The sequence below is a fragment of the Erpetoichthys calabaricus genome, chromosome 12, assembly GCF_900747795.2.
Source record: "Erpetoichthys calabaricus chromosome 12, fErpCal1.3, whole genome shotgun sequence".
NCBI classification, from domain to species: Eukaryota; Metazoa; Chordata; class Cladistia; order Polypteriformes; family Polypteridae; genus Erpetoichthys; species Erpetoichthys calabaricus.
The window spans coordinates 147,489,818-147,633,996 of NC_041405.2; the positions used below are offsets into that span (position 1 = coordinate 147,489,818).

A 144,179-nucleotide genomic window follows, 5' to 3' on the forward strand; every position below is an offset into this window, starting at 1 on the left:
TTGATGTCATATCTCTGTTGGGGTACCCAATTTTATGCACCTGTCTAATTTAGTTATGATGCATATTGCATATTTTCTGTTCATCCAATAAACTTAATGACACTGCTGAAATCCTACTGTTTCCATAAGGCATGTCGTATTAAAAGGAAGTTGCTACTTTGAAAGCTCAGCCAATGAGAAACAAAAATCCCAAAAATGAAGAGGGGCTCCCAAACTTTTCCATATGACTGTATATAGTTGTGGGTTGAGGGTATGACAGGAGTCAAGAGGAAATGTTGGGGTGTCAACTTAGTCACCCCAAGCAATAAACGATATAGTAAATAACAAGCACTTGATGGCACAATAAAGTAACAAAAGCAACAATTAGCCATTGGCTGAGGTTCTAAAGGCTCTGGAGAGCAGTCAGGCTTCAGGGATGGAGCGCCATAACAAGGGTGTCTCATCTCCCGAATAAGACGTCACCTTCTGGGAGCGCCTCGTTTTTATATCTCGTGGACCAGAAGGGGCAGAGTCAGTGACTTCAGAGGGCGTCTTCTCTGAGCTGTGGATGACAAAAGAGACGGGAGTCCCAGTGGGGCGGAGCTTATCTTTGACGAGCCTATCAGGTGACCCTCTGATGTGTATGTGTGTGATAAAAACATATATACAGTCGATTCCGCTTATTTGGGCCACCGGTTAATTGGGGCAGCTGTTTATTTGGGCCAAATCTCAAGGAATGGAAACCAAAATAATAAACTAATACATAATTTAAATGCTTAATTGGGACAACATTCCGCTTAATTGGGACAGTAGCAGACGCGTGCTGCAAGTCAGTCATCTACAGTGCATCCAGAAAGTATTCACAACGCATCACTTTTTCCACATTTTGTTATGTTACAGCCTTATTCCAAAATGGATTAAATTCATTTTTTTCCTCAGAATTCTACACACAACACCCCATAATGACAACGTGAAAAAAGTTTACTTGAGGTTTTTGCAAATTTATTAAAAATAAAAAAATTGATAAAGCACATGTCCATAAGTATTCACAGCCTTTGCCGTGAAGCTCAAAATTGAGCTCAGGTGCATCTTGTTTCCCCTGATCATCCTTGATATGTTTCTGCAGCTTCATTGGAGTCCACCTGTGGTAAATTCAGTTGATTGGACATGATTTGGAAAGGCACACACCTGTCTATATAAGGTCCCACAGTTGACAGTTCATGTCAGAGCACAAACCAAGCATGAAGTCAAAGGAATTGTCTGTAGACCTCCGAGACAGGATTGTCTCGAGGCACAAATCTGGGGAAGGTTACAGAAAAATTTCTGCTGCCTTGAAGGTCCCAATGAGCACAGTGGCCTCCATTATCCGTAAGTGGAAGAAGTTCGAAACCACCAGGACTCTTCCTAGAGCTGGCCGGCCATCTAAACTGAGCAATCGGTGGAGAAGGGCCTTAGTCAGGGAGGTGACCAAGAACCCGATGGTCACTCTGTCAGAGCTCCAGAGGTCCTCTGTGGAGAGACGGGAACCTTCCAGAAGGACAACCATCTCTGCAGCAATCCACCAATCAGGCCTGTATGGCAGAGTGGCCAGACGGAAGCCACTCCTTAGTCAAAGGCACATGGCAGCCCGCCTGGAGTTTGCCAAAAGGCACCTGAAGGACTCTCAGACCATGAGAAAGAAAATTCTCTGGTCTGATGAGACAAAGATTGAACTCTTTGGTGTGAATGCCAGGCGTCACGTTTGGAGGAAACCAGGCACCGCTCATCACCAGGCCAATACCATCCCTACAGTGAAGCATGGTGGTAGCAGCATCATGCTGTGGGGATGTTTTTCAGCGACAGGAACTGGGAGACTAGTCAGGATAAAGGGAAAGATGATTGCAGCAATGCACAGAGACATCCTAGATGAAAACCTGCTCCAGAGCGCTCTTGACCTCAGACTGGGGCGACGGTTCATCTTTCAGCAGGACAACGACCCTAAGCACACAGCCAAGATATCAAAGAAGTGGCTTCAGGACAACTCTGTGAATGTCCTTGAGTGGCCCAGCCAGAGCCCAGACTTGAATCTGATTGAACATCTCTGGAGAGATCTTAAAATGGCTGCGCACCGACGCTTCTCATCCAACCTGATGGTGCTTGAGAGTTGCTGCAAAGAGGAATGGGTGAAACTGGCCAAGGAGAGGTGTGCCAAGCTTGTGGCATCATATTCAAAAAGACTTGAGGCTGTAATTGCTGCCAAAGGTGCGTCAACAAAGTATTGAGCAAAGGCTGTGAATACTTATGGACATGGGATTTCTCAGTGTTTTTATTTTTAATAAATTTGCAAAAACCTCAAGTAAACTTTTTTCACGTTGTCATTATGGGGTGTTGTGTGCAGAATTCTGAGGAAAAAAATTAATTTAATCCATTTTGGAATAAGGCTGTAACATAACAAAATGTGGAAAAAGTGATGCGCTGTGAATACTTTCTGGATGCACTGTATCGTCGCCCGTCGACAGAAGCACTGGTAAGTTTAGATGGTACAATCTTAGAGTGGAGTAGCACATGTCTGCTTAATAGTCTACCGTCACCACTACCGAACCGTATTCAGTTACCCCTACACCACCTCGCGTGTACGTATAACATATAAGTAAACTTTTTTTTGTCAATTTTATTTATTAAATTATAACCCTTGCCAAGATGCCAAGAAATTATTTTACACTTTCAAGTAAAAGTGCTTTGCTGGATAAAATTAAAAGCCAGCCATTTAATACAAGCCATCGTAGGCTCGCTGAGATAACCGGTGTACCAACATAGACCATAGTGCGTCTCTTACAACAAGAACATCAACTGCATGAGGAAAGGGCATTACAGAAAAGACGAACTGCAAAGGACAAAATACAAACTTACAAAAACAAAAGACAGACTACGCTTGATGCATTTTTGCAGCATTAAATTTTATATACACAGTAATCCCTCACCTATCGCGGGGGTTACGTTCCAGAGCGCCCCGCGATAGGTGAAAATCCGCGAAGTAGCGACCTATATTTATTTTATTATTTATACATATTTTAAGGCTTTATAAACCCTTCCCACACTCTTATAAACCTTTCTCACTCTCTTGTTAACCTTTCCCACGCTCTTATAAACACTTCCTATGCTCTTAAACACTTTCTACATTCTTAAACACCGCAGACCAACACTGCACACTGCCTGCACGCAGCGATCAGACGTCAATGTGTCTGCACTCGCTTTGTGAAGGGGGGCAGCTGAACTCACGCTGAGCAGAAATGGACTTTGTGCTGCTTCTGCCAAAATGCCTGCTTGTCACTTTGCGTGAGGAGTGTGTGGGTGTGTGAGAGCTGAACGCACCTTTGCTCAAACCCCCCTCCCCGGAAGCGCAGTACACTCCTGCCACTTCGCATTGTCAAGGCGGTGGGGAGCTGAATGAACGCTAAGGAGAAGTGGACTTTGTGCTGCTTGTCGCTCTGCGTGTCAATAATTTAAAAGCCTGTACATCACCAATTTTCCTGTCTCACTGTCTTGTCTTGCGTGAAGTTAAAATGTTTTATAATAGTGAGATGTTACTCATATCCTTAGCCCGACATCCACATATCATATGTGTTAGCAAAGTGTGTTTTATAAGTTTACATGTGTTTAAAGCATGTGGGATGGGTATTTTAAGGCTTAAACTATAAAATGTTTATTTATATGGTCTTTCTATATCGCGGATTTTCTCCTGTTGCTGATGGGTCTGGAACATAACTTCCGCGATAGGCGGGCAATCACTTGTTTTTAAAAACCCGCGAAGTCGTGAATCCGCGAAAAGTGAACCGCGAAGTAGCGAGGGATTACTGCATTCCTAATTATTTTACTTTAGAATTTATTATTATTTTTTCTTCACAGCTTATATTATTTTCTTTTAATTTATATTTGGGTTCAATAATTTTATTAAAATATTGAAAGAAAATTATTTATTGTTTCATTTTATGTGGAATTCGCTTAATTGGGACAAAATGTCCTAGTTGTAATGTGTCCCAATTAAGAGGAATCGACTGTATACCTACATACGGACACTCCTCATTTGATGGCCGAGTTTCATTCCTACGACTAGGTCGTTAAGTGAATTGGTCGATTTAAGCGAAGCGTTGCCCCTTTACCGATATTTCTGGTAGTACTGATACCCTGATTATGCCGCTTTGGGGTGGGTTTCTTCCTGCCTTGCAGCTCACACTATCCGGTGGGAGGCTTTGGACCCTCATTTGGTGTGACAGAGTTACACTAATGCCACATTTACGTGTTATTATTAAACAGGCATAAAGTCAGAGTTTCCAAGTTGGGCTGTAGCCTGTTTATAGTATGTAAGGCACTATATAAGGGTCAGATTAGGTGAATTGGCGATCCTAAATTGGCTCTAGTGTGTGGCTGGGGTGTGTGTGTGTGTGTTCATCCTGGGATGGACTGGCATCCTGTCCCTAGTTTGTTCCTGCCTTACGCCCCATGCCAGCTGGGATGGGCTCCAGCAGACCCCTGTGACTAAGAACTAAGCAGGTTTGCAAATGACTGACTGACTGTATAAGGGTGATGTGTGGTATCTTTCATTTTGAGTGTCTTCATGGCACTTTCTCAATTACAGCTCGACTAACTCTAGTATTTTGCTTTATTTCACAAATCAGAGCAGTGCTGTACTTACTGTGTAAGGCGCTATATAACATAAAAGCTGATCCGTTTTAAATTTCTACCTGTTAAAATCTTATTACAAAGCAGTGAAGGATGGATATCATCAGTGGCACGGCCTTCCTCTTCTGTCCTGACTCATCACTTGACCTTCGGCCGGGAGGTCAAGGTCCAGTCTTCAATGGTGGGTGACTCCTCGTCCCCCTGATGTTTATTCTGACTTGAGCCGACTCACCTAAAAGATCTGGTCAATGATTTGCAAGGGTTTAGACATTACTGGTGCCCAGTTAAGATGTTTTGTACTCCCTTGGGGTCTTCAGTCTCCAGCTGAGCGGGGACGGCTGCGTCAGACTCACCCACTTGACCGCCAGTGTCCTCATGCCCATCACAACACATCAGTTTCATCTCCTTCTTATGACTCCAGTGGAAAATCTAAAAGATAATTGCAATGCTAAGGTCACAAGGCACTCATACATATCTTCATCCTGTTAGGATGATGACTGCAGGAAGGAGGAGGGAATGGCCTGTCCACTTTATGAAAGGGCGTTAAATTTACAGACGTCAAGCGAAAATGACATCTGTCTGGGAACAACTGCCAAGTCCTTTGGGATATTGTGACAAGTACTCACCAATTACCATGCAAACGTCAGCTGGAGGGGCGAGAGCAAGGGATTGGTGGGGGGGCTCCAGTCCACCTGACCACGGGTTCAAATCTCTTAGTTGTCTCCTCGTTTGACGTCACCTTAAGAAAATCCCTTAAATGGTTCCAAAGGGTGCTGTGCATTTGGAACACTTTGATTTGTTCTCCATCGTGAAAGGCGCTATATCAAAGAAAGGTTCATTGGTTATGAAAAGTCACTTTCTTTCAAGTCATTTTCAGTAGATCTTTTTCTTTTCTTCCAGTAGCATGGCATCACAGCTTCAGGGCACGGGGTCAGATGCCATCTTGGTTAATGTCGGAGTGGAGTTCATATTTCTTCCCATGTCCGTGTAGGATTTTATTAAGGTACACCAGCCCCACCCCACCCCAATTTTACTTCCACATACCAATAGGAAGAGTGCCACTGTGTTGCAGTGGTTAGCGTCCAGGGTTCAAATTCAATGGGACGTTTGCATCTTCTCCCGATGTTGGTGTGGTTTTCCAGCAGACCCTCCAGTTTGACTTGAGGGTGTGTGTGTGTGCCATGTGATTGTGGAGTCACTAAGGGGGTGCAGACCGCACTGGGTGATACCATCAGATGGGGTGAGCCCTAAATTACCATCCATCCATTATCCAACCCGCTATATCCTAACACAAGGTCACGGGGGTCTGCTGGAGCCAATCTAAACCAACACAGAGTGCAAGGCAGGAACAAAACCTGGGCAGGGCGCCAGCCCACCACAGGGCGCAAACACATACCAAGCACACTCTAGGGACATTTTAGAATCACCAATGCACTTAACCTGCATGTCTTTGGACTGTGGGAGGAAACCCACGCAGACACGGGGAGAACATGCAAACTCCACGCAGGGAGGACCTGAGAAGCGAACCCAGGTCTCCTAACTATCTATCTATTAATTAAATCTGAAAACAGAGGAAGGGATGATCACATGAAAACACAAAGTATGAAATAAATAGCATACTAAATAAAGAGCTGCCACCCAGCTGGGACTGACTATCTATCTATCTATCTATCTATCTATCTATCTATCTATCTATCTATCTATCTATCTATCTATCTATCTATCTATCATATAGTGCCTTACACTGTCTATCTATCTATCTATCTATCTATCTATCTATCTATCATATAGTGCCTTACACTGTCTAACTGTCTATCTATCTATCTATCATATAGTGCCTTACACTATCTATCTATCTATCTATCTATCTATCTATCTATCTATCTGTCTGTCTATCATATAGTGCCTTACACTGTCTAACTGTCTATCTATCTATCTATCATATAGTGCCTTACACTATCTATCTATCTATCTATCTATCTATCTATCTATCTATCTATCTGTCTGTCTATCATATAGTGCCTTACACTGTCTAACTGTCTATCTATCTATCTATTCCAGGAAACAAACCCTGGACAGGGCGCCAGCCCACCGCAGGGTGCACACATACACACACACACACACTAAGCACACCGCTAGGGACAATTTTAGAATCACCAATGCACCTAACCTGCATGTCTTTGGACTGTGGGAGGAAACCCACGCAGACACAAGGAGAACATGCAAACTCCATGCAGGGAGGACCTGAGAAGTGAACCCGGGTCTCCTTACTGCGAGGCAGCAGCGCTACCACTGTGCCAATCTGCTGCCCACATTTACTGTCTGTAAAACTTTTCTGCAGTGTCTCAGACTGAAAGGACCCCCAATCCAGAAATCCCAATTTCAATGTCTGCAGGCTGAAATCACCAAGGGGGTGGGGGTGGGGGGGTGGGGTGCAGCAATCGAGTGTCCACAAGCCATTAATGGTGGGAATAACTGCATCACTGAATTTCCTGCATTAAATGGCTGGGTGTCCACACGCTGCATTGTTTAAAAAACAATCAACTCTGTGTCAAGGAGTTCTGTTCATCAAGTCATCCAGGGGGCTATGGGGGGGTCTTAATCTAGCCTTGACTAGTGCACCAGGTGACACTATCAGAGGGGGTGACACCCAAATGACTGACTATACAATTTTTCTGCACTGTTTCAAGCTGAAAAGACCCCAGTAAGTTGATGAAATGATTGAGAGTTCCCGGGCTAAAAACACCAGGGGGGCTTCCACAACCCCTACCTCCCTCCCTCCCCAATGTTGCTACAGTGGAAGTAACACCATTAGTGTGAATTTAGCGGCCAGCGAGAGACGAGCGGAGCGGATGAAATCTGAAGTGAGTGGTGGAGAAAGAGCGACATCTTGTGGTACGTGAGAGGACAGCACTGATTGGCAATGCTCGTTCATTTTATAAGTTGGCCTTCCGTGTTAACGTCCTCGTTATATCCACTTTATAAGTGAAGGCGAGAACTCCACGGCCATGAGGTCGATTAATGCTGTGCGTGAACTGAAGTTTAAAGTTGACAAAGCAATATAACGTGTCTTTGTGGATTTGTATCTTTTTGTTTTGGTTATATTTTACATGTATCAAGGCAAATCAAATTTTATAATTTCCCTCTGGGGACAAATAAAGTTCCATCTATCGATCTATCTATCTATGATATAGTGCCTTATCTATCTATCTATCTATCTATCTATCTATCTATCTATCATATAGTGCCTTATCTATAATATAGTGTCTTTCACATCTATTTATCTATCTCGCCTTTTCCAGCCATTATATAGCACCTTTCACATGCCCAGGTACAGAGTTGTACTCCTCTCCCATTGACTGAGCCCTTAGAGATTCACTAAATGTCAGCCGGCAGGTGAGGCCTTTCACCTCTATCTATCTATTCTATAATGCCCTATCTATCTATTATATTGTCTTTCACAACTACCTATCCATCTATCTATCATATAATGCCTTATCTATGTATCTATCTATCGAATATATAGTGCCTTTCACTCTGTTATATAATGCAAACTATTAACTCATTCAAATGAATTATTAACTCAATCGAACAAATTACTAACTCGTTGGAATGAATTACTCAAACTGATTATTTTTATTGGTTTCCCTTGACTCTTATTTCAGTAGTACAGAGCCCATTTTTGCATTAATTCACTAACAGATTATTATTTTTCCACCTGGCAGTTCACGTAATATTAAGGAGCCTTGTACGGTTTTCCAGGCATAACCTTCACTGAACCGTAAGTGAACTGTAACGTGTGTATTAACATCAGGAACTGGAAGAGGAACTAGCTGGAAGACCACCTTGGTTGAAGCAGTTCTTTTGAGGAGTCCCGAAACGAGTTTAAAACGCAGAAGTCATGGGAATGGATTTATGGAATTTTCTCTGAGAACGTGATATTCCACAGTCAGCGATGGAAATGTTAATAGAAGAAAATGTGTGTTTAAAATCTAGTTGATAAAGTCACTGAACAGTATAGAATATACTTGACCCCCCCATGCTCTCCCAATCCGTCTACTGACTTCATAGGAAGAGTCACCAGACACATGAATGTCACTGCCGAGGTCAGTAAACCTCTCAACGAGGTCGACACTCTCAGACACACCGCTGATGGCCGTGCCCAAGAGGTCATTAAAGGTCTGCCTCTTTGGTTTTTATCAGGACCCTCACAAGCCCAGACACTCAGACACCTCACTCAGTCTCTCAACCGTCCCGATCAGAGCCTCCATTGACTCTGTGAAGATCACAGCATCGTCAGCAAAGTCATGATCAGTGAATCTCTCTTCACCAACAGATGCCCCGCAGCCGCTGGACCCCACGACCCTATAAGTACTGAACAGAGAAGGAGCAGAACAGACCCTGATGAACCCCAGAATCAACTGGGAAAAACAGAGGGTCTGCCTCCATTCTGTACAGCACTCTCAGTACCAGTGATGATATCCAGTAACTTCAGGGGGATACTTTATACTTCACACGACGTGACAGATGCTCCAGCCGACGCTCCTGCTACGCAAGCGTACAGTTTACACTTGTACTTGTGCGCGTACTTTATGTAAATTTGGAGGAATCCAGCAGGTGGCAGTGCGAGATATCATCACGGTGAGTACAGGCTCGGCTTCGCTGTGTTGTGAATTGCCTGAAATGTCCATTAAATTCTGATGATACCTTACCACAATATCTCTGAAAAGGATATTTAGTGATTAAATCCAGCAATCCAGGTATGTGCCCATTCCAGCAAGCATGGGGCACGAAGCAAAAAACAATGCCTGGACGGGGCATCAGCTCATTGCAAGGTGAATACAAGCACACACATACACACGGCGTCATTTTAGTGTCACCAAACCTGCATATCTTTGGAAGGAAAGCGGAGCACACGGTGGGAACTCAGCAGGAAAACGTAAACTCCAGGCAGGGAACACCAGCGACTTGACTCCCTGCGAGACAGCAGTGCTACCGCTCTGCCACCGTGTCACCCACCCATGTGTGTAATTATTGACGGTATTCATTATTTAAACGAAATTAACGATTTATCTGTAAAATGTAACATACATTAATGCATTTCATCATGAAAATGGTATCCAGTATAAATCTAAGGATTCTAAATGTGCAGAGAACTGGAATATCATAAATGTAATGTGTCCTGTGTCGCGACCTACTGCTGCTTGCCGCTGCTGTCAAGTCAGGAAATAAGCCCCAGAAGCAAGTGGGTCGGTTTTAAGATTACGTTATCATTAAAGCAAACCGTCGTAAACGTCAACTACGAGTTTAAAGTGGACATTTCGAGATTAAAGCCGAAATTTCAACTTTATTCACAAAATACACCTTTTCACTGTGTTCGTAACTATTTTCTCTGTGGCTCAAATACGCCGCCGTACATTCTGATGCCGGCACAGAAGATGGTATGTGAGACTTACGATGGGGAATATGTGACGCTTGAATATAAATGCATTTGTATGTCGGCATTTTGCTTCACCACATCGAACCATTCATCAAACATCTAAGCGCACACGTCGATCCTGTAGCAGCCTCAAAGCGCTTTCTGTCACATGTTGATAGTAAACAGAGACTGACGTCACATTCCAACTTTAACCACCGACTTTTTGCTGGGACTGTTAAGGGCTCATTTATACTTCACACTCAGAACGCGTACGCGCCCGCATCATGGCCGCCACACGTTCTGAGCAGGTCCTCAGAAATTGAATGCGACGCGTGCGCGAGTTGCAGTACCAGCAAAAAGTCGGGGGGCGCAGTGTGCTAAAAGTTGGAATGTGACGTCAGAGTCTCTGTTTACTATCTACATGGGACAGAAAGCTGCTTTGCGGATCCTACGAGATCGGTGTGCGCGCTTCGATATTTGATAAATGGTTCAATGTAGTGAAGCAAAATGCTGACATACAGATGTATCCATAGTGCTTTTATTGAAGCGTCACATATTCCCGATCGTAATGACACGATACGTTTTAAAATTAGCACAGAAGACGGTTATGTCAGATCTTTTTTTCTAGGGCTTCCTCAGCTCCTGACAGCAGCGAATCGCCAGCAATAGATCGCCACAGTGAGCACATTAAATGTATGATATTCCAACTCTCTGCACATTTAGAATCCTTAGATTTATACTTGATATCACTTTCATGATGAAAAGCATTAAAGTATATTACATTTTACAGATCCATCGGTAATTTCATTTAAATAATGAATACTGTTAATTATACACATGGGGGTGACACAGTGGCGGAGCATTAGGCTGCTGTCTTGTAGGGAGTCACGTCGCTGATATTCCCTGCCTGGAGTTTCATGTTTTTCTGCTGGGTTTCCTCAGTGTGCTCCAGTTTCCTTCCAAAGATATGCAGATTTGGTGACACTAAAATGACGCTAGTGTATGTGTGTGCTTGTATTCACCTTGCGATGAGCAGAGGCATCGTCCAGGGATTGTTTCTCACTCGTGCTGGAATGGACACATCCCTGGATTTAACCAATAAACATCCATTTCAGAGATATTGCAGTAAGGTGTCATCGTTATTTAATGGGTGTTCTAGGCAATTCACAACACAGAGAAGCCGAACATGTTCTCCCCTTGATAATATCTCGCACTGCCACCTGGCGGATTCCTCCAGATTTACGTCAAGTACGCGTGCAAGTATAAACACTTCAACGCTTGTGTAAAAGGAGCGTCCGCTGCAGCATGCATCACGTGAAGTATAACTCTGGCCTAACTCGCACACGCGTCGCGTATTTCTGAGGACCTGCTCAGAGGACTCGTCAACTGCACACTGGGAACGCATGGCAGCCATGATGCGAGCGCATACACGTTCTGAACATTAAGTATAAACGAGCATCATGAGGCGCAACTCCTGTGGCAGAGATGATTTCCCACACCATGACACTTGCACCTCCAAACATGACACATTTTTCTTCACTCCTTCTCCAACTCATTGCCAAACAGAACGTTTCCCATCACTAGCTAAATTAAATTTGCTTTCATCACAAATGAACTATGGAGCAGTTCTCAGTCCACACAACATGCTCCTCTGTAAAGGCTAGTCTACCATTTTTTTTATGTCATTGCTGTTGAGGTATGGTCACAGCAGAGTGGGTCTTCAGTCCCCAGTTCTCTCAGACGACGAGAGACTACGTCGAGACAAATTCTTGTCCTGTTCAGCACTGAACTGGTGAGCAACTCCAGCTGCAGGGTTAAACCCATGCGCCAACGAGCATCTCTGTATCATCCTGTTTTCTTGTGCACTCTCAAGAGAGCGAATGGCCTACCCATCACCACTGTGATGTGGGACAACTGTCACTGATGAAATGCAATTAAAATACTGTACCTTTCTTCTATTCATGTTAAGAGAACATTCAATTTGGATCAGGAGTGACTAAACAATTTGTTCTAATTTTGATCGCTAGTGTGTACCACAACATAAAAGTTAGTTGCGTCTAAAAGAACAGCTAGATATTTAAGAGACCATTTAAACCAAAAATGGATTATATCTATTTGGAATTTATTGTTTTAAACAATGGAAATCTGGAATGACAACAAAATGTGAATGTAAAAGTGACAGATTTAAAAACCAAAAAGTTTAATTTAGTTACATACGTAACACTCCTCCCAAAGGAAGCATTTAATAAAAAAATTCCATTGACATGGCTCGAACTGACAACAGCAATAAAAAAAAAAAGTGCACACAAATTGGAAAAATTACAGGTTCTTATTTATAGATATATATATAAAAAAAAAAAAATTAGTAGCGTCTTCCAAATGCTCCACCCTGCATCATCTGGCCAGAAAGATTCTGAGAACCACCACCGCCCTGCATATAGCCTCCATGGCTGAAGGTGGAAAAGAAAATAAGTTATTAAACTCCATGTAAATCTGAACACAAAGGTTTTATTACATAAATCTAAAGCCCTATTAAGCAAAATATTGGGGGAAAAAAAAAATCAGGAAATGAATTAACTCTTTTAGGGCGGATGTCGACAGGAGGGGTTGAAGGCTAATGTCGACAAAAGTCGACATCCTGGGATAGGGGTCGACAATCAGCTGTTAATGGCGACAAATGTCACTGTCACGTCACAGGCATTCCCTCTGTGCTTGGAGGAATGCTAGACTCGTTGACTCGGCAACTAAACCTTGCGTGTGCGTGAGTTGTGAAATGTAAACAAAGGCAAGATGGCACCGACATGTGAAAAGGCAGCGAAGCAAGTGCAGAAAAGAAAACTCGGCAGACGATGTTTTGCGCATTATCGCGGAGTCGGACTCTTGATTTTTCAGAATCGGATTTTATTGGCAGTGATCAGGAGATCAAGCAAGAGAGTGAGAAGCAGGCATCAGCAGATCAGACACCAGCCGATGCCACGCCAGCGGATCTGCTGCCAGTTGAGGGCCTTCGTGCAGCCGATGCATCTACGGCAAGGTTCGCATGGGATAAACACACAGACATTGATCCGTTCAGAGCTGATCTGGCTACCGGAGTTTACAAGGCGGCATGGCTTGCTGTTGGACACGACAGATCACCAGCTGCTGTACTTCAGGCTGCTTTCTCCTGATGCTGCTTTTCAGCTACTGTCAGACGAGAAACAGGTAGGCAGAGATTTTTTTTGAATCGCGGGCTGCGTTTGCATCGCATTCTCGTTTTTCAAAGTGGAAACCCACAACGAAAGACGAGATGAAGCGTGCTGTGGCATTACAAATAGAGATGGGACAGAACTGGTGATATAACTTCAGGGAGCATTGGTCCAAACGTGTTTTGTCCCCTGGTGGCTTAGGTACGTGCTGCTGCAAAGTTTTATTCACTTCTGTAATAAACAGAAGCAAATCCCATGGGGTGAGCCAGGCTATAATGCCATACATAAAGTTCATAAAGTTTCAGAAGATGAAAAGAGGTGACAATACGGTTTTCATGCAGGCAGAAAACTTGGTGGCAGTGGCAAGGCACGATGGCAAATGGGTGACTTGTCTCTCTACAGTACACACTAACAATATATGTGAGAAAGTGCAGCAACAGACAATTGAAAAATAGGCACCAAAGCAACACAAATTGTAAGGAGTGCAATGTGGCAATGACTAAAATTGGCTGCTTTGAGCGAGATCAGACTTTGCTGTGTAAAATGTATGTGATGTGTATGTGAAATCAGAGAATTCAGGCTCATACAACATGCAAGACAGTAACATTTGTCAAAAGTAAGTATTTTTTGTTGATTTGATATGTTAAACAATTGCTTTGCGTTTTTTTTTTTTAAAAATGTTAAGTTTTTGGAAAAATATTCAGCCCTGGGAGAAAAGAAACAAAAAAAAAATTAGCCCTAAAAGAGTTAAGTCAAATGCAATGTAAGAGATTACACCCAACATATTAAAACTCACGTTTCAACATCTAAAAATTCAAGTCATTTCATTCAAAACATTTAAAATAAAAACCTTACTCAAAACCAAGCAGAAAGCGGCTGTGTGACCAACTTAACATTTTAAACAGTGCTTTTAACAGAATTTTATGAAGCCGATAAGATGACAAACTGAAGTTTTAAAAAACATCTTACCCGGCTAATCCTCCACGATTCATGGGTCCCTGTCCAGAATGAGCAGGCATGCCTCTGTCTCCTAATTGTTACAAAATTATATATAAACATTACACATAAATACAGTAATGGTTTATTAAGTTACCTACTGTCCTACTCAATTCAGTGAACAAGGACTACAAGAAGGCCTGTCAATGGTCTGAGCAGTTTTTTGTATAGCATGGTTTAAAGTGCAGCAGGACCACAAGATAAATCCTCTGTCAATCAAACCATGCAGAACTTTCCACAACCATCCAATGCCCGCATTTACACAAGCATACATCGCCAAGAAGTATAAAATGAGGACTTGCCTTGCCAGCCTCTATCTCCCTCCATTTTTCTCCCATGATCCCCAGTCCAATCACGGCCATCTCTGCAATTACAAAAAACCCAGATATTAAAAGGTAATCTGCTGTGGAAAAACAAAGCGAAAATTTACACACACACAAAAGATGGCTATATCTTACCTTTGATTTAGCCCTCGCTTGTCAAATCCGCTGTTCCAGCCATCACGAGATTCACGACCATGACGGTCAGGACGGTCATCAGAAAAGTGCTATTAAAAAATAAAATATATCTATATCTCTCTCTCTATATATATTATATATATCTATCAAAGTGGCCACAAAAATATACCCTAAGTTCTTGTCAATAAGCCGCGGCTTATCTAAGGAAAAAAGTTGTGAAAATGAAAAAATAGAATATCGGCTTATACATAAGTCCGGCTTATACATCCATCGCGGGGGTTGCGTTCCAGAGCCACCCGCGAAATAAGAATATCCGCGAAGTAGAAACCATATGTTTATATGGTTATTTTTATATTGTCATGCTTGGGTCACAGATTTGCGCAGAAACACAGGAGGTTGTAGAGAGACAGGAACGTTATTCAAACACTGCAAACAAACATTTGTCTCTTTTTCAAAAGTTTAAACTGTGCTCCATGACAAGACAGAGATGACAGTTCCGTCTCACAATTAAAAGAATGCAAACATATCTTCCTCTTCAAAGGAGTGAAGCAAACAAATCAATATGTCTGTTTGGCTTTTAAGTATGCGAAGCACCGCGGCACAAAGCTGTTGAAGGCGGCAGCTCACACCCCCTCCGTCAGGAGCAGACAAAGAGAGAGAGAGGGAGAGTTTGTTTTTCAGTCAAAAATCAATACGTGCCCTTCGAGCTTTTAAGTATGCGAAGCACTGTGCAGCATGTCTTTTCAGGAATCAGCTTTACAAAAGATAGCAACGTGAAGATAATCTTTCAGCATTTTTAGACGAGCGTCCGTATCGTCTAGGTGTGCAAACAGCCCCCCTGCTCAATCCCCATACGTCAGGATCACAGATAGTCAGCGCAAGAGAGAGAGAACAGTAAGCAGGGTAGCTTCTCAGCCATCTGCCAATAGCGTCCCTTGTATGAAATCAACTGGGCAAACCAACTGAGGAAGCATGTACCAGAAATTAAAAGACCCATTGTCCGCAGAAATCCGCGATATATATTTAAATATGCTTACATATAAAATCACAATTTAAATGACCGCTACGCGCTCGTGTTGACTCGGCGACGCCCAGAGCAGAAAGAATGCGCTCCGGCCGCTCCAACCGCGCCATGCGGGGAGTGAGAGAGACGGCAATATCTCACACTCTCTCCCCCCTTAAAGAAATTAAATGGGCGCGAGTGAGACCACTGACCTCCCTCCCTTCTATTAGTTATAGGTTATAGTACGTTCGGCTTATCCATGAGTCCGGCTTATCTATGATACGATTTTATTTTAAAAATTCGTATGATTTTTGGTCTCCGGCTAATACATGAGTCCGGCTTATAGACAAGAACTTAGGGTATATATTTCTAACAATCACACAATTACAATACCAACCTGTCCATCCCTGTCCATAATTGATCTTGACCCATCTCTCCTGAAGAACAAAGAAAAAACATTTACTGTAAGCTAAATGCATACTCAAATTACTGATGCATGTTGTATGAGCAATTTTAGAATGACTTAATTCAAAGGATTTTCTGTAATCAAGATTAAACTTATTTTATGAATTGAAACCAAGCAGTGCTCATCAGCACAGCTATTTGAAAGAAGAAAAAAAAATTAAAACAGAACTCCCAGTATTTTAAGTGCTGCCATTCTTCTACAAAACCTACCTATTCATAAGCAAGTCCTCCTGATATCGGCCTCTGTCTCTGTAATCAAAATCCTGGAATCTGTCTGGGCGACCAAAGTCAGGACCTCGACCATACCTATCATCAAGGGCCAATCTTTTCTCATGCCAGTCATCTCTCCTGCAGAGACACATTCCCACAAAAAACACAGCTAAGCATTTTAAAGAATCAAAATACGATTTCCAAACAGCAGAAGGCTTGAAAAAAAGATTTTTCTACCTTCCATCCAGATCATAAGGCCTCTTCAATGGGCGTCGCTCCTGTTCAAAACGTAGCTGCTCCTGCTGCCTTCTCAGCTCTTCTCTCTCCCGTTGGATACGTTCTTGCTCGCGTCGTCTTTCATATTCTATCCGAACACGTTCTCTCTCTAGCCGTTCACGTTCCCGTCTTTCACTATCAAGGCGCTGCCTCTCTATATCCAACCATCTACGCTCTCTGATCAGTCGTTCTCGCTGCTCTTTCTCACGGAAGAGACGGATACGCTCCCGCTCCTTCTGATTATCTCTGTCTCGATCACTAAAAAGAACCCATATATGAAAGAACATTAAATAGACACCTTCAAAAGTTTGTGCAATTCAAGCCAAGGGCTGCATAACCACTTGTTCAACAAAAATTAATCAACCCAACATCCAAAGATTTATCAGCATAACACGTTCAAATGACTCTTCATAGCCCAATTCTACATAAACTCGCCATGGAAAGATCAGTGGTAAAATACTGCCTAAACGTCTAAAGCAAGAGGGATGCCGCTACTATTTCACCTTCTTTAACCATACACCAACTTAAAATATGTAAATGGTATTTTGTGGACATGCATATTGAAATTAACATTTATCCTTCTCTGTGTACATTCACTTAAACTAAAAGCAAAAAAGAAATCAAAGGTAACTGGTACAGTACAGGATCATGAAATTAAATTTCATACACCCTACAGTAGAAAAAAAAAAGTGCAAGACTATCCTAGTTGAGACATTAGAAACAAGACAGACAAGAATGCTCAAGGAATAAATTTACAAGGATAGCTCAGAATTTACCCAGAGTGTCTGCGCCTCTCCACCTCCCGTATCTCTCGTTCCCGCTGCCGCTGCCTCTCTCTCTCTCTTTGTTCTTTGATCTGATCAAAGGACAGGATGTCCTTCTTATCTTTGCTTGAGGACTTGCGATCACGACTTTTGGAGCTCTACATAAAAATTCACAAGTTTACTTCTTACCGCCTACTTAACCGTTCAAACAGAAAAATGCTTAAGAATATGGCTGATTCTGCATCTAATTGACTATGAACATTAACACAGCTAAACCTTACTCAGAGAATCAAAGCTACAGCAATTCATCAAAGGCTTAGATTCAAATGAGAAATTTATTTAAAGACTTTGTTCTGATAACTTTACCCTATAAAGTGAGAGACTCATGATAGTATATATGGCAACTTCACCCGAGCACTAACACAGTTTATGAGCATGCCGCATATATTATACTTAGCAGGGATTAAAGCAGTTTAGAGAGAAACTGTACAAAGGGACAAATTCCCACAGATAAAAAGTAGAATATGGAGATATAAACAAACACCAGAAGAACAAGAGTTTCTACATACATGTCTATCTTTACTTTTGGTCTTGACACTTATGACTGGTTCTCCTTTAGATTTGTCCATTACCACAGTTCTTTCAGTACCACGATTACCTGCAAGTAAAAACAGAAAAGCATGATCTGAAATAATTCAGCCTGAGGCAGACACCATTAAGAAATAAAATTAAACAAGCTCTATTGAATAATTAGAAACATAAGTGATAATGCCTTTTAAATGGTAACGTATTCACAACAGCATAAAGTTACACAAATCAGCGCTTACCGTCCTTTTTATCTCCTGCAGCTTCCTCTTTTTTATCACCATTTTCATCCTTTGCACCATCAGACCTATGAAATTAAAATGAAAATTGTTAATTGCACCAGTTATAAAGACAAAGAGGCTAAAAAGCAAAAATCTGTGCGCCTCAAACTTTGGATCAGTGGTTACTACAAATACTGCAATAACTAAAACAATGAAAATGAATATTAACTGTTTACATTATATCAAGTTTTAAGAGGTTTTTTCCCCAAATCTTAATCATCATATCTAATGAGCACAATTCAAATGCATCCATCCTTCCGCTAGGATAAATTATTTTAAGGAGTACAATTCAGGGTTTGAATTTCATCTGTGGGATCACGTTCACTGAACTAAAGACCACCATTCACAGGTCTTAAATTCAAAAGCTCAAACTGGTTGAACAGGTTTCACTTTCACGTAGGGAATTCATTCCTGGCCTTCAGATTACCAGGAGCCCAGGATTCCCGGATGTTTCCCTTTCCCAGGAATGAAACTGCTGGAATTCCCGGCTGAAAAGGAACGGCCAAGCTCGCATATACAGTGTGTAAAAATCGATCAAGAAATAAGTTATAGTTGAAAATAATTAAGTGGCACGGTTTTTTGGCCCACGGTGTAGTGTGTTGCTCATTAATTCAGTCAACACCACACCAGCAGCAGTCAGTCTCCCGGCTCCCACTAAGACTGAGCACAGTGGACTGGGAGGTGCCTGCACTCTGCAGCTCACAAATGCAGGGACGGGGCAGAGTTCATTGACGTCTGTGCTGTTGACAGTACAGGTTGGTGTCAAGTTTCCAACGGGAGCAGAGCTCGAGTCCAGATGGCTGTTGGAACATCAGTTTGTGTTGAAAGCCTCGTACGAATGGCCAAGTTTTCTGTGCCAAGCAACTTGCCATCACAGAATAATGACAAGAAAGTGCATGCATCAGTAAAAGCTGAAATGGCAGAGTTTCAGAGCAACGGCAAGCGTGGGCGTTGTTAGAACAAGTGTATCAGTATCCGATGACTGTGCCGCCTACTTCAGTGGAGGCAGAGTGCTTTCTCAGCGGCTGGCGTACTCTGCATGAAGATGCGCTCTTGCCTGGATGACTGCACGCTCAACACGTTGTGCTCTTTCTGCGCTCTTATTACCGCAACTAATACATGTACTTACATGACAGCATGAACTGCTTGTAGTTAAGGTTAGTCCTTTATTGGTGTCAACATATTTTTTTAATAAAACAACTGCAATAAGTGTCGCTGGTTCCAAAATCGTTCACATGTGAGATGTCTGGGAATGACATACGGGATTCCCGAATTCCCAGGAATGGATAAACCCGTCCGGGAATAGATTCCCTACTTTCATGTACTATAATTTTCAGAAAGTATTTAGCAACATTTACCAAAAACACGTTTTGGGCATTTTCATTCTCTGACCTTTCTTTCAGGATGTCATGCTTAAATTCAATAACGATTGGCTACTCTAAGTAGCTGAAGGAGGATCAGGAAGATAATGGACTCACAGAAAGCAAGGGAAGACTTGGAGGCAAAAAATAACTATGTCCTGCTTGCAGCTTTCACAACCCTAAATGTCACTAAGAAATGGAAATTAAAAGAACAGTTAAGACCAAGAAAAATAAGATACACCAAGATTTAGTTGTCACGGGAATAAGTGGGATACCAGTCTGTCAAGTACAAACATTATGAACATGGAACAGCGATTAGAAAGAAACCAAGAGTGGTGGTTGATGAAAAAAAAAAAACTATTCAGTGACAATCAAAGGTACATCAACAAGGGATCTGAACGAGGATATTTTGCCAACCGTTACGTGTGGGGTGCACATATTACACTTTGAGGTTGTGGTACATGCTACATTTGCATTTTACAATATATTACATTTAGAAAATAAACAGTGATTGAACATCATGGAATTTTAAATTAAATCTTATAAAGATCACAAGGGAGTCAAAGTTAACTCCATACTGCTGAAATCAACACAGGAAACAAAAAAAGTAATTAAGGATAACTATGTTGGGTATACTGTGCCGAATACAGGGAAGGTTATTCTTTGTATTTCAAATGAAGCCTTCGGTTTTTTTCTGTAAATTAACTGCAGAAAAAGAGTAACTTTCCTTAACTTATTCTTTCTCATCTTATATTCCTTGTAAAAAACAGTGGCAACAAATGGAAGCCAGTTAAAGGCAAATTTCACAGATATACCTTCTATTCAAAAAGACAAATGGATACTTGGAACAAGTAACTGAGCACTGTGGTAGACAGTGGCACAGTGGAGACCTTCAAATCTAAAAAAGTATTAAAAAGCTATTTTTAGGCTCAATAGCTTAAATGTTAAAATGTTAACACCAGTGACAAAATCAACATATGGGAAAGTTGGGGGTCAATGTTCTGAAAAACTTGTCCAGAGTTTAAGCAATCTATCAAATTTTCCACACTTACTTTGAGTCAGATGAATGATGTCTGTCACCAGCTTTAGAGTCTCTCTTAGAATCTGAAGGTTTTTTCCCTGCTGGTTCATTTTTTGCCTAAAAATTAAAAATAAGGATTACTTAAAAATACAATACAGACTACAGAGATGTATGCCAGCTACTTGGTAGAAGAAAACACATGCAAAAGCTAACAATGAAGTACTGCAAAATTATTTAATGCAACAAGACCTTGGATTAATACTACCCACACAAATGTGTACTCCTAGACGCAGTAAAAAAAAATAAATTCTGCTTCACTTGAACCAACTTCTGCGAGCCTTGAAACCATAAACTAGTTGATAAACCTACATCTTCATGAAATTATGTTTACTAACATACCTTTCCATGTACCACAATATCTAGAAAAGAACAAAGCGGAAACAATTCACTAAAACACGCAAGTCCTTTTTTACCCTGGGAACCATTTTTTGTACAGTGATGACCATACACTGCAGTAATTTAAATGTAATTTCCCAAATTTTGTAATGAACAGCACATTGTACCAAATATCAAACATGTATACTCCACATTTAAGCACAGTGTACATAAGAGATGAAATATGCATGGTACTCGTCCAAAGATAACTCAAAGGTAAACTGACTGGAAAAAAAAAAAAAAAGCTTTTCAGCACCTGATTTATAAGCTTTATGGTAATGTAGCTGCAGTGCCCGTTTACACTAGGCATTATGGTAGTAGAGCCAGTGCGAAACAAAGGAATATTAAATTAGAAAAGGGGAATCTGAGAAATTTTCTTGCGCAATTAGACAAACGGCAAGAAATGCTACCTTTAATGAACTCATTTAGACCTTTTTATTTAATCCTTTAAACTTAGACACAGTTTGACTTCAGACAGCGAGTTTTTTTTAAGGGGAGCAGCTTACATTTTTAATTGGAAAAAGATGAAGACTAAACCAGGAAAATGCTTAGTAAACAATACGTTTGTTGGCTAAATGGCAAAATGTGTTGTATTAGTCTTTTTATCTTCTTGATGAACAACTTAAACATTCGATATATTTGCAGCTTTTTAAAAAATTTGTATTTATTAGTACCGTTGTTGCTGTGCATCATACAGCTTAAGTTTTGGCAAGAAACAAGTACTACATAGTTAAAATGGTAATCCATATTTATAAAATTACACCTCAAGAATTACAAATGTCTAGCCGATATATATTTATATTTAGTTTATCAGTAAATGTGTTTCTACAGCAAAAGGCTGTAGAGCAAACAAATGATCAAAAATTATTAAAACCTTTAAGTGCATGTAAATTTACATTTATGCAGTGTTTAATTGCCAACATCAAATGACTGAGCTAAGTATATATATTTTTTGTAGAGAAATGGTGAAAACTACTTTTAGTTGATCTTTTTTTCCCCCAGATAGGCATAAAAATTAAATAGGACAGCTTGTAATTAACAAAAGCATTTTTTCTTTAATGCCGTATCTATTAGATACATTTTATTAAAGTATGTATTAAGGAAGTTTTATTTTTATGGTCACTTAATAAGCCTATAGAATTTCATTTTATTAATAGAACTTGAAATCAGCGATTGGTATCGGCCTTATAAAACCTGATGGGAGCATCTACTGCAATTGTGTGCATATTCTTATATTTGGCAGTTTGATGTGCAATATTTTCTGTAAAGCCTCAAGATTTTTGAAAAGGTTAATTATTTCTGAAAGAAGCAGGTTTCCTTGTCAAATGTCTATAGCTGAAGGCTTAATGATTTAGTTTAGCAGTACCATGTCACAGATAGCATACAATGGCCATTGCTCACTCTGCTTCATGGTAAACCTTTACGTCAAACTACGGACTGTATGATTAACATTCCTGTTCATCTTAAGTTTTCAGAATAAATCTTATGAAGCATATACTGAACCTGAACAGTTTATAGTCTGTGATCCTACAGACTCATGCAAGAACTTGTCCATGTTTGTTGGCTATTATTTAAAGAAGCATACAATGAACAGGTAGTCATCTGCTTATAACTGAACAACTGTCAGTCAATTCCTCAGTATGCAGGAGCAAAATGTCCTTTTGGAGAGGTGCAAAACTGAAATTGGCAACTCCCTAAAACAGATTTCTCTCATTTTAACAACCTATGGGTTAAGAAACAGATCTAGGATAGACAGTCTCATTTTGAAGATAAATTTATTGGCTAAAAATTATCCTCCTACCTCAAAAGCAGGCCTTGGCCTTGCTTTATAGAATATCTCGGTGCACACCAAAAAGTGTAATGCCATTAAGATACTAGTGTTCTTAAGTTGGGCGAAACACTGCTCAACTCCAGGACTTAAAAGTTATGTGACTCATCTTGCTTAAGTAAAAGAAACACCATCTGTTATGGTACATAAATTCCGAAATTCTAAATTTCTTCTCTCTCTTTTGTGGTCAACTAGCAAAATCTCATATTTAACTGACATATTGCCATGATTTTTTAAAGAAGATTTCGGTTTAACTTGAGTTAGGTAAATACTTACAGCTTAGTAGCTTACTGATATTATATACAATTTAAGCACTAACAAGAAAACTTCAACTAAACTGATCAAGATTTAAAGCTTTAATGATACGACATGACGATTTTTCATTTGAAAAATAACTCCTACAGGAACAAAAAAAAAAATGCACTGAATTAAAAAAAAGGAAAACACTGTTGGGTTAACAACTAGCAATTTTAAATACATACTCTTTCCACTGAAATCATTCTTCCATGCAGCTCTGTTCTATGAAGGTGACTAATACATTTTGTTGCTTCATCAGTTGAAGACATTGTGACAAATCCATAACAGCGGGCACCAGGACTACGTGCATTGGTTACAACTTTAGCACCAACCACCTTAAAAATAAAAATGAGAACTATGAGTCCCCAAACACAGATGCACCTGGCATGCTAGAACTTGTTAACAGTAGGATAGTTAAGAAAGCAAATTAAAGAAATAACTGCTTTATTACTTTTAGAGGAAGTTAAGATTTCCATGGAAAAAATGTCAATGTAAAAGTAAAATTTTAAAGGCTATATTATCACACACAAAAAAAGAAAAAAAAAACACCACCTTGCCATATTTGCTGAAGAGATTCTTCAAGTCAGTTGCTCTTGTGGTTGAAGACAGTCCACTAACCCACAAATTCCTCCCAGAGCTACTAGTCTGGCCTATATGAGAGAAAGAAAGTTAGCATGTTTTATAAACATTTAAATGCGCTCATACTTGCAATCACATCGCAAAACTCAAAATTAATAGCTACAATTACTAGGTATTGGTTAATGAGAGGCTTAAAACGAATTTACTAAGACCTTTACCCTGTCGACATTTATCAAATCATAAAGCTGCAGGCTAAATCTAGACTGCACTATTTCTACATACCATTCAAAGAAAAGAATGAATTGCCTTCATGACATACCCACCAAGTCTTGTATAATGGAAGGATATATGAATAAATGGGACGCAACTAGGCACAGTGACGACAGCCGAGATCAATTCTTAAACAATTTATGCTCTACAATGATATCTAAAGCACCATTAAAAAAATCCAAAGAAATCAGGTGTGTTCAATGTTACATTGCCTAATTTAATCTACCGTGCTTAATTTCAGCTTTATGATGCTCGGTATGTCCAAAACTGGTTTGAAACTGGTTTAAAAAAATAAGTTGGAAGGTAATACAGTAATCCCTCCTCCATCGCGGGGGTTGCATTCCAGAACCCCCAGCGAAAGGTGAAAATCCGCGAAGTAGAAACCATATGTTTATATGGTTATTTTTATATTGTCATGCTTGGGTCACAGATTTGCACAGAAACACAGGAGGTTGTAGAGAGACAGGAACGTTATTCAAACACTGCAAACAAACATTTGTCTCTTTCAAAAGTTTAAACTGTGCTCCATGACAAGACAGAGATGACAGTTCCGTCTCACAATTAAAAGAATGCAAACATATCTTCCTCTTCAAAGGAGTGCACATCAGGAGCACAGAATGTCAGAAAGAGAGAAAAGCAAACAAATCAATAGGGCTGTTTGGCTTTTAAGTATGCGAAGCACCGCCCGCGGCACAAAGCTGTTGAAGGCGGCAGCTCACACCCCTTCCGTCAGGAGCAGAGAGAGACAGAGAAAAACAATCAAAAATCAATACGTGCCCTTCGAGCTTTTAAGTATGCGAAGCACCGTGCAGCATGTCGCTTCACGAAGCAGCTGCACAGAAGGGAGCAACATGAAGATAATCTTTCAGCATTTTTAGACGAGCTTCCGTATCGTCTAAGGGTGCGAACAGCCCCCCTGCTCACACCCCCTACATCAGGATCAGAGAATGTCAGCCCGAGAGAGAGAGAGAGAAGTACGTTGGGTAGCTTCTCAGCCATCTGCCAATAGCGTCCCTTGTATGAAATCAACTGGGCAAACCAACTGAGGAAGCATGTACCAGAAATGAAAAAGACCCATTGTCCGCAGAAATCCGCGAACCAGCAAAAAATCCGCGATATATATTTAAATATGCTTACATATAAAATCCGCGATAGAGTAAAGCCGCGAAAGGCGAAGCGCGATATAGCGAGGGATTACTGTAGTGCTAGTCAGCAGCACTGAGTATCTGTATGTAACGGTGTAGAGCGGATAGAAAGTGTGGACTAAGTATGGGAATAAATTACATGTACAGGATTGTCTCTCAGTTAATTTTAAGTGTTTTGTACTGAATTTTAAATAAATGCTTTGAGATGAAAGCTATTAAACCACAGAGGTAAAAAGGACAAAAAAAAATGTAAACCAGCTTTGATTTTAAGAAAGTTGGCTCAAATAGACATTTCACTTATCTCTTAGAGAAGGCGGGCGACAGTTCTACAACTAGAGAACAATTTAAAAAAAAAAAGGTCAGTAAATTAACTTAACTGGCTTTGTTATGCAATCAATAATAGTTCCATTTTTAACAAAGCTTGGGGGCATGATCCCCAATATGGACACCATGGGATATCTGAATAAAGATAATCATTACTTTTTTTTACGTGTTAATTACGTGTTAACAAATTGTTCTTACTGACAAAGGTAAAACAATCAAAATTTTAAAAACAAAGTTATAAGCACATTGCAAAAACAAATTAGTGGGCAAAACATTTAACAGTAACTGATTACAATTAATTTTAAACTTAGATTTAACAATGCTGCACATAAATGGTCACAAGGGCAACAAAACTCCAAATGTTCCTTTAGTAACAGTAGCTGCGTAATTAAACAAAGTAAAGGAACATAAATCAGAGGAGAAAGAAAGACTGCAAACCGAAACCTCCCAGTATTGAGCTAATGGGGGCAGGTATTAGGGGTTGTTTGATGCTGTGCCATTCATGAATGTACAAATGCATTCATATAACTCTTTAGGGGGAAATCAACTAATCAATCACAGAATAACCCGTTTACCATATGCAGCTTTTTTTGCATAGCAAGTTTAATTTCTAGTATTTCTTAAAATAATGCTTTCAAATTAATCAGTTTCAGTGCTAGTACTGCCAACTGCCAAGACAAGTTTTGTTTTCTCTCATAGCTTTGAAGAAGAAAATTGAAAAGATTTTTGTTGTACTTTATCATGGGCGCAAATAAAAAGATGCTTAGTGTCTGCAGATAAGTACAAGTTGGCAAAGAAAGCTTTTGACCTTCTGCTCCACGGGAGGTTTCTTTCCTCCCTGAACTCACCTTAGGACATCTGCATAAGTGTGACAAGTAATCCACCTATGTCAAACTCCTCACTTGTCACTGTCCCAAGTGTGTTTTAAAAGTGCAGTTTTGGTGTTAGGTCCTTATAATGGATGATAGAAAATGATAAATGTAACACAGCTTATTCTATAGTATCAATCTGTTATAACACAACTTATAAAAGTAAAATATATCAGGGTAATATAAGTAGAAATAGTTAACCACTGGCGAGGCAAGGGTTAAAGTGCAAAACACTGGAAAGGTCAGGGTTCTCTCCCTCCTGCCAACAAACAATTGAAAAAACTCCTCTAAGTTTGCACACACTCGCTCACCCACCTGCCCATCCAAACCACTCTCCTGTGCAAATGCGTGTAACGCATACAAGTGAGAAGTGTGAGTTTGTATCTGGGGTGTGCCAGAGTCTGAAGAGCACAAAAGCAGCAGCGTGAAAGCATTTTTTTTTTTTTTTTGAGGAGTTCGGATGATGGAGGTAAATTGGTTCGGTGGGGGAAAATTAAGCACAAACCTTTGAAAAGACACACAACGTGATAGTTAATGTTCCGCAGAGTGGTTTGTCACAATGAAATGAACGGTTGTCACAATTATGCACAAAAAAAATGTGCTTTAGGGTTTGTTGTTTTGAAATGTTTCTTCTTGTGTGACATTACCAGGTTCGAAAAAACACCGTTTGTTAATTTTAACTTGACTGATTTTCCCATTTTGCATACAATTGTAAAATGGTTCCAATAAAAACTATTAAAGAATATAAACAAGTATGATGTAATGCGGACATGTTGCAGTATAATGATGGATTGAATGGACTGTATGAATTAAAGGGTTATATCAAACATTTATGAAGTGCTTAAGAGGAAATTTAAAAATAGGAATGTGTATAAACAGTAACATTAACCCTTTAACCGCCAACTCCCTAAATATTCCCCACGCCAGGCGAAATCTGAACAATTTTTGTTTTTTTTACTTTTTTACATTTTTTTTACATTTTTTACATTTATTCAAGCAGTATTGACCACTAAATGTTGTGCAAGTTGCCAGTGTATACACGAAATCTATAAATGTAATCTGAATTCTCAGCTAAGCAAAACATCTTGATACCAAACCGTGCCCTTTTCAATGGTAGATACTGTCGAAACTGTAAGCGGCCCTTCCACGACAATAAACTTTCATCAACTGCAACTGACGGTCCTGGCATGTAGGGCAACTGAAATGCTTCAAATAAATGATCAATCAAAGGACGTAGCTTGAACAAGCGGTCGTGGTTTGGATCTTTCTTATCTGGCTCGTTTCTGTTGTCATTCAAATGAAAGAATTTCAGCAGCAAAGAGAATCGGTTACGTGTCATGACAGCTGCAAAAATAGGTATTGCATACATAGGATCTGTAGACCAGTACATCTCAATATCTGGTTTTCTGATTATTCCCATCAACATCAAAATCCCAATGAATTTTTTCATTTCGTTTTCATCAGTGTCAAACCAAGCACGAACACGGTAATGTGGAGGTAAATTGGGATTTTTCTCAATAAACTGTGCTGCATACAGATTTGTCTGATGAACAAAATGTCTGATCAAATCAGGTGACACAAACAGCTCATAAAACTGCTCAGCAGTGTAATTGTTTACATCAACAATAAAGCCACACGTTCCCTCAAACGAATGCAGAAAAGGTAGTTCACCACGGGCAGCAGCCCAGCTGAGATGCTGGGGATACACCCACTCAGCGCCGTCATCCGATGCGTCTTCATTCACAGTATCATGCAGCACACGTTGCTGCTCATCACTGTCGCTAAAATCTTCTTCAGAACTGCTACAATCATGATCAGAACTGTCCAAAATCGCCTGCAAAGCCTCACTTGAAGTCAGTTTACGTTTCGCCATATTCACAGCTGTTACATGCGAATCACGTCACATGACCGGCCAAAACAACCACAGACTTGTCGAAATACAACGTAGTAATAATACCCACGCCAAACCGTCAGTTATACTACTTGCCAGGCATTCATATAACCACAGGAAAATGTGCCGGATAATTCCGGCAGTATGGCGTTAGCAATAAAACAACGGTGCCGGATATATCCGGCAGAGGGCGGTTAAGGGGTTAAAAATACCAAAATAATTTATAGGGTATATCGGCCAGCCCTTCATGAAACCACAGCTTTTCCATAATTAAACTGAAGGACACACTGTAGAATTGAAACAAATTATTCACTCTGTGCGAGTGGTTTGATAATTGATTACACCACCAACCAAGTAAAATGTGCTTCATCATTGTTTGGAAGAATCATCTTACAGCTAAGAGACTGTTTAAATTGCAACATAGGAACAGCTGATTTTAGATTAAGGAGGAATGTACATAAAACAAAACAAAAAAAAAAAACCCTCATATTGTGCCATTGATTCTGTAATTTTGTCTCTTGAAAACACATTAACCTCCTTATCAGCTGTATTTGGCATGCATTTAAGCTGGATGAAGTGTTAAAAGTAGTTTGTAATGCATAGTTAAATAGGATTTACAGAACTGTTAATGCAAAACTGAAGACTTTGTGAATATAGGTTTAAAGTGGAACCAATATTCGTATGTTCCACAGAAGGGGTAAATAGTATCACAAATAACTGCAGTGCAGATAAGCTGAAGATAGCATTTAACTGTTCTTGTGAAACATTGATGATGGGATGCATTATTAATTTGCTGTAATTAACATAGTATTAAATGATTGATTCACTCTAAATTTACTCAGCCAGGTTATACACAAATACCACTAAAAATGAGTTGGCAAGTGTTTCCCAGAATTTAAGGAATTTTTTTTGCAAAATAAAAAGAACATCTAATGACAAACCAGAGATATCAAAACTGCCCAGAAAATTACTATTGGGGAACCCAAACCCCTTCCCACTTCCAAGAAATATACTGAAAATCTGAATGAAGATACAAAAATATCTGGTTACCTAGATGTACATGTGGCTCAACCAGGAGCAGGTGCCTCCCCTTCTATCCTTAAATAGTTACTAGATGAGGCATTTGCCTCCTAAAGTACCCACATGGAGTATCATTTTGTGTTACAAGTTCGACAGTTACTATTTTAAAAAAGGCTACCCAATCACCAAACACAAAAAAAAAAAAAAAAAAAAAAAAAAAGGAAACATGTCAGAACACGAACACTTTCGCTTTTCATTTTACAAGGAACATTATATTCAATGTCTATAACAGGTGGAAAACAGACACCAGTTTTACTAGTCTTCAAAAAAGATTTCAGGCTGGTTAACTCAAGTTTTTCCATTTACTCAGAAGGTCAATCTTCTCCCAACAGTACAGCCTCCCACTGGTTTTCCAAGATTAGGAACCTTCTATGTTGCACCAGTCTTCGTGATTTAACCCAAGAAAAATCTGAAACACAAGCTTCTGCCCTTTGCTTCTTGTTTAGAAGAGATTGCCAGAGAATTGTACAAAGTTGAATTCAAAGTTTTTGCCAGTTTGCTACCCGATTTGCATTAAGACTTCAACTCCGTTTTCTTGTGCAAAACTTCCATCTTCTTTTCATTTTAGATTTGCTTCTCAGTGAAGGAATGAGCTTTTCTGAGTACTGCCATTTGTACAATGTCACTAGGCAGAATTAACAGTTCCAAATACTTCTCATAATGACAAATTCTGGAACTAGTCACTGCAATGAATGCTTGCTCTTCCCAGGTGTGCACGGCTGTACTGTCATATCCCAAAAATGTGTACATTACAATAACCAACAACTTTAAACAGTCTCAGTGAGGGCAACAGACAGTATGTCCTACAAAGAAATATTGCTTTTATGCAAAACAACTGCCAGAAGACCCTGAACTAGAAAAGGTAGGTTCAGAAAGTGGACAGATCAAGTCAGTGCTCCGACACAACTTCACCCTGGGAGCCTTTAGAAAACTGCTCTAGCTCTAGAGTCTTTGCTACAAAAGAGATGTCGAACTTCACAGAAGGATGTCAGTTTGGGGTTGCATGGAACACGCACAGATCTACTACTTTGTGCCTGTATGATAAATTACTGCTTTTCAAAACTACGTAAAACAGCTGAACTAACCATCAACCAACAGATCAAGACACCCTAGGGGGGGAACTCAGGTTACTGATGACTTACATTCAATATTTATGATACTGATCCAGCTTTTTCTTACTGTAACTAGTTTAGAACAATATTTTCTCCACTTTGTACTTCATTAATAGGCAATGCACTGCCCAGCATTATAAGAAGCACATCATGTTTTAACACTCTTTCCCAATATACTTTTAAGTTTGTAGCATTACATGTATGCCTTTACAACAATTGCTCAGGTCATGTTTACATGAATTAACAAAATTAACTTCCGAGATTACAGTAATTGAAATTGTTGCTTCAATTTAACAACATACCTTTATCATCTTTTGTCGCAGTCTTACCATGCTTTTCCTCATTCCCAGGGCTAAAGACAGAAAACACAGGTTATTTCCAACTATAAAAACAAGGACCATATTGAGAATGACAAAAACCAAAATACCTACCTTGAACCACAGCTTTCAAAGGCAAAAATGTTTAAGGTAACATACTGTGCTCGAGGCCAGAAAGTTTAATTGTGAAATAAACTGTACTGATATGCTCAGGTTGAAAAGCAACCTTTGGAAGTACTGTATATACAAAAGCATTATTTTTAGTTAATTTAAAAAAATTTAATCATGAAAAAATTACACGCAATGATGAAGATAGAACCAATTTGACCTGCTACTTTGCACAGAACTTTGGTTATTTTAATAAGGGCCAATGAAACAAAAGAGGGTTTTTTTCTAAAATGTAGGAAACAACAAACCTCGTCTTCTGATCAGCGCCCTCAGAGACGGGCTCTTTCGTAGCGGCCAAGTCCTCAGTTTTCTGGCTGTCTTCCGTTTTCGCTGCTTCTTTCTTGATTTCATCGTCTGCTTTTATGATCACTTCTGATTCTGCAGTATCCCCTTCAGTTTTTTCCGCTTCTTGTTTAACAACGTTCTCATCTTGGTTGCTCTTGCTATCTGCAGAAATTGTTTGTGTGTCCATTTTTTCATTATTTTGTTCTGTGTCCTTAAATTCAGTGTTACTCTGTTCCGCATCATTAGTTTCACTTTCACACGCGACAGTGTCTGCCTGAACATTGCATGAAACGCCTTCTGCCTCCAAGGTAGTAGCATCTTGAGCAGACGGTAGCTCCAGTGGTTCTTCGTTAAGTTGCTCAGATTTACAAGACCCGGCTACTTTTTCATTTTCTACGGATTTAACAGGAATAGAATGGCACATAGTTTAATTACTACTGAAACATAGCATTTAAATGTGGAACTAGCATGGCTGCCACGGGACATAGCTGCTTCCCCCACCCCAAATTCTAAGCAGAGACTGGAAACCTAAAGAGCACAAAATCCAATACCACTATAAATTTCTAAACCTTTAACAAACAAGTTGAAGACCTAAATTTGAAGGCTGATGTCACAAATCGATGGACTCCAGAGAAGCAAAGTCTTCAAGAGAAGGGAACTCTGTCCATGATGAAGCTGAAGTAGCTTTAGGTAAATCTGAACGATTCCTTTATTAGCATTTTATCTGGATGCAAGTGTTCACAAGGAAGGTTCTCTCCCAGGACACATACAAATTAAATTGAGAACTAAAAGTTGCTTCATTTTCATTTAACCATTTCCAAGATTCAAATGTCCAAATCTCCTCTTCTGGCTTCTTCATGTTGTAAATCACCTACACACAGCACATCACCTGAAATAACTGCCTAATGGTTCATTTTCTATGAATACAGAGATGCCAGTGCTCATGAAAATTACTGTCGCTGGAGGGAAGTTGGAAAACCAAGGTAGCAGTAACTCAGAGCAACAACTCTTGCTCTAAAATGTAATTAGTTACTGGCTAAACAGTTAAACCTTAAATATTTACATGAACCAACACTCCAGATGCAGTAATTTTTCTTTAGATACCCAGTCTCTACTAAAAGAAACAGTTTAACCAAAAAAAAAATACCAAAGTTTTGTACAAAAAGATCAACCAGTAAGATTAAGTGACAGACATTAACAGTACCTGCACCTCCAGAAGAATCTGCCGACACCTGTCAAGAAACAAACATTTAATCATACAAAGCAAATCACCAAAAGCACACAAAATATATATATGTATGAGAGACTTTACTTTTTAGTACACTTAATATAAGCATGGTTTTTAAAAAATATTATATATATGATTTTCAACTGTAGTCTTGGGTTTTAGTATTATTTTTGTAATCAACATTAACCCATCCTTTGATGTTTATATGCACACATCTTCATACAAGATACAAAAAGTGGATAATATTTCTGTCTGTTACTAGTGTCATCTATTGGTGAAATCTTGAACTATTTTTCATATGAACATTTAATTTCTTAAATAACTTGAATCAGTTTCACTAATTGATCAATTAATCCAAGTATTGTCATCGTAAGTGAGTAAGTCTGAAAAATTTCAAGTCATTTGGACAATAGGAAGTGGGTTAAATATGGATTACAAGATTTGTACCAGACAACAAACAGGTGAAGTTAATATAAGTGTGGCAATAATAAAAAAAATAGTAATAAAAAAAAGATAGTGTCGATCCACTCAAGGGGGGTGAGCAAAACATACCTTCTTTAACTGGGCCGATTTCACAGAAGAGCCTTCATTTGGATTACTTTCATTAGTATCAACAATGGAATTGTCTTTCTATAAGAAAACAAGAACCTGACTTACAAAAATACATATGGTTAAGTGATTACATTTTCCCCATACATTTAACACAATGTGCAACAAGAGGCATGTTTCTATCTTCCAAATTAATTTGCTGGAAACTAGGCACACTATCAGATCCCCTCTCTCCCACAATAAATAAATAAAAACAGCTTTTGACAAAGCCTTCAACCCCTTTTACATTTGAGAGTCATGAAATTCCTGGGTTAATCAATTCAAGAATTTACCAAGATTGGCTCAGTCACAATGTTAAAGGTGCCCTAGCATTTACCCATGGAAGGTCTATCCTTGGTAAAGGGGCGGGGGGACCATAAAATTTGAACAAAAGGTTTGGCAACTATAGACTGCTCTCTTTTTGATGTCTAGCATAACATTGTGAAAGCAACTTAATCCAATTTAGGATTAACTGGAAACAAAGCTGGAAATAGCCATAGAAGTTTAATAAAATACAGCAGTTGGCTGAAAAAGCACATTAACACTAGAGATAAGATGAAAAAACACTGGTTAGTACATGACAGCAATAATGTAAACATTTACGATACTGCAGTACAAACACAGTATGAGCACCACTGTTCGCACTATCATCTTTAGTAGTAACTGGTCATGGTATGTTTTTCCTTAGCTGGTGTAGAAAGAGTGCTTTTACTTCATAATCCAAATAACTCTAATGGTTTCACAAACTTTGTTAATGGATCATACTAGCTGTTCAAGTGACTTCTAATAAACTCCCTAGCATGGTCACTGGTGTACCTGTGACGATGCTTGCAATGTTTCCATCAATTAATCGTTTGGCTCTATTTACAAATTCCAATCTTCAGAAATTTCTGGGAGCACTACTAGAACATGATAGGAAAAGCATGGGTTTCACACACAATGGACACCCTGGAAGGCAAAGAGTGGAAGAAGAGGAATTGGGGTAATGGGTTAACATGGGTAAACCCAGAAAATGAACATTAAGACAGCAATGTACTAGGTCTTCACCCAAGAATTTGATGGGGAGACTTGTTTGGAATTCCTATCTCTGCATTGATGAGACACACACCCCTAGTATTTACTGGCACACAGCCTGGACAACTGTAAATTGACCTTGTAATCAGCATCCCTAAAACAGAACTCAAGCCACAAACTTCTCAAGCCTTAAAATTCTCTATGGCAATAGGGGTTTTAAACTTTGGATTGGGGGTTATTACAGAAATAAAATCCTGTTACGTAAGCAAACGTTTCCTTTTGCCATTACAAAAAAAGTAATAACTGAAATGAAAGGAAATTGCAATATTTTGATGTTAAATATGTAAGCAACTTTAAACTGCTTCCTTTTTCTTCACAACTACAAAAAGGAGAAAAAGAAAATCCAAAACAGATTGCTGACAGACAGAATACTCAATAATTGAAAGTAACTGAAAAATAAGTAGCTTTTCTTCTTTTGAAAGCATATTTTGGTCCATCAACAGCTTTAAGAACCACACACAAATCACCTACAGCCTAGTGGCTATCACTACTGCCAATGTTGATGTACACTGGAAGGCGTGAACACCACCTGCCTTACACATTTGATCTGTATTATGCCCAACAGTACTTTAAATCCACTTGCGTTGTTTTACAGCTGAATATACAGTATAGAAACAAGCACCAAGTTTAATTTGTGATATGAAGCAAAAAAGATTTTATACTTTATCCCCTTCATCTTTTACTTTTCCCAAGCTAAGCTCCATTTAACTCATTCTATGGCTCTTGCATCTTCCCTAGCCTTTACCATCTTTAGTGCTCTTGAGCCAAGGGCTTAGAATTGTGCCAACTCTATGCTTACAACATTAAAAGACTAAAACAGTTCACATATCATTGATAATAGAGAATATTATGATTGGTCAAACTGCATCACCATAAAAATCTGTGGTGTTGCAGCTTTAAAAGTAATCTCCACATTTTTACCACTTTATTATGAACCTAAAACAGCCATATCCCAGGGGGAGACAATCTATTCATAATACAATGACTAAAGCAACACCCCCAATACCATGCCTCTAAACGCTTTCTAGGGATAAACATGCTTAAATTCAAATACTAACCTCCAGGCTTTCATCTGACTTTGACACAACCACAGTTTGTGAATCTAGCAATTTCATCTTTTCAGAAGTTGCTGCCCCATCAGCTCCTTCTGACACAGAGTCCAAGGTTTGATCAGCATCATATTCTTCACATTCTGCAGGAATACCGTTATCGATCTCCGCTTCATCCAGTACGCTCATTTCCATTATATCCATATCTTGCATGTTGTCAATGCCTGCCTCAAGGTCATCCTGCAACAAAGAATTCAATTTAACGTCTACAACAAAACATTTTATACTAATCAAATCAATTACATTTGCAGTGCCCACCTGGCCATCTGCAGAATCTTCCTCCATAGTAATATCTTCAGAATCTTCCTCAACTTTTCTACCTAGAATGAAGAAATCTGTTAGTTATGATTCATGTACATTTGACTTAGAACATTTGGGAGGCAATGGTTAACATTGCCACTTTGCCAATACAACTTATGTTAGCAACCCACGCCCCCCAATCACTTTTGTGACATTTGCAGATGATGTATAGGTTTGCCTCCAGGAGCTCAGTTCTTCCCCATTCAGTCAAAAGACACGCTTGTTAGGTTCACTTGTAACTTCAAACTAATCCAGTGAAACAGTGAGAGATGGTAGGGGGTGTGTTGGTATGCCATTCAACTTGCTTACAACTGGGATACATAAATCTGCATGAATAAAGTTTATATATATATATATATATATATATATATATATATATATATATATATATATATATATATAAATAAAAAAGCAACTTTCTTACTTTTTTTTTTTTTTTTAAATAAGGCAAATCAAATCACTTCTGAAACCACACTGAAGAAAAGGTATTCTGGCCATTTAAACATTAACAACTTGCATTTAAAAATTCACTGCACTGGTTCCTTAAAAGTACAACTCAAAATTTTAAGAAGCGGAAAAGCAGCAGAGGCCAGTTTACTGGCTCTGGTTAATTGTTTGGCTTGAAAGGAGTCCAGACTGCAGAGGTTACGCACGTCTTTCAAATGGTACTGTCAATGTCACTCCTTTTGAGTCTTATCTAATGTCAGTAACAGGCCAGTAGTTTTTCCAGGGTAGTTGGGCCAAAAATACAAAAGCAGGAATGTTCCATTTGTCTCTTGGACAGTGCTTGTGAGTGTGGGCACAGCTAGACTATTCTGGACTGGTCCATTCAGGTAGGGTCATTGTTTAGTGCTGCATTATTCATGTTTTATTTATACCTATTCTCATTTTTTAAAATTATTATTTTAGCAACTACTACATGCTAACATTTTACCAATGCAGTAGACGGAATCTAAACTGGATTCAGCAAGAAATGGTAAACTTTTAAAGACTACCAGGGACTTAACTAAAGTTGCAAGTTTTTACATAAATGCAGCCTTGTTTAAGTAAACAATCAGTCAGCCAAGCCACAAAGAAATTACTGAAAACAAGTGTACCTTTTGACTGCTCATTATGTATAAAATGAAGCAGCACCCAAAGTACCTGTCCAAAACAGGAAGAATGCTGCAAAAGGGTAAACAAATTTCTCCACCGATATATTGACAAAAAAATAAATCCGTAATAGTCATTCATTAATGTAAAAAGTAATGATTAGGAATAACAATATTTCAAGCATTTAAATTTTGTGATTTAAAAATATGATGTGCACCGTGGATATATAAAATGTTCATCGCAATGACATGGAATCTCTCTAAGCACTAACAAAAAGTTAAGCATTCTCTATTCTTCTTAAATGCTCTTTTTTAAAAAAAACAGTGCGCAGTCAGCATCATACATGCATTAACAAGCACTAGCCTTAGTTTAAGTGTGTGTGACCAAGCTCAGAGTAACCTTAATAATGGAATCAGACAAAATAGAAATTGACGATACACCATTGTCTTTTAAGTCTGATGTTTGGCAGCATTTTGTATTTGCTGTTAAGAGAAAAGAGCGAGAAAATAGCTGATAAAATAAAGACCATTTGCAAGCACTGAAAGTGAGGTGACATACATTACAGCAAAAACTATGAACATCCTGAACCATGTACTCCATCACAGTGACAAATGCAAATCACCAGCTGGAAAGAAGCAATTGTCTAAAGGCCGAGCATCTCTTCCAAATTTATTTGCAGCACTGCTACCACAGACGAGTGCAAGGGCCAAAGAAATAATAAAGTGTAGAAGTATTGGGATTTTAATTGTGAAGGACACAAGACAACTTTCCATTGTTGAGAATGAGGGGTTTCAGCCTGTTCATGAACATGCTGCAGCCAAAGATCAGCATCCCCCCACGCCCACACTGCACAATGAGGGTAAGACAGTTAAAAAATGCAAAAGCTTGCTCTTATAGCCTCCTGTTTCAAAATCAGGACAGTCTGCGGAAGCTCTACATGTCACTATTCCGCAAGCTCCATTCAGCTTTGGCAAGAAAGGCAAATGCACCATCCTCCATACAGCCTATCTTGTGGCAAGATCACTATCCAAAGAAAAAAGCATGCTAGTTTCCCTTGGCGCTCCATTTTCATCCCCAATCTCTGACTCATTTGCTGCTTTGCATTGAGGGCAGGCTGATGCAGTTCCTCTGTGCCAGCAGACCCTCAGTAATGCTACTAGTAGTCCTATTTGCATGCCTTTTGTTAGGACTCTTTTGGGGACACCTACTTAATGGAGGTTTTTGGCCAGACCATTACAATGCATTTTGACTACAACCATGACCAGGGGCCTCATGTATAACGCCGTGCGTAGAACTCACACTATAACATGGCGTAAGCACAAAAGCGGGATTGTGCGTTCGCACAGAAAAATCCAGATGCAGGAATCTGTGCGCACGCATACTTTCACGTTCTTCCACTACATAAATCCCGATTTGCGTGAAAAGTAACGTACGTGCACGCGCCTTCTGTCCCGCCCCAACTCCTCCCAGAATTACACCTCTTTGAATATGCAAATCAATATAAATAGCCTTCTGTGAAAAGACAATGGGAAAAGCACAGGAGAAAATATAAGAATTTCAGCGAATACCAAGTGGAGGCAAAGGAAAAACGTACTATTTGTTGGTTTATACAGTGGTATAATCAACAAAAGGAAGCTGATCGAGTGACAGCTCGAAGGCTCAACTTCACAAAGTCGCACAGTGCCCGAAATAAAAAAGAAATCACATATCAAAGTCGCCGTGAAAAAGCGAGTCGTAGCCCACCGTCTGAGTGTCGTATGAAAGCTTATTAGGGTACAGACAAAAAAAAGGCACACAGTGGGGAAAAAAGCACGAAATGTCAACTTTAATCTCGAAATTTCCACTTTAATCACGTAGTTTATTTTGCCATTAAAGTAGAACATCATAAACTTCATCTTAAAATCGTTTAATTTACTAGTTTCTAAAATCCCATTGTAACTAAAGTGGCATGTTAAATGCTTTGTTCTGTATTTGATCTTCTATGTGCTCTGTGTATGAATCACTACCTGCTTTTTAAACGGGCTTTCTCTTTCTTCGACAGGACACATAATCCATTACATTCTTGATATTACAGCTCTCTGAATAATTAAAATACTGAGATGTATACGTGATATCTTTTTCATGATGATAGGAATGAAAGCATGTTATTAAACATGGGAACACGGTGGCGCAGTGCTTGTTCATGTCTCACGCAAGAGGCTTGCTGCGCCATGCGCAACCTTCGATGAAATAATTTATCACAGCAGTACTGTCTCTTTCAAACGTACTAACCTCCAATTCCTGTCCTTACTTTTCTTTCTCCAAAAACTCAATCGCCACACAATAAGCTATGCAATAGACGTGAAGCCATCTGTAAGCTTAGAACTTCGATTCTTCAAAACTTTTAAGGAACATTGAAATATCTTAGTAGTACGTGTTTAATTATTATATCCGTCTCTCTTTCCAGTGTCGCGTCAGCACCAGCAAGAATACAGCGCAAGGCAGGAACAATTACTGAACTAGCTAGCGCTGCGGCACCGTGTACTCACATGTTTAATTATTAACAATACAGATTATTTAAATGAAGTTAAAGTTTTATCTGTATAATATAATCAACATGTTTTGCTGCATTTCGTTTTAGAAATGAATACCGTCATCACATGTAAATACGCGCTTTATAAAGTGGCGCAGGTTGTGCAATATTATAACTGTAGTGCAAGTTTACAGTGAGGTAATTGTACTTATAAGTCCAAACATTTCTACAAGGAGCACTTGATGGACTGATTCAGTGTGTTTAGAGTTCTTGGAATTAAACTGTTTCTAAACCGCGAAGTCCGTACAGGGACTAAAGCGTTTGCTGTGGCTCAGGCAGCATTTGCTTCATGCTGTGTACCGATAATTCTCTTTCCAATCAGCTGCTGCTGTGATTTCCCACTCAGATACAGTGATATAAATACTCCGAGTGGTGCAGTGAAAAGATGATCTGCTGTGGTAACCCTTAACGGGAGCAGCTGAAAGAAGATGCAGTGAGAGTTACAACACTAAAGCAGTTCTGGTATTTGGAATACTATGGCTATTCCCTGGACCATTATATTGCTACAGGTTAATTACAATCAGGTGCATTACACTAATGAACAATATGCAGTTAATTTCAGTGTATTTATAAAGCCGCGCCAGGAATGTGGATTTAAGAAAGAAAGGGTGATCACACAGGAACAGTAGCACTGCTTTGACGCTGGGTGCCGCCAGTCTGCAAAACCGGGCCGATAAATTGCGTACGCCAAGGAATGAGTTACCGGGGAAATGTGCGTGGCTTTACGCCAAGTTTAGGTTTTATACATCGCGATTTGAGAGTGGAAAGGTTCGTACGCAACATTTCTGTGCGTACGCACCGTTTATACATGAGGCCCCAGGTGATTTGACTATGGTGTTTGCTAAACTGCTTTCACAGAAAATTTGAGATTTTCAATTTAAATATCACTTTAAACCATCAATTTAAATTAAGTATGTACTCAAAGAAAAAAAAAAGCAGCTCAGTGCTAACCTAGAATAAACACATTAACACCTATATAAAATATTCTTTTAAGAATATTATATAAATTTCATAAATTACATTGATGCTCCTGTGTCACATCCCCCAAGCCAACCAAAAAAGCACACAAACTGACAAAACCTGAAAGGTAAGACAAACCTAATTTATGTGAATCCTACACCACAGGAATGAAGCATAACAAGAGAGTCAATAACGGGCATTATTCATACTCCAACAAATAAATTAACATAATCCCGGAAAACATAACACATTAGGCAGAAAACTAAATTACGTTTAACCAATAACTCTAAACCACAAAGAAACAAATTAGGACAAGAAGCAGCCATTAATGAACAGCTGAGATGCACATTTACAACTATAAACTGTGGGCAGGGATGGAGATGGGTCTCATTCTCCAAAATAAGGAAATTCAAGAGATTAGGCTTTAAAGGAACAATGTTCCATTTAAAATTATTTCTAAAATGTGGGTTACCCACGAAAAAGTGCACAGGTGTAAAAGCCAATTCCTACCAAATGCAATTTAAGATTAACTATGTAAATATAAAAAAAGCAAAGGGAACACATCCATGCAACATGGTGCAAAACTTCCACCTGAAGAGGTGTTGATGTTAAAACATCTCACTAGAAATTTCCTGGTTCCCACATTAATCCTACCAGAAGAAAGAAATGTAACTGAAAGCAAAAATTAGCCTCTGAACAAAATGAGGTGGAAATGAAGCTGGCACCCTTCTTGGCAGAGGAACAGCAGCAATCAGTAAAGCAGAGGGCAATTGCCTTGAGAGGGAAAAAAAAATTACACAGCCTCTTAAGAGATTAACTGCAATGAAAATTTGGAAGTCAGTACAACTCTTCTGCTCCAGAATTCAAAACTATACCCAAAGATGGAACCCACTATTTGCAGATATCAGAATGGGGAACCTATGAACAAAATAAGTTTTCTTTTAAAAGTGAGTATTTTAGAAATTTATTTCAGATTTTTGACTCGTGTGCATTTGCTAATTGATTACCAACACACTATCACTCACATTCTTTATTACTTTAGCATTTTTCTATAGTTTTACTTATGCTGTACAAATACTTTTTCCAAAGTTAAATGGTTTGGGCAGTCATTGAATGTTTTTACATTTGTCATTAATCATTGCAACCTAGTATACTATTTTACATTTATATATTTTCATCTTATACTTTCGATTTGATTACTGTACAAACAGAGCAACTAGCCATCAACAAAACGAAAAGGAACCTTGGCATAAACGCGCTGGATATTAACTAGCATCTTTACAGGTATGGTAGCCAAAACCACGAAGGCTAAATGCTAGAAAATCTCTAAGCCAAATGAAACAAATGGGGGTTAATGTGGGGGGAAATTCGCAGTAAGAAATATACTGTTCACTCACCTTTGCTTGATCTCTTGGGTGTTTTTTTGGAAGCAGGGTCCGGAGTAATGACTATCTCATCCGGATTTGCCCCTTCATCCTCTAAAGCCTAAACAGGAGGGGAAAAAGTGTTCATGAAAAGTTATTGATAACCGTCAAAAAAAAAATAAACTACTTCAATAAGCGCTCAGAACACACTGCCGATACCATGTGTATCTTTAGCGGTCAAAAACGTGGTCATGTTTTACGTGCTCAAGACTACAGTAGAGTCAGTTCGAGAAAGTAATTGATCTAACGCGCAATGTTAGGTTCGACAACCATCAATCAAATACAAAAGTTAGGAGGACAATAAACCGCGATTTTTAAGCTTTTAATTTAAATGGTGCAACTTGCATTCGTGGTGAACCAGTTCAGATTTTAACGGAACTCTGAGTCTAAAACACATTTTATAAATATCTCTTCGTTATTTCTGACGATCACGCCTTGCTGATCATATTACAGTAAATAGAAGTAACCGTCTAAGAAAATTGATTTAAAAATAACATTCGTGGGACTCATCATACAAATTACAAAAGTTTGTGAACTGAGCTTTAAGCACGGACTATGCACTACCAGGTAGGTTTATTTATTAGAAACTACACAGAAATGTACACGAAATATGCAATATTGAAAATCACAACGCGATGCTGTACACAACCATAATTCCCAACACCCATGAGGTTTGGAAAGCAGTTACGTAAAAAGTAATGCACAAGAACAAGTTTTGTTTCATACATAATAAACTTGTTACAATATAAATGCCATTTACCCAAATTTCTAACGGTGCCTTTAATTAAACGAAAGCACTAGTTAAATAATACTAAAATGTAACAGAAAATAACCCGCGGCCTGCATGAAATGGAGACAAAGCACGCCATCTTGTTCGAATACCGTTTCAGATATTACAGCATCTTTTTTTTTCCATTTTGCAAATCCTATCAAGCAACTGCTACATTTAACAGTCCTGTACCTTTCGTAGTCGATCCAGCAAAGCACTCTTGTTACCGTTGGTGTCGAGATTTCTTTTTTTCAGTTCACTCTTCAGGTCTATAACTCTCATCTCTGAAAGCTTTCGTACCTCTCCTCCATCGCCAGATACGGTAGACTCTAACGCACCGTCCGCCATTCTGGATATACCTCTGCCGGACAAGTGGCAAAATTAAATAGATGTGGTTTTTATGCTTAAAAAAATCTCACCAAAAGTATGACTGGCGAGATATAGAGCCGACGTTCACTAACGCAAAATGGCGTCGCTCTCCTTCTCTCTAGTTAAGAAAAGTGAGGCGTAAGAGAGCGCGTGCGGACTCAAGCTGGTGTTCTTGCGCAGGCGCATTAGGAAAAAGGCGGAGCTCACGTCCCAACAATTTCCCGCGCTACGCAGGCGCACAACGTCCTGTGCTTTCTTTCATAGCGAGTTCGAATCCTTTCTCCTAGCTGCAGGGTACAGTCGACGATGAATGTAAAACTCTATTCATTCATATGCTCAAGCCAATCAACCAAACCCTGTAAAAATAATTTGTGTGATCGATGCATACCGAATCATGCGTGCTTGATAAATTGATTTTGCCGTGCCACACAAAACAACCATATCTGTGTTTTCAACTTAACTGTAAATGTCCGTTTATATAGCAAAAAATTGTAATCTCTTTATAAATATGCATATTTATAAAACATCTAGCTACAAAAATATATTACAGGAATATTTAACTTCTTGTTTCCTGTGATAATCTACATGTAATACGTCACCACTCTCAGGAGCGTAACCCCGGAGCTATCACATTTACTCTGTTAAAAAAAAAAAATTTAATACATTTAAAGTAACATTAAACGACCTTGAACAATTTAAACCCTAAATCAGAATTGTTTATACCTTTTTTTTTACAACTGGTGTATTAGAAGATTTAACAACAGGTCTTGAAAGTGGAACTATCCCCGCTACAATAAATGCCTTAACTGTACATTTCCATGTCCTGCTCCACTGACAAAGATATTGTCTGTCTGTTATACCTGCATTGTTCACTCTTTAATATTGTTTCTTTATCAGTATGCTGCTGCTGGAGTATGTGAGTTTCCCCTTGGGATTAATAAAGTATCTATCTATCTATCTACATACATTCTCAGTCAAAAGTTTGGACACACCCAAAAAAAAATCATGTTTTTGATCGAAATTGATATATTTTTTTAAATCAAGATACCATTAAATTCATGTCACCAATACATTCCTAGTGTTTCTAATGGCTACTACTGCTTGAACTGCCTAATTGTAACTTAATATTTATGACTGTGAAGCCCCATTTTCAGCAGACCAATCATTCAGTGTCCTACTGGTGAACTCCCTTAGCTTATCCTTAATTACTCATGTATAAATGGCAATTGTTTATTTGAGAAACTTTTTTAATTGTATTTGCACTGCTGAAACCTGTTATTCTGTTCACATGGGTTGCAAGGTACCGGCATTCCTAAATTTCAGTTTCCTGTTTCAGAAATGGCCAAACTTAAATGGCTTTTCAAGAAACATGCCCATCTATTGTTTTTTTTTTATTATTTTCTAGAACAAAGGTTATATCCATTCCAAAAGATTGCCAAAAAGCTTAAGATTGTGACTGTGTTGAGAGAAGAGGGCAAACTGGATCTGACCAGGATAGAAAAAGAAGGGTACGGCACATGTGCACAACTGCATAAAAGGAGAAGTAGATCACAGTGTGTATTTTGAGACACAAATGACTAAAAGTCCTTCGTTGACTTCTTCATTAAATACAAGCCAAATACCAGTGTAATTTGCAACTGTGAAAATAGAACTCTGGGATGAAGACCATAATTTGCTTATCAATTCATCTTTGTCTAATAGCTATGTTTTTTGTCCATTTTAATCTTTTCATTTGTCAGTTTCAGATGTGGCTTTTTCTTTGAGATTCTGCCTCTAAGGCCAGCATCCTGGAGTCGTCTTTTCTCTGTTGCAGATGACACAGTGTATATTTAATGAAGACGCCAACTCAAGACCTGTTTGTTTCTCAAACTAAAGACATTTGATGTGCTTATCCTCTTCTGCAGTTGTGCACCTGGACCTTCTCCTTCCATTTCTGTTCTGGTTAAATCCAGTTTTCCCTCTTTTTGCAAGACAGTAATAAGCACCTTTGAATGAAATCATCAGTTTCTTGGCATTCTACGGCATGGAATAATCATTCTGGGGAAAAAAAGCAATAGACTGACATGTTTCTTGAGATAGCTGTTTCATTTTGGCCATTTATGAACCCAGAATTGAACTTAGAAATGCCTGTGTACTTTGCAACCCAAGAGAAAAGAATAGCAGGTTTCGCAGGTGGTAATGGAACTGCACAGGTTTCTCTAATAATCAGTTAGCATTTATACATGACTAATTAAGGATAAGCTACAGGAGTTCACCATTAAGACTCTAAATGAATGGCTGTTGAAAAAGTGGCTTTGCAATCATATGTGAACAATAAATTAATTTAAAAATCAGTAATTTCAACCAGTAATAGCCACTGGAAACATTTGTAATGTCTTGGTCATATTTCTAAATTAATTTAATGGTATTCTGATTAAAAAAAGGTATCAATTTATATCAAAACATGAAAATTTGTGTGTGTCCAAACTTCTGACTGGTAGTGTATACAAAAAGATTAAAATTGTTTTCCTCCCATTTATCCTAATTTTTGTGTCATCACTATACATAAATAAAACACATGAATTACATGAGCTATTCTGCAACATATCAAAATAAAAAAAATGAACACCTAAATGATAAATGTTTCAATATGAATGACTTTTCTTGTGGATCACTATAATAGGGATGTCAGATTGAATGCCATTATTCAAGTTGAATTCTAATATATTTGAAAAAAAGTCTTATTCGAAGGCAAAACTTGCATTCAATCATAAAAGAACAATCAAGAATTTTACTCTAAACTAATTTTGTCATTGTGTGTCTTTAGACACACACATCAGTACTGTCATATTCTGCAGATTTTTTGCACATCACGTTCCCCGATCAGCCTTTTGATAATTTTGAATGGTTAGCCTGCTTCTGCCTCTTAAACACACCCTTTACAATGCAGTTTGAGACAGGTTCTTCTACCCCACTGCTCTGTATTTTGATCAACAATGCAATAAGAACAGTTTTTTGAAACATTTTCCCAGCACCATAAATGTATCATTCTGCTCTTGATCTTGTTCCAGTGCATTCTTAAATCCCCACCGAAACAAAGTCTGCTTTCTATTAAAATAAAAAAAATGAACACCTAAATGATAAATGTTTTAATACAAATGACTTGTCTTGTGGATCACTACAATAGGGCGGTCAGATCGAATGCCATTATTCAAATTTAACTCTAATATATTTGAAAGAAGTCTTAACTGAAGGAAAAACTTGCATTCAATCGTAAAAGAACAATCATGAATTTTATCCTAAACTAATTTTGTCATTGTGAGTCTTTAGACACACATCAGTACTGTCATATTTTGCAGATCACATCCCGCGATCAGCTTTTTGATAATTTTGAATGGTTAGCCTGCTTCTTAATAACACCCTTTACAATGCAGTTTGAGACAGGTTCTTCTACCCTACTGTTCTGTATTTTGATCAACAGTGCACTAAGAACAGTTTTTTTTAATCATTTTCCCAGCACCATAAATGTATCATTCTGCTCCTGATCTTGTTCCAGTTCACTCTTAAATCGCCACCGAAACAAACAAACTCTGCTTTCCTTTCTCATTAATCACAATGCAAAATAACTTCCATATTTCTGATTTTCCTTTTATAGTAATGGGCTTATAATATTACACTATGGATGTGGTAAGAGAGGACATGCTGGTGATGGATGGATGTAACAAAACAAGATGCAGTGGACAGAAAGATATGGAAGAAGATGATTCACTGTGGCAACCCCTAACGGGAGCAGCCAAAAGAAGAAGAATATCATTATAATATAAGGGCTTTAAAACTGTAATTTTAAAGCATATTTACAATGACAGCAAATCATATTTAGCTATCTTGTCCAATATGCAGTGTCACACACAGCCTGTATCTTTAGGTGGCTACTCATTTGACACATAATTCCTAAAAACAAAGGCATAATGAAAAAATGATTTGATATCTGTAGTTCAACATTTGAACACCTTATGGTGTTGCCTTCATTATGGAAAAAGTTTTGTGGATCAGTACAATTTGATTTTATATTCATATATGTGTACAATTAAAGCACTATGACACCATACACCTATTAGTTATTAAATATCAAGCAAATAATTGTTTAATTTTAAACAGAAAGATGAAATGAAACATGAAAGAATTTAACTGAGGACTCGCCTCTCCCGTCGTCCATTTGTGAACAGTCCTGTCTTCATTTCAGAAGTATACCATTATAGGAATGGGAATGTGTTTCATGTTTCTGATGTGCGCTGATTTTTACAGAAGTACGTATTTACCCATTTTTTTTTGCAAAACAGCATGTGTTTTGCACATTTTTAGCATACAACTAGATAACTGAAATGTGGATTATGTGACATAAGTAACAATATTTTTTTTCTTTTTATTATGAACGTTTTTCACATCATTAGCCACCATTTAGCACTGATCATTATTGGGTCCATTATATCATAAACTTTTTCATTTTATTCTGTGCGAGAACATGAGATTTATTTTTGGCCAACACTACAAACAATATGAGGTACAGTAATTGACATATAAAAATATTTTTGGAAGGCTTATTCCCTTAAGTGATAATGACTAAACTTTGATGAAAATTCAGAACCTTTTCACGTTTTGCTGCATAAACATTCTTTTGGCTTTTTGCAGTTAAGTCCTAATTAATACAAGACTAAGATATTTCGTAAGCCCAAAATTTAAATCTATGTATTGAAAAAGCATTGTTAAGTCTTTTACACACTCTCACTCTTTTTATTATTCAGCTATACAACCAGGGCTGTCTCTAGAAAGGTGCAGGGGCCCACCTATTCGGTTCATATACATTTCTTCAGTGTATGTATAAAGAGTAAAGGGTTTGCTCTTTATGCATTTAGACCTCATACAACAAATGCCAAAAAATGTTTCAGGGACTATTCGCTCATCCAGGAAGGGGTCAATGACTATTTTTTGTCAAAAAAATGTGTCCATTGATACATATGAAATAAGTGTTCCCCTTTTAAAGGTGGCAATTTTATTTTCGGATAGACTTACACTTCTGCAGTATGCATATTGGAGGCTCACTTTATCAAGAAAAGCTATTTTGTTTAGACATGAAACATATTAGAAGAATGAAATGCTATCAGCACATTATAAACCATTAAACTATCAGTAATGTTTATGCAAAACATAAGTCAAAGAACATAGAATATTATTTAGAGAATGTCATTTTTGTAGCTTTTACTGAAGTGGAACTACTGCAGGGCTACAAGTACTTTGGGTGTCACACAAACAACAAACTGGACTGGTCTGACAACACAGTGGCACTGTACAGGAAGGGCCAGAGCAGACTTGACTTAATAAAGAGACTTGGGTTTTTTGATATGTGCAGCAAGCTGCTGGAAATGTTCTACCAGTTCATCGTAGCCAGTGTGGTGCTCTATGCTTTGGTCTCCTGGGGAAGCAACGTGAGCTCAAAAGAAAAACAATTCCTGAACAAACATATCAGGAAAGCCTGTTATGGAAAAGAGGATGATGGGAAAAATTGGATGCCATCATGAAAAATTCCCTCCATCTCCTCCTGGAGGCGCTCTCTTGGAGCAATTTTAGCCACAGGCTCATTCCGCCATGGAAGCACCTCTGGGGATTTTTTTCAACCAATGTACTCATTAAGTTTATTTATTTATTAACTGATTGATTGGATGTATTATCTGTCCTGTGACCTTGTATTCTTGTTTTTTACGGTTTTCCTGCTTGTATACATTTGAATTTCCCCATGGGATTAATAAAGTTTACTCTAATATAATTAGACCTTCATAATACAAACTTTATGTGTGGATGTGACCCATTCTGCTATTATCTCTGTAAGTTGTACCTAAGGAAGTTGACAGATGCTAAACCATCAGTTTTCTCAGTACTTACGTGTGTTCGCTTTAAGTTTTCTTTTTCAACTTCTGACTTTTTCATGCTCAATAGGCGATTTTTGTGATCATCAATCATTAATTTACAGACCTGTACAAATAAGCAGATGCTAATAAGTTGATAACTTACAAAACATACAACCAGTTAACATGAAAAAGAGATCAGCAAATACAACAAGTAACTGTGTCCTCCTAAAAATTTAATTATGGCGTTCAAGCAAACTGATGTCCATGACCCATTTAATTTATATTTTAATGATCACACAATGTCTGTTTTGGCAGCATTAGATGCAAGGCAGGCAATGCCTGCTTTAAATGGATTAATTCAGTTTGAGGCAAAGGGCTCAACCAGCATTCTGGCTGCATAAATACAGGGAACAGACCAAAGGTACTGCAGGACTGCCATTATAAAATACAGAAGGTAACACACAGCATTACCAACCTGAAAGACCTTTAATCTCTAGTCATGCTTTTTCCTATGTGGTTGTCCTATGTTTTCCTCCGACAATCCAAACATGTACAGGGCAGGTGGACTGGCAATGCTAAATTGGCCCTTTATGTGTGTGTGTGTGTTCACCAAGCAATGGCCATGTGCCTTATGCTTGCTGGGGTAGACTGCAGCTTCCCTGCGTCCCGTTTAGGATAAAGTGGGTTTAGAAAATGACAGAATGACCCAACATATCTACTTAGGAACTACTACATCTAAAATGTTCATCTCATGTCACTTTACCACAGGACGTTGTTCTGAACCATGGTCTCGTTCGCCTACAGTAAACACACATGAAAGAAGGCCACACTTTCAGTTCCTTTAATAGGCCCCCTGAAAGTTAGAAATTTAATTTTTATAATGTTCAGAAAAGAGGAATAAGGTGGGGGCTTCGGTGGCATCAAAACTTGCCCAACCCAAGATACAGGCCTATTTTATTGATTGTAAAAGGAGATTTGGTCATGCAGTCTCAAGACGTGCATTTTAGACTGATTGGTGATTCTAACCTCACTGTATACTTGCCAGTGTATGGTGCTGGCACATCTAGGGTGGTTCCTGCCTTCCACCAGATGCTACCAGGTTAGGCTCTATTCCCAACCCTGAACAGGAAAAACATCCATTGTTAAACAGATTAAAAAATTACATTTGCGTTGATTACATTTCTTTCATTTTTCCCAATTTAACACAGACAGGTTAAATGACTTGCTCAGGGTCACACTGTCACTACCAGTATTTGAACCCACAACCTCAAGGGTTGAAGTCCAAAGCCTTAACCACTACATTACACTGCCTCTCTTTCTAAATGCAGAATAAACGTTTCAGAAATTTTTATCATCAGAACAATACGTACGGATGTATTTGAAAATCCCAGGTGAATGTCTTAGTAAATCACAACATGGCGAGATTGGGGGTATACGTAAGCCAAAGCCTCGTTGCGTAGTGCAAGTGATTCGTTTAAATGTAGAACACAATGTATTTAAATAGTATTCAATGTTTTCAAATTGATTTTCTGATTCAGGTGCCAAGGAAGTTGTAGAGATTTACCAACATAATGGTTCTTTTTATATATTTAGGGACTTGTTCGCCATTTTTTGCAAATCACGTAACTTGCCAATGCCGACCCTCTCAGTACAAAACGACACCAATTTTATTTTTCCGCAACCGTAAAACGTATGTATTATACAATTAATGCTATTCAAACAGGAGTTACTTAAAACAAATACGTTAAGTCAGAAAGCATCCACCTGCAAACCGAGCAAATGCGCAAATCCCCCCAGGCTGACCGGCGTAGCTAACGATCGATTCCAGCAGGACTGGTAGTGGCGGGAGTGTAGCAAACGCTCGTGACTAGTGGGCGCATGCGCGTGTGTGACGCCGACGTATGACGTACTTCCGACGTAGAAGCGCAGGAGGCGGGTGCGTGTATGCTGTAGCTCAGTCTTGAATGTGTTGTTCGTTATCTAGTTTGTTTTTATTCTTTATATTTTACCGTGAGCCGGGGGACCCCTCCTGATTTCACAGGTTAACAGCAATGGACATGCCACCACCCCCTGAAGGTAAGGGTTGTAACCGGGCATCACCTGTGGCACGGAAATCTGGTGCTTTGCCTTGGAGGCCTTTTTGTCGTGACGGCTGTTAGTTGCGACCTGTTGGAGAAACAGTGAGGCAGACCCGCTAAAATCCTCAACGCGTTTTCAGGTTTTCCAAGAATGTGTATCAGGAGGGCTGGGAAATTGTTTTTAAGTACAGTTATTATAATTTTTCACAATCGGTATATTTTACCAATGCATACGTCTACATTGATATGCAGATGCTATGAATAATTGGATGTTTTTGTCACACTTGTTAAATGAACTGAAAGATTTCTTATGTATGGTAGAGATATGGTAATAATTATTCATAAAATTGGTAGTATAAAAATATTTTTGTTTTCCGCATTCCTCGACAGGTTAAAACACAGATTTCCAGCTCGTAATGGTAACTTTTAATCATAGCTATGTAGTACTAGGGTGTTGTACCGTTGAACATTATGGATGAAGTGAGAAGTCAAGCAGAATGACACCTTTTATTGGCTAACTAAAAAGATTGCAATATGCAAGCTTTCGATCTTGCCTGAAGAAGGGGCCTGAGTTGCCTTGAAAACTTGCATGTTTGTATTCTGTTTAGTTAGCCAATAAAAGGTGTCATTTTTCTTGACTTCTCACTACAATCATATTTATGTGAATTCATTTTAGAAAAGCAGTTATCTGTTTAAATACTCCTTCTCTAATGCCAGGTTTAAGAGGGGCTTTATTATAGAATACAGATAGAACTTTATTTGTCCCCAGAGGGAAATTTGGCTTTTTACAGAGTTAAGTTGCTATTCAGTATGCCCTACGCTAAAATCATTTTGCTATATAAACCAAAGAAAAAACACCAAACTGAAGTTTTAGGTAAAATGAAGGGATTTTAGGTATTATGACAAATATATGATCAAATCCCGTCACATTTTACTTGTCACATACAATTATACACACCATGCGATATGTTTTGAAGTGCTTCACTACTAAATTCCAAGACTGTGCATTAAATAGAATATAAAATAACAATAATACATGACTTTATAAATAAAATCATTAGCCACCCTATGCATTGTATTAAATTACAAATCTAACTGTAACTAGAATCTATGTGTGTGTATATGTATGTAATGCAGCTTTGACTGACCCGTTCACTCACTCATCAATGAAAACACTTTCCCATCTAATTAAAAAGCTGAAATACGTCAGGATGGTACATCTAGTACAGTAGTTATCCGCAAAGAAAGGAATTTTCAATATATTAAGATTTAAGGTTAAGCCTTAACTACACCACAATCTCAAAAACGCCTTATTGGATTTGATTAATATTTGGTGATGTTATAGACCAGGGGTCCTCAATCACAGTCCTGGAGGGCCGCAGTGGTTACAGGTTTTTTCTCCAACCCAATTGCTTAATAAGAAGTAACACTTCTGCTTCACTTTAGATGTCTCGCTCATTAAGATTTTTAACCCTTACTGCTTATTTTAGTCTTCAACAGCTGTAGTCTTGGTTTTTAATTGCTCCTAATTAGCAATAACATGCAAATGAGAAAAGAGACCAGCATTTTCCCATTTAGCTTGTTACCATTTACACCTGTGTGTATTGATCATGCACAATTGGGTTTAATTAAATACTTGGAAGGAAAGTGAAAGACTGAGAATCACTCATCCATTTTAGCCTTCAAACCATTTGGATGATATCCTTAGAAAGGGTAAGAAAATCCAGGATATGAGAATTACCTGACACGACAGAGTTAAAGCACTAACAAGCCATGCAATTAAATTATTGGTAAGAATTGCCGTCTAATAAAGTAACCAGGTTAGAACAAAAACCTGCGGCCCTCCAGGACTGTGATTGAGGACCCCTGTTATAGACAAAAGAAAATTAGCTGATATGTTTTGTTTTTAATTTGTTGATACATTTTTATTTGTTGATATTTATTAATATTATGCTAACTTATACCCCCTGGGCTGAGATTGTGCTTTATTCAAACGAAGGATGCTGCAGACGTGATTGACAGGCCACGCAAATAGCACTACTAACCAAATAGGGTGGACAGACAACTGAACACAGAGCAGTGTCCTGAAAAGGAAAAATGAGACGTGATCATGTAAAATGAAAAGGGAAATTTTTATGAAGCGCAGTGGTTAGCAAGCCCCGTTTTTTGCCTTTGAATACCAGCTCTCATCTTGGTTATCTGTTCTGCTCTGTCTACCTCCAGCCCACAACTGCGGCACTGAAACTAAAAACACAACTGCCCTTTGATCACAGTGCTGCAAATACCAGAACAGAACAGTCAGTCTTGGATAGTGGCTCTAGAGTTTCTAATGGGAAAACTGAAACTGTCACAATGCTCAAAGCTACTGCTCGGCATTCTTCATGTTAATATATCAGCATAACATAGAGGGTACCAGCACTTGTGTTTCCACTTCAGATACTGCTTTGCATATACATTTTTATCTGTGGACTTTAAAGGGGAACCACAAACAACTGATGAAAAACACAAAAAAGAAATACTGTATTTGAGTGAACAGGTAAACAAATGAAAATGCAATCATCTAATAATTATAATAATATTCACTGAAATTTCATAGTATTCCTACTGATTCAATTCAAAAGAATACACTTTTTCTGAAAAATTGTTTTTGCAATAACTATCAACACATTCTAAGTTCCTAGCATAAGCAGGAATTAATCTAATGCAGGAATGTTTTACTCATGAACAATTAATTGTTTATAGCTTGTTCTAGAGAGTAAGCCGCTCCACTGACCTAATAATACTATTATTACTTATTATTTGACTGATGCCTTCACCCAGGGAAGTTTACAACATTTAAGGTGCACTTGGTTACATTTGTTTTGTTTTACCAATTCAAGCACAGGCCGATGGAGTGACTTGCTCTTGGTCACATGGTGTTGATATCTGTGTTTGAATTCCTTGGTCCAAAGCCTTAACCACTACAGCCTTGCCTATGTTGATGATAATGAGCATAGCTGAAAAGAGTTGGGATGCTAAGTATACAGGCTGGCTGGGATGAGAAGGTGGTCTGTCTTTTCCAGGTTGTGCTGAAGATGGTGTTCCTACGTCCTAGTTGCAATATCACTGAAATAATAATAATAATTCATTACATTTATATAGCGCTTTTCTCAGTACTGTGCAGAGATTCTAGGTGATGAGATATATGGTCCTGTGTTGGGAATAACAGATAAAGCTGGGTGTCCAGGGCATAGCACTGGTAAGAGAAGCCATGGGACAGGATGATCGGGCCTAGTGAGGAGGTGTAAAGAGAGGAGAGAGCCACCACCAGTCCCTGGGGGCACCCCCTTACTTGTCTGCTGCATCCTTGTTATCCCTCATTGCCAGAATGATTTGCACAAGAGGTAAGACTCGAACCATCTCAGGGCAGTTCCAGTAATGCCAAGGTCAGAGAGAATGGCAAGGAGGATCTTGTTTTTGATTGTGTCAGAGGAGAGAGATCAAGGAGTATGAGGGCAGAGGACATGTTGGTAGCTCTAGTCTGCTATAATATGTCTGCCATGGTAAGTAGCACTTTCTTGGTGGAATGACCCTTCTTGAAGCTGTTCTGTTGAAGAAAGGAAGAGACTTGGTTACATATAGTTAAGTTGTTATGCCGCATGCCCTACGCTATACGCATTTTATATTAAAATGTAAGAGAAAACACCAAAGTAACCTACATTTTAGTAAAATGAAGTAATTTTTAGGTCTTAAGGCTAACAACTGATTAATAATTTTAAATGTCGATGGCCTGGTGGCACTTTTTTTTTTTTTAACACACCTGTTTGCTTTTTGTATTTAGACTGCACATTCTGACTGTGTCTGAATGGGTTTAATTTTATTCCCCTTCCCTAAAACTTGTGCCTTAGATTAACTGGTGATTAAACCTGCTCAAGCTGTTGTATTCCACATGAAATGAATATTATATTTCAGGGGTTGAAATAAAAACTGCAAAAATTAGATATACTCAGTATTTTGACAAATCAGTTATTTCAAGTAAAAGACCATTTCTAGTCATTCATGAAATATGATAAAGAAGTCTATTGACAACAACTTAGGAACTATTCCATACCAGTTATCAGAATTAATTCACTTCATGATATTACTGCTCTCTGAACATTTAGAATGCTAAGATGTATACTTGATACCATTTTCATGATGAAGTACATTAATGCATCATGAATTCTAAATGTTCAGAGAGCCTTAATATCTTGAAGTGAATGTATTCTGTGTGGCGATCACAGCCTGCGGCTCCTCTCGGTGCAAGAGGAAGTCAGTTTAAGAAGCATGTAGCAATTAACATGGGTCGGGAACACTTATGAAGCATTTAATGTGCAACATTAGTTATGACGGGGTTTGAAAAAATCTAGTAAATATTCATTTTGAGTTTACAACGTTCTACTTTAATGAAAAAAGAAAAAACTACGAGAATAAAGTCAACATGTTGACTTTAATCTCGGCATAAGCAATGATTTAAAAGGAAATGTCGAGAATAAAGTTGGAAACTACGAGAATAAAGTCAACATGTTGACTTTAATCTCGGCATAAGCAATGATTTAAAAGGAAATGTTGAGAATAAAGTTGGAAACTACGAGAATAAAGTCAACATGTTGACTTTAATCTCGGCATAAGCAATGATTAAAAAGGAAATGTCGAGAATAAAGTTGGCATGTTGACTTTATTCTCGACATATACTTTTTTTTTCTTCACTGTGTCCGTATTTTCTTTTTTTTCTCCATAGCCCTAATACTCTTCTGTATCTTTTAGATAGATAGAACTTTTTGTCCCCATGGGTAAATGTGGCTTTTTGCAGAAGCTCTTCAAATAAAATAACATTCAGAAACAAAAACAAGTGAGAGAAATGGATTTTGGGGCTTTAGATCAACAATAGATTAAGGCAGCAATGACTTTTTATGCCCTATATGAATCAGTTTTTGTAGTAGAATTGTAGGTTAAGTCCGCATCACACTACACAGTTTTGAATTGGAGAACATGTCAGATTTTGAGACTGCAGTTACTGGATTCCGTTGCTTTGAGGATGCCAAATTATTTGGTTAGGAATGACAGGGGATGATGGATCACACAGCTGCCTCACGACTTTTCAGCACAGTTTTAAAATTACAAAGTATTGTGAGCTCACTCCATTTTGATAGACAATTAATGTGCCCCCTGACAGCATGGATGGCTGTATGAATGTTTTCCAGTTATAACAAGTTCAGCCACAGTCTTGGCCCATATTTTTGGATAGACAAATCTATCTTTTGTTTGCATAGTCCAGAACACCTGCTTTCATTCATTGATTATCAGCTTTTGCACATACAGGAGCTCATCTCTACCCCCCCTAGACAAAATATAAACGGTTTGATTTGGCTGAATTGCTGGAGATGTAGAAACACAACTGTCCGTCAAGGAAGCACACTGCAACTGCCTCCAGCATGCTAAAATTATGTAAATGAAGACTACATTTGTGACAAAGGCTTTATAGTAGGTAATACCATGACATCCATACCTTGGATCTCTGAAGAATATATATATAGTTTGCATAGTTTACTGTCAAATAAAGCAAAGAGTATACGACACGTGTTTCGCCCTCATTTGGGCTCATCAGGCGTACACACTCTACTGCTCACCTCTTGGGGAACCAAACCTCGGACGTCAGCGTAATTTGCGGCCTCTTTATATTCTAAATGAACAAAAGTACAATTGTTTTAAAAGAATTGTTAATACTATTTGGCAAAATGCACTGGAAAAAGATAGACTTATTATGTTTGTCTTTTTAAAGCATTACAAATATTCTAATGAGAATAGGCAATTTCTCTAAAATGACATCAAGTTTAACTTGGTAGGTCCCTAAAGTCTTGCTGTCTACCGTTTACTTACCATCTACCGTTTACTTACCATCTTATTTAAAATATTTCATAAGTTGAATTTGAATAAATCTTCAAATAGTACTATTGTAACTCCTAAAAACATTATGTAAACTACTGTGAGACAGGTAAAGTTTTCAAATTTAAGCTTACATGCAGAGCTGTTTATGATTTTAATCAAATGCAGTATATTAACTGAATTGATTGACCAGTCTGAGTGTAATTGGTTCAAGAAGGTTTTCATTTAAATGGTTTATTTGCAGAAATCTCTGTCTAGCAAGCAAGCACAAAGTAATTCAGCACAGATAAGGACACAGACACCTTAATGCAAGTAGCATGACATAGTTAACTTTGTTTTAGTTTCAATGCAAGAAAGACACACAATTGTTTTATAATTTTTTTTTTTGTTTTTGTTTATTAAGATCAAGAGCTGAGGAATGTGATTGACAAGCTTGCTCAATTTGTGGCTCGAAATGGACCAGAATTCGAGAAGATGACTATGGAGAAACAGAAAGAAAACCCAAAGTTTTCCTTCCTGTTTGGTGGAGATTTCTTCGGTTACTACAAATACAAACTTGCTGTGGAACAACAGCAGTGTGAGTTATCATTTTAATTTTTAAAGGCAGAATTGGAAACATAGTATACCCAGTATCTAGGTGATATCTCACTATGGGGGGCTTTCACACTTAAATGTTTTAAACAAATTATTCTAAACTCTGGCCTTTGTAACTCTTGGGGCAGCTTCATTTGAACTCTGTCGTGCACATAAAATGTGGGTCGTGGGTCATCTAAAAATTAGTTTGGTCTCTGCTATGGACCTTTTTCAAAACTGGTCACTTGAACGCCGTTAAGTGTTAATTATTTAAAGTATCCAATTAATAGTTTATTTTGGGGCTGGCATGGAGGCTCAGTGGTTAGCAGTGTTACTTAATGGTTCAGATGTCTTTGGTTTGAATCATGTGTCATGCTTATACTCGTTTGCAGTTTGTAAATTCTCCCTCTGTCAATGTAGGCTTTCCTCCACATCCCCCAAAAGATGCTTGTTAGAGTAATCAGCATTTCCAAATTGGCGAGTGTCTGTGTGTGAGTGTGAAAGGGCCATGTGATAGACTTGCATAGGATGTTTTCTGCCATACTCCCAGTTTTTGCAGGATAGGCTTTGGCCTCACTCAACAACACATTTTAATATATTAGTTTACTGTGGATTAGTATTCTAGTAAGAAGCAGTCTGTTATGCAGACAAACACACAAGCTCGCTAAAAACAGATCCCAGAAACTGGCATGGATTGTGAGGGAGTATAAAAGCCTGGTTCATGTTTATTAAGAAATTTACAAAAACCTTGGTAGAAAAAGTATAAGCTCTGAAATATTTAATGTTTTTGTTGGTAGCAAAACACTAGACTTACTTACACACAAATATTATAAATTAATGCATAATACTGTGGCTTTAAGATGGATTAAATAAGTCTCTGACAAACAGGTAATTCTCAATTTCTTATTATTCTTCATACATGGCATTTGCATGTTCTAATTCTGAGTGAGGCTTTACTCAGGCATTTATGCATTATGGGAATTTTCAGAATTACTGTTTTTGCTGTTACAACTTCCAGCTTTATTCTATTGACTTGCATTTTTGATGAGAATTTTGTAGGTGAGGTAACTGTTGATTTGCTGCTCGGCTTGTACAAAAACATTTAATTCTTTTTTTTTAATGTGAAAACATGAATAAAATCAGAAAAATCAGTTAATCTCTTAATGAAATACTTTGCCTTCCTTTGACTGCCAAGCATTAGCTTGTTTTGAAAAATGCTTTGCTTCTCACAATGTGCCTTTTTGAAGCAATATGTTTTGGCCTCTTCTGTGAATTGTGTGATCATTCCCTGTACATTAAGTCCTTAGTTACACATTACCTTTCTAGTTGCCATTATGAAATTGCACAAACTATTTTTCACCGAACTCTAATACCGTATATTTTTATATAAACCATATTACTACTGATAACCATATTTGGCTAACTTATCACAGTTGTGTGCTGAGGTTTTTGAGGTATGGAGGATAGAAGTTTTGAGGTAACATTTTTATACTTGCTGCTCATACTGCCAGAGAGTAGCGATATGTTGTATTTCGATTTTGCACATATAAGTAAGAATTTTACTGTACTTACACATGACAAAAAATTAACATTTTAGTTCTTAATTTTAATTTTAAATTTAATTTTAATTTTTTTATTTGCACTTCATGTTGTTACACTGTGGACCCTGAGCTTCACAATTTCGTCTATCTGTATACTTGTATATGGTTGTAATGACAATAAAGTTCACTTTGACAGTAATGACCCTGTAAACCTATATAGTATTTCTGAAAACCCTAACATGATGAATGTATGAAATGGGTACACATAGCAGCAATGATGACTTCTGAATACTTTTAGTTTAGAAAAGAGCAGAGTCAAGGTACACAAGTATATGAGAGTTTTCATAGACTTATAGATTTAAATATACACTGATAACTTTAGAAGAATTTCTTCACGTCTAATTTTCATTTCTGGTCTCCTTTACAAAATACTTGCACTGCATGTAAAATTACTGGATCAGTTCTTATTAATCCATTAACCCCACACCCACAATTTGTGGGGGAATTTGCAGTAAATTTAATGAATTACATGTCTTATTAAATAAGTTAAAAGTTCCATTCTAGCAGTATTGTTCTGCATTAAGTAGATGTATCCAGCTGCTTAGGTGGAACCTAAATTGAGTTTATTATTATACTGTAACTAAATACAAGCATTTTCTTGTTAGATGTAATGTACTTTGATTGTTTTGCTCAAGTACCTGATTAAACTTGAATACTAACTCATGATGCTTGCATCAAAATATTAAAAACACTATAATCTCTAATTATAGTCAAAAATCACAAAAATTTTCTACAATATTAAAACTTTGAGCTTTACCAGAATGATTTTCTATTTACTGTCACATTAGTACTGCTGTCATTGTCTTGTAACATCTACTGATTCGTTTAACTTACCCAAAAGATAATTGGTATGAGTAGCAGCACACCTTTCTCATTATTAGAAATGTATATATGTTGTGACCTGTAGGGGGCACACATGCACCCTGGACACAACCAAACCACAAAGTCATGGGTTTAAGGAAAGATGTTTTTAATTTAAACAATACCTTCTACAGGTTTCTATCACCTTATAAATTAGTCACAGTTCAGTTGTGTTTCCTTCCTTCCTTTCCTTTCCTCATTCTTTCCACCTTCCCCCTCCTCCGAGCAAGCCTTGTCCACTTCCTCGTGACACTGACTCCTTGATGTAGAGGAGGCAGCTTCTTTTGTAAATTTGCCTAATGAGCCCATTACACAGGAGACCACCTCATAGCTCAACTGAACGTTTTTGCCAAGTGGGGTTAGAAGAGTAAAACTACAAAATCAAGGTATTTGACACGTATTCAAAAAGACTTACTGGGGTGGTCAAAGCAAAAGATACTTTCACAAAGTTCTATTTCAGAGTTGTACATCGTTAATACAATGGCGGCATTTAAAAGAATACTCCACCTAAAAATATATATTTTTTAAATATTATTTACATTTAAAGTCAAGACCTGCCTCTCCCCCTCATTAACTGGTCAGGAGTCCCCTATAACAATATTTTGGCAAAAATGCATGTGTTTTTTGTATTCTGAGTGTATGACTGGATGACGTGACGTGTGAATTACGCCACACAAGTAACGTGAGATTTTTACATGGACATTTTGTATTGTTTGCTGTAGTCCAGCGCTGTTCACCATTGGGTTATGTTCTGTAAGAAACTTTGTTGTGTTTTCTCCACAAAAACAAGGTTAAAATATATATTATAGTCCAAGTCTTTTTCATTGAAAGTAACCACACACTGGTTTGAAAGCTTTTTTTTATTGCATAGTATATAAATAACTAAAATACTTTTTTTCCCTAATATTATCGGGATTATGTGGAGTTAATTTTGATTAATTTAGATTCTGCTCTTTTATATAAAAATCGGATCATTCTAGTTCCAAGGGTCTTCATTAAGTCTTCCATTTTTCTAACAGATCGAATGCAAGCCTACAGATTGGTTATCCAGATATTCACCTAATTAACTTCTTAGCCATAATAATCTAATAGAACAAAAAACCTTCACATCTGTATTTGCTTTGCATTGATTTAATTTTCTTCCCTCATTTTTGTACCGTCCTTAGTGCTGTGTAAGCAACAAGGACAGGATACTCCAGATCCCCAGCCCTCATTACAGAACCTCCCACCACCTCCTCCACCAATCCCACCAAACACCCCTTCAGTGGATGAACTTATCCAGCAAAGTCAATGGAACCTGCAGCAGCAGGAACAGCATCTACATACACTTCGGCAGGTACGCCTTGATTATTTTCTTACGTTTTTTGTACACTTTGCATAAAACATAATGTTTCTTGATGCTTTATTGTTTTGTAGTTGTATTTGTGTGCATTCTTGCAAATATGCTTATGATTGTTTTATTCTGTTAGATAGTAGAGCATGGCCTTTTAAGAATAGGATAATGCAAACAAAATAACTTTTTAAGATGTTGAGCATCCAGTTCATTTCAAATATTACAAGAGGAAAACTGTATGATATTTTGTTTCTGTACGTCAAGGAACAAGTTACTACAGCCATTATGCATGCCATGGAGCAACAAACAAAGAAGCTGTTGACAGAAACTCAACTGGACATGAACGAATTTGACAACCTGCTGCAGCCCATCATAGACACCTGCACAAAGGATGCCATCTCGGTGAGAGTTTTAAAGCATATGTATATTTGATTAATAAAGTATCTATCTATCTCTATCTATCTATCTCTATCTATCGATTGCTCTGAAAATAAATTTGTACAAGTGTGACTGTTGTCTAGCTAAGCAGTACAGTACAGCCTCCAGAAAAAGTATTGTGTGTGTAATGTCAGTAAAACGTATGTATGGTGGCATTAATTAAAATATGTGCCTCATGTTCACAGGTTTTTTGTATTGTTTTTTTTTTTTTCCTTTTTTCACTAAATATTTTCTGATTTGTTTTCACCTTGTTTGTATAGATTTCAGTAAAGGTCGAATAAGTTCTGACACGATTTGTCTTGGCTTCATTTTTTTATTTTACAAAATCTGCAATTTTGTCATGAGTGTGTAGAATTTTTGTATCCACTGTACTGTTACAGTATTTATTCTTGTTAAACCTTCAATGTATATTCATTTTAGAGATGAAATGTAATATTATAAAAATTCAGTTGTCCTCCTGAAACTAAATGGGCAGTGAACACACAATACTGATCAGTTCAAAGGAATAGTTCACTTAAAATATTACATACTTGTTTTATTATCTTCAGAAATATCCATTGACAAGTTCCTTAAAGAGTACTTTCAAAGTGACTTTGCTCACACTCGCGATGCAGATATTAATATTTTTATAGTTATATTTGATCTCCTGTTGACACCAGAAAGTTTTAGTGTTACTTGTGTTATTCTAGAATAACACCCATCAGTTATGTAAATGCTCATTTATCTTTGTTTTAATGATTGCATTTTGTAAATGTGACATGTTTGAAAGGAACATTTTTAGCCCTGAAACATAATCATGCAAACAAAACATAAGCCTGCTGGTGGCCTTGTCGCATAGGGCTAGACATGATTCTCAAATGAGAATTTGTATAACCTGTTAAAAAGTTAGCCGTGAATAACGGTGAAATCCTGCACTGCAAAGGCTTCTTCCTAAAACACACCCCCCAATTACTCCGGTCTAAGAAGTTTAACCCACTGGGCTTTCAGGGAGAGAGCAAAAGAAGCTGAACAAAAGACTTGACACTGAGAGAAAATAAAAATGCTAAAATTATTTTTATCAATTTAGTAGCTCAGTAGCACAAATGACAAAGGAGACAGAAAACCACACGCACACACACCACTGCAGCTATGTGCCTCAACTCTGAAGAAATACATCTGTGTGCTATGATATCGTTCTGTCATTTTGACTATTGCCTCACTATGTGGCATAAAACAGCAAACAGAATTTAGTTAAGCATTGTGGTCTATGAATATGCTATGTGTTAAAATACCTTGAGTATATTATGACATGGCATGTTTGCACTTCCAATTAGGCAGTAATGTTAACCTTACTTAGTTACTTGTTTATACGTGTAGTCAGAAGTTGAGTGCTGAGCACCTTATCAATGCTTTACTGGTGTCATTAGGCAGATTTGTTGATTGTGGCATTTTAAGTACTGAAATATGCATTTCCTGTGACATTTTGTATTCAGCTGTCTTAATGGCAGTCTTTGTGATTGGGTGTGACACATTGTGTACTTCAGATGCATATTTTCCTGTTCGTATTTTCATGAATATAACTACCAATTCTTTCAGCCTTACATTGATTCCCACAGTATTGTTGCAACTGAACAACACAGAACCCTTACAGTACCTGCAACAACATATCATTCATGTTTACCACTCATTCATTAGTGTTTTCGAATGCCAATCTTATAATTTGATTTTATGGAAAGGTTTCTGTCTTGCAACAGGATATGTTTATTTTTAACATGTAATGTGCTCTCTGCACATGCAATACATATTTATATGGGTTCTTTTTGAAGACTTTTCAACTATAGACAGTATATTGTAATGAGACGCTTGCTCTTTGTCGGACCAGGTTAACAAGAGGGCCTCTGCTATTTTCAGTTCAAAATCACCACTCCTACTCTGAAGCATTGTTTAGAAATAAGAATGTCAGTGAGCCGTCGAATTGTTCCCACCCAGTTTTATGCAAAATTCACTCATGGCCGTTTCCAGCTGTATATTTATTATACATCTGGCGTCACTGAGACAACCTGGTTGTTCACTTAAATTGCCACATAAGAACACTGTGACGCTCACCTATGACAATTTCATACATGGCAGTAATATGCTTACTCTCTAGAATCTGATCGTGGGCATTATTACACATTTACTTTATTCTGTATATAATGTGTTTTTTGATACTATAGTTTCCAAATAGCAAATTCAATAAGTATAGTATATGATAATGATAATAATAAAATGATATTGTAATGTCTTTTCTATTTAAATAATTTAGAGACCTTACTTGGCTATACAGCATTTGTGCATAATTTATTTTTTACTTATTATTTTTCTTTAACCTGTTTTCAGAGTGTCTGTTTACAGTCAATTCCCATTTCGATGTATGCCCATGTCTTTACGACTGCTGTTTTAGTTATGTCATTTTTAGTATTTAGGAAATTTAAGATTACAATTTTTAGCAACATGAGCTCCCAATGTGGAGTGAGTAATGGACATTTTAAACAATATTGCATATTACTTTTTATTTTTTTTGTGGCTACTATCATAGAAGTGTTTTTCTAGCCTTTTTTTTAATTGTTACTTTTGCTGTAGGTAAGCTCAAGTATTTCTAATGTCCATGTAATATTAATTGCAGATAATAAACATGGCAAAATTAGAAGTGCACTGTTAAGCTATCATGTATTATTGTGGGATGAGCAGTAATGTTCTTAACATATACATGTACACAGAACATAACAGGGTTTTTAAGTAATCAACAGAAGTTGGGACACCCATGCAAAATTTTTGCTTCAACTGTCAAGGCTTAATCTACTTAAATTGCTGCTGACCATCTATAGATTGTAACCTATTAGTTGTTCCCTGAAGAAGGCTCATTTGTAATATCCTGAAATTTCCTTTGTCTTTCAGTTTCTGCAAACCTAGACTTTAAATTTAAACATCTGGCAGTTTACTGCTTACCTTTTCACCAGTTTAGGTTGTTCGTTGCATTTCAACTGATTAAATTTGAAGAAAAATTGAGGTGTTCTAAAACTTTTGACTGGAAATGCACATACCTACATACATAAAAATGTGTATTGTGTGTATATTTAGGGCGGAGTGGTGGCTCTGAGGCTAAGGATCTGCGCTGGTATCCAGAGGGTTGTTGGTTCGAATCCCCGTCATTGCCAAAAGAGATCCTACTCTGCTGGGCCCTTGAGCAAGACCCTTAACCTGTAATTACTCCAGGGGCGCTGTACAATGGCTGACCCTGCACTCTAACCCCAAGTGGTATGCGAAAACTAACAAATTTCTAATACAAGAAATTGTATAAGGCGAAATAAAGAACGAATAACGAACGCTATTGCCTGATAGCAGTAGGCAGAAAAAACCTCCATAGTTTTTTCTTGGCACACCATGTTTGAATGAGCCTGTGGCTCCAAGAGAGGGCCTCCAGGAGGAGATTTTTCATGATGGCAACCAATTTTGCCAACATCCTCTTTTCCACAACAGCTTCCAGTATGTCCAGGGTTCGCCATGTGATGGAACAGGCATTCCGGATAGGTTTGTTCAGGAACTGTACTTAATAGAAGCAGTCTGCAGTTATGAAAAGGATGATTTTATCCTCCAGTTCACAACATATCAAAGCACTGAATATAACTGGAGAAAATGGCAAATATATGTTAGAAATATCGTAAAATTGATTGTTGTATGACTGAGGATATTTAAAGAGTTTCTATAGAGTTATTTCGTGTCAGTCATTAACAATAATTTCTCCTCAAGCACACCTAGGTTTTTAACTGCACAAAGAAATTAGGGATGCTCTGATCCATCGGCCGTCAATCTAAATCGGCCAATTTTCACTAAAAAAAACACTCGATCGGTATCGGACTTAAAAAAAACCTGATTAGAGCGTACCTAAAAGGAATGCTTTTGTCTTATCACAGATTACAACCAACCTTGTTTTCATTAATGTATTTTTAGGCTGGAAAGAACTGGATGTTCAACAATGCCAAAACATCTCAGCACTGTGAATTAATGGCTGAACATCTGCGCAATCGCATCACAGCTGATGGTGCTCACTTTGAGCTCAGGCTGCACCTGATTTATCTCATCAATGATGTCCTGCACCACTGGTAAGTAAAACTACTAAGGAGAGCAGATCAGTAAGAGGTAGTTTAGCCGAGGATAAAGTTTGCCTTCTTGATAAAGTCCAGTTGCTTGCTGTAACTGAATGTAATGTCACATATTTATAAATAAAAATAAAGGTTGCTGTTGTCTTTGTTTCATATCAAGTATTGCTGTTCAGGCTGCTAGTTGTTTATTTTCTTTCTTGATCAGTACAATCTCACAATACTGACTTCTAAGGTTATAAAGCCAAAGAGTCTGTTACTAATATGTTCTTAACTTTTCATTTAGTCAGCGAAAGCAACAACGGGACCTGCTGACAGCTCTACAAAAGGTGGTAGTGCCCATTTACTGTACAAGTTTTCTTGCTGTAGAGGAGGACAAACAACAAAAAATTGCCAGAGTGAGTTTGGATGAATTAAAAGGAGGAAAAACTAAGGTTTTTAAGCTGTTGACAATGGTCTTCCCCTGGAAACAAACACAGTGAAAATGAAAGAGTGTTATTCTTATTAAAGATGTCTGCAGGTCTCATTGTAGGGTAATTTTTTTTTTTCTGTAGCACACCAAAATCCAACACATTCCTTTAATGCTAAAAGGTTTGTTTTAGGTGGGAAAAATGCCCGTTGACTGTTCACCAAGTGCTCATATTTTAATGGCTGTTTTTCACATAGGCAACTGTAATGTGAAGTTAGTTTCACAATTACCTGTAATTTGTATTAGCTAATACATTAACGTAAGCAAGAGTTTCCAGCTTTGCAAAAAAATTGAAGGAAAAAATAATTCATGATATTTGTGCCAACCTTCAGCCACTGGTATAACAAGTTAATGGATTATTGGTTGGAGATTTGACATTAAATAGTCCAATATTATTTTCTTACACCAGTAAATTAATTGGGAGCCAAGCTTAATTTTTTTTACACGCATCACATGAAAAGGGGGGATGTTTCAGTGGGTTAGTTAAATATTCAAAAAATCTATAATTTAACATTTAAAAAGTTAAAAGAGCAAAGGTTATGATTAAAGTGTCAAAGGCGAAGATATTTTCTGAGAACAAGGCTACACCCTCTCTTCCTGGGAATTCTTACATTATGCATTGAAATGTTCACTGATGCGTAGAGCTAAAATGATGCCTTCTGTAGTTTGGTCTGTCCATTACTGAAGACTGTCTGCTTTGTGGGAGCTTGGATATAGAGTTATGAGTTAAAGATTATTTTATTTTATTGTATTGTGGGTTTAATATTAGTTAATTTTCTCAGTTTGCCCTTTTTCCCAAAGGAAGGGGGATATTTTCAGTTAAGTGATTCAAAATAAGAAAAAATAGCCTCTTCGTTTATTTTCACATTTTTTTCATTTATTAATGCACAAAGGTGTTCTCTTTTATCTTTTATGTCTTTCTCTGAATTTAGCTTCTACAACTCTGGGAAAAGAACGGTTACTTTGATGAGCAAATAATCCAGCAGTTGCAAAGTCCAGCCCTTGGCCTTGGACAGTATCAGGTAACCCATCTTGTCTGACTTTCTTTACTGTTCACTCCATTTTTTAGGATTAGAATATCACAAGCACAGTAGCTGTCCTGTCTTATTGTTACAGGTGGTTTCTTTTTTTTTTTTATTCTTTTGTGCAGTCAGGTTAAAAAACAACATAATGGCAGTGCTTAGCTTGGTGCTCACTTCACTGTTGTTTCATAAGATGTTAGACCAAAATTACATTTCCAGATAATGTTAGAATAAAACATCTCAGGTTGAGAAGTGAATCTAACTAAATTTTAAATTTAATTACACACAGTGTGCTGTAAATACTCTTTTACAAATAGATATTTTGTATCTGATTTTAATTGATACAGTGGTTGTATGCCTCATGGAAAATACACCTATCTTTTTAAAAATCATGAAAAAACAGAATTTATTAAAATCTATATGCCATGGTATATGCCTGTGGTAAGTTTAATAGGTCAATAATATTTCAGTGATTTTGAAACCTAAGCTGTATAATCACTTACGGAGTAAACCATCTCTGACTTTTAAAATATCAATTAAGGTCTAAGTATAATATTTTTTTATTTTTATTTTTTTTGCAGATCAGAAATGCCATAGTGACCCTCATTCTTGGTTATATCTGTATTTGTTGTGGCTGGTCTGCATGCACAGCTACTTGCTTTCAATTTTCCCTAGTAACTAGTTCTTGCTAATGTTTTGTTCCATTTTTGCTTCAGGCATCTTTGATTACAGAATATGCTGCTGTTGTACAACCTGTCCAGTTAGCATTTCAGCAGGAGATTCAGACTCTGAAAACCCAACATGACGAGTTTGTCAGTACTTTAAAACAGCAGCAGCAACAGCAGCAAGCAGCTGCTCAGCTGGCAGCTGTAGAAGCTGAAGTGAAGCAAGCCCCACCACCAGTGACACCCACAGCCCCTCCTCCAGGTAGGAAGCCAACATTTGGTAATCTTTTTTTTGTTCAGTCCAAAAGCAAACAAGCAGACTAAAGCCCATGTTAAATTATGCAACTTCTAGTCGTAAGGTATATCAGAACTTGTTGACTGTTGTTACTGATCTCATTGTCTGACCATGTCAATTTACACAACTGAAAATGATTGGGTATGTCAAATTTAGCGACAGTTTGATGTCTTTCCAGCACAGCTGTTTCCTATAATATTTCTGACAGCCAAAAATATGCTGCCTGGTGGAACCAGTACTATAGAAAGAATTAACAGGTATGGCAGTTTGGTCGCAATTGTGTCCCCTTTTTTCCTTCTTTATTCCCTTGTGTTATATAAAACACAAGACATCAGACAGACTCCAGAGAGAAGGGAGGAGAGGCATGATGTTGAGTGGCTACATATTAACGCTAGAATTACCAGAGCCTACGAAAAAACTTGTAGATCTGTCCCACCTTAAATCGCTTCGCACCTCTCCATCAGCGTCTTTTGTCCTGTAAATGTGTCGATAAGCAGCAAGCAGCCTACTATCACATTCCCCCACCCCCCACCGCCGCACAGTTTTCTCAGCTCAAGTCTGTTTTGTATGGAGTGAGAAGTCAAGCAAAATGACACATTTTATAAATACTATATGGTTATTTGGAACACATGCATTTTATGTGTGTTCCATGTCTACAACAATCTATATAAACACATCGTTAAAACAGAAACGTTTTTCATGTTTTAGTAATAATTGACAAAATGTAGACATGACGTGTTTAATGTGTGAAGCCTGAAGTCCAAATATCAAAAACACTTTTCACAAAAGGTACAAATATAACAGAACAAGTGCGCTTCTATTCAAGAATATAACTGCAGAAAAAGAACCCGCGTTAGGGTGCAGCATTCACACCCCTTTGATATGATCGCTTCAGTGGCGCAATGGTAACAACTGTTGATTGGTTATCCAAACTTCACGGGTTCGACCCCGGACGACTCTGTTTTGAGAAGGGAGCTGCTCTTATTCTTACTATCTTAGAATAAAAACATACATTTGATTTGAGTCTGTAACAGCCTGTGTAAATTTACGATACTTGTAAAGGTTAGTTATTTTTTTTATTTATTTTTTTTTATTCAGTTTTATTCTCTCAGTTGCGTTCACGATCCCACCCCCCCCAGGATAAATAGGTAAATAACATTCGATCTGGCTCTTATATACAAAGTACAGTGACGGCAGTTTCCACCTGCAGCTATAGACTCTTCAGTATGCAAGCGACTCTCCACGCTAGTATTTAGATCTGGACGGTGTATGTGGCCAAAAAAAAAGTCTGACTGCATTCTCATACCATTGCTTGCGAACTGAAGTGTCAGCGGGCACTTTTCGTGGCATTACACATGTATTTTTTGAGCATGCACGTGTCGATCAAACACAGGAAGCTCTGCAGTCTACTTGTGACTTTATGCTGTAGAAAGTAAGTAAATAAATCTAAATAAATAACATTAGATCTGGCTTTTATGTAAGTAACATATAAATGTTAATGTTTTGGGCACAAGTACATTTAGTGTAGTGATCTATCAAGCCTTTTACAACATGTAAGAAGGACAGTGACATTACCTTATCCTTGTTATATTTAATTTCAAATTCTTTGCTTTTCAATTTGTGCTGCTTCTAGGTATACTTGCAGTGGATTCCGAAAGTATTAAAACCCCTTAATTCTTTTCACATTTTGCTATGTTGCAGAGTTATGCTAAAATCTTGTACATTTAACATGTAAATCTTTAGGGATTTGGGAGCAAAACTGAAGCATCCCAACAAAATCTCTTTGAGACACAGGGCTTACTTGCAAACTCCTCTGCACATAATGCTTTTCATTTCAATCAGCAATGATAATAACCAGAGAATTAACACTTGTAAAGGAAATGAAAAAAACATCATCAAGCAGTTGAGTATGAACAACAAAGAGATTGTTCTTCATGAAATAGGTTGCAGCTAGTACTTTGAAAGTTAGGCCGGAGTTATACTTCATGTGACGCATGCTGCAGTGGACGCTCCTGCTACGTAAGCGTTGAAGTGTTTATACTTGAACATGTAATTTTCGTAAATCTGGAGGAATCCACCAGGTGGCAGTGCGAGATATTATCACGGTGAGAACATGTTCGGCTTCTCTGTGTTGTGAATTGTCTAGAACACCCATTAAATTCCGATTACACCTTACCGCAATATCTCTGAAAAGGATGTTTATTGATTAAATCCAGGGATGTGTCCATTCCAGCAAGCATTGGGCATGAGTGAGAAACAATCCCTGGATGATGCTCCAGATGCTCATCGCAAGGTGAATACAAGCACATACATACACTAGCGTCATTTTAGCAGCACCAAATCCCCAAATCTGCATATCTTTGGAAGGAAACTGGAGCACACTGAGGAAGCCCAGCAGGAAAACATGTAAACTCCAGGCAGGGAATATCAGTGACGTGACTCCCTGCAAGACAGGAGCGCTAACGCTCCGCCACTGTGTCACCCCATGTGTGTAATTATAATAATTCTTTGCATTTATATAGCGCTTTTCTCACTGCTAAAAGCGCTCAGCAATTGCAGGTTAAGGACTTTGCTGAAGGGCCCAATAGAGCAGAGTCCCCTTTGGCATTTACGGGATTCGAACCGGCAACCTTCCGATTGCCAGTGTATATCCCTAGCCTCAGAGCCACCACTCCGTCCTATTAACAGTATTCATTATTTAAATGAAATTACCGATTTATCTGTAAAATGTAATATACATACTTAAATGCTTTTCATCATGAAAGTGATATCAAGTATAAATCTTAAGGATTCTAAATGTGCAGAGAGTTGGAATATCATACATTTAATGTGCTCAGTGTGGCGATCTATTGCTGGCGATTCGCTGCTGTCAGGAGCAGAGGAAGCCCTAGAAAAAAGATGGCACAGTATGTGAGAATTTTAAAACGTATCGTGTCATTACGATCAGGAATATGTGATGCTTGAATATAAAAGCACCATGAATACATCTGTATGTTGGCATTTTGCTTCACCACATCGAACCATTTATCAAATATCGAAGCACGCACATCGATCTCGTAGGATCCGCAGAGCGGCTTTCTGTCATATGTAGATAGTAAACAGAGACTCTGACGTCACATTCCAACTTTTAAAGCACGCACATCGATCTCGTAGGATCCGCAAAGCGACTTTCTGTCACATGTAGATAGTAAACAGAGACTCTGACGTCACATTCCAATTTTTAGCACACTGCGCCCCCCCGACTTTTTGCTGGTTCTGCAACTCGCGCATGCGTCGCATTAATTTCTGAGGACCTGCTCAGAGGATGCATCAAATGAACATGTGGCGGCCATGATGCAGGCACGTATGCGTTCTAAGCGTGAAGTATAAATGAGCCCTTAGAATTTTGAGCACCACATTTTGGAGCACATAAAAGTATTCTAGAAGAAGAACTAGTTAAACATTAGTGAGAGAAAGGCTTGATGCTAAATATTCAGAGAAGTAATTAAATAGTAAACCTGCTGCCACTTCAGGGCTTACCTTGTCACAGAAAGAGAAAAAAGAATATAGGTAGATGATACTTTATTTGTCCTGATGGGGAAATTTGTCTTTTTAAAAATGCTCAGTAAATGAAAAAATAAATTGACAAATATACGCCACAGTTACACAAAAGAAGGAAACTTCTGACTTCACAGGAGTGTTACTGTAGGTATAAAGAAGTCCCAGAAAGTGCTGAAAAATTTGTTGGCTGAATGTCCTCAACGCTAGTGTGTCAGAGAGTGGATATGCAGCTTCATTCATAAAGGTCATCAGTTTTGTTTTCGTTATCTCCTCCCCTGCTACTGCCAGAAAGTCAAAAGTACATCCCATAAACTGAGCCTGTCTTCTTATTTGGCTTCTTGATTTGGTAAGAGAGTGATTACCAGCACTCCATAGCGTAAAATATCGCAACACAGAGTTGTAGAATATGTAAAGGATGTCACTACCCAAATTGAAGGAACACAATCACCTTGTGTTATGAGACCAGTCCAACCTGTCATTATGTGGACCCCCAGATACCTAAAGTATTGTACCATCTCCACATCCACTCCTTGAATTGTAAATGGGCATAGAGGCTCTTTGGTGTGGCAAAAGTCAATTACTAGTTCCATGATTTTGCTTACGTTGAGTTATAGATAATTCTTCAAGTTCTCTCCCTGACTCCCCTGCTCTGTTTCATCCCCCTTGTCAATACACCTCAAAAGTGTAGAATCATCAGAGAATTTCTGTAAGTATTTAACGTAGAATGGGAAATGCAATTATATGTGTGTATGTATGTGTGTCTGAGTGTGTATATATAATGTATGTATGTAAGTGTATATATGTATGATCCAAAGATACAGGTTTTGAAACTTTCTTTTTTTTAACGTGTTAATTCTTGAAATTCCTACCACAGTTCCCTCCATTTCTAAGAAAAAACAAATTTTAAGTGTAAATATATCAATATGCTTCTGTATTCAATGTTTTTTTTCTTTTTTATCTCTGGTAGGGTAGTAATTTATAACATTTGCTCATTACTGTTAATCATGTATATTTTACCCTAGCAAATCTAGTGGAACCTAAGACAACCCTGGCACCTCCTCCAGCTACAGATTATGATACACCTCCACCTGTTGCACAGGATCCTGTTCCACCCACAGCCACCACTGCAACCAGAGTGCCAAATGATCCCATTCCACCTTCAAAGCCCACTTGGTTTGAACCTCAGCATACTCCAGCTTGGAACCAGCAACAGCAGGTACTAGGAGAAAGTGTGTGTGAAGCTGAGCTGGATACTTTCTTGGGTCTTCTTGCTGAAGCTGCCTTTTTGAAATAGATGGGTTCTTGAAATAATGGTGCCCTCTGGGTTTTGTTGTCTCCAGCCTACAGCTGAAACTTGATTATATTCTTTCATTATTAAATGATGACAGCAATCATGCAGTCCTTTTAGTTGTTTTAGTTTACTTGTAGGTATAAGTCGTACACCTTGATGTTCCTGTAGCTTACTAGAGTAAAGGTTTCCTGAGAATGTTGAAAATACATTTGTGAGGTGCTTTCTTAAATTCTTAGTGAATTAATTGCATTTTTTGTTGATTTATTTAGTTATTTATATATATGTGTATTTTTTTTTATTAAGCCATTTGAGCAGCCACCGTTCCCACCTCCTCAGGGGCCACCTCCATGCCCACCGTGGAACAGCCACGAGGGGATGTGGAATGAACAGCGGGATCCAAATCCGAATTGGAATAACCAACGGGAAGCAGCACCTTGGAACAATCCACCCGAGCCCAACTGGAACAACCAATTTGAAGGACCTTGGAGCAATCAAGCTGAGCAGCCACCATGGGGACAGAGGGAGCCTCCTTTCCGAATGCAGCGGCCTCCTCATTTCCGAGGTCCGTTTCCACCACACCAGCAACCCCCGCAGTTTACCCAGCCTCCTCATCCACATAATTTTAACCGCTTCCCGCCACGATTCATGCAAGATGATTTCCCACCCCGCCATCACTTTGATCGGCCACCGTATCCACCTCATCGCTTTGACTATCCACAGGGGGACTTTCCTGGAGGTAAGAAATGACGATGCAACAGTAATATTGGTCTTTAATTAATTATTATTTTGAAATATGGTATGGTGAAGTCCTAGTGTATTATGGACTTCTGTTCTTTAGCAGCCCAGGTAATCTCCGAAATTGTTTTAATTGCATTTCTGCTCGTAACTCCCTCAAATACCAATAAAGCCAATGTTAGAATGTTAAAATCCAAAACTACTGTTCCTTTTTGCTTTATGCAGAAATGTCTGAATTCCATCAAAAGGTCACAATGTGAAATGCTGGTGTCTTTAAACATAAAGTGAATTTCCTGGCAGCTTTCTCTGTACAACAGTGCAAAACTGAGATGGCGTTCTTCTAAATTTACTATGAGGAGGCACATAAATGTCTGCCAGTGAGCCATTTTATATTATACTAGACAAAGAGCCTGTTTCGACAACGTAAGATGAAACGGGCACGAGTTGGTGTCAGCAGTGTATGAAGAACAAATGATAAGTAACGAAGTTGTTTTGTAATGATTGTAGTCCACTTTACTCATTACTGTACAGGCTTGTACTGTTAGTTGTTGAATTTTTCAGGCCTATACTATAATTAGTATAGTATATTGAATGATGAATGTTCCAGTACAATATGGAATAGTAATAAGTATAAGCACCACAATCCTGATATAGGTGTATTGAATGTATGCGTAATTGAATCAGAATGCGTCATTAGGCCTCGAGCTGTAGTCGAAATCGCCTTTCAGGCCTCTAGAGCTTTAATCGAAGTCGCCTTTCTCTTTGAATTTTTGCGGCCGTAAATCCACCACCTGCTGCGATGTTGGGGTTGGATGTCGGTCTCGTAAGGTTTTTCGGGCAGCTGCACATAAGGCGACTGCGCATTCGGCTTCAGACGGACGTGAGTGAGGAGGCAGGTGAATTATGTATTAAGATTAGATTTGATTCAACTTTATTGTCATTGAACACACTACAAGTAGCATGACAATGAAATGCAGATTTCCATCCAATCATACAGTTAGGTCCATAAATATTTGGACAGAGACAACTTTTTTCTAATTTTGGTTCTGTACATTACCACAATGAATTTGAAATGAAACAACTTGGATGCAGTTGAAGTGCAGACTTTCAGCTTTAATTCAGTGGGGTGAACAAAACAATTGCATAAAAATGTGAGGCAACTAAAGCATTTTTTGAACACAATCCCTTCATTTCAGGGGCTCAAAAGTAATTGGACAATTGACTCAAAGGCTATTTCATGGACAGGTGTGGGCAAGTCCATCGTTATGTCATTATCAATTAAGCAAATAAAAGGCATGGAGTTGATTTGAGGTGTGGTGCTTGCATGTGGAAGATTTTGCTGTGAACAGACAACATGTGGTCAAAGGAGCTCTCCATGCAAGTGAAAGAAGCCATCCTTAAGTTGCGAAAACAGAAAAAACCCATCTGAGAAATTGGTACAATATTACGAGTGGCAAAATCTACAGTTTGGTACATCCTGAGAAAGAAAGCAAGCATTGGTGAACTCAGCAACGCAAAAAGACCTGGACGTCCACGGAAGACAACAGTGGTGGATGATCGCAGAATCATTTCCATGGTGAAGAGAAACCCCTTCACAACAGCCAACCAAGTGAACAACACTCTCCAGGGGGTCGGCGTATCGATATCCAAGTCTACCATAAAGAGAAGACTGCATGAAAGTAAATACAGAGGGTGCACTGCAAGGTGCAAGCCACTCATAAGCCTCAAGAATAGAAAGGCTAGATTGGACTTTGCTAAAGAACATCTAAAAAAGCCAGCACAGTTCTGGAAAAACATTCTTTGGACAGATGAAACCAAGATCTACCTCTACCAGAATGATGGCAAGAAAAAAGTGTGGAGAAGGTGTGGAACAGCTCATTATCCAAAGCATACCACATCATCTGTAAAACACGGTGGAGGCAGTGTGATGGCTTGGGTGTGCATGGCTGCCAGTGGCACTGGGACACTAGAGTTTATTGATGATGTGACACAGGACAGAAGCAGCCGAATGAATTCTGAGGTGTTCAGAGACATACTGTCAGCTCAAATCTAGCTAAATGCAGTCAAATTGATTGGATGCCGTTTCATGATACAGATGGACAATGACCCAAAACATACAGCCAAAGCAACCCAGGAGTTTATTAAAGCAAGGAAGTGGAAAATTCTTGAATGGCCAAGTCAGTCACCTGATCTTAACCCAATTGAGCAGGCATTTCACTTGTTGAAGACTAAACTTCTGACAGAAAGGCCCACAAACAAACAGCAACTGAAAGCCGCTGCAGTAAAGGCCTGACAGAGCGTTAAAAAGGAGGAAACCCAGCATCTGGTGATGTCCATGAGTTCAAGACTTCAGGCTGTCATTGCCAGCAAAGGGTTTTCAACCAAGTATTAGAAATGAACATTTTATTTCCAGTTATTTAATTTGTCCAATTATTTTTGAGCCCCTGAAATGAATTGATTGTGTTAATAAAATGCTTTAGTTGCCTCACATTTTTATACAATCGTTTTGTTCACCCCACTGAATTAAAGCTGAAAGTCTGCACTTCAACTGCATCTGAGTTGTTTCATTTAAAATTCATTGTGGTGATGTACAGAACCAAAAATAGAAAAAAGTTGTCTCTGTCCAAATATTTATGGACCTAACTGTACATAGATACATACTCACTCAATCAATCAGTCCCCAAGGGGAAATTCACATACTCCAGCAGCAGCATACTGATAAAAACAATATTAATTAAAGAGCGATAAAAACAGTGCAAGTTAAAAAAAAAATGCAAGGTGGAGAGTGTGAGGCAGGTATAACAGACAATAACTTTGTGTAATGTTAACGTTTATCCCCCCCGGTGGAATTGAAGAGTCGCATAGTGTGGTGGAGGAACGATCTCCTCAGTCTGTCAGTGGAGCAGGACGGTGACAGCAGTCTGTCGCTGAAGCTGCTTCTCTGTCTGGATGATCCTGTTCAGTGGATGCAGTGGATTCTCCATGATTGACAGGAGCCTGCTCAGCATCCGTCGATCCACCACAGATGTCAAACTGTCCAGCTCCATGCCTACAATAGAGCCTGCCTTCCTCACCAGTTTGTCCAGGCGTGAGGCGTTCTTCTTCTTTATGCTGCCTCCCCAGCACAACACCGTGTAGAAGAGGATGCTCGCCACAACCGTCTGATAGAACATCTGCAGCATCTTATTGCAGATGTTGAAGGACACCAGCCTTCTAAGGAAGTGTAGTCGGCTCTGTCCACTCTTAATGTTAATGATAGGTAAAAAGAAATGATGTACAATTAGTGGTAATGAAAGGCTCCTACAAAAATAGTTGACATGTGCAATTTTTTGGGGCATTTTCCTTCCTCTTATCTAAAGAGAAAACCATTTGTGTGGAATAATACACAAACTTTGACAGCCATAGCTACTTTTGGACACCAGTGTTTATGAAGCACATATAGCTTATGGTTTACAATTTAATTTTATTGGCGTAGTATAGAGAGGGAATATAGACTTATTTAATTTGGGCAGTTGTTCCATAGGGTGTTGTGACTTGTATACATACAGAAAATGCGTACAAACATTTTTTTTGCATCCTTTCATTGTCAGGCTGAATAATTCTATTCAGTAGCAAATGCTACATTTCATGATAGTTTTGACATTTTTGCATGTCAATCATAAACAGCATTTGCATCTTATCCTGCTTTTGGATAGCTTTTTTAAGCAAGAATTGTTATTTTTGTTGATTAAAATATTACCACCTTCTTATTTATTGTTCAGATATGGGCCCTCCTCCTCATCATCATCCTGGCCATCGAATACCTCCACCTGGAATGGAAAACCACCCACCTTGGGCAGGGCCACAGCATCCAGATTTTGGGCCACCTCCCCATGGCTTTAATGGACAGCCGCCTCATCTGAGACGGCAGGGCCCTTCTCACATGAACCATGATGACCCCAGCTTGGTGCCCAATGTGCCCTATTTTGACCTTCCTGCAGGGCTTATGGCCCCTCTTGTGAAGGTAATATGTGGCATGGATTTTCTCTTCTTTCAGAAATTTTATTTAAGGGTGCCTTTTTGTAAATTTGCACCATTGTTTTTGTTAGCTCGAGGACCATGACTACAAGCCTTTGGACCCTAAGGATATTCGCCTTCCACCACCAATGCCCCCCAGTGACCGGCTGCTTGCTGCTGTTGAGGCTTTTTACAGCCCACCTTCTCATGACAGACCAAGAAACAGGTTTGGTCATCTTACAGTTCTTTCTAGCTGAAATGTTGGCTGCCACGCTTAGAATTATGCCAATGCATGCATTCTGTATAAAGTTAAGTGTTGTGTAAACTGTCAAATGATATTGGGGATTGAATGCTATAAAAATGTTCATGTTACGGTAACTAATTCAATAGATAAACACAAGCTTAAATCAAATGTACTGGTATGAGGTGACTTTAAAAGTACCATAGCAGTATTATCAGAAAATTACTATTAGTGAGTGCAGAAGCTAATGTAATGTGAATTTTTATTATGTAACTTTAACCAGTACCTGCATACAGATACGGGCATAGTGGCTGTGCAAAATGCACGTCATTAAACATACGGTCATATGTACTCTAGTGGAAGCAAGATACAGTAGATACATTACATTTTTTATTATTAATGTTCCGTTCAGTTTCAAGGGTCTTGTTAAATAGGCTGCCCTGTTATGAGCTTAATTGTTATCCAGATACAGCTGAGTAATAATTTGGAAAAGTTGAATCAGGTTTACATATTTTGACCTGGGCATTATGTCCCCCCAAAAGGTCAAAGTACTGCAGTATTTATGCAGTATTTTTTTTTATAGGCAAAGCCGGGGCTTTGGTCAAAGTTCGATAACCTGGATCAGGTTATAATGTAAATGCAAACTTTCTAAGTCAGGAAATTTTGGTGTTTAATATTTAATCTAGATTGCAAATAGTGTAAACATGCACTTTGATTCTCTTTACACTGAAGATCTCTGTTATTTGTGGTGTACATTATTAATTTCCCTCCCATTAACCCCGACCCAAATTTATTTTTTGTGCTTTTACTTTTCACTGGTGACAGACCCATAAATGAAAACTGTATCTCCTTCCTCCTTGTGTTTTGGGTATTATTTCCTCCCTCGAGCTAGTGGTTTGCAATTTATTTATGCATTCGTTTTATTAGTGAGGGATGGGAACAGAATGGCTTGTATGAATTCTTCAGAGCAAAAATGAGAGCAAGACAGAAGAAGTCTCATGATAAACGAAATAGGTGAGCTGAAATGTTATTTCATTGTGTTTAGTAACATGATTTTTAAATGCACTATTTAGTTTACATGAATGAAAATCATAGTATAAGGTTATGCTTCAGTTTATTATTTCAATCCCAGTGTAGAGATTCTGCTAGAAATAAGCTATGTACATACAGAATATAGAGAAGTATTGAAAATTGGGTCTTAATTGGTCAATCTTTGACTGCCTTGGCATCAAATAATTTGTGCATGTGCAACCTTGAAACTAATTAGCCTAGATCATAGGTTCTCACCTTTATTCCTCCTAGATCCCCTAGTGTCGCATTAGAATATGTGAGGGCCACCCTACACGGGCCATATTTTACCCTGTATTTTGCAGTAGTCTTGACAATCTTTTTAAAATCTTATATTTATTAATAGTGTGAATCAGTGACATTCACCAAAGCATTTTTCGAAGTGAGTATGTTCATTGGTGAGTTGTTAAATATTTTCCAGGAAATATTTCATGCCCCATTATGCGTACAATCAATCAGGACTCAGGCCTTCCACCCCACAGGTGTTTTTTTAAAAAAACAAAAAAAAAAAAATTTCATTTGAGGGGTACATTAGCTGACCATAATGAGAATATTATTAGTACTGCCACTAGACATATACCACTGACCCTGTGTGGAAAACTGAAAGCTGCATGGCTAATTTGTATGCATAATTAGCCATGTGCCACAACTATGAGTCAAAACAAGTCTTAAAGGAATCCTAACCGCCCGCCACCCACCTCAGAGAGTACAGGAAACCCTGTGAAATAGTAAATATCCAAATATTTATTACTGTTTACAAGGCATTTCATTGTTATTGATAGAAGAAAAAAGCGTGACGCATCTGCACATATACATGGGAAACAAAAAAGGTGTTTCAGCTGCACCTGAATCCACAACAGTGGAATGAGCGGGTCCCACACTACTGTTTCATGGCACAGCCAATGTATGACCGAAGATTGGGACTCTCAGCACAAATATATATATATATATATATATATATATATATATATATATATATATATATATATACACGAGGCGATATATAAAATGTCGCCTCCCAGTTAAGTGAACCAACCACTGGCTTAGACTTATTTATGTTTCATTTGAAAGAACCATATTCTGTAATTATCTTAAAATTTTTTAACCCCTTTGCTGCATTTACACTTGTATGAGGAATCTGAATCAGACTAAATTCCTCACGTCCGATCTATTTCTGTTACAAGCAGAAATGCTAAAGATGACATTACTTACACACTGATTACAACACACAGTTTTGTACTTGAACACATTCAGGATGTGGATGAATTACTGCAGTACATAACTTTTCTTTGTTGCATTTTTATACTTTTTGCTCTGGATTTTAATTTTTTTTGTCGGGAGAGGTTTTTTAGTAGATGCCAGAGAAGCTACAATAATTTGCATTTAAGTTCTCAAATCATATTAAATGCTGTCTTCTGCTCAGACAGCGTCAATGTTTTACAGTTCGTCTTTATTCCATTGTACTTGTAACTCCATTTTGCAGAAAAAAACAAGTATAGCATAACACAAAAAAACTCCAAAATGAATGGTTAAAAATACCACCTACACCGGTGCTTCGACTATTGTCTTGTGGACTGCAGAATAAATCAGGCTGAAACCAATAGGTGACAACTATTGAAAAAAACACCTTATTGAAAATGTTGAAATGGTTACGACATGTGAAGACAGAACCAAATCACTTACAGATATTCTCAGATTGTTCTGGGAACCTCGTGGGGAGAAAGGATTGTTCCTGTTTTATTCTTACAAGGTTTTTAAGGCTGCTTCAGCCAGGGTCCAGGTTGAAAGTGGAAAGTAGTAAAATGCAACTGTAACAGGATAAAAAAATATGGTAGTACAACAGGAACTAGTTTTGTTAGACTAGTTTTTCCTAGCTCATATTAAAAATAGAAAGCAGCATCATATGCTGCGGTTTTTAAATCCACTTTGATATAACGGGTACCGAACAATTATTTTTGAGAAGCACATTCTGTTCAAATCTTGGCCTATGCAAGGAAATTCTGATTCTTCGCTGTTTCAAAAAGATAATGAGAACACTTTTCTGATTGCTGCCTATTTCACTTTTTCAGTTCCCGTGGCAGTCCCTCCTGCAGCCGTTCCAGAAGTCGGGGCAGGTCCTCATCTCGCTCCAGCTCCCATTCCTCCAAGTCTTCACGTTCTTCCTCAAGATCCCGTTCCAGATCACGTTCACGCTCCAGGTCATACTCACGGTCACATTCCAGGTAAGGAAAAATGTGGGTCTCTCCTTTGTGTGGGCCATCGAACACTATTTGTTAGGGTGCTGATCTTTGTAACCATTGCTAGGAAATTTAGGTAGGAAACTTTATGGCCTTTCAATAATTCAGTCAAACACCTGTACTGGAGTTAGAATATGCTTCATAGTATGTGTGATGTGGTCCTATGTATCTGTGCCTAATCTGCTTCTGTTTGTCACTGTAACTGCTAAATGGAATCTCTCTTTCACGTAACTTTTTAGGAGTCAGTCCCAGTCATCACGTAGCAGGTCACACTCCAGATCAAGGTCTCGGTCTCGCTCATACACTCCAGAAAAGAGGAGGAGGTCAAAGTCTCGTAGCCCAACACCCCCGTAAGTATCTGGCAAGACCAACTATAGGGTGTGTCTTCTTCAACCTGGAGTTGCTCTTGACAAAGAAAAATGCACTGATAGGGATCTCGGTTTCTTCCTTTACTGCTAGTTTTTGATGCCTTAGTTATTGTCTTCTATTCCCCCTTTATGTTCTTGTTTTTCATTACTCAGTGAATTAGGACTTGATTTTCAGATAAGATTGAAATGAAACCGAGCCATATACAGTGGTGTGAAAAACTATTTGCCCCCTTCCTGATTTCTTATTCTTTTGCATGTTTGTCACACAAAATGTTTCTGATCATCAAACACATTTAACCATTAGTCAAATATAACACAAGTAAACACAAAATGCAGTTTTTAAATGATGGTTTTTATTATTTAGGGAGAAAAAAAATCCAAACCTACATGGCCCTGTGTGAAAAAGTAATTGCCCCCTTGTTAAAAAATAACCTAACTGTGGTGTATCACACCTGAGTTCAATTTTCGTAGCCACCCCCAGGCCTGATTTCTGCCACACCTGTTTCAATCAAGAAATCACTTAAATAGGAGCTGCCTGACACAGAGAAGTAGACCAAAAGCACCTCAAAAGCTAGACATCATGCCAAGATCCAAAGAAATTCAGGAACAAATGAGAACAGAAGTAATTGAGATCTATCAGTCTGGTAAAGGTTATAAAGCCATTTCTAAAGCTTTGGGACTCCAGCGAACCACAGTGAGAGCCATTATCCACAAATGGCAAAAACATGGAACAGTGGTGAACCTTCCCAGGAGTGGCCGGCCGACCAAAATTACCCCAAGAGCGCAGAGACAACTCATCCCAGAGGTCACAAAAGACCCCAGGACAACGTCTAAAGAACTGCAGGCCTCACTTGCCTCAATTAAGGTCAGTGTTCACAACTCCACCATAAGAAAGAGACTGGGCAAAAACGGCCTGCATGGCAGATTTCCAAGACGCAAACCACTGTTAAGCAAAAAGAACATTAGGGCTCGTCTCAATTTTGCTAAGAAACATCTCAATGATTGCCAAGACTTTTGGGAAAATACCTTGTGGACTGATGAGACAAAAGTTGAACTTTTTGGAAGGCAAATGTCCCGTTACATCTGGCGTAAAAGGAACACAGCATTTCAGAAAAAGAACATCATACCAACAGTAAAATATGGTGGTGGTAGTGTGATGGTCTGGGGTTGTTTTGCTGCTTCAGGACCTGGAAGGCTTGCTGTGATAGATGGAACCATGAATTCTACTGTCTACCAAAAAGTCCTGAAGGAGAATGTCCGGCCATCTGTTCGTCAACTCAAGCTGAAGCGATCTTGGGTGCTGCAACAGGACAATGACCCAAAACACACCAGAAAATCCACCTCTGAATGGCTGAAGAAAAACAAAATGAAGACTTTGGAGTGGCCTAATCAAAGTCCTGACCTGAATCCAATTGAGATGCTATGGCATGACCTTAAAAAGGCGGTTCATGCTAGAAAACCCTCAAATAAAGCTGAATTACAACAATTTTGCAAAGATGAGTGGGCCAAAATTCCTCCAGAGCGCTGTAAAAGACTCATTGCAAGTTATCGCAAACGCTTGATTGCAGTTATTGCTGCTAAGGGTGGCCCAACCAGTTATTAGGTTCAGGGGGCAATTACTTTTTCACACAGGGCCATGTAGGTTTGGATTTTTTTTTCTCCCTAAATAATAAAAACCACCATTTACAAACTGCATTTTGTGTTTACTTGTGTTATATTTGACTAATGGTTAAATGTGTTTGATGATCAGAAACATTTTGTGTGACAAACATGCGAAAGAATAAGAAATCAGGAAGGGGGCAAATAGTTTTTCACACCACTGTATATTAGTCTTAGAGAAATGTTTGCCAGTGAAGTCTCTGTGTCTGACTGTTTCAACTTGTATGACTGTATATTTCAAGATCCACATCTGGACTTGGCATCGTTCCTCCTCCAATAATACCAGATCAGAGGCTGGGAGAAGAGAATAAGGGCCACCAAATGCTAATGAAAATGGGTAAGCATCGTTATGCTCTGTTCAAAGCAAAAAATGATTCTGTACATTGGTTTCAGAAAGTATTCAGCCCCCTTTGCTTTCTTCACACTTTCTGTGGTGTAGATTTCATTTTAAATGTGTAAATTGGAATTTGTGTCCATCAATTTCAACTCAGTAACCCATAACAAAATGAAAACATGTTTTCAGAAAGATTTACAAATGTATTAAAATCAAAAACCGAAATCTGTCATTCCTAGAAGTATTCAGACCCTTTGCTATGGCACTCCAAATTATGGACAGCTGCATCCTGTTTGCTTTAATTCTCGTTGAGACATGTCTAGAACTTGATTGTCCATCTTTGGTGAATTGAATTGATTGATTGATTTGAATTGAAAGGAATAAACTGCCCAAATCCAGGTGTGCAAAACCTGTACAGAATTATCCAAGAGGACTTAAGCTGTAATTGCTGTCAAAGGGGCTTCTACAAAGTACTGAATTATGGGGCTGAATACTTGTTTAAATGAGAGATTTCAGTTTTTTTTTTTTCCTTTAATAAATTTGGAAATCTTTCTTAAAACATGTTTTAACTTAGTCATTATTAGTTATTGAGTGGAGAATGATGGGGAAAAAATGGCAGTTGTATCCATTTATTAATAAAACACCAGCACTTGTCCTTGATTAAGCAAATAGTTATTTTTAAAACGAACCTGAAAAGACAACAGTGTTTTCTGGCTCTTGATAATCTCTTTTTAGGCTTTGTAGTACTCAGCAGCTAGCACAGCTCCTTCTCTGCCTTTGTTTCTCTGTGCTAGGCCTCTGGTTTGATCTAAAAATATTAAACTTTGGAAGGAAGACATCTTTAGTGTCATTTGCATGGTAAACGTCAAGATTAATGTTGATTAGCTAAATTCACCAAAGTGTTTTTCTCAGCATAAATGCACAGTTTGCAAATGACTTTTTTCGTCAGTTATTTTCCTGGAAATTCGCTGTGCATCCAGCTTAGAAGAGCATTTTTCCTTAGCTCCCCATAATGCTTTGGGAGGCCAGCATGAAATCACAGAGCTCTAGCAGCTATACCCAGAATTTTCACAAATGCATACTGTAAGATCACTGCCCAATCTCCTTCACACATACATGATGCAATAACCTGATCCAGCCAGATTTATACCCCACATGCATTTAAAAAAAATATAAACATTCAGTGTTTTTATTTGAGGGATACATTAGCTGACCATAAAGAGAGTTTTAGGGGTACTGCCACTAGACATATAATGCTATTCCTTTTGGTTCCCTCAGTCTCTCGGCACCACATGGCTAATTTGCAGGTAAAATTAGTCACGTGCTACTCTTAGCAGTCAAAACAAACCTTTAAGGAGCCCTTCCCTTCCTCTAATCAGAACAAAAGCCTGTGAAATAATGATAACGAAAGATGAATTACTGTTTACAAGATGTTTCTATCTTCTTAATGAAAGCAAAAAGTGCAGAGGATCTGCACAGATAAAAGTGGAAACAAAAAAATCATTACAGCTGTGCCTTGTGCCACAAATTCAAACAGTGGAACAAGCCAGTCCCACGCTGCCACTTTGCCCCAAGATCAGAACTCTATAAGCGTGATTTTTTTTTATTTTTATTTTTTGCTTTCTTATTGCTAGTTTGTGGCCATTTGTTGTATTTGGTTATCATTACATCTGCATCTTTTGTTTTTTGAGGCACATTGGTGCAGTGATTAGCAGTGCTGCCTCGACAATTTAGATCACATTTGTGGCCACAATTAAATGGTCCAGCATAGTTGGCAGACACTTCTCCAGCTCTCTGGGACATTTAAAAGACCGCTGTACCATTATCCACTCAAAACTAGTTCCTGAAAATTTCTGTGATTTTGCTGAGCTCGCTGCAAAGTGAACTCTGCAGGGCTCAATTCTCATTAATCAAGAGGCAAGGCTTTTGCGCAAGATTCATTTTTTTCCTCCCCCCCAAAACTATAGGCTGGAGTGGGTCTGGTGGTCTTGGCCTCAAAGAACAAGGAATTCAGGATCCCATTAAAGGAGGGGACGTACGTGACAAGTGGGACAAGTACAAAGGTGTGGGTGTCTCTCTGGATGACCCATATGAGAATTACAGGAGGAACAAAAGCTACTCGTTTATTGCACGCATGAAAGCAAGGGATGAAGGTAAGGCTGCAGTATTACTTTTCTACTGCTTTAGTGTTGTTTTATTTATTTATTACTACAGCTAGACCCATCTTCTTCCTCAAATCTTCTCATCATTTTTGTAGAAAAAATATAAATATCAAAGCTTCTATCCAACTACACTTCTACATAACAGGGATGGACAAGTCAGAATAATGTACTATTTGAATATCCTAAGATGAGATCAGAAGGGCTTCCCCCTTCCATCTGAGAGATGTGCAGGTTAGCACAGGCTGCTCTGTATGAGTACAGTGAGTAGTTATAGGTCTGTGTTTGTGTGAATGCCCTGAAATGCATTTTGTACCCTGGCAAATCACTGAGCTGACTTTCCAAGATTCGTCACTCCTGTGTTTTTCACATACACAGTTAAAGCTATAAGTTTATATATACATGTTGGCTACAAATCTTCAGGCTCAAAATTCCCCAACCTCACACATATCGCTACCAAACTATTCATGTGTTAACTGAGTGAGTGTATTTACTTCATTTAAATTATAGAGTGTTTCTCCAAAATAATGATAGTGGTTAAAAGCTGAAATAAATCTATCTATGTCAGATTTTCGGTGTGTTAAAAGTTTACACACACCAAATTGACTCTCTGATTAAACAGCATGAATGACTTCAGGAGTTAATGTTATTGCTTTTAGCAGCTTCAGAGTTGCTTAATGTCATCGTTATTTGTTAACTGGGCCAGTGCCTTCTTATGATTTATGGTTCTTATGGTTAAGGCAATGGGGAATTAAAAGAACCAAGTCTAGACCTTAGGAGGAAAATGGTGGACCTTCATAAGTAGGGTTCCTCCTTAGGATCCATCTCCAAAATGTTCAAGGTACTAGGAGCAACTATACAATTAATTATATGACAATATAAAAAGCTTGGGATCCTACAGCCTCAGAAAAGTGGCACAAATTGACTTCCACGGATGGACAAAGTTTGTTTTGAAAAGGTTCAGCAGATCCCCAAGATAAAAACTAAAGAACTGGTGAAAGAGTTGAAGGCATCAAGAACAAGAGTGTCATCATTCACCACCAAGACAGTACTTTATTACCATGGCCTGAAAAGATGCCAGTCAGTGAAAAAAACAGTCCTCCAAAATCAACATTAAAAAATGCAAGAACAGTTTGTAGTTGCTCACAAGGACAAAAGTGTAATATTTTGGTGTGTTCTCTGGTCAGGTGAAACAAAATTTCAACTTTTTGACCATAATGATCAGTGATATGTATAGACGCTGGTGGATAAGGCTCTTAATTCAAAGAACACCATCCAAACTGTGAAGCGTGGGGGAGGCAGCAACATGTTGTGGGTGTGTTTTGCTGGGAAGGGAACTGGTGCACTTCAAAAAAAAAAAAAAAATGATGATATCATGAAGAAGGAGCATAACATGGAAATTTAGAAGCAATATCTCAAGACATTGGCCAGAAAGCTAAAGCTTGGTTGCAAATGGGTCTTCCAGCAGGACACTGATCCCAAGCATACTTCCAAAGGGGCAAGAAATGACTTGCAGAAAACAATGTGACGGTACTGAAGTGGCCATCACAAAACCCTGACCTGAATCCCATTGAAAATCTGGACTGAACTGAAGAAACATGTCCAATCATGGAGGCCGACAAACTTGACTCAGATCAGTTCTGTCAGGAGAAGTGGGTCGGTCAGAGGTCTGGGATAATATTGTGCGAAACTTGGAGAAGATTACCTTAAGTGTTTGCTTCAGGTTAAGCAATTTAAAGCCAACATCATGAAATACTAACTTGGTGTATATAAACTTTTGACCCACTGAAAATCTGACATAGAGATTAAAAGCTGAAATAAATCTGTTTCTTAATCATTATTTTGGGGGAAATTAAGTAGATGCATTAGTGGACTTAACACATGAATCGTTTGGTAACATGACATGTGTGAGGTTGGGGAATTTTGAGTTTGAAAGTTTTTAGCCCAGGTGTATGTAAACTTATGGCATCAACTGTACCTATGGCACCGATGGGGTGTCAGTCCACTGCAGGCCCCTTTTACTTACACTGCAGTCAACTTATGTGGGGTGTTCCAATAATTTATCTAACCTAGGAAAATAAATTTCAGATGATCAAACTCACCTCATTACTTCAATACACTTGGTCCACCTTGCCATCAGTGTTTTAATCCCTTTGGAATAGAAAGGTAAATTTTGGTTCTCCAGACAACCTGTTGGAAAATCACCATCCAAGTTGGAATTTCTTCAGGATTTGAAAAAGAAAATACTCACTAGGGGACAGGTCTGGACTGTACGTATGGTGGATGGCTGAGCTCTATGAAGCCACACTTCCCTGATAGAAGCCTTCAATTTTGGGGATTTTTGGGAAAGTGAGTTGTGAAGTACCAACACGCCTACGGATGGTTTCAATTTCTGATTAATGGCCTCGTGTAACGACTTCATTGTGGCTGAAGAGTAGATTTCTCCAGTGATGGATGCCCTGTGTGACAAGAATTCTAATAGCAAGAACACTCTTTGCATCCCTGAAAACTTTCACAATGACTTTTCCAGGTGACTGCTGCACACAAAATTTCTTGGGGGTCAGGGATCCCTTATACTTACATTGCATGGACTCTTGCTTGGTTTGAGGGTCACGGTGAATTCACATTTCCTCCACAGTAACAATCTGTAGAATTTTTTTGAAGTAAATTCCTGGCGACGTGCTTTCTGATCTGGTGTCAGCTTTTGGAGGAACCCATCTTGAATTGGTCTTTGACATCATTAAATGAGTACGGATGATTGTAGAAACTGTGCCATCTGAAATGCCTTCTTCATGGGCTGTAACATTAACCTTAACATGACGATCTTCAATAATCTTGGCCTTCACATTTTGGCAAATTAAGGATTCACAATGCTTCCACAGGATGCCCCATGTGGAGGGGTCATGTTCAGTTGATTCCCGACCCCATTTAATTTGCTTGGCCCAAAACGTCACCTTATAGTACAAAGGTGCACCATCGCCATACACAGCATTTAGCCTTTGTTGGATTTCCTTTGGCTTCTTCTCTTTCTTTGTAAGGAATTTAATGACATAACTACACTCCCAGTCTGTCAGTTTTCTTGTACACTCTCTTGGTGAGTGCTTGATATGAAATGACCTCAAAACTGCATGTGCGGTATGCCAAGATACTGTATGTCCTCCTCTCCAGTGACAAGTTCAGATTTGTAACACAAATCACATGATATCTCACATAGATAAAATTATTGAACACCTCTCATAGAGCCACCAGTTAACCAAACCTACACATCTTTGGGGATGTGGAAGGAAAACGCAACGAAAACTCGAGGGCAATGCACACACTCCAAAATGACCAAGCATGGGATTTGAGTCCAGGGTGCTAGATCAAAGACGCAGCAGTGCTAACTACTGCACTCCCATGCTATCCTAATAAAAGCTAATAATTAACATAAATAAGTTTGAAAGGTCCATCATTCTGTAACTGTAGTTGATGAAGCCATTTCCCAGTTTATAAATTTATCTTCTAAGCGACTACACGCAGAGATTAGTAAAAGCTCATTTTCACAGATATATTGCCATTACCAGATGGTGGAGAAAATGGGTAAATAAAACTAAAGCACCACCCAGAGCTTCAAGGAGGAGTGCAAGCAGACGCCACTTTTGATGGTTCCACACTTATCTGTAGGTCTGCTTAAAAAAATATATATATATACAGATGTGTTCAGTCCCTCCTGTTTTCACAGACGAAGAAGAGTAGATTGTATTTTGTGACTGTGCTCTACAGGTCATCTCCTGGCAGAGGCTGTCACTTTCCTACTTGCAGAATACCAAAATGGGCTCTAACGAGAAGCACTGCTGTCTTTTTCCACAGTTAAGCCGGACCCGCAAGAACAAGCAGAACAGGAGTAGCCAATCCCATCACATCAAGTTCTGCCGTGACTTTGTGTTGTGTTTTTTTTTTCTTTTTCCTGAGATACTCCCCACTTTTTTATTACAGAACACAATCACTCTTACTTTCAAGTTTCTCAGCTTCATGTTCATGCAATGTGCAGAACTGTTTCCTATCGTATAAACTGGACTTTACTGCCCAGACATCTTTTACTTTCAAATAAGTTGGAGGAATTTGAAAAACTGTTTTTTCTAAAAAAAATCATACCACCAAAGCAGCTTTTTTTAATGCTGAAAAGTACAACCATCTATTTATCGAGTGTATGTGGTAATATGATAAATATGAAGAGTTTGCAATCGTTTGTAGTTTTTAAACAAAAGCAGATGTCACCATCCTGATTTGAGCTATGGAGATACTTTGTTTTTTATTTTTGTTTTTTTTTTTTTTGTTTTGTTTTGTTTTTTTTTTTTTGTTTTTTTAAAACATTAATTGAGCTTACATTGTAAATTGTTGATAGGTCTCAGTGTTACATTTGTGTTACCAATAAAACTTCATTATGTTAAATTGTGCTACTGGCCTCTGATTTGTTTCAGAGGTAAGAAGAGTGCAATAGGAAGCCACACTTTCCATGATACTGTTAATAAAAAAAAAAAAAAACATAAAATTGTGACAAAAGAATTTTTAATATCTCAAAAAGATTCAGAATAAAAAAATATAAATCCTGGCTTTGTGCCCTTTTCTGCAAGTCCATTCTGTTTTACTGTATCATGTCATGGCCTTGTCTCTTTGTGATGAAGCTCAGTTTGTAACCTTAGCAGATTCTTCTTCAGATTGACACTTCAGATGTAGTGGTACTCTTTCATCTCCTGAAGCACCTCCTTTAGAGCCTGGTCCACAGTCAGCATTGGTGGCTTGTGACTTTGGATGAACTGTAAAAGGTAGGAACAGTCATTCAGTGTATGAATTCCATTTCTAAACGAGTCCTTAAATTTTCAAAGAAGCAGAATGTTTACCAGACCTGGCAATTTATAGGAATAGTGCAGTATGGCCATTTTACATACAAGTGTACAATAAAAAGACATTAGTAAACCTGTCTGGCTTCATTTTGCAGGGTCACGTTTAAAGGTCTGCAAAGTCGGTCCTGGAGGGCCATAGTTGCTGCATATTCTTGGTTCAAATCAGTTTCTTAAAGAAAAGTCAATTAGTATTCCAGTAACATTTTTATGCTTCATTTGAGTTGTCTTGCTTGGTAAGATTCTCCACCTTAAATAACTTATACAAGTCATAAGTAGCTGCATTCACTTCTTCTAGTTGCTCTATCTACTTGTCTGTCTGTTCATCAATCACACACAGCTGAACCGATTTTCATATTTTGCATTGCTTTTGGTCCAACTTAATATATAGGCCATATGGTGTATCGGGGAGGGGGGCCACCCAAAAATCAGAGCAAGAGTGCACAGGGGCTGATAGGAGGACACAGTCATCAGTACACACAAACTTTTTTCTTCATGCCAAAGTGGCATCTCATCTAAGAACACAAATCATGTTTTCTTCTTAGCTAATTTGTATAACAGTCTTATTGTCATGCTGGATTACAGCTTTTACAAAAAAGTACCACCTGCAAAAAAATAAGAGCCCCAACTGGCCCAAGAGAAAAAAAGATGGTGCAATGCCTCACACGTTAAAGGAACACTTCAGCTGGATCAAGAAGGTAAAGACTGCAATGGCTAAAAAGTCAAATGAACTGACGCAACGCTTACTGAACTGACTTTGATTTGAATCATTCAGGTTGTATGTTTCTATTCTATTGTTCAATATGTGTGGTTGATCTTTAAATAAGCATGCATTAGTTTGAAGTTAAGTTTGTTTCTATTTCACTAAAACTGCTCTGTTGTTTTCTGACACTAGCAGTCATGGGTGGGTTGCAGGTTCTATAGGATGAAGGATTAAGATACCTCACCATGTTCTGTAGGATCCTAACCCAGATAACAAGTGTTAAATGGTTCAGTATTATAACAAGCGATGTTAAGTCAAATTATAGCAATGGTTTGTGATCCCGGCAGGAGAAGGCCCTTGACCTTTTGTAGGGTATTTAGACAACGTTCACATTAACAGGCTGAAGTAACTCAAATCCAACTTTTTGCACTTGTGATACAAATCTTATGTTTTCAAGTCGGTTTGGACACAGATATCTGATCTTTTCAATTTAGATTTGAGTCTTTTTCATATGTGGTCCTAGATCGGGTATGTATCCAATTCGTGGCCATGTAACATGAATAAGAACGGTCAGATCGGTACTCACGTGGTTTTTTTTTTTTTTTTCCCTATACCTTGGACAGAGTGCTGCCACCATCAGCCAGCACTAACAAAGTGGCAAAAACAACAATGGAGGAAAGCTACAAGCTGTGACAGTAGTCACAGTCCCAACATTATTGGCTCCTTTCTCGTACCTACACATCTCTTGGTGCTGTGGTGCCAGCAATAGCCCCAGAAAACAGCAAAAGCTAGCCGTGTGACTTTTTTTCCCTGTCTTCTTGGCCTATCATGCATAACTGGTGGAATGTTTGCCATCCTCCAGGGCGAAATGCAATGCATACACTTGCTACTGGCACATGCATTCCGTCAGTTTTAACACCATGAGTTGTCCTACAAATATGTTTTCTTTTTTGTTGTAGATAATGCAGATGATTTGTGCACAGTCAATATGCGCATGCATGCTGTTTTGGATGACAGATGTGTTCATATTACAGTGAGATTTTGTTTTTTTTTTGGTTTTGTTCTTTATTTCACCTTATACAATTTCTTGTATTAGGAATTTGTTAGTTTTCGCATATCTCATGGGGTCAGAGCGCAGGGTCAGCCATTTTACAGCGCCCCTGGAGCAACTGAAGGTTAAGGGCCTTGCTCAAGGGCCCAGCAGAGTAGGATCTCTTTTGGCAGTGACGGGGATTCGAACCGGCAACCTTTGGGATACCAGCGCAGATCCTTAGCCTCAGAGCCACCACTCCGCCCAATACAGGTCAGTTGTATTTATGAATGTGAACTGTCAAAATAGGCAAATTGTATCTGAGCAAAAAGTCAGAATTGAGCAATGAGGTTTGTAGTGTGATTGTAGCGTTCGTCCCTGGTAGGAGCAGTTTATCCTTTGCAGTGAGGAAACTGAGCAAAATTGGTCTCAGCCATTGTTAAGGTATTAAGGTTCATCCTGTGCACGGGTGGAAAACTAGTAATGAGAGTGGTGTCATCAGCATGCCTCCTGCATTGTTAAGGGTCCCAGAGGTAAGTATTGCAGGGTGTTCATGTAAAATAAGATTAACTAAAGGACATTATTTAGGCATTTCTATGATTAAGTTGTCCACCAATAATAAAAGAGCATTAGAAGTCTAGATTGCCTTTCGTTGACAGTGCCACTATAAAATATGCTCTTTTATGTTTAACTTTCTTTTCTTACTAATTAGCACACATACGGATGATGCTGAAGTAGGAAGAATATGATAAAAGACAGGTAAGCATTTAAAGCTGTGCTAAAAAGTATGCATTTAAGAATTTCTTCTAAATGTAATATTATACTGGCCTATATTAATGAATGCAAAAATAAGACGAGAAAGGCTTGCTAATGAAACAGATTAAATCAAGGGGAAAACCAGCAGCAGGGTAACATGAGAACCCTCCCTCTAGACTGCCAAATTCAATGCCAGTAAATAATTATGTAAGTTTTTCTCCAGACTGCATTTAACATATATAACACCCTTTACACATAACAGTCTGTAAACTGTGCAAAACTTTTTTAATGATATCAACCACTGTAAAAAAAAAAAAAAAAAAAAGAAAGAGCCGGAAGAAACTAGATAGTGTATGCCCAAGTGACCAAGAGCTGGGCAAGAGGCATGGCTTAGGGTTTACCTGCTTGGTTTCTTCTAGGGTTGTGTAGTGGTAGTCATCCGGACCCAGTGACTGCAGCACAGATGAGTACATTTGTTGACTGCTCTCAATAAATTGTCTGGTCAAAGCCAACTGCTGCTTCAGCATGTCGTTTAGAGCAAACACAGCAGGACTGTAAGCAGTCAGAGCTGTAGAGACACAAAAAAGCTGCCATGAAAAAAGGCCCGCTTAATGCCAGGCTTCTTAAATCAGTACCCGAGTAAAAACAAAATCAGACATGATCCCCTTGAACAACATAATATTGGTCGCCACCAGTTGTTCTCCAGACTATTGAGTGAAGAAAGCAGAGAGCACCAGATCAGATCGTGTTTTCTTCCCTTCATCCCCTGCCCCCTCTCCTTTTTTGTTGTGACATGTGGCAACATTACGTGGGCACAACCTAAAATTACAATACTTCTGAAGTCTTGTGTAAATGCTGCAGGATACAATATGAAAGTACACTACACTCTAGACCAGTACTGGAGGACACCATGTGGCTGCAGGGTTTTGTTCCAACTAACTTTTGTTTTTAATTGAAGTTCTAGCCTAATTAAGTAAGCTGTTTTTTCCCAGTTCCTAAGTAAGGGGGTTAATGTAGAAATTATAAAAGGTAAGTTTGGTCATTTTTGTAAGAATACACCATGCACTTACGTATGTTACATGGGGATAATTTAGTTGTTTTGTTCTTTTTGTTTTTAAAATTTCCTTCATTGTCATGATTTTTGTTCTGCTTTTCCAGCTGTTCTGGCTGATCAAGTCATTATTTCTTAATATATGCACCTTAGCAGGTCTGATGTTGAAGTAAACGGCAGGCTTTCAGCATTCAGTATCGTTTCCCTGGCTCTATGGTCAACTTATTAAATATCATTAATAGGATATACTGTACTTAAGGGAGAAAGACTACACAGAAACAAGTTAGAAAATGTACACATGGTGTAACATGCAGGTGTGTTTGAGGGCTGTCCTGGCACTGTAGCCCTCATTGCATGGAGTTTAGTAGGTTGGTTCTAGAATCTCCTTAATCCATTTCAGGTTGTGGGGTCCAAAGGCTAAAAATGGACCTGGACAGGACTCAACTCTATCACAGGCACCACGCACACATACAGTACCTTATTCATACATAGTGACAATTTGCAATTAACATAACCTATGTAAATAAAAACTTCTTATACTTCCTTCTGTACTTCAGCATGTCTGCCATAGCAATTTTCATGAAATGGGACTTGCAAAGCTATTCAGTTATGACACATATTTGGGAATAACAGGCAAAATGTATTCATGCGAATAACCATGATGGTAACTTACCAGGGAGACCACATTTTCAAAGACACCTACAGGGACACTTGTGTAGCATGTATGCCCAAACATAAAGTCCATCGTCGTTTGTTTAATGCCTGCCTTATGTCGTCATCAACACCAATGGATCAAGGCAGGGTGAATAAAAAATTAAACACTTTCACAAATGAGCACACAGGATTCCACACATCGCTTGAAGTGGAAACAAGTTTACATTTACTTGGCTGACGCCTTTATCTAAGGCAACTTACAGCAGTTATGATACAATTGGTTACAGTTCTTTTTGGTTTTCCAATTGGAACACGTGCCGGTCATGTGACTTGTTCAGGGTCACACAGTGTCACTAGTGGGATTTGAGCCCACAACCTTAACCTCCACCACCCCACACTGCCCAAGTGCCATTGCTGCCTGTTTTTGTGTATTTCTTGTTCCTCCTTGTGATGTTTAAATTTAACACAAATTGTTAATCAAATGGGCCTCCAACTTAGAACAGCATGCACAAAACTATACATTTTTTGCAATTACAGTATGTTGGATTAATCAAAACAATGTTTATTAGATAGGCTGAGTTTTTTGAATTTCTACAGTAACTTGTTAGGACACACAGCCTGAAATCAGGATGTCTGGTCACCCTAATAAATAATAGTGTCAGTGAAATAGTAAATCATTATCATCTGCAGTTAATGTAGTTATGAGGCTGGTTTAGTGTAAGGTACCAGAGTAAGAACAAAGTCAGGCCTGATACCCTTGAACAACATAATATTAGTCAGTGCTGGCAGATCTCCAGGCTACTAGGTGAAGAAAACAAAGCCCACATCTTTTACTGATCATTTACTGAGTAAATGTTGATTTAGTCTCCTCCCTGCGTGGAGTTTGCATGTTCTCCCCGTGTCTACGTGGGTTTCCTCCGGGTGCTCCGGTTTCCTCCCACAGTCCAAAGACATGCAGGTTAGGTGGATTGGCGATTCTAAATTGGCCCTAGTGTGTGCTTGGTGTGTGTGTGTGTTTGTGTGTGTCCTGTGGTGGGTTGGCACCCTGCCCAGGATTGGTTCCTGCATTGTGCCCTGTGTTGGCTGGGATTAGCTCCAGCAGACCCCTGTGACCCTGTGTTTGGATTCAGCGGGTTGGAAAATGGATGGATGTTGATTTAGTCTGTGCATATTGGCTAACATGGCACAGGGTACTTCACTCATATCTAGATAACTTTTCATTTCCTTGCTTGTATTTTATACTTTTACAATTCAGAAGATCACTTGTCTTGCCTGTTTAGACTTAAAGCATCAGGAGACGTGAAATGCTGATGCATTGACAGGTTCTCTTCTGTTTGTGATCAACGCACAGCTGGATTTACATATGTAGGATTGCTCGCTTGTGAAACCACTCGTGACAGCAAATGACGTCATTTCTACACAGACAATCCACTGTTGTTTCATTAACTTGTATCGGGGATCTGTTTGCTGTAAGTGGTGGCTATCTGGGGTGAAATCGAGGAAAATATACAAAATATATGCTGGAGTAACCACTCTCAGGGTATAACTGAAACCGTAAAGTATTCATTGTTGAAATGGCTCGTTTTCCTGTTTTAAGGTGGACAGGTTCTTTTCAGTTGGAGATTCTGAAATTTCGAAAATTTGTACAGCGTCATGTGTTCAAGGCATATCAATGAAAACTGATCAGTCTCGACAAATTTCCCTGAAGAACAGAACAAGTGTGCAATATTTCAACAAAATTGGTCCATTAGAGGCCGAGTTGTTTCATGCCGTCAGACAGCTGTTGCAAAAAGTGCTTCCAACACACCAAAAAAGTAAAATTATTAGGAACACAACAATACATATTTTCTAAAAAAAAAAAAGTCAGACATGCACACCTTTGTGAATGCAGAAAAAGAAAATAACAAATCAAATGAGATCACTTAGATAGAAAAATGATTCCCTTACTGATAAACTGGGCAGAACAAAAAAATAAATCACAGTACCCAGGACCATGTTTGAGAACCACTGCCCAAGAGAAACAACCTAAATCTTGTGCTCCATGGTCTAGCTATCTTCATGTTTTAAGATTCTATATCACATTATACAAGTTGTCATAACACACTCCCATGACATCTGGGCCAGTCATGTAGTTTGACATACCCAGGAAATTAGTCCAAGCAGTCTGGACTCCTCTCAATAAAATCAAAATTGATTTTGTCTTAAATCACAGGGAGGGGCTTATGTGCAGATGAGAGACGACAAGCAATGAGTGCTCACCTGGCAGTACAAATCACAAAATGCAGCTATAAGGAATAAGAAACAAAGGTGTTTTGAACCTCAGCAACACAAGAGAGACTTGTCTGTCTGATGTCTTGAGTTGGATGTACCATGACAGAATGAAGGAAAAAAAAAAAGAGGGGAGGGAGGGGGGGTTTGGGGGGGGCAGAAATGGCGGCTGAGCAAGAGCATTCATATAAGCACGTTATTGGCAAGTCAGAAAAATGGGCGACCTTAGGATATTTTGGAAATGTGAAACTTTAAAGTCGCCACAGACTTGTGTAAATAGTCGTGCCCATGATTTCTAGTCATGTAATTTCATATCTTTAGGCAACGAGCAGCAACTCCAGTTGTCAAATTTCACATCCCCTCCAATTAGAAAACGTGTGATGTGCTACCAGCTTAATCGTCCGATACCCCTCCTCGAAATAGCCCCCCTGTGGGAATTTCAAGCATTAGTTTACCTTCTATGGCATCGGGGCTGACAGCATGACTGGCGATGGGTGTTGGATCCACATACGACATTCCTACGGATGGACGCAAAACAGCATCACCTTATAAAGGAAGAAAAAAAAATGTAATAGTGCCTTCCACTTTGATTTTTTTATCATTCTAGTAAGGTGCTTCACTAAAGGCCTCAAGTCAAATTTGTCATATGTACTCATCCATCTATCCATTATCCACTCCGCTATATTCAAACTACAGGGTCATGGGGAGTCTGCTGGAGTCAATCTCGGCCAACACAGGGCACAAGGCAGGAAACAAACCCTGGGCAGGGCGCCAGCCCACTGCAGGGCACGCACACACTAGGGACAATTTAGGATCGCCAATGCACCTAACCTGCATGTCTTTGGACATTGGGAGGAAAGGAGTACCTGGAGGAAACCCACACAGACACAGGGAGAACATGCAAACTCCATGCAGGTAGGACCTGGGAAGTGAACCCGGGTCTCGTAACTGCGAGGCAGCAGCGCTCATATCTACTCAATCCATTGATATTCTTACTCTGCACATTAGGAATATAATAATATTATCTTACAGTCTGTTGTTCGCTTCATGGTTGATCCATCATCCTGTACAGAATTTGCATGTTAATTAGTTATGTTCATATAGCGCTTGTCTGACCTGCTCAATGCACTTTACTTAGACACTGGGGAGCCACTTCAGCCACCACCAGTGTGTAGCATCCACCAGAATGATGTGACAGTAGATATTCCTGCACCAGTATGCTCACCACCCATTAGCTATTAGGTGGAGAAGGGCTGAAAGAGATAGTTGGCCAGTTAGAGACCAGACGATTAGGAGGCAGAATGGACAAAGTCATGGTAGGCAATGTAGCCAGGACATTGGGGTACACCCTACTGTTTTTGAGTGAGGTCCAGAGATCTTTAAGGACCACATGGAGTCAGAGCCTCGGTTTTATGTCACATCTAAGGGATGTTGGCTCAATACAGAAGTGAAAACAGCCTAACTTGACAAAAAGTTTATGAATGGATAGAAAAGTTTAAAGTGAGTAGAATAAGTGTAACTGATGAAGCTTGATCTGGCTGACCATCAGCATTGTGCACACAAAATCACATCGATATGGCGAATGCCTTCATCCAAAAAGACCAACAGATTACAATGTTCACTTGGGTATCATCTCTGGATCTGCACATAGCATAGTGCATGAGGAGTGAGTACCGTAAAGGTTGCACTAATCAACATCCTTTAGTGGATCCCTGCAGGTTTCACACCCTCTATGCAAAGAAATCTCACTACGGTGCATTGTTCAACAAGGGTGCAATCCCACAGCAAGCATCCATGTTCATTTGATCTTGACTTCAACTAGGCTAATGGCAGACTGCTGCGCAATTCATGTTTGGACTATCATAAGCCATCACAAATGGATTGTGTCAGCTTCTATTCATTGCAGTTCCTGCATCATTTTCAAATTGCCTTTACTTTTTCATTTACTCTTCAATCAATCAAAATTACTATTATGACTGCCAGGGGGTTTTGATGCTCTTCTCCAATAAAGCTGTACATTATTGGTCTACCTGACATTGACCTTGTGTCTTTACCTCCACATCCATTACATTCTCAATTTCAGTACAGTGATCCCTCGCTATATCGCGCTACGCCTTTCGCGGCTTCACTCCATCGCAGATTTTATATGTAAGCATATTTAAATATATATCGCGGATTTTTTGCTGGTTCGCAGATTTCAGTGGACAATGGGTCTTTTAATTTCTGGTACATGCTTCCTCAGTTGGTTTGCCCAGTTGATTTCATACAAGGGACGCTATTGGCAGATGGCTGAGAAGCTACCCAACTTACTTTTCTCTCTCTCTTGCGCTTTCTCTGATCCTGACGTAGGGGGTGTGAGCAGGGGGGCTGTTCGCACACCTAGACGATATGGACGCTCGTCTAAAAATGCTGAAAGATTATCTTCACGTTGCTACCTTCTGTGCAGCTGCTTAGTGAAGCGACATGGTGCTTCGCATACTTAAAAGCTCGAAGGGCACGTATTGATTTTTGCATGTTTATTTCTCTCTCTCTCTCCTCACGGAGGGAGTGTGAGCTGCCGCCTTCAACAGCTTTGTGCCGCGGTGCTTCGCATACTTAAAAGCCAAACAGCACCATTGATTTGTTTGCTAGAGATTGTTTTCTCTATCTATGTGACATTCTGTGCTCCTGACACGCACTCCTTTGAAGAGGAAGATATGTTTGCATTCTTTTAATTGTGAGACGGAACTGTCATCTCTGTCTTGTCATGGAGCACAGTTTAAACTTTTGAAAAAGAGACAAATGTTTGTTTGCAGTGTTTGAATAACGTTCCTGTCTCTCTACAACCTCCTGTGTTTCTGTGCAAATCTGTGACCCAAGCATGACAATATAAAAATAACCATATAAACATATGGTTTCTACTTCGCGGATTTTCTTATTTCGCGGGTGGCTCTGGAACGCAACCCCCGCGATGGAGGAGGGATTACTGTAGTTGCATTAAGTCACAGGTTTGAGGTTCCAAGGATGAAACAGTTATTAATCTTGTAAATAAGTTTACATTTTCATATCCACAGGCTTAAATTATGCAAGCGTTTGCATCCAACGTCAGCCAAGTTGAACTTTTATTTCTAATATGTTTCAGCCTTAAGTATTATGCTCACTGCTATATTTGACCCAAAGACATTGTGAAGGTTTAAATTTTTTTGATAGGTTTTATCACAACCATTTTGTTGTTCCTAAGTAAAGCAAACTTCAAAATAAATGTATTTAATACAGAACCTTTCACAGTGGATAAAATTTATATGAGCAAAAACGGTTTGGTGTCTTGCTGTGGCAGGACAGTCGGCACAGAATGGTAGGCCTCTCCCAGTTTCAGGGCCACCTGCTACACAGCATTACACAACTTCTAATAAAATGAGCTCCACCATTACAAACGGTCAAAATGGATTTAAAAAAATAAAAAGGTTAAAATGTTCCACCAACCTCTGGCCCAGCTGTAGGCAAACCCAGGGGTCTGAGTCTGCACAGCGATTTCTCGTGCCTTTGGCCGTTTGCATGGGGCTGGGGTTGCAGACCAGGACTGAGTAAGCGTTTGAGCCGAAGATGATGAATTAGACGAGTGGGAGCTGCTCCTAGACGTTTGGGAGCTGGGGGCTTCAGACCTTGAGCCGGCGCTATCACTTTGCTCTTCTCCCTCCAAAGACTGCCCCTCTTTGGAGACCTCTTCCTCGATGCTGTCAGCAAGTGAACCCACACCCAAGTGTTCAGAGATTTCACTGATGGACTTTTCTGTGAGGATTTCGCTTTCAAAGTCACTCTCATATGTGGCTTCATGCTCAGTTGCAATACGGGGCTTATCCTTGTCGGGCGGACGAGTTGCTCTGCTGCCCTGTTTCGTTTCAACCTTCACCGTCTTTCAAAGAGAAACTCTTATTACTAAAAAGCTATTAGAGACCAAGCTGAGTAGTTAATAGAAATAGCGGCACCATACCTGTGCCCGTTTTGCATCCGATTTGTCAGTCTTCACCTTCTCCTCCAGGGCGGGCTCCAGATCATCAATGGTCATTATATTCATCTTAAAATCTGAAAACATTAAAAAAAAAAAAACAATGGGGATATCCAGCATCGTGGGAATTGTGGCCTGGGCTCTCCAGTTTCGGAAAGCAGAATATGAACAGTATGAGGCAAAAAAAAACTTTTTCCTTCCTGTTATTAATCAGAAAGGCACCCCAACAAAAGAAATACCACTGTTAAAAATCAAATAAAGACTCCTCCACTGTGTTACTTTCACCCAAGTATTTGTATAATTTTCCGCTAAGTCCAGCACTTACCATCTGAACTTTCACTTTGTTCACTAATCTTGTCCTCTGTCAGCCCTGCCTCAGCATACAAATCCTCCACAGACCTGGCATCACTCCTAGTGGACAAAGATGATGAAGACCTCCTTAGCAATCTCGCCCTCGGTGACAGCACCCTCCGAGGCGAGTGGCCACTAGGTGGGGTAGGAGTTGGGGAACGAAATCCTTTGGGAGAGCTCAAGGAAGAATAAGCGCGGAACCGGCGAGGGGACGGAGTCCGCATTGAGTGCATTCTGAAGCCTGGGTGCCGTGGGGAACCTTTGCTGGGTGGGGAGGGAGTTCTGGAAAGGGACTGATGAAGGTTCCTGTGGAGAGGGGTGATGGAACGCCGCTGCCCCGTCTTTAAGAAAGGCTGAAAGACAAAAGGAGGATAGGGTCGGCACTGTAGCATGACAGACAAGTGGAAAAGCAGTCCTGGACATTGTGCTGGTACATCACTGGGCCTATTAACCAATGGCACAAGAACATAAGAAATTTGACAAATGAGAGACCATTCAATCCATCAAGCCCGTTTGTTTAGCTAATAGCTAAGCTGTCCCAACAACTCATCCTGATTCTATACTTAAAGGTTGTCCATGATTCTGTAGTTTTTTCCAGATTCCCATGAGTCTGTGTGCAAAGAAGTGCTTCCTGGCTTCAGTCCTAAACGGACTTCCCCTTAATTTCCACTGGTGTCCTCATGTAAGTGATTCGCCATTTAAATGAAAGGATTCTGCTGGATCTACTTTAGCTATTCCTTTGAAAATGTTAAACACCTGGCTTAGGTCCCCACACAGTCTCCTCTGCTCAAGACTAAACAGGTTTCATTCCCTGAGTCTGTCAGAATACAACATGCCCTTAAGTTCTGGAATGCACTTGGTTGCTCTCCTCTTTTCAGCTTCAAGTGCTACTACAGTGTATCTGGAAAGTATTCACAGCGCATCACTTTTTCCACGTTTTGTTATGTTACAGCCTTATTCCAAAATGGATTAAATTCATTTTTTTCCTCAGAATTCTGCACACAACACCCCATAATGACATGAAAAAAGTTTACTTGAGGTTTTTGCAAATTTGTTAAAAATAAAAAAACTGAGAAATCCCATGTAGATAAGTATTCACAGCCTTTGCTCAATACTTTGTCGATGCCCCTCTGGCAGCAATTACAGCCTCAAGTCTTTTTGAATATGATGCCACAAGCTTGGCACACCTATCCTTGGCCAGTTTCGCCCATTCCTCTTTGCAGCACCTCTCAAGCTCCATCAGGTAGGATGGGAAGCGTCGGTGCACAGCCATTTTAAGATCTCTCCAGAGATGTTCAATCGGATTCAAGTCTGGGCTCTGGCTGGGCCACTCAAGGACATTCACAGAGTTGTCCAGAAGCCACTCCTTTGATATCTTGGCTGTGTGCTTAGGGTCGTTGTCCTGCTGAAAGATGAACCGTCGCCCCAGTCTGAGGTCAAGAGCACTCTGGAGCAGGTTTTCATCCAGGATGTCTGTGTACATTGCTGCAGTCATCTTTCCCTTTATCCTGACTAGTCTCCCAGTCCCTGCCGCTGAAAAACATCCCCCACAGCATGATGCTACCACCACCATGCTTCACTGTAGGGATGGTATTGGCCTGGTGATGAGCGGTGCCTGGTTTCCTCCAAACGTGACGCCTGCCATTCACACCAAAGAATTCAATCTTTGTCTCATCAAACCAGAGAATTTTCTTTCTCATGGTCCTAGAGTCCTTCAAGTGCCTTTTGGCAAACCTCAGACGGGCTGCCATGTGCCTTTTACTAAGGAGTGGCTTCCGTCTGGCCACTCTACCATACAGGCCTGATTGGTGGATTGCTTCAGAGATGGCTGTCCTTCTGGAAGGTTCTCCTCTCTCCACAGAGGACCTCCGGAGCTCTGACAGAGTGACCATCGGGTTCTTGGTCACCTCCCTGACTAAGGCCCTTCTCCCCCGATCACTCAGTTTAGATGGCCGGCCAGCTCTAGGAAGAAAACTGGTGGTTTCGAACCTCTTCCACTTACGGATGATGGAGGCCACTGTGCTCATTGGGACCTTCAAAGCAGCAGAAATTTTTCTGTAACCTTCCCCAGATTTGTGCCTCAAGACAATCCTGTCTCTGAGGTCTACAGACAATTCCTTTGACTTCATGCTTGGTTTGTGCTCTAACATGAACTGTCAACTGTGGGACCTTATATAGACAGGTGTGTGCCTTTCCAAATCATGTCCAGTCACCTGAGTTTACCACAGGTGGACTCCAATGATGCTGCAGAAACATCTCAAGGATGATCAGGGGAAACAGGATGCACCTGAGCTCAATTTTGAGCTTCATGGCAAAGGCTGTGAATACTTATGTACATGTGCTTTCTCAGTTGTTTTATTTTTAATAAATTTGCAAAAACCTCAAACAAACTTTTTTCACGTTGTCATTATGGGGTGTTGTGTGTAGAATTCTGAGGAAAAAAATGAATTTAATCCATTTTGGAATAAGGCTGTAACATAACAATATGTGGAAAAAGTGATGTGCTGTGAATACTTTCCGGATGCACTGTATATCTAAAGATTCTAAATGTACAGAGAGCTGGAATATCATACATATAATGTGTTCCATGTGGCAACTGCTGTCAATGCAGGAGGGAGCCCCTGAAGCACGTAGTGGTTAATAACTGGGTCAGTTTCAAGATGACATTTATGATGGTCTACTTTAATAATAAAATAAACTACAAGATTAAAGTGGACATTTCGTGATTTAAGATGAAGTTTCCACTTTAATCACAAAATACACCTTTTCACAGTGTCCCTAACTTTTTTTCTCTCCGTGACTCAAATACAAATAAAAAAGACTGCACAGAAGATGGTATGTGAGACTTTTAAAACGTGTTGTGTCATTACGATGGGGAATATGCGACACTGGAATATAAAAGCACCACGAATGTATTTATTTGTATGTCGGCATTTTGCTTCACCACCTCGAATCAAACATCGAAGCGCGCACATCGATCCTGTACGATCCGCAAAGTGGCTTTCTGCCACATGTAGATAGTAACCAGAGACTCTGACGTCACATCCCAACTTGATCACGCTGCATCCGACTTTTTGCTGGTACTGTGACTCACACACCCATTGTGTTAATTTCTGAGGATGCGTCAAATGAACGCGTGGCCGCCTTGATGTGTACGCGTTCTGAGTGTGAAGTATAAAGCAGCCCTTACTCTTATGGTATTATGTGAATAGGATTGACGAGACTCTTGGGCTGAATGGCCTTTTCTCATCAGAATTGTTCCAATGTTGAGTCCTAATGTGCACATCATCAGGATATGGAAAACAAATCAAAGTACATGGAAAAAAAAAATGTGCACAGACAAAAGGAGAAGAAGGTGCAAACTCCATACAACAACCAGGCAGGGGATTCAAACCCAAGAAGCTGGATCTGTGAGGCAGAGTAGCACCAACTGTGGTGTAACTCCATGCCAACCTATAGCATCTCAGATAAGATGAAAGGAATACATTTGACATTTTGACTGGCCCATACTGCACCTTCCAGAATACCCACCATGTGTTCAGGGCTTTGTGGAGTAAAGGGTCTTCGCCGATTCTCCTCAGACATTTCCACCGAGCTCCCCAACAATTTCTTCATATCTTCTTCATCGCTGTCGGTGGCAACCATAGAAATGACTTCTTGTTTCAAGGCTTGTGGCTTCCTTTTCAGAAACTGATCACCTCTACCGTTGTAGTCACCACTGGAATGGGCAGAAAATGGCAATTCATCCGAACTCATAAGGCTTATGTCTCGATCAGCCGATGCTGCCGCAGCACTGGCTAACCGTCTGTTCTTAATTCGGTTCTCAATTTGTGCCACTTTGTTGAGGGCAGCACTGGTTGAGCTCCGGGCATTGGGTCCTGGTCCTGGTTTGATATTTCTGGCTGCTGGAGGCTGGCTGCTCTTCACAGCCTGTGGTGCCTTCTTGAGAAATGGGTTGTCCACCGAGAGCCTGGTGAAGGCTTCCTGGGCTCGCAGAAACTGATTCTCTTTTGTTTCCAAGTCAGGATCATCACCCGGAAAGCCGTCCAGATTCTGGCTCTCTCTTAGAGACTGGGTCTTCCTAGTCAGAGCCTCCATGTACTCCTGGAAAGTTTAACAAAGAGGAATGTTGGTAACAGCTCTTTAAAATTCTTCAGCAGGCAATAAAAATAAATCTCAATATCCAGTCCTGAAATAAATAGCTATAGACAAGCGTAAATGAGAGAAAATGAGTCATTCCATGAATCTCTTTGTATTGTCATTAGTAGAGTTAAGTGAAAGTGTAACTTTCACGTGCTAACTGGCTCACTTCGATCTTCTTTAAGGAGGTGGCACATTATTTCTATAGCACATTTTCATACAAATTAAGTAGCTCAAAATGCTTCACAAGATGAAGAAATAAAAAAGAAAAATATAAAACAAGATTAGGCAATGCTACGTAACAAAGAATAAAGTAAGGACTGATGGCCAGGAGGACAAAAAAAACAAAATTCCACCTCAGCACATCAATGAGAGGTGTCACTTACCTGCAGCTCATCTTTGGTTTTATCTTGATCCACACTCCGCACCCTCTGCCCGGAGAGCTGAGCCTGTGCCCGGGCCAGAGCCGAACTTCGTGGGGCTTTCTGGTTCTTCTGATTCCACATTTCTGCATGAGCTGCCAATCAGATGAACAGGTTACCAGCTACCACTCAATGCCCGTTTAGACTCAAACTGTGACTTAGAATTTTATAACTGGCCCCAGGAGGCTTATTGTCTCCAAAAATGTCTCTTCAGTGAAATGGCTTCATCTTAATTATAATGTCAATGAACTTATACATCATCGTCATGGTTCGTTTAAGTAATTTGAGATTGCTTCACCTTTCCTGTAGGTTAATGTATGCAAATGTAGCTCACACTAGCAATTTGTTTGTCTGCGTGTAAACTGAACCCCCCCGACTCTCCAAAAGTGTATTTCGTTTGACTAGTGCAGAGGTGTCGAACTCCGGGTCCCAATGGCTGCAGATTTTCATTGTAACCCATTTTCTAATTAGTGACCCCTTTTCACTGCTAATTAACTTCTTTTCCCTTCATTTTAATCGCCCTGTTTTTAAGGATTCAGTCCTCTGAAATGATTCCTTTCTTCATTAAATGGCAGCCAAACAGAAACGAGATGTGAAACGAGCCCACCTATGATCAGCTAAATTGGGATTTCAAACTCCAACCAGTTTCACTCCAACATATCTCTTAATAAGAAGCCGATTCTTGCTGTTAATTAAACCTGTTATTTAATTCTACAGCTTTTTGCTGCTCTCATTATGCCACAGCAGACATTTCCAAAACTGCTGATTTTCTGTTTTTTCTAAGAACATCATCAAAATGTTTTGGTGACCCCAAGAGATCAACCTTACTGAGACCTTCACCTTTCTTTATTTTCAGATATTGTGTGATGGGCCCAGTTGAGCTGGTCATGTGGTGGCTTGTTTTGTGTTTCATTATTGTTTGGCTGCTCATTAAGGAAAGAGAGACATATAGGGGCCTGAGTCAAGTTAATTAAAACTAAGGCTAAAGAAATTCACAAACTGTGAACCTAGTGTTCATGGAGGCTATACTGAAAAATATAACTTGTTACGTTTTACCGGCATTTCTCTTACTAGGGCAGGCTCACACTTTTCTATCACCTCACGTACATAACAACTTAAAGCCACTTACCTGTAAATTATACAAAAGAAAGGGCAAGGCAAGGAGCAAATCTGAAATGGAGCATCAGTCCATCGCATTGCACACTGACCAGCACTCTTTAACGCGTTTTTTGTGAGTCAGTTTCCTTAAACTGGACCAGATGGATTCTTTTAAATACGATTACTGAAGACAAAATGTATGTCATCAGCCAAAGAACTATAGAGACTGAAACGCAGCGATCTGAAACGACCCGAAGATCGATCGATCACAGATAGACTGATAGATATGAAATGCACTACAGTATATAATAGATAGCAAAATCCTTATTTGTCGCCAGGAGGAAATTTGCTCTTTACAGAAGGTCTTCAAATAAATACATACATAAATAGATATAACACCACAAATATATATATAACACAAAATTTTAAAATAGAAAGAAAACTTCTGACTTGGCAGTCACACGAGGCATTATGCAGAATAAAGTGGAATTTACAAGTTCCCCTTAGAATGAACCTTCATCCTATAGAAATGCCGTCTTTGTACGTGGACTCTTTACCTACGTCTAATGGATTGTTTGCTTGATTGATTGATTGCTTTTTACCCACCGACTTCTGTGGCCGAAATACATTAACTGTTGCGACGAAACGCATTAATTAAAAGCACTCACGTCAAGCTCGATTTCCTGGGCTTACTCCATAATGACGGTATGTTTTGTTATTTCATGCAACATTTATTACAAACGTAACATCGACATAGCAGCCCACCTGAGTGCCACTCTTACCGTTCAACTCCGCTACACCACAGCACTGCCACCCCACCTACTGGGGCTGAGTTTGTGCTGAAGAAACCGACTTCCGGTTCACCCGACTTGCGTGTGTGTCAAAATAAAAGTCCCAAACAAACTTCGTCATGTTTCACTTATTATTATAGTTCTTTGTACTATTGCAGCTAATAATAATAATCGTCATCAAAAACAACAATCAAAAGGCAGTAAAACAGGAGAACATATCACAGGACAACATGAAACATTGTGATTTTCCCCTTGAGATTAATAAAGTATCTATCTGAAACAAAAGCATTGCTGGCAGACAGACGAAAACTAAAAACAGCTTTAAAAGATTTAAACAGCAATAAATTCCACATTGCTTTCATATTTTTACATTCTGAAATAGTTTGTACATACACGTTTATTTCCACTTTAAAATGTTCAAAAGCTGGACTTATTTCAGAATAGTTAATTTTGTGTATATAACAATGTACCAATATAATGATTTTATTAATTACAAATGACATTTTTATTATTTTCTGTGGGGTTGTACTTAAAATAATAATCTGCATCCACATTAGTCTCTTTTTTAATCTATACAGGAATTTTTTTTTTCCAATGGGACATAACCAAAACAAATGATGAATAGTTTCAGGAATACTGTCACAAAAAATGTATTTATCAACTACTTTTAATTGTAAATGGCTCTTTACAGGATCAATGTGATAAACGATCGTAAATGTGATCTCCATAACTTTATTAGTTTTATGGCACTTACTGGGTATCATCCACTTTTTTTCCCAATCACTTTCCCAAATAAAAAATTCTAATGTACTGCAACAGTGAGAATGTGCTCATCTTGTAATAAAGACTTTAAAAATTTGATTATTAAATGCATAATTCTGGTTTGAGCATTTGTGCTGCCCTAGGTGAAGGTGTAAATGGCACCCCCCATTTACTTTGAGAGGAATCATCTCTACCAGACCGACAGACACATGGAGACCTAGGGCCTCATTTATAAAACTGTGTGAATTTGAGCGTGAAAATATGCGCCTGCCAAAACAAAAAACGGTAAAATTCAGATGCGAAAAAATATCTGATTTCTTAAACATGCCATAGGAACAGTTCTACACAATTTACCTTTTATAAATCACATTCGCCGTGTAAATGTGCACAAGTCAACATGCCCTGAATGCCACCCTGAAACATCCATATATGGAGTATGCTAATCAACTTCATGCATATGCAATCACAGTGCTGCAGCAGTTCATTGGCTGGTAGAGCAGCCTGCCACCTGACACATCGAGACCCCGCCCCCTGCATTCAGGACTATCAAGCTGCTGACAGTGTAAGATCACCATTTACTGTTTTAAATTTACCTCAAGAGGAATTTATACATCTTCCTCTTTTAGGTATTCACATCCCTCTGCCACACTAACTGGCCTTTTCTGAGTTTTCAAGTTGTGCCAGTACTTCAAGTGATATTTACAATCGTAACGTACAAAATGCAAGCAAGGAAACCCAGTCTCAGCGTGGCTCTTGTAATTTATCTCACAAGTGGCCGGGGTGGGTGAAGCCTTCAAAAACACCCACTGAAGCAGGCTTGAATCCCACTAGAGGATGCGCCCAGAAAAGGCAGCCTAGCTTCTACTTGAGTGCATTCAATAATATGTACAGGACACATTCAAAGTGCAACACAAGGAAGAGGATCACCATCAACCCCTGGCTTGTATAGCACAAGGTCACAAGAAATCTCTCTATTATAAAAGTAAATCCTGAGATAAGACTTTCTCAGAGATAATTTCAGGTCCTGTGAGATGAGACTTTTTGCCAAGAGATTTTGACAAGTCCCGCCCTCTTCTCAAACGTTTACAACCACGACCACGGTCCACGCACTTCTCATTCGTGTGACTGCTATTGTCAGACAGAGTTCCTGCACTCTCAGCTCCAAGCGGGGGCGGAAATAAAAGACAAAGAGTAGATGACAAAGTAGAACGTCGTAAAGAGGTTCAAAAACAGTGGCGTGGTACACATGCAGAGCAGGTTAGAGATTATGAAAGTATTAAAATTCAAAAGTCTCAAAAAACTGATAGTAAAGATCGCATTAACATAAACAAATGGAAATTATTACTCGGTGAAATAACAGAACAGCGAAAAAGAGATCGAATATATGGACAGAAGTGTGTGGATATTGTTCAGATTTAAACTTTAAGTCGGACACTTGTAGATCGTCTAATTCATGTTGCCATCAGGGAAAAGTCGTGTTTCTTCCCAATGAAGAGGCGTATCCACGAGAATTAAAAGATTTGTTGTTTGGTGAAAGTGAAATCCACATACGCGAGCGGCAGAAACACAAAGTGGCTGGCACATAGCACCCGCCCGGGGGTTGCCAAGCGAAGTGAGCAGGGGGCAGAGCCTTTGAAAAGAAAGATGATCTGTTTCAGCCAGGGTTCCTCAAATTCTTGTTTAACGTCTGTTTTTGTTCTCTTTGGGTTCTTTTGTTTCTGTTAATATCGTTACTTATTTGTGTATCTATATATCTTTTCTTACGTCCCATGTGTTTTCCAGGTGGTTCTCCAAGAGGTGGGTTCCCCTGCCCAACACTGCCAGGCACTGCCCACAGCCCTGTTAAGGAGCGGGTTCCCCACAGTTCCTGGCGGTTCATCTAAATGCGCTTGGGAGTTGGTGAGTTTTTGTGATTCTCTGGATTTTGAACCCGTGCTCTATTTTTTGATGTCGCCCAGGATTTCATATTGGGACTTTGTTCATGTTGGATTGCCTTTCAGGTAATTCCTATTTTGCATTTTTGTGCTCTGTGGAGCTTCTTGTTATTCCAGAGCGTTATTTTTAAGAATATATCTCTTATTTTAAAAAACATTCTACGTGGCCCTCTGTGTTACTAGCTGGGCTTTTTTGATGGAATTTCCCCTTCTAGTGGGCTTTTTTTTTTTTAAGTATTTGGGGTTTTACTTGTTTGGGAACTCTCAGGGCCACAGGCCACAGAAATAGCACCACAAACCAATAGGGTGGACAGCTGACAGAAGACGAGGGGTTTTGGGCAGCGTCCTGGACAGGAGAAAAAGGGAAGTGATCACATTATGAAATGGATGGAAAAAGAAAGTTCAGCAAAGCTCAATGATAAGTAGGCCTTGTTTTTTTACTGTTATTAGATCCTATTAGATGTGCACTGGCTCTCATCTTTGTTATTCGTTCCACACAGTCGACTTTCAGACCCCAGTAGTGGCACTGAAAACTATAAGCGGTACCCAAACCTGCGACAGCTTAGAGGTCTTGGCGTATGACAATTTAGGAACATAAATGGAGCCCCCACTGATTGCAGAAATTATGGACTGCACATCTTTTTGCTTTCATAAATGCCGACCCTCGGGTGTTGGCGCTTAGACGGTTTTATTAATCTTGAAAAACTGGTGGGTGACGACTTGAACACCCCCCCCACCACCCCGCCCAGTGTCTGGAGTGTGCACCCCCTCAGATCCATAAATGATGCCCAGCTGTGTACATACATTATGGAGAAAGACAGGTGACTGCCCATGTCGCCCAGGCCTAAATCTGCCACTGCCCATAAAGATCTCTCACCTGGTCTGTGTAGCGGTATGTTAACCACTGCGCCACCATGACACGACTACATAACATCCTCAGATTCACTTAATTTAAATTAGGTGGCTATCAGAGCCTATCCTGGCAGCACTGGGTATAAAGCAGGAACTGCGCATGCCCATTTGAGTGCACTCCCATAACAGACATAATTTATAGTTTCTAATTAACCTAACAGGCACTCCTTTGGGAATGTTTGAGAAGAAATGGCGGAAAACCAAAACACAAATGTGGAAAAACATTTAAACTCTTACTAATACAACTGGGGAGAAGATGCCCTCACTTTATAATGCTGATTTCATGCAATCATTTTGAGATTTTTTTTTTAATTTATGCACTCATGTTTTGATGTTAATTTCATGCACGTGTGTTTTATGTTATATGTTTTATTTTCTGGGCGGCACAGTGGCACAGTGGGTAGCGCTGCTGCCTCGCAGTTGGGAGACCTGGGGACCTGGGTTCACTTCCCGGGTCCTCCCTGCGTGGAGTTTGCATGTTCTCCCCGTGTCTGCGCGGGTTTCCTCCGGGTGCTCCGGTTTCCTCCCACAGTCCAAAGACATGCAGGTTAGGTGGATTGGTGATTCTAAATTGGCCCTAGTGTGTGCTTGGTGTGTGGGTGTGTTTGTGTGTGTCCTGCGGTGGGTTGGCACCCTGCCCGGGATTGATTCCTGCCTTGTGCCCTGTGTTGGCTGGGATTGGCTCCAGCAGACCCCCGTGACCCTGTGTTCGGATTCAGCAGGTTGGGAAATGGATGGATGGATGGATTTTGAGATTTTTTTTTTTAATTTATGCACTCATGTTTTGATGTTAATTTCATGCACATGTGTTTTATGTTATATGTTTTATTTTCTGGGCGGCATGGTGGCGCAGTGGGTAGCGCTGCTGCCTCGCAGTTAGGAGACCTGGGATCGCTTTCTGGGTCCTCCCTCCTTGCATGGAGTTTGCATGTTCTCCCCGTGTCTGTGTGGGTTTCCTCCCACAGTCCAAAGACATGCAGATTAGGTGGATTGGCGATTCTAAATTGGCCCTAGTGTGTGCTTGGTATGTGGGTGTGTGTGTCCTGCGGTGGGTTGGCGCCCTGCCCGGGATTGGTTCCCTGCCTTGCGCCCAGCAGACCCCCGTGACCCTGTGTTCGGATTCAGCGGGTTGCAAAATGGATGGATGTTTTATTTACTGTTATTTTTTAATTTTAAAATTTGATTTTTTTTTTTACTTTCTTGTTTCTTTTGCTTTTGTGTTTGGCCTTTCCTGGCCACCGTACCATTCAGTCTAAGTGAGTAACGTTGAGTCGCATGGGGGCTTTTATTTTTATTATTTCCGGTGGCTCCGATGAGGTGGGCGGGGTGATGTATTGAAATCTTTATTTTTGGAGATAATTCTAATACCGGCCGTATAAAAGAATCAAGGAATTAAAAGCTTTGCTTTTCATCAAGTAATAAAAAGGTTAGTTTAAAGCTAAAGTGTTATGCTAACGATTGTGTTTCTTTGTCGATAGATGCACGAAAAGTAACCGAAGTGTGCAGAATAATCGCGCCGTCCCCGCCCACCGGCGTCTTTACGGGCGTCAAGCGATCACTGTTGCCAGAGAGACCGCGCGAGCCACGCCCCCTTCCCGCTCTCTCTCCCTCTCTGTCTCTCTCGAATGCGGAGTTTACGTTACGTTTTAAACGAGAAGTAACATCCATTGAGTTTTCTGCTCCGTCTTTTATATTCTTTGGCGTTGGAGTGATACTTACTACACAGCCTGCGAGACTTGCTTAATCATCTACTCTGCTTTATATTTTAATCGAGAACACCATAAAGCGCTTTATTTAAACAAACTTTATAAAGCTGCTCACTTCACTGTTCATATATATCCCGATACATTAAAAAGTCGATGTCTTGTTTAAGCGAGGTAGTTTTTTTTATTTTTAATAGTATTAATTGTAGTATTTAACTCTAACAGAACGTGTTCATTGATACATAGCCAATTAGTCCCATCCCTGGTGTGTCCCAAAGACTGTGACAGTGGCATTTCATTCATTGCTTCAGTGGCCCATACAGTCTGTGCATCTCAACCCTGTTTAGCATGGAATTTGGAATGAGGTGAAAAGGGCGGTGCAGACGTCTGACGTGCAGGAACTGAAACACAACCACGTCTGACGATCATGAACAACTCATCCAGCATCTTGTAAAATCCGTGGACAGATGAGTTCATGCTGTTTGGAAGGCCATCACCCTACTGGACAGGCGAATCTTACAATCTGGCAGCTCGGCGTGTATATAAACAGTAAAAGGCTGGCCATTCTGGGATGACATGGTGGCTCAGCTGCCTCGAAGCTCCACAAACACCAGCCTGATTACCACATTTTCACTGCCTGCATATGATGTTTCCCTCCACTCTCTTTAGTTTCTCAGCCGAGATTAGATTATCTGGTGACCCTATGATAGTTTAAATGAATTATCTTACTGGTGGGGCAACTTATCCCATCTAGGGTGGGTTAATATCTTCCACTGGATTCTCCCGAGAGAGACTTCAGTTCCGGACAGTCTTGTAAAACAGCACTGAATTAGCAGCAACTCTCAGCTATGGGACTGGCTCTGAACCAACTGGGGGCAGCAGAGGAGGAGACAACGAAGACAAACCCGATAGGCATTATGAACAATGCTGCACATCCTCTCTGTGACACACCGGCATTGAGGACTGTCAGTCAATGAATTATTCAGCACAAGTGTGTCAAGAAACGCAAATGTGGCCTCCTATCTATCTATCTATCTATCTATCTATCTATCTATCTATCTATCTATCTATCTATCTATCTATCTATCTATCTATCTATCTATCTATCTAACAAATAGTGCCTTTCATATCTATCTATCTATCTATCTATCTATCTATCTATCTATCTATCTATCTATCTATCTATCTATACAGTGCATCCGGAAAGTATTCAGTATTAAAAATAAAAACACTGAGAAATCCCATGTCCATAAGTATTCACAGCCTTTGCTCAATACTTTGTCGATGCACCTTTGGGCAGCAATTACAGCCTCAAGTCTTTTTGAATATGATGCACAAGCTTGGCACACCTATCCTTGGCCAGTTTCACCCATTCCTCTTGCAGCACCTCTCAAGCTCCATCAGGTTGGATGGGAAGCGTCGGTGCACAGCCATTTTAAGATCTCTCCAGAGATGTTCAATCAGATTCAAGTCTGGGCTCTGGCTGGGCCACTCAAGGACATTCACAGAGTTGTACTGAAGCCACTCCTTTGATATCTTGGCTATGTGCTTAGGATCGTTGTCCTGCTGAAAGATGAACCGTCGCCCCAGTCTGAGGTCAAGAGCGCTCTGGAGCAGGTTTTCATCCAGAATGTCTCTGTTCATTGCTGCAGTCATCTTTCCCTTTATCCTGACTTGTCTCCCAGTCCCTGCCGCTGAAAAACATCCCCACAGCATGATGCTGCCACCACCATACTTCACTGTAGGGATGGTATTGGCCTGGTGATGAGTGGTGCCTGGTTTCCTCCAAACGTGATGCCTGGCATTCACACCAAAGAGTTCAATCTTTGTCTCATCAGACCAGAGAATTTTCTTTCTCATGGTCTGAGAGTCCTTCAGGTGCCTTTTGGCAAACTCCAGGCGGGCTGCCATGTGCCTTTTACTAAGAAGTGGCTACCGTCTGGCCACTCTACCCTACAGGCCTGATTGGTGGATTGCTGCAGAGATGGTTGTCCTTCTGGAAGGTTCTCCTCTCTCCACAGAGGACCTCTGCAGCTCTGACAGAGTGGACCATCGGGTTCTTGGTCACCCTCCCTGACTAAGGCCCCTTCTCCCCCGATCGCTCAGTTTAGATGGCTGGCCAGCTCTAGGAAGAGTCCTGGTGGTTTCGAACTTCTTTCACTTACGGATGATGGAGGCCACTGTGCTCATTGGGACCTTCAAAGCAGCAGAAAATTTTTCTGTAACCTTCCCCAGATTTGTGCCTCGAGACAATCCTGTCTCGGAGGTCTACAGACAATTCATTTGACTTCATGCTTGGTTTGTGCTCTGACATGAACTGTCAACTGTGGGACCTCATATAGACAGGTGTGTGCCTTTCCAAATCATGTCCAGTCAACTAAATTTACCACAGGTGGACTCCAATGAAGCTGCAGAAACATCTCAAGGATGATCAGGGGAAACAGGATGCACCTGAGCTCAATTTTGAGCTTCATGGCAAAGGCTGTGAATACTTATGTACATGTGCTTTCTCAGTTTTTTTATTTTTAATAAATTTGCAAAAACCTCAAGTAAACTTTTTTCACGTTGTCATTATGGGGTGTTGTGTGTAGAATTCTGAGGAAAAAAATGAAATTAATCCATTTTGGAATAAGGCTGTAACATAACAATATGTGGAAAAAGTGATGCGCTGTGAATACTTTCTGGATGCACTCTATCTATCTATCTATCTATCTATCTATCTATCTATCTATCTATCTATCTATCTATCTATCTATCTATCTATCTATCTATCTATCTATCTATCTATCTATCTATGTACACTATATGCCATTGGACAGACATATGTTTGATTTAAACTCACCTGTTATGTTGGATCCTGCCCGTGCCCCTCATGTCTTTGCTTATTTCTTTCATTTTTATTTATTTTTTTATTTTTTGTGTGTGTGTCCACATGTCACATTTGCATTTCCAGATAAAACCATCTTGTTTTGTAACAGCAGTTTGCAGTAACCCTGAAGTGTAAGGCTGCCTAATCTCTTCCGCTGGGCTGAAGTTGCACTGTCGTAACTCGGCATGCTGAAGTGTGTCAAGCCTTTCAAATCATCAGACGCAGTTTCTCATTCAAGACCACCCACCACCTGATACACTGCAGTTTGCATCTTTGTTGTATGTTCATTCTTAGAATGTGCTGCACTAAGAGGAGCAGGTGGGCAGGAAGCCAGGTGGAGATAAGAGAGTCCAAGGATTTTAAGGCTGTGTGTGTAGAATCAGATGGAGTCATCATCAAATATATTTCAGGGGAGGTTCAAACTCAAAGTCCCCCTACACACACCTATGCCAGGAGTAGAAAGTCATAGATGGGGTCTGAGCAGAAATGAGAGGACCCTGGGAGCTGGCAGGTGTGGCGAGGGGGTGCCAGTGTCACTGTCTGCTCACAAACTCGCTCCGGCCAATGCCCACCCTCTGATGGCCTACCATCCTCTTTCCGTATGTGGGTGGCCGTTTTGTGGCTGCAGTTCTTATAATGTGGGTCATGGTTTCAGGGGGTATGGCCTGTAGGGTAATCATCAGGTGTAATTGGTCAACTCAGAGGCCATTTTGTATCCAAGGATGGCTCTGATTTCTCGCTCATTTTCATTTTCATTTCCATTCTTGACTTTTACTTTGTCCTTTGCCTCATTCTTCCTCTTCTTATTCATTCTATATATTTTTTAATTGTTTGCCTTTTTTGCGGACAATGCATATATCCCCTTTCTGCCACCATTATATTTTAGCCAGGGTTCCCTATTCCTTTTCCCAAAATTCCTTTTTTTTGTTAATTTTTGATTTTTTTGTTTTATGTTAATATTGTTACTTATGTTAATTATATTTTAATGATATGTTAAATATATGCATTATTCAGTTTTTTTTTAATGTTTTAATTATTTTGTGTATTATTTCATCTCTATATGCCTGGTCTTGTTCTGTCATGTCCTGTGTGTCTTGTGAGTGAACCCCCAAGAGATAGCACCACCTTTCCATCTCCGCCAAGGGGCTGCCCTCAACCCTATAAAAGGCTGAGAAGACAAGCAGTCCCTTGCGGTTCATTGAATGAGCTCAGTGGTGTTGGTGAGCCTTTGTGTTTGTTGCTGTGCTTTTGTGGATTCCTGGAGTTTTCTGACCTGTTTGCTTTGTTTCTGACCAATCATTTTGGATTTTGTTTAGAGGCTTGTCTGCTACTGAATTGCCAATTTCAGGCAACACCTTCTGTACCTTTTGAGCTCTTCGGAGCATTATAGTAAAATGAATATTTTGGTAATATGTTCGTTTACATACTGCAACTATTACTCATTTATGCTTAGATAACAAGACCTTAACCAACCCTTCCTTTGGTCTGAATTACACTTCTGAAACATCAGTAGGTCGGTTATTCATTTATGGGCAGTGTGGCTTATTGACATGCTGGTAGACTAAAGACGTAAAATCAAGAGAAACGCATCTCAGTGAAGCCCCCTCAGACCACCTCAAAGTGACGTTTTGTTACTTGGTCACGTTGCAGAGATGAACAAACACTTTACTGATGCTTTGTATGTGTTATAAAGACCCAGAATAGTGTTTGTTAAACTCTCATTACGTAGTAGTAAATCTCTCTCTCTATATATATATACAGTGCATCCAGAAAGTATTCACAGCGCATCACTTTTTCCACATTTTGTTATGTCACAGCCTTATTCCAAAATGGATTAAATTCATTTTTTTCCTCAGAATTCTACACACAACACCCCATAATGACAACGTGAAAAAAGTTTACTTGAGGTTTTTGCAAATTTATTAAAAATAAAAAAATTGAGAAAGCACATGTACATAAGTATTCACAGCCTTTGCCGTGAAGCTCAAAATTGAGCTCAGGTGCAATCCTGTTTCCCCTGATCATCCTTGAGATGTTTCTGCAGCTTCATTGGAGTCCACCTGTGGTAAATTCAGTTGACTGGACATGATTTGGAAAGGCACACACCTGTCTATAGAAGGTCCCACAGTTGACAGTTCATGTCAGAGCACAAACCAAGCATGAAGTCAAATGAATTGTCTGTAGACCTCCGAGACAGGATTGTCTCGAGGCACAAATCTGGGGAAGGTTACAGAAAAATTTCTGCTGCTTTGAAGGTCCCAATGAGCACAGTGGCTTCCATCATCCGTAAGTGGAAGAAGTTCGAAGCCACCAGGACTCTTCCTACAGCTGGCCGGCCATCTAAACTGAGCGATCGGGGGAGAAGGGCCTCAGTCAGGGAGGTGACCAAGAACCCGATGGTCACTCTGTCAGAGCTCCAGAGATCCTCTGTGGATAGAGGAGAACCTTCCAGAAGGACAACCATCTCTGCAGCAATCCACCAATCAGGCCTGTTTGGTAGAGTGGCCAGACGGAAGCCACTCCTTAGTAAAAGGCACATGGCAGCCCACCTGGAGTTTGCCAAAAGGCACCTGAAGGACTCTCAGACCATGAGAAAGAAAATTCTCTGGTCTGATGAGACAAAGATTGAACTCTTTGGTGTGAATGCCAGGCGTCACGTTTGGAGGAAACCAGGCACCGCTCATCACCAGGCCAATACCATCCCTACAGTGAAGCATGGTGGTGGCAGCATCATGCTGTGGGGATGTTTTTCAGCGGCAGGAATTGGGAGACTAGTCAGGATAAAGGGAAAGATGACTGCAGCAATGTACAGAGACATCCTGGATGAAAACCTGCTCCAGAGAGCTCTTGACCTCAGATTGGGGCGACGGTTCATCTTTCAGCAGGACAACGACCCTAAGCACACAGCCAAGATATCAAAGGAGTGGCTTCAGGACAACTCTGTGAATGTCCTTGAGTGGCCCCAGCCAGAGCCCAGACTTGAATCTGATTGAACATCTCTGGAGAGATCTTAAAATGGCTGTGCACCGACGCTTTCCCATCCAACCTGATGGAGCTTGAGAGGTGCTGCAAAGAGGAATGGGTTGAAACTGGCCAAGGATAAGTGTGCCAAGCTTGTGGCATCATATTCAACAAGACTTGAGGCTGTGAATACTTATGTACATGGGATTTCTCAGTTTTTTTTATGTTTAATAAATTTTCAAAACCTCAAGTAAACTTTTTCACGTTGTCATTATGGGGTGTTGTGTGTAGAATTCTGAGGAAAAAAATGAATTTAATCCATTTTGGAATAAGGCTGTAACATAACAAAATGTGGAAAAAGTGATGCGCTGTGAATACTTTCCAGATGCACTGTATGTTCTGGGGGAGCAGCCATGGGCGTCTCAGTACCTCCTCCAGGACGCTTGGTGGCAGCCTCCCTGGCTGACGATGGTGCCTCGGTTTCCCGCAGGGCTCCATGGGAGATGTAGTTCTCCACAGCCCTGTTGGGATATGGGGTGGCCACCAGGGGGTGCTGCACGGGTCTCTGAGCCGGCCTGGACGACTCTACAGCCCCGCCCGGAAGTGCAATCAGAAACAGGTGATCAAGCACCTGGAGCACTTCTGGGTGGGCTATAAACGGGCCGGCAACCACCACTCAGGAGCCAGAGTCGGGAGGTGGAGGACGAAGCTATAGACGGGAGGAGTGGTGGTGCCAAACGGGACTGTTGTGTGATATACTTTACTTTAAGTGTTTTTGGGACTGTGTTGTGCCTGTGGGGTTCACGGGGAAGACGCGCCCCACAGGTGAAGAAAATAAAGTCTTTGTGTCGTTTTACATGTGCCTCTGTGTGAGTCTGTGCCGGGTCGGGCGCTATACAGAAGTGCTAAAAACTCCTTACTGTAACATGGCTTTCTCGTAGCTTCATTTTAGTGTAACCCTGATATTCTGTATATGCACTGAATTATCGTTTTTATCAGGGCTCTGTCCTCACCCCTGCTATTCTCTGCTGTTCTTTTTCTGGTTTTCTGCGGTGGTGATCTGCGCCCCCTCCACCCGATCAGGGCACCATGCAGTCCCTACATTGATGGATTGAAGGCCAGAGGTCCACATGACCATCATCATCTAATTCTTCCACGTGAAGCCTGAAAGCCATGAGAACTGATTGAGATCATTGATGTTAGTGGGGGCTGGGTGGTCTCGTGGAACTCGGAACCCTGCAGATTTTTTTTTTTCTGTCCTCCTGGCCATCGGACCTTACTTTATTTTTTGTTACTTAGCATCGCCTAATCTTATCTTTATATTTTTCTTTTTTCTTTCTTCATCTTGTAAAGCACTTTGAGCTACACCATTTGTATGAAAACGTGCTCTAGAAATAAATGGTGTTGTTGTTGTTGTATCCTCACTAATCGTGGCAACGTGCTGCACGTCGATTAGCGCAAGTTAGAATTTCCCTCCACTCTGTACATGCGACCGTAAACATGGAAGGGGGGGGGGGCACATAATAGAAGAGTGTCTATCTAAACCTCCAGCGTGAAAGAGCATGTCAGTAGCTGAGTGTGCCCCTCAGTAACACCGTGGGATTGTCTCTGATTATTACCACTCTATCAAGTAAGAGACCATGAGGCAGGGCATCTTGGACTTTTTAGGAAGTTATCAAGTGTGAACGCTTTCCCCATATTGGTGTTTATGACAAAAGAGTGTGACTGCATTAGGCAAACATCAAAACCAAAGAAAAAAACACCAAGGTAGATGTGGTAAGAGCTGGTCAGCCTCTTGAAAAACTCCTGAGAGTCAGCAGACGCTCGGCAGAATTCATCAGCTGTTTGATGCACCCCATGGAGATGATGGTGATGATGAAGCTTCTCCCAGTCCTGTGTGCTGTGGTGCCCTCAGTTACCTTCTGGCTCGTGGAAGCAGAAGTTGTTAAAGTTGACTCTTTCAAGAACACTCAGTGTAAGGAGTTCTTCTACAAGGACAAGGAGCCATCTGGCATTGAGGACTCCAGTTACACCAGGATCTGCCAGCACTACCGCGGCCAGGCTTACTTCGCATCGCTCTACGACAAGAGCAGGCGCATCCCGTTGTACTCGGCCAGCAAGTTCAAGTTCAGCATCACGAATGAAAAATGCAAGAAAGGCAAAATTGACTCCAAGTGGAAGTACGAGCCACAGGTGGGTGTTGTGCCAACCATAAACCTCCACTGCCGGTGTGAATAGAGAGAAATTAACACAATGGTGGTGCTTTTCTTATCATGTAAGTTGGTGCTGCTCTTAATCGCTACACGACTGATCAGGGTAGCACGGTGGTGCAGTGGTTAGCACTACTGCCTCACAGCTTCAGAGTCCTGCCTTCAAAACACAAGTCGAGACGCTGACTGTGTGGAAAATGTAAGGTGGATGTGTGAATGTGTGTGGGGCTGGGGGGTGGGGGGTCACTGGGGTTAGGGGGGTCATCCTTACATTCCAAAAATGTGACTTGACTAACCACATTAAATTGAACCCATATGAGGGGATGGTGGCTTGTGATGGTCTCAGCTGATGGGCTTCTTCCTTCCTTAAACATAAAGATGTGCAGAGACATACAGGAGAAGCTCTGAATGCCAGCAGTTATCAGCGTCTAAAATGAAAATGGCTGTCATGCTGAAAGAAAGATAGGTAGGTGTGAATAGAAAGGAAAAGGTACAATAATATAGATAGATGGATATGAAAGGTACTATGTGATAGATAGATAGATAGATAGATAGATAGATAGATAGATAGATAGATAGATAGATAGATAGATAGATAGATAGATAGATATGAATAGGAACTATATTATATGATAGATAGATAGATAGATAGATAGATAGATAGATAGATAGATAGATAGATAGATAGATAGATAGATAGATAGATAGGAAGATAGATAGATAGGAAAGGCACTATAAGATAGATAGATAGATAGATAGATAGATAGATAGATAGGAAGATAGATAGATAGATAGATAGATAGGAAAGGCACTATATAATAGATAGATAGATAGATAGATAGATAGATAGATAGGAAAGGCACTATATAATAGATAGATAGATAGATAGATAGATAGATAGATAGATAGATAGATAGATAGGAAAGGCACTATATAATAGATAGATAGATAGATAGATAGGAAAGGCACTATATAATAGATAGATAGATAGATAGATAGATAGATAGATAGATAGATAGGAAGATAGATAGATAGGAAAGGCACTATATAATAGATAGATAGATAGATAGGAAAGGCACTATATAATAGAAGATAGATAGATAGATAGATAGATAGATAGATAGATAGATAGATAGATAGATAGATAGATAGATAGATAGATAGGCAATATATCATTGATAATAGTTAATAATCAATAATACTAGTATAGGCATTTAATATATCATATATAACTATTAAACGTTGTGTGTTTTTTTATAAGGTCCTTATCGTCCCTGGTCAGTTTCAGGAATTCAGTTAAATTCTTATTTAAACAGGTACACAGATATCAAGAGTAGTAGATGATCAAAACTCCCTTCCAGCTTCTTATGGCTTCCCTTCTCAATCCCAGTGCCTCATCTTCTTTCTCCCAGCAGCCCCAGCAGTAACATCTGAAGCTGCCTGGTGGTGCATTGATTCTGAGGCTGTTTGAATTTGAAGTCTTTTTCATGTACCGTTACTACAGTATAATAGATACATAGATAGATATAAAATGCACTACAGCATATGACAGATTGGTGGATAGGAGAGGCCCCTCATAACTAAGAGACAGAAAGACAGATATAAAAGACAGGATAGAGAGCTGTTTTACAGGCATCATCTAATACATAGACGAACATTTTCTAGCATGTTCCTTCTGAAGTGCTCAGATCACTTATTCACTTGCTGTGACATTCAGAGGAAGCTCATCAGATTTAGTTGAATCCAAGATGTTATTTCGGATAGTCTTCTTTACCTGCGTTCATCCTGGCACCACAGACAGACACATAGACAGACAGGCAGGCGGGTTTATTTGTTCATTGTATTTTGTGTTTTATATTTGTAATTAATTTAGATCACTTTGCAGAGATCTGTTTTCATTTTGACATTAAAGAGTCTTTGTCTGTCGATCAGTACCCTTGCTGAAGCCGAATGTTTAATGTATACACGTCTGGAGATGACCATGAGTGAATTTTGCTTAAAACTGGCTGGGAACAATTAAACGGCTCACCGAGTGACAGATTTATTAACCAATCCAATGCCTCTTGAAGGTGGCCGGTGCTCAGAGTAGGGCGAGGATTTTGAACTGTAAAGGCCAGAGGTGCTCTCATTGACCTGATGTGACAAACAGCAAGTGTCTGATTACAATGAACAGTCAAAAAGTCTCCTAAAAAACCCAATTGGACATATAAATGTGTGTCGCGTGTACAGAGAGCACATAGCAAACAAATTTACAAAATAGGACATAGCAGCTCGAGAAAAGGTCCAGAGAAGAGTGACAGGGCTGAGTCCAGGGCTACAGGGGATGAGTTATGAGGAAAGATTAAAAGAGCTGAGCCTTTACAGTTTATAAGTGGAGACCTGACTGACGTGTTTAAAAATTATGAGTGGAATTAGTGCAGTGGATTGATACGGTGACTTTAAAATGAGTTCATCAAGATCACGGGGACACAGTTGGAAACTTGTGAAGGGTAAATTTCACACCAACATTAGGAAGGTTTTCTTTACACAAAGAACAATAGACACTTGGAACAAGCGACCAAGTAGTGTGATAGACAGTAAGACGTTGGGGACTTTCAAAACTCTATCCATCCATTTTCCAACCCACTGAATCCGAACACAGGGTCAAGGGGGTCTGCTGGAGCCAATCCCAGCCAGCACAGGGTGCAAGGCAGGAACCAGTCCCGGGCAGGGTGCCAACCCACCGCAGGACACACACACACACACACAAGCACACACTAGGGACAATTTAGGATGCACAATCCACCTAACCTGCATGTGTTTGGACTGTGGGAGGAAACCCACACAGACACGGGGAGAACATGCAAACTCCACACAGGGAGGACCCGGGAAGCGAACCCAGGTCTCCTAACTGCGAGGCAGCAGCGCTACCAGTGGGCCACCTTTCAAAACTCGACTTGATGTTTTCTTTGGAAGAAATAACTGGATAGGACTGGCGAGCTTTGTTGGGCTGAATGGCCTGTTCTCGTCCAGAGTGTTCTAATGTTCTAATTTACAAAAACAAACCTTTCTGTAGCATCAGATTACACACTGGCATTGAACGGTATTATTGGACAAATGTTAAACGTGAACAATACGATTTCACAGGTGCCGTGTGTGCTCACTGTTGTTCAGCATTATGACGACAGTGTGGTGTAAGCTTGAAAGAAATGGCAGCCATATTCATGAAGATATGAACTACAAAATATGCATTTGAAGCAAACGGTGTGTCTGTCACACTTCGACAAAACACACTGGTGTTAAGAGAATGGATAATAAAGAATCACAGGATTTGCAGCTTTCAGTACTCAAAATGCCCAGATGAACAACTCCGCGTAACAACACCAGCAGAAGAAGAGATGAGGCTGCACGACATCCACTGTCTGACTGCAAGTCTAAATAACTAAAGAAATTTTAACATGGCTGTCTAATTAGAAATGCAAATATGTCATGACAGAATAGCCAGAATGTTTTAACACGTTGTATGTCCATGGACCACAATGCTTATCTACAGTAAACTCCGTTTGCTGGTATTGCATCATATAGTGATGCAATAGTTAAAATGATAGAAAGTTGATATAGCAGAGAGGGGGACTTCTCAAATAGTGTGGAGCCCAGTAGCTGCCGTGCCCCATGCTGGTACTCCTACAACAAGAGAGTTGCAGCAGTTCAGACATGACAACACCAAAGCCTGGACCAGGAGTTGTACTTCCATATGCAGTCAGATATGATCTGATCTTATGGATGCTGTGCAGAGTAAATTTGTAATTTACTGTAGAAACTCGGTCCCTGAAGGACAGCTGATCATTAATCACCACCCCAAGCTTGGATGGTGTTAGCAATAATGAAGTAAGCCAAACAGAGGTGAGGTGTTGAAAAACAGATGAGCTGAGATGACAAGAAGGTCCTTCTTTGCCAGGTTGTGCTTGAGATGGTGGTCCTTCATCCAGGCTGTAATATCAGTCAGACGTGCAGCGATTCTAGCAGTGGTCCTCTGGAATGAACGACAGGTACAGCTGCATGTCATCAAGATAAGAAAAACCATGGGACAGGATGACAGGGCCTAGTGAGGAAGTGTATAGACAGAAGAGGAGAGGGCCCAGTATTGGTCCTTGGCCCCCCAAGCTCCCCAGTACTTGCTTGGTGCACCATTGGCATCTCTTCTCGCTAGGACACACAGTACTGTTTGACCCAATCTACCTGAGTGCACATTCAGTGATGCCAAAGTCAGAGAGGGCGTCAAGCAGGACCTGGTGGTTTACCATGTTGACAGCAGATGAGAGATGTACCAGGGTGAGGACAAATGACATGTTGGTAGCCCTAGGCTGTTTTTTCCTGAATGAAGCTACCAACACCATGTTGGTAAAAACCAATGACACATCATAATGAGGACACAGAGAGGAGGAGAAATGTGACAAATGGGCTTGGCTGCTGTCACTGCAAATGGTCAGGTCATTTTGTGACCCTGAATGAATCACATCTCCTGCCATGATAGTTGTACACTGAAATTAATGATCTGATCGTTTTTTTTTTTTCCCTAGCTGGCTGATCCAAGTAAACACGGTGACATGTTGGACATCGATGACAATGTGAAAAAGGACACAAAAATTAAAGAAAGCCAACCAGTAGAGATCGAGTACTACAACCACACGTACTACAACACAAAGTACACCAGAGTGTATTTAACTCCCCCAGAATACCAGACGAGCACCTGCAGCCAAAGTGCGACCTACACTCTGACCAACGCGCCACCTATCCCCGCCGACTTTGAGACCACATGGGCGGACATCATTAAAGGGATCAAGATGGAGTTAAATGAAAGCTGCTATTTGGTCCATGGAGCCATTCCCTACAAGGAAGGCAAGTGGATTCCAGACAAGAAACACGAGCGAGTGGCTGTCCCAGAGCTCATATGGATGGCCTACTGCTGCCCGGGTATCCAGAAAGTGTTTCTCGGCCACAGTGATGGTGAGGAAACAATCAACTTTGAAGTGGCCAACAAGACGTTAAAGTTGAAACGCAGAGAAGTAATTGAGATTCTACTGCCGGAGCTGACTGCCATCCTGCAAACTAATTTGAATTTCATGGTCGGGATTTTCAAAAATGACTGTAAAAAGAGTGAGGGGTGGGTGTAGGCTCAGCAAAATGTGCAAACATCACCCAGCTTAGCACTCCTAAGGCCTGCAGGCCTGCTTCTGCAGTATTAATAGATACGAGTGCTGCAAGGATAGCCGCAAAATGAGATAATTAAAAAGGAAAGTCTATAATAAACAATGTTATTCATGTATTGTCTCCCGTGATTTCTGAGATTGAACTGAATTGAATTCAATGTGGCACCCAGGGTAGTGCTGTGTTGAGAAAAGGAGGTCTGGACATGTCAAAAGGGTGCTTGAGACCACCAAAATGAACCACAGAACAGGCCAGGACCTTCATTGGCCTGTCCTAAGGTACCTTAACCCCTAGGCAGCCAGTCCCCAACTACAACCTGCAGGGTTTAAAAGTTCCAAATGCAATCAAAGTCTCAAAATCTATCAAAAACTCTTACAAGGGAGAGAAAAAACATAAACCCCCAGCTTGTCAAGGCAATTCAAACAGTTATCTTTATAAATTAGGGGCTTTATTTAAAAAAGAAAAATAAAGGCAATCCAAGGCAAACAATTTTAATGCATAATTCGGAAGCAAATCCAAATACAGGAGCAAAAAAAGCTGTGTGAAAAAGTAAGTACACCCCATGTGGACTTTTTCAACGTGTTTGAATGGGCAGACATTACATCTGCAAATAAAGGTGATCTACTTGAACAAATGACACATTGAATTGACACAGCCTGTTCATTTTTATAATTTAAATGGACAAAAATGCAAACTTGTCACGTGGAAAAAGTAAGCCCACCCATCCAAATCTTATTACTTCAAATCAGATGTTTCCAGATGTGGTGCCCAATGATTAGAACTTCCTTAGGGAGTCTGCAGTTGGACCTGACTGTCTTATTTAAACCTCAGATGTCGAGGGTCTGGTGTTCTCTTTGCGTTTGATGTGTGTGGCGTCATCATGCCAACATCATCAGAGCCCTCCAAGTTCTTCAGGAGGAAGGTTGGGGATGTCTAGGACTTTGGCAAGGAATTTCTAAAGATCATCAAATTATTTGAAGTCGATCATTTCAGTGTAAGGAAAATAATCTACTAGTGGTGTCAGTTTCAGTGCTGTTTTGTCCAGCACTGGCCAGCCTACCAAATTCAACCCAAGAACTGACCGTACCATTGGATACTTTATGAAGTCTCCAAGAACCCCCAAAATGCCATCACGGTATCTTCAAGTAACTTTTCCAACAGTTGGTGTAGAGAAAAGCCAAGCAAAATGACACCTTTTATTGGCTAACTAAAAAGATTACAATATGCAAGCTTTTGAGGCAACTCAGGCCCCTTCTTCAGACAGGAAGGTGTCATTTTGCTTGGCTTTTCTCTACATTCATAATGGCTAACACGGTACAACACCCTAGTACAACAGTTGGTGTCAAAGAGCAGGTGACTGCAATAACATAACGTAAATAAAATAACAGTGGGAGGTCAAGCTTTTAGTTACGGGGTCCTGTGGAATGTCTGCCTGCTACTATAAGAGATGCCCCCTCGGTCTCAGCTTTTAAATCCCAGCTGAAGACTCACAACTTCAGTTTAGCACACCTTGACTAGAGCTGCTGATTATCTGTACAGACTGCATATCTCTGTTGTTAGTCATTAGCACTAAAACATAAGTAACATGATAGTTAGAATTTGTTACTAACCCTCGCCTATTCTGTTTCTCTTCTTGATACTCAAATGTGGCACTTAGTGCCACTGCCCACCTGCCAAGTTCTTTGTTTTGCCTGCATAAGGTAAAGTCATCTCTGATGGAGGCTTGCAGGAGTCGTGGGGTAGAGGGGTCCTTTCATCGGATTGGCTGGCCCAGCGCTCTCTCAGCTGTGGAATGGCTAATTGGGGTAGGCAGCTTGGTGGATGAGGTCTCCAGGACTCTCTGAACAAATCCAAATTATATTATGTGATGTCATCTACTGTTAAATTCTGCTCTGTACTTGTAATATTTCTGTTATATTGTATTGAGGATTACTTGTGTTCTTTTCTATATTTATTGTATTGACCCCCTTCTTTTTGACACCCACTGCACGCCCATCCTACCTGGAAAGGGGTCTCTCTTTGAATTGCCTTTCCCAAGGTTTCCTCCACTTTTTCCTTACAAGGGTTTTTTTGGGAGTTTTTTCTTTTCTTCTTAGAGAGTCAAGGCTGGGGGGCTGTCAAGAGGAGAAGGACCTGTTAAAGCCCATTGCAGCACTTCTTGTGTGATTTTGGGCTTTATAAAAATAAATGGTATGGTATTGTATTGTACAATCAGAAAGAGATCTCACAAAGTTGAGGTGTGCTGTCCAACAAAAACATCAGAGCAAGACGCCAGTTTGAATATCTAGGCAAAGACCAGACTTTCTGGAACAACGTGCTCAGGACAGACGGATCAAAGATAAGAGTTGTTTGACCACAGTAACAGCAGACATGCTTGGTGCAAACCAAAGACAGCACTTTAGGAGAAGAACCTCATAGCAACTGTGAAGGACGGTGGTAGAAATGTTCAGTTTGGGATTGCTTTGCTGCCTCAGGCCTTGGGTCAACAATGAATTCTGCATCAAACCAAAGGAGGAGAATTTGGAAACATCTGCCCAAAAGTTGAACTTGAAATGAAAATGGACTTTTCAACACATACATGATCTGAAGCACACTAGCAAATCTACCAAGAAATGTCTCAAAAAGAAGAAATGGACTGGCCAAGTCAAAGCCCTGATTTGAATCCCATTGAAATGTCTGAAACAGGTGGGACACGCAAGAAAACCCACCAACATCTTGCAACTGAAAGTAAATGGTAAATGGAGGAGCGATCCAAAATGTCACAGAGTCGACGTCAGAGACTGGTGGGTAGTTATGGGAAATGCCGAGAAGAAGTCATTTCTGCTAAAGGGGGCGATACCAGCTTCTGAGGCCAAGGGTGGGCTTACTTTTTCCCCAGTAGACCACTACATTGAGTTATATTATTGTGGAATAAATGTATTTTTATTCAAGTTGGCCACCTTTATCTGTAGGCACTGTCGGCCTGATCAAATATGTCAGCAGTTTCAATGGGACGAATTTTCTTTTTCACGTGACTGTCAAAAAACAGAGAAGCTAAAGAGAAAGCAGCTCTCATGACGCAACACCTTACTGCCCTGTTTCGGACAGCGTCTGTTCCCCAGCTTATGTTTATTACCCTTTTCTGTGTCTTCTTTGTTTATAATAATAATAATACATTTTATTTATATAGCTCCTTTCCCATGCTCGTGGTAAAGTACCCTAGGTTCTTGTCTATAAGCCGGACTCGTGTATAAGCCGGAGACCAAAAATCATACGAATTTTTAAAATAAAATCTTATCATAGATAAGCCGGACTCATGGATAACGTACTATAACCTATAACTAATAGAAGGGAGGGAGGTCAGTGGTCTCACTCGCACCCATTTCATTTCTTTAAGGGGGGAGAGAGTGTGAGATATTGGCGTCTCTCTCACTCCCTGCATGGCGCGGTTGGAGCGGCCGGAGCGCGTTCTTTCTGCTCTGGGCGTCGCCGAGTCAACACGCGCGCGTAGCGGTCATTTAAATTGTGATTTTATATGTAAGCATATTTAAATATATATCGCAGATTTTTTGCTGGTTCGCGGACTTCTGCGGACAATGGGTCTTTTAATTTCTGGTACATGCTTCCTCAGTTGGTTTGCCCAGTTGATTTCATACAAGGGACGCTATTGGCAGATGGCTGAGAAGCTACCCAACTTACTTTTCTCTTTCTCTCTTGCGCTGACTTTTTCTGATCCTGACGTAGGGGGATTGAGCAGGGGGGCTGTTCACACACCTAGACGATACGGACGCTCGTCTAAAAATGCTGAAAGATTATCTTCACGTTGCTATCTTTTGTAAAGCTGATTCCTGAAACGACATGCTGCACAGTGCTTCTATAATGGGCTAGAATTCAGTATTCTAAAGAAAATGACATTTCGGTGTGTTGCTTAGTGTACTGGGCTATAAACCAGTGTTTTAAAGAAAAGGTAGAATTTCTGGAAAATTCTGCTACAGGTTATTGCTGATGGCTATCTACAGGACACAAATATTTACCTGTCTTGCTAAAGAGTCACCTGCTTTGAATAGTCAGCCTGCTTTGATTTAGTATCTTATCTACACACAATGTGGGGATACAGAACTGTCTGCATCCTTGGAAAATTAACGAGTTCTGGGGACATTGGTTTCTAATCAAGTACTCAAAGTAAATGTGTTTACACTATTTGTTATACAGAGTAAATTGGCTTGCACCATTATTTTCACTGATTACAATGTTCATCTATGCAGAAATTGAAGCATGTATATATTTCTGGGAAAAGGAGAATAAAGGAAGAAGAGAACAGAGAAGTATGGTCTGAGACTTGGGACTGCTGTCTGTTTCTTTTATGCTTTACACCATATTGCTGTGGCTACACCCTGTAGCAACAGTGACTTGTACCTGGCCCAGGTTCCCCTAGGCCTGAGGTCGGTAACACTTCCATCCATCCATTTTCCAACCCGCTGAATCCGAACACAGGGTCACGGGGGTCTGCTGGAGCCAATCCCAGCCAACACAGGGCACAAGGCAGGAACCAATCCCGGGCAGGGTGCCAACCCACCGCAGGACACACACAAACACACCCAAACACCTTCGCATACTTAAAAGCTCGAAGGGCACGTATTGATTTTTGACTGAAAAACAAACTCTGTCTCTCTCTCTCTCTCTTTCTATCTCTCTCTGTCTCTCTCTCTCTCTCTCTCTCTGCTCCTGACCGAGGGGGTGTGAGCTGCCGCCTTCAACAGCTTTGTGCCGCGGTGCTTCGCATACTTAAAAGCCAAACAGCACCATTGATTTGTTTGCTAGAGATTGTTTTCTCTATCTCTGTGACATTCTGTGCTCCTGACACGCACTCCTTTGAAGAGGAAGATATGTTTGCATTCTTTTAATTGTGAGACAGAACTGTCATCTCTGTCTTGTCATGGAGCACAGTTTAAACTTTTGAAAAAGAGACAAATGTTTGTTTGCAGTGTTTGTATAACGTTCCTGTCTCTCTACAACCTCCTGTGTTTCTGCGCAAATCTGTGACCCAGGCATGACAATATAAAAATAACCATATAAACATATGGTTTCTACTTCGCGGATTTTCTTATTTCGCGGGTGGCTCTGGAACGCAACCCCCGCGATGGAGGAGGGATTACTGTATAAGTCGATATTCTATTTTTTCATTTTCACAACTTTTTTCCTTAGATAAGCCACGGCTTATAGACAAGAACTTAGGGTATTCATTTTTTGACATTTATTGTATTCATGTATATTGAATTTTTGTGTTTTGTGGACTTGAGAATGGCATGTGACTACATCCCTTGGGGTGTAACGTGGGGGTACCGGGCCTGCTGCTGCCGGCTATTCAGGGCCTGTACAACCAGAGCGAGAACTTGGTTTGCATTGCTGGCCGTATGTCAGACTCATTCCTGCTGGGTGTTCGACTCTGCCAGGGCTGCCCTCTGCCTGTTCATAATTTTAATTTGCAGAATTTTGAGGTACAACCAAAAAGTGGAAGGTGACATCAGGGTTGCGTCTCTGGTTTTTGCAGATGATGTGCTCCTGCTGGCCTCATCGGGTGGTGACTGGTGTACGGTGGTGGCAGTCTGGAGCTGAGCGTAGAGCATCGGCTGGGGTGAGGATCAACACCTTCAAATCCAAGGTCAGGGTTCTCTAATGGAGAAGGGTGGAGTGTCCTCTCAGGGTTGGGGAGGGAGGTGCTGCCTTAAGAAGAGAAGTTAAATAATAGTCATTAGCACTAAAACATAAGAAATATGATAGTTGGAATTTGTTACTGACCCTCAGCTGTACTGTTTCTCTTCTCGGTACTCAAATGTGGCACTTGGTGCCACGGCCCTCCTGCCAAGTTGTTTGCCTGCCTAAAGTAAAGTCATCTCTGATGGAGGATCACAGGAGTCGTCGGGTAGAGGGATCCTATCATCGGATTGGCTGGCCCAGCGCTGACTCAGCTGTGGAATGGCCAATAGGGGGAGGCAGCTTGATGGCCGAGGAGTCCAGGACTCTCTGAACAAATCCAAATGCTATTATGTGATATCATCTACTGCTGAATTCTGCTCTGCACTTGTAATATTTTTATTTTTGTACTGTATTGAGGATTACTTCTTTTCTGTGTATTGTATTGTATTTTATTGTATTGACCTCCTTCTTTTTGACACCCACTGCACGCCCAACCTACTTGGAGAGGGTCTCTCTCTCTGAATTGCCTTTCCTGAGGTTTCTTCCATTTTTTCCCTACTAGTGTTTTTTTGGGAGTTTTTCTTTGTCTTCTTAGAGCGTCAAGGCTGGGGGGCTGTCAAGAGGCAGGGTCTGTTAAAGCCCATTGCGGCACTTCTTGTGTGATTTTTGGGCTAAACAGAAATAAATTGTATTGTATTGTATTATAAATGAAGTACATAGCTGACCAAAGTGTTGGTAGAGCTGCAGTTCAGCCATTCACTTCAATCTTCACTCTGTGATGCAAGTGAGGGTGTAGCTGCTGCATCTTTTAAATCTGCTGTGTTAACAGGCCTGGTGTGGCTCTAAAATCTTATCAAAGTGGGCTTTATCCTACACCTGCACAGGCATTGATTTAACGGGTGGCGTGACGTGGCCAATTCCAAAAAAAACCCATACATTTCACATCCTATACAGTGCCCTCCATAATGTTTGGAACAAAGACACATTTTTCTTTGATTTCCCCCTGTGCTCCACAGAAAATAAAAATTACAAATCAAGCAATTCAGACATTGTGATTAAAGTGCACACTGCAGACTTTCATTTAAGGGGATTTGCAGACATTTTGCACACACCACGTAGAAATGACAACACTTTCTCTACACAGTCCCCTCATTTCTGGACACCACAATGTTTGGGCCAATTGGCATCACTGGTGTTTGTGACTCCTCAGGTGGGCATCAGTCCCTCATTAGATACCTCGGCCTGCTTCTATCCTTTGAAGTCTGTAGCTGCCATTGTTCAACATGAAGACAAGAGCTGTGCCAATGGAAGTGAAAGAAGCCAAGTGTCACGGATGAGCGGGGACACTGCCCGGCCGGGACACCTGGACAGTCCCCGAGTTGGACGATACTTCTCCTCGGCCACAAGAGGGCAGCCGCCCGGGCCTAATTGGGGGCCACAGGAATGGAGCCAGGACACTCACCACTGTGAGAAGACGTGGCCTCCGCCAGGGGGCGCCCGGACAGTTAGGGAGTCCTGGATGGCAGCACTTCCGCCACACCAGGAAGTGCTGCCGAAAGTAATCCCAAGGGCACCCGGTGTGCTTCCAGGTACTCTCCTGACACTTCCGCCACACCAGGAAGGGATGTCATGGGGAGCACCTGGGGCTCATCCGGGTCGTAATAAAAGGGGCCGTTGGGTTGGGAGGAAGAAGACGAAGCTTGTGAGGAGGGCGAGAGGAGGTCGAAGGTGAAAGAGAAGAAGAAGGAGAAGAAGAGAAAGAGAAAGAAGAAGAGAGAAAGAGAGAGAAGGTTGAAGGTGAGAAGAGAAGGAAAGAGAAAGAGAAGAAGAAAGGGTTGGTGAAGGAAGGCATTGTGGTGCTGTAGGAAAATAAAGAAGTGTGTTTTGGACATTCTGGTGTCTGTCTGTCTGTGTCTGGGGGTATGCTTTCCACACAAGATGAGGCCGAAAAATGAAGTAAACCATTAGAGACATCAGGAACACCTTAGGATGACCAAAATCAACTATCTGAAATATCAGCAAGAACAATGAACACACTGGTGGGCTCAGTAATCACAAAGGGACTGGTAGGCCAAAGAAGACCTCAAATGCCTGTCTGGCAGATCATACACAGTCTTCATGTGTGTGTGTCAGAGACGACTATCAGCAGAAGACTTCATGAAGAGAAGCACAGAGGACACTCTGCAAGATGGAAACCACTAAAACAAGATGGTAGATTACAGTTTCTGAAAAAAGGACTTCAAAGAGCCTGCAGAATTCTGGGAAAAGGTCTTGTGATCAGACAAAACAAAGATGAACCTGATCAGGGTGATACCAACAGCAAAGTGTGGAGACTGAAAGGAACTTCCCGAGATCCAAAGCAGACCACCTCATCTGTTAAACATGGTGATGGGGGAGTTATGGCTTGGGCATGTATGGCTGCCACAGGTCCTGGCCCACTTCTCTTCATTGATGATGGAACTTCTGACTGCAGTGGCACAAGGAATTCAGAGGTGTAGGGAAACATCTGATCTGATCAAGTTCCTGTAAAGGCCTCCAAACTCAGTGGACGGTGCTTCATCCAACAAGAAGATAATGAGCCAAACAGACTGCGGAGGCATCATAGGAGTTTATCAAAGCTCATACATGGAAAATTCTTGAATAGCCAAGCCAGCCACCCAGTCAATCCAATTGAGCAGGCCTTCCATATGCTGAAGAGAAAACTGAAGGTGACAAGCCCTCCCGAAACAAGCAGGAGCTGAAGATGGCTACATTAGGGAGAATCACCAGAAAAGACCCTCAGCCCCTGGTGATGTCTGTGAATCACAGACTACAAGTAGTCATTGCATATGAGGGACATGCGACAAAGTCCTAAATGTAATGGCTTTAATAGACCTGCCATTACTGTGTCCCAAACATTAGGGTGCCCTGAAATGGGGGGCCGTGTAGAAAAAGTGCTGTGTGACTGAAATGTCTGCAAATCCCCTTAAATGAAAGCCTGCAACGTGCACTTTAATCACGATGTCTGAACTGTTTGATTTGTAATTTTAAACTGTGGAAGAGAAATCAAGGCAAGATGTGTCTTTGTCTGAAACACTATGGAGGACACTGTATAGTCTTACATGAGACTCCCCTTCACAAACCTTTGCTTATCTTCCACTGGATATTAAAACTGATCCATACAAACCTTTTTAAATTACCAAAAAGACTAATTCTGTAAGCAGCCCGAAAGCTAAAGCCACACCTAACTAAGCTTTAGCTAAGCTAGTTGTCACGTCAAGACACATCATGATGAGCCTTTGGCAGCCCACTGTGTATGGTGAAGGTGTTTCCCATGTCTGTCTGATCTCTAAGAGGGTCTCCGGTTGGTCAGCATTGCACTTAACTTAACTAAGTCAACATACTGAAGATACTATTGATGTTCCCCAAGGATTGGTGTTCAGCCCCTTACTGCTTTTAATATATCTACTCACTTTAGGTGATATTTTTAAGAAATTTTGAATTAATTTTCACTGTTATGCAGACGATACTAAGCTCTGTATCTACAAGGCCCCACTCTGTCCTTCCTTGTTCCTGCCTCAAAGGTTGGTAAAATCTCGGGGTTTTTTTTTCAAATTTCCTCCATCTCAATAGCCATAAGACAAAGAGGTTCTCCTCACTGGCTCCAAGTCTGCTTTATCAAAATCACTTAACATCGATGGTACCTCAGTCTACCCTTTCCCTCAGGTTAAGAGTTTGGGAGTTATCTTTGATTGTACTCTGTGTTTGAATCCCATATTAATAATGTTGCATGATCATCTTTTTTTCCATCACCGTAGCATTGGACGCCTGCGACCCTCCCTCATACTAAATAGCACCGCTATTGTGACTCACACGTTGGTCACTTCCCTCATCCATCCATCCATCCATTGTCTCCCGCTTATCCGAGGTCGGGTCGCGGGGGCAGCAGCTTGAGCAGAGATGCCCAGACTTCCCTCTCCCCGGCCACTTCTTCTAGCTCTTCCGGGAGAATCCCAAGGCGTTCCCAGGCCAGTCGAGAGACATAGTCCCTCCAGCGTGTCCTGGGTCTTCCCCGGGGCCTCCTCCCAGTTGGACGTGCCCGGAACACCTCACCAGGGAGGCGTCCAGGAGGCATCCTGATCAGATGCCCGAGCCACCTCATCTGACTCCTCTCGATTGATTATTTTAATTATCTTCTCTTTGGTCTTCCGCATAAGCTTCCCCATAAACCCCAGCTTGTTTACAACTCAGCTGCCCATATTATAACTCAGACCTCTTCCATACAACACATTACTCCATCTCTTAAGCAGCTTCATGGGCTTCCTGTAAAATTTCAAATTGATTTTAAAATTCTTTTACTTACCTTTCGAAGCTCGTCCTAACCTTGCTCCACTATACCTCTCTGACTTCATGCATGCTGTCACAAGTGGCTGGGGGGACGCCTGGAAGGACCGGGTGGTGGCGTATTCGTCCTCCGGGCCATGAGGGGGCAACCGCCCTGGATCAGGAGAGGACCACGGGAGAGGAGCAAGGAGGCTCAAGCATGTTGGGGCCCGTGGCCACTGTCAAGGGGTGCCCCGAGCCTCAGAGAGCCCAGGAGGCATTCACTTCCACCACACCCGGGAAGATGGATGAAGAGCCTTCCAGGGACGCCCAGAGTGCTTCCGGGTGCAAGGGCAGCACTTCCGCCACACCGGGAAGTGCTGCCGGAAGAATGTCATCAGGCACCTGGAGCACGTCCGGGTGAGAATAAAAGGGGCCACCTCCCTACAATTGGGGAGCTAGAGTCGGGAGTGGGAGCAGAACAAAGCTCCCGTGGAGAGAGGAAAGGCGGCTCACGGACATTTAAAGAGAGACCAGTGTTAAAGGTGGTTAGTGCTGAGAAGCACTGTGTGCTGTGTGGGACTGTGTGCAAATTGGAGAAAATAAACGTGTACTTTTGGATAAAGATGTGGTCTCAGTCTGGTGGTGTCTGGTGGCATGTCTCACAATGCTTATACCCCCAACCACAATCCCAATGCTATTAGTCACGTGGGCTTGAGGACGCTGCTGCTAGGCAAACAGCGCACTGTCTTTTCTTGCATGTACGCTGGAGGATTCCACCAGGTGGCAGTGTGGGAAATCATCACTGGAAGGAAACAACATCTGGTTTCATTGTGTTGTGAGTTGAGGGACAAAGATGTTTCAAATTCTTTGCATTCTGATGCGGTTGTGAAGATGCAAAAAATAAAAACAAAAGACATCAACAGCGAAACAGAAGATGGTATGTGAGACGTTTAAAAGTATTGCGTCACTATGATGGAGAATATGCGACACTTGTATTGCCTATGCGAGAAATGGATGAAGAAAAGCACCACAAATACTGTACATTCGCATGTCAGCATTTAAGTTTGATGATTTGCTTCAATGCATCGATCCATTCATCAAACATCAAAGCATGCAGATTGATCCTGTTCAAGCTGCATTGCATATTTTTCATCTGACATAAGACACTAATTCATCTCTAAAATGGACCTTATAAGTCATAACTCCTCCGAAAACAAACTTAATGAGACAGGCAACAGCTAAGTTACAGGATTGCTAAACAGCATGGATTGAGAGTATAAAAAGAAAGTACATAAGGAAGTTCTTCATGTGGGCTGCCCTGAATATTATCTCTCTATTACAGCATATAAAAAAATCCTGCAATGAGACTTTTTGGAAGATTTTTTCAAGTCTCACAAGAAGAGACTTTGGCCATGAGATTTTTTCAAGTCGCACCCTCCTCTCAACCATATTCAACCACGCAGACGGTCCTCTCACCTCTCATTCGTGTGAATGCTTTTGGCAGACATTGTTTCTGCTCTCTCAGTTCTTATAAATTTTAACGTGTTCCTCACTTTAAGTTCCCAATTAAAGAAGACGTATTATGTCCAAATCTTATTGAAGAATTTCATCACAAAGGGTTATCAAGAGAAAAAATGAGTACACGGACAATCCTAGCACCGAGAAACGATGAAGGCAAACGAATTAACGCCAAAAATGTCAATCGGTTACACAGCAAATTGGTTAAATGCGTATCAATAGACTGTGCTGAAACAGTTGGTGGTGATCGTGTGGAAGATGAAAACATCAACTTACAATATCACGAAGAATATCTACAACCTTCCACTGCACGAATTACTGTAGAAAGAAGGACGTATCCAAGAAAGGTAATGTAATACATCTTCAGGGGATAACATTAGACAACAAAGGAGATCTTGATGTGTCATTCATATGAAAACGTTAACAGTTTTCTGTTAGAATAGCTTTTGCAAAGACAGTTAACAAATCTAAGAGCCAAACATTTGAAAAAGTCGTTTTATTTAATAGAGAGAAAGAAACGAAATTCATTCACGAGCAGTTATAGATAGATAGATAGATAGATAGATAGATAGATAGATAGATAGATAGATAGATAGATAGATAGATAGATAGATAGATAGATAGATAGATAGATAGATAGATACTTTATTAATCCCAGGGGGAAATTCACATATTCCAGCAGCAAAAATATTAAATTAAAGAGTAATAAAAAATGCAGATAAAAAAACAGACAATAACTTGAATAATGTTCAACGTTTACCCCCTCTGGTGGAATTGAAGAGTCGCATAGTTTGGGGGAGGAATGATCTTCTCAGTCTGTCAGTGGAGCAGGACGTTGTGTTGTCACGATGAAAGTCCAAAAACGGGATCACAATTCAATGCGATATTGATGAAACTTTTATTCAAAAAATTGTTTTACAGTAAAAGTATAAGTTTAAAAAGTATTTGCATTAATTTCAAAGCCAAACAGAACAAAATTGTATTACGCAACGAAAACCTCTAACACAACATGAAACATAATTTACTTTCAAATTATTACGTTTTACTATTTTTTAAAATGGTTAATTACTCGCTTTAATGTAAAATACAGGTGCTGGTCATAAAATTAGAAAATCATGACAAAGTTGATTTATTTCAGTAATTCCATTCAAAAAGTGAAACATGTATATTAGATTCATTCATTACACACAGACTGATGTATTTCAAATGTTTATTTCTTTTAATGTTGATGATTTGTGTCATGATATTCTAATTTTATGACCAGCACCTGTAGTTCTATTATGCATATGCAACAATTCCCATGAAAATAAAAATCTGTTTAAATTCTATATCCGCATCCCCATACGTGAGCGACAGAACCACAAAGAGACTAGTGCGTAGTGTGGGCAGGGGGGTTAGCGAGTGAAGCGAGCGGGGGGCAAGGCCTCCTAGTGTCAAATATAAATAAGCCAATAAGGAGCAACAAAGAAACATTACAACAAAAAAAAAAACCAAAGAGCCCCATATTTTGGGTACTCTATATAAACAGAAAATGAATCATATAACATAATAGACCCACTGAGAGAGTAAACTGCCTTGGGTGCAGGAAAAAGACTGAAATAAAGCCAAACCTAAACAAGGCAGGGCAGAGAGAGGCTTGAGGTAATGTTTAACAAACAACGCTCCCCATTAACCTCCAGCATCAGCAAGGTGTCATAACCCTCAGGTTCTGACCACACCAGCAGTCTTATCCCAGATGGTAATGAGATTTGCTGTGGCTTTGTAAATATTTGCTTTCAACATTAAGGGCCGCATCCCACCTGTTAACCAAAGGAAATATGGCAGCAATCGCACTCGGAACAAAAACTTTCTATTCATATGAGGGACAGAAGGAAATTAAATGTACAAATAATGAAACATATTCTCAAATCTGCTTAATAAAATTGATGGCCACTTAGGGCCAGAGCCTAACCACATCTGCACTTAGCCAAATCAGGAAACAGCTGAGGACTTGACGCCAGTCCATCTCCGGGCCGACTCAGGACAAACCTTCACTCAAACTCACCCCAAGTGCATGTTTTTAGTGAGTCGGGCAGGAAATCCCATGTGGATATGGGGATAACATGCTAACTATACGCAGAAAATGGGCGCAGGAATTTAAACCGAGGTTCCTGGATATACGAGTCAGTGGCACCATTATGACAAGTTTATAGGTATTGTCACACACGTGTGCATGGGAGGCAGCTAAAAGGCCTGGAAGAAGGTAATTCCCGATCAGACCAGAGGGGTGGCAGAGTGCAATGACCCTGTCTCTTTTTTTCACCATAGACCAAATGTGAGAAATTCCGCCAGGGCCCTTGAAGGTCATTTCCGGCATTTCTGTACCAAACCTCAGTTCTGTTTTTGGACTCTTGTCTGTAAAGACCACTTTTTCGCAACCTTTTCGCTTCAGCAGCCATTTTCCAAGTATACAGGAGGCTGCCCCAAACCTCTTTTTGTGCTCAATTATTTATCACAACATCCAGTAATTTAAAAACATAGACGAGACGAGGAAGATGACATCCAGAACAAAAGGTAAGAGATGACACAAAGTAGATCAGAAAGGGAACGTGTTGAAGTGTGTCTGGGGTCTGTGCGCAGGTGCAGGAAGCTCAGACCTCGTGAGTGTAGATGTCGAGGAGAAAAGCCATACGGCTGTGAAGTGCTGAATGGGGCGATTGACTGATTGCTCGTTTACGTGCACAAGAGCGGTTGGCACTGCCATTCCACAGTCTGTAAAGCAAGTCTGGTTGCACTTTGTGACATTTGTAGTTGGCGCACCCACCATATGACAAACCTCAAGATCCGAGATAGGGACCCAAGTGCAGCCAGCCATGCAACGGGTGACGTGTGACACTTGGACAAGCCTTAATGTTATTTTATTGATTTGGTTCAAAGGCGCACTCTGTAAGCTCAAATGCAAACTCACCTTTAGCTAACATGGGATTTGTTTTGTAATTCAATTGATCCAAGTGTTACACTGCATTTTGCCTAAGGGGATCTACGTGCAGGACACGTGTATACCAGCTTGAGCTGTGTTATACAAAGCATCCCATGACATTCACAGAGTGGGATTCATACACTCATAGAATGTGAATCCCTCAATGGTTTGATTTATTACAGGGTGGGTCAAAATTATGTTAACACTAATGGTATCGCTATATATATAGTCAGTCAATCAGTCAGTCAGTCATTTTCCACCCCACTATATCCTAACACAGGGTCACGGGGGTCTGCTGGAGCCAATCCCAGCCAGCACAGGGCGCAAGGCAGGAACTAATCCCGGGCAGGACACCAGCCCACCACAGACTACGTACACAGTGATCCCTCGCTATATCACTCTTCGACTTTTGCGGCTTCACTCTATCGCGATTTTTTCTCATACACGCTTACGTCACTACGCATGCGCTTTCTGAGAACTTTTATCTAAGCCCCACGATGGCTCCTAAACGTGCTGCTTTTTCTAAGCCTTCTGACAATGAAACTAAGCTCCGGAGGAAGATGCTTACCATCCAGGAGAAGGTGAAATTCTTGGATATGATCAAAGATGGCAATACCCTACAAAAGCCTCCTCACGCGTATGAAAAGACAGCGCCAACAACTGCCTATCAAGATGTTCTTCAGCCGCACACCCAGACACCCACTGCCTACTCCTAGTACTCCTTCAGCGGAAGAAGACAACGACGCACCTGCTGAAGATACTGCACCACCTGAAGACTCTCCTACTGAGGTCGTGCCTTCATAGGTTAGTGGTTGTGTGTAAGAACTGTGTGTGTGTGTAATTAAATGTACAGTACAATAATAATAATATGATATTTGTAACGTCTAATATATCTTATTTTCTCTTATTTTGTCTAATATATTGGGTAATACGAGTGTAACGGTGACTAAAGGGTGTTATTTCATGTCTAGAGGGCTCTAATAATGTTAAAAAATGTATTTAGAAGGTCGTAAACAGGTTTTCTATACTCTAACTGCGAAAATATTCAATTTATAAATAAAGAATCCTACTTCGCGAAAATTCATTTATCGCGGTAGAGTCTGGAACAGATTAACTGTGATAAACGAGGGTTCACTGTATACTTATATACAATTTTTGTGGACAATTTATGTGCCGCATATGGTTCATATGTTGACCATGATGGCGAACAGGTTGAAACATTCCTGTAAATCACCTTACACATATGAAGTATGTTTTGTGAATAAATTGTTTCCGCCATTCAAATGTTAACATAATTTTGACTCACCCTGTATTTTTTTAATATAAAAGACTTTGCATTCTCTCACCTAAACGAAGAGTGAGGCTCATATCTTCTACAAGGTGGTCCCCCCATTCCCTTACCTGGACTGAAGGCGAACATAATGGATGGTTTCGGTCAGAGTAACAGAAAATTCAGCATGACTGGCATTCCACTGTAAATGGTTGGGAATTCTTTAGTGGGCAGGGAAGCCAATGTAGTGGATGGACACTGTGGGGACATCCCAGCAGGAATGGTTAGGAGGCCTGGGACAGTGAAGGGCACTGAGAGGCTGCCTCCTGCAACAGAGTGTGATGGCAGGTTAGTCTCGTAATGTCCACTACATCAGCCATAAAAACAACAACAACATTTATTTCTATTGCACATTTTCATACAAGTGGTGTAGCTTAATGTGCTTTACAAGATGAAGAGAGGAAGGTTTATTAAAAATAAAAATGACATTAGGCAATTCTAAATAACAAAGAATCTTAATGCATAATTCGCCTGCCTCCTCACTCACTCACTCCCGTCCGAAGCCGAATGCGCAGTCGCCTTCTGTGCAGCTGCCCGAAAAACCTTACGAGACCGACATCCAACCCCAACATCGTGGCAGGCAGCGGATTTACGGCCGCAAAAATTCAAAGAGAAAGGCGACTTCGATTAAAGCTCTAGAGGCCTGAAAGGTGATTTCGACTACAGCTCGAGGCCTAATTATGCATTCTGATTCAATTACGCATTCATTCAATACACCTATATCAGGTTTGTGGTGCTTATACTTATTACTATTCCATATTGTACTGGAACATTCATCATTCAATATTATACTATAGGCCTGGAAAATTCATCAACTAACAGTACAAGCCTGTACAGTAATGAGTAAAGCGGACTACAATCATTACAAAACAACTTCTTCGTTACTTATCATTTGTTCTTCATACACTGCTGACACAAACTCGTGCCCGTTTCATCTTACGTTGTCGAAACGGACTCTTTGTCTAGTAAAGTTATGTTTGATGGCCGGGAGGACAAAAAAAAAAAAAAAAAAAAAAAAAAAAAAACTCCAGAGGGCTGGAGAAAAAAAAAAAAAAATCTGCAGGGGTTCTGAGGTCACGAGACCACCCAGGCCCCCACTTGACATTCTACCTAACACAAATGATACCAACCAGTCCTCATGGTTTTCAAGCCTCACGTGGAAGAATTAGATGATGATGATGGTCATATGGACCTCAATCCATCAATGTAGGGACTGCATGGTGCCCTGATCAGGTGTTGGGGTGCAGATCACCACCATAGAAAACCAAAAAAAGAACAACAGAGAAAGTAGGGGTGAGTACGGATTGTGGAGCCATGATAGAAATGATAAATAAATGCATATACAGAATATCAGGGTTACACTAAAATGAAGCTTTGAGTAAGCCATGTTACAGTAAGGAGTTCTTAGCAGTTGTTTAAAGTGCTCCACTGTATTATGAATTTCTATCGGTCAGCTATTCCAGATTTTAGGTGCATAACAGCAGAAGGCCGTCTCACCACTTCTTTTAAGTTTAGCTCTTGGAATTATAAGCAGTCCCTCATTTGAAGATCTAAGGTTGCGATTTGGAGTGTAAGGTGAGAGGCACTCTGGGATACAGAATGGAGCAGATTATTGAAGGCTTTGTGAACCATAAGCAGGATTTTAAAGTCAATTCTAAATGGCACCGGTAACCAGTGTAGTGACATCAGAATTGGTGTGATGGGCTCGGATTTTCTTTTCCTCGTTAAGACTCTGGCAGGTGCATTCTGCACTCGTTGCAACTAATTGATGTCTTTCTTGGCTAGTCCTGAGGGGAGTGTGTTACAGTAATCTACATAAAAATGCCCATTAAATGCCCAGTTATGGTTAAGGTCAGGTTTGCGAGAGGGGATTTTCTGACTCAGTGGGCATTTCATGACTGACATTGTGGGTGTTATGTGACCTATATCATGTCTATTGCTGGCTGCAGTTACATCCATCTGACCTCCTGTGCATCTCATGTCATTTCCCCCCCATACACTGAGGGACAATATCCCTTCTCAAGAATCCAGTTTGGAAACTCGCAGGGCAGCATTGGAGTTGTGGGCTGTTGGGTCCCGCGGGCACTGTAAGGGAGAGCTACCGGGACAT

General features: G+C 40.0%; 4 protein-coding genes across 4 annotated transcripts; 2 read left to right on the forward strand and 2 right to left on the reverse strand.

Annotated features, from left to right (window-relative positions):
• Window positions 1-12,236: 12,236 nt before the first annotated feature.
• On the reverse strand, window positions 12,237-42,882 carry safb (scaffold attachment factor B). Its single transcript, XM_028816527.2, has 21 exons — window positions 42,571-42,882; window positions 41,583-41,670; window positions 35,520-35,581; window positions 35,211-35,441; window positions 33,043-33,120; window positions 32,467-32,494; window positions 31,226-31,655; window positions 30,795-30,844; window positions 23,775-23,872; window positions 23,408-23,557; window positions 20,694-20,779; window positions 18,242-18,306; window positions 17,984-18,072; window positions 17,427-17,572; window positions 16,612-16,908; window positions 16,375-16,512; window positions 16,097-16,136; window positions 14,697-14,785; window positions 14,541-14,602; window positions 14,212-14,272; window positions 12,237-12,507 (listed from the first exon to the last, which is right to left on the reverse strand). The coding sequence occupies exons 1-21, from the start codon at window positions 42,724-42,726 to the stop codon at window positions 12,420-12,422; spliced, it is 2,532 nt and encodes an 843-aa protein (XP_028672360.2). The 5' UTR covers window positions 42,727-42,882; the 3' UTR covers window positions 12,237-12,419.
• A 7,658-nt stretch (window positions 42,883-50,540) lies between these two features.
• Window positions 50,541-90,045, forward strand: cherp (calcium homeostasis endoplasmic reticulum protein). Its single transcript, XM_028816526.2, has 18 exons — window positions 50,541-50,705; window positions 57,015-57,188; window positions 60,813-60,982; window positions 61,244-61,381; window positions 65,387-65,538; window positions 65,822-65,933; window positions 66,937-67,026; window positions 67,743-67,953; window positions 72,549-72,742; window positions 73,121-73,553; window positions 77,314-77,555; window positions 77,641-77,774; window positions 78,717-78,803; window positions 80,927-81,079; window positions 81,334-81,444; window positions 83,364-83,458; window positions 85,423-85,608; window positions 89,464-90,045. Exons 1-18 carry the CDS (start codon window positions 50,681-50,683, stop codon window positions 89,499-89,501), a joined length of 2,745 nt encoding a protein of 914 aa, XP_028672359.1. The 5' UTR covers window positions 50,541-50,680; the 3' UTR covers window positions 89,502-90,045.
• A 100-nt stretch (window positions 90,046-90,145) lies between these two features.
• On the reverse strand, window positions 90,146-105,971 carry c12h19orf44 (chromosome 12 C19orf44 homolog). The gene is made up of 8 exons (XM_028816529.2): window positions 105,819-105,971; window positions 104,824-105,396; window positions 101,267-101,645; window positions 100,927-101,018; window positions 100,419-100,848; window positions 97,412-97,501; window positions 93,385-93,551; window positions 90,146-90,410 (listed from the first exon to the last, which is right to left on the reverse strand). Exons 1-8 carry the CDS (start codon window positions 105,936-105,938, stop codon window positions 90,321-90,323), a joined length of 1,941 nt encoding a protein of 646 aa, XP_028672362.1. The 5' UTR covers window positions 105,939-105,971; the 3' UTR covers window positions 90,146-90,320.
• A 14,759-nt stretch (window positions 105,972-120,730) lies between these two features.
• Window positions 120,731-126,247, forward strand: LOC127529980 (endonuclease domain-containing 1 protein-like). The gene is made up of 2 exons (XM_051935422.1): window positions 120,731-121,077; window positions 125,654-126,247. The coding sequence occupies exons 1-2, from the start codon at window positions 120,733-120,735 to the stop codon at window positions 126,245-126,247; spliced, it is 939 nt and encodes a 312-aa protein (XP_051791382.1). The 5' UTR covers window positions 120,731-120,732.
• The last annotated feature ends 17,932 nt before the right edge of the window (window positions 126,248-144,179 follow it).

Bases quoted from the DNA above. Each gene is read 5' to 3' on its own strand.
- safb (XM_028816527.2), bottom strand. From the start codon at position 42,726: ATGGCGGACGGTGCGTTAGAGTCTACCGTATCTGGCGATGGAGGAGAG. The intron at 41,671-42,570 runs GTACAGGACTGT...CCTCCTGTTTAG, and splicing joins TGCTGGATCGACTACGAAAG to GCTTTAGAGGATGAAGGGGC. The intron at 35,442-35,519 runs GTGGGCACTGCA...TCTTTGTTGCAG, and splicing joins AAGATTCTGCAGATGGCCAG to GATGACCTTGAGGCAGGCAT.
- cherp (XM_028816526.2), top strand. From the start codon at position 50,681: ATGGACATGCCACCACCCCCTGAAG. The intron at 57,189-60,812 runs GTGAGTTATCAT...TACCGTCCTTAG, and splicing joins TGCTGTGGAACAACAGCAGT to TGCTGTGTAAGCAACAAGGA. The intron at 65,539-65,821 runs GTAAGTAAAACT...CTTTTCATTTAG, and splicing joins AATGATGTCCTGCACCACTG to TCAGCGAAAGCAACAACGGG.
- c12h19orf44 (XM_028816529.2), bottom strand. From the start codon at position 105,938: ATGTGGAATCAGAAGAACCAGAAAGCCCCACGAAGTTCGGCTCTGGCC. The intron at 101,646-104,823 runs GTGGGTATTCTG...TTTGTCTTTCAG, and splicing joins CACAAAGCCCTGAACACATG to CCTTTCTTAAAGACGGGGCA. The intron at 97,502-100,418 runs GTTGGTGGAACA...TTCCTTTATAAG, and splicing joins TGCCTACAGCTGGGCCAGAG to GTGATGCTGTTTTGCGTCCA.
- LOC127529980 (XM_051935422.1), top strand. From the start codon at position 120,733: ATGCACCCCATGGAGATGATGGTGATGATGAAGCTTCTCCCAGTCCTG. The intron at 121,078-125,653 runs GTGGGTGTTGTG...TTTTTTCCCTAG, and splicing joins AGTGGAAGTACGAGCCACAG to CTGGCTGATCCAAGTAAACA.